General features: G+C 63.1%; 3 protein-coding genes and 1 long non-coding RNA gene across 8 annotated transcripts; 3 read left to right on the forward strand and 1 right to left on the reverse strand.

Moving 5' to 3' along the window:
- Positions 1-1,491: 1,491 nt before the first annotated feature.
- Positions 1,492-4,158, reverse strand: LOC130543752 (uncharacterized). The gene is made up of 2 exons (XR_008959310.1): positions 2,155-4,158; positions 1,492-2,067 (listed from the first exon to the last, which is right to left on the reverse strand). It is a non-coding gene; the product is annotated as an uncharacterized LOC130543752 (long non-coding RNA).
- A 113-nt stretch (positions 4,159-4,271) lies between these two features.
- On the forward strand, positions 4,272-13,451 carry EEF1A2 (eukaryotic translation elongation factor 1 alpha 2). The gene is made up of 8 exons (XM_057312426.1): positions 4,272-4,372; positions 5,694-5,915; positions 7,579-7,758; positions 8,144-8,440; positions 9,917-10,067; positions 11,322-11,578; positions 12,223-12,457; positions 13,032-13,451. The coding sequence occupies exons 2-8, from the start codon at positions 5,772-5,774 to the stop codon at positions 13,157-13,159; spliced, it is 1,392 nt and encodes a 463-aa protein (XP_057168409.1). The 5' UTR covers positions 4,272-4,372; positions 5,694-5,771; the 3' UTR covers positions 13,160-13,451.
- A 12,796-nt stretch (positions 13,452-26,247) lies between these two features.
- On the forward strand, positions 26,248-75,171 carry KCNQ2 (potassium voltage-gated channel subfamily Q member 2). Of its 5 annotated transcripts, none has more exons than XM_044385630.3 (17): positions 26,248-26,580; positions 41,585-41,675; positions 42,674-42,800; positions 43,159-43,334; positions 44,099-44,224; positions 47,627-47,737; positions 48,401-48,496; positions 51,965-52,059; positions 53,320-53,349; positions 56,645-56,713; positions 59,847-59,876; positions 64,050-64,103; positions 67,496-67,719; positions 68,312-68,420; positions 68,829-68,960; positions 73,830-73,953; positions 74,467-75,171. In XM_044385630.3, exons 1-17 carry the CDS (start codon positions 26,285-26,287, stop codon positions 75,169-75,171), a joined length of 2,595 nt encoding a protein of 864 aa, XP_044241565.1. In that variant the 5' UTR covers positions 26,248-26,284. The 5 variants fall into 5 exon arrangements, with proteins under 5 accessions (XP_044241565.1, XP_044241564.1, XP_044241566.1 ...); XM_044385629.3 differs by lacking the exon at positions 64,050-64,103 and adding an exon at positions 71,169-71,276; XM_044385631.3 differs by lacking the exon at positions 64,050-64,103.
- Positions 75,172-109,210: 34,039 nt separating this feature from the next.
- Positions 109,211-122,514, forward strand: CHRNA4 (cholinergic receptor nicotinic alpha 4 subunit). The gene is made up of 6 exons (XM_026502831.4): positions 109,211-109,292; positions 110,634-110,785; positions 113,834-113,878; positions 113,983-114,092; positions 118,164-119,532; positions 122,389-122,514. Exons 1-6 carry the CDS (start codon positions 109,211-109,213, stop codon positions 122,512-122,514), a joined length of 1,884 nt encoding a protein of 627 aa, XP_026358616.1.
- The last annotated feature ends 8,027 nt before the right edge of the window (positions 122,515-130,541 follow it).

The raw sequence follows: 130,541 nt of genomic DNA on the forward strand, positions 1-130,541 counted from the left end.
GACACCCACGAGGCCTCCCGCTCTGGAGAAGGGTATTCCCAGTCGCCCAGTGGAGGGTTGCTCTAGCTCTGAGGTCAAAACATAGGCTCTGGAGTTGCCAAGGAGCCTCAAGCTCCCCGGGGAGCTGCGGGGCTGGGACGCTCCTCCTTGAACTGAATACTGCGGCCTCACCCTCTGCCCCTGAGGGGTGAGCAGTGGGCCTGCAGACCCTCCCCGGTCCCAGGCTCTCCATCTGTCTCTCCGTCCCACCATAAGGGCTGCCTCTTCTTCGCCAGAGAGGCTGACCCCTCCCCTGGGCTCTCCAGTGGCCCGCCAGCCGGCCCTAGACCTAATGGGAAGGCCTGGCCACTCCCTCCTCCTGCTGCTGGGCTGGAGCCCTGGACTCTCAGGGAGCTCAGAGAGCCAAGCCCGCCAGACCCCTTCCCTGGAAGCAGGTGGGCACTGGGCAGGGGTCGAGCTCAGGACGCCGCCCTCCCAAGCACAGGTGGTAGAAACCTGCTCCTGCTCACCGGCTCCTTCACCATGGCAACAGCTCCTGCGGCGCCCGGGCCTGGCCGGGCGGCGGCCACAGACAGCTCCTGTGGCCCAAGTGCTGGCGGTGGAGAGGGCCGGCCGGACTGACCTTCCCCTTCTCTGGGGGGCTCTGTCCCCCTCCTCGGGCTTCCCTGGCAGAGTGAGGTCGGCCTCATACCCTCCCAGACACGCCGGGTTTCCTAGGGGGCCTGGTGGGGGCCTGGATTGTCGCGGAAGTCACCAGCGCCCCGTGCACTTGACCCGGGGACCGCGCACAGGGCTGGCCGTGGGCTGGGGCCCTTGCCTAGCCTTGGGGTCTAGCTGCGGAGCAAGCGGCGAGCGCGGCCCCCCTTCTAGCCCCGGCCCCGCCCACCTCCGGCCCCGGCCCCGCCCCCAGGCCGCGCCGCCCGGGCTCGCCCCGCCCACCGCCGGCGGCGGCGGGGACTGGGGCAACTTCTCTGATCTGGGGCGGTGATCTTGCTATTTCTGAGGGAAGCTCAGCAGCCAAGAGGGCCTCCTCGCCATGGAGACCACTTAATTTGCGGCCTCACGGGCAGCTCAGTTCCCCGGCTGCCAGCCTGGGGCGCTGGGGGCGGGAGGAACTTGCCCCCAAGGCTGCCCAGGGTCGTGCTGCCCAGGTAGGCGAGGAGATGAGATGAGACTGACCCAGCGCGGGAGCGTGAGCACGGAAGTCCTGGGGTCGGAGGCAAGCCTGGGATCCCAGGCCAGGAGTTGAGGTCATTCTGAGACCCCTCCCCCAAGGCTGGAGGGTGCTCTCAGCCCTGATTCCCACCCTGCCCCAAAGCCACTGCCTGGGCAGCAGCTACCAGGGTGACCACTGGCCTTGGCCCCCACAGGAAGGCACGCGCACAGGTGGTCAGTTATGCATTCGCAGGTTATTATTAACCCGGCAGTGACATCACCGGCAGCCAATAGGAGCAGGGTTTATTTCCAGGCTGACAGCTTGATAACAGTTAATTTTAGCTGGATCTTCTTTCCCCAGGCTCGTGAAACCTCAGCCAGCCAAAGAGGGAGCTGCCTGTGTCTCCCCAAACAGCTCATGGCGGGGGCCCCTGGGGGCGACGGGAGGGGACTAAGGGGGCAGGCCTGTACCCCTTCCTCCTGCCTTGCTCTTCAGAAGGTGAGCTGTGAGGCTGCACCAGGCTGCTGGGCCCCTTCTTTGCTCACCCCCCCCCGCCCCCACCGCCCCCAGTACCCTTGGTTGCTATGGGGGCCATGGTGACAAGTGGCTCAGATTTGGGAGAAGGAGGGCAAGGGGGAGGGGGAGGGGAGGAGCACAGGTGGGACCCAGTTGGCTTCTGTCCAGAAGTAACGCTGGCCTGGCTCAGGCCTTCCAAGCGCATGGCGAGCTCTGCCCTCCTTGGCTGTGACCTTGGGCGCCTGGTTTGCCTGTCTGTGCCCAGTGGCCTCTTGGTCAATGGGTGCTGGGCTGGGCAGCCCCGCCCAGCACTTGGTGAACTCACAAGGCCTGGCACCCAGGATTCTGTGGTGTTCGGTCTTCAGCGCTCCTCGCTGATCCGTAGTTACGAAGTGCTGTGCGGGAGGTGTGGTTGTTAGTGTTCAGCACGGCGCAGTGGTGAGGGTTTCGCACTGCCACTGTGCTGTTATTCAGCATTATACCTTCGCTCCTCTCACTGTCCAAGTGAGCCCGAGTGTCTCCCGGCAGCTGAGGGCCGGGCTCCCAGGGCCCTGCAGGCAGCCTAGCTGTGGGTGGTTGGGGCACATCCTCGGGACACAGAAGCACTTTGGAGAAACCACCTGAGAAACCACCTGAGAAACCACTGCAGGGGCCCAGGCTCAGCACACTGGACCTTGAGGGAGGACGCTGCATTCCAGCAGGAGTGGCCACCGCCCTGGGCAGCTGGCCACCGCCCTGGGCAGCGCGGCCTCCTGGCACAGGCTAGCCCCAGGGTGACTCGGTTCCCACTGGGCTGACAGCAGTGGGTGAGCCAGGAATGGAGGGGTGTAGCTCAGACCTGGTGGGGGGCTGGTCTGCAGGCAGCCCAGGGTCCTGGGTGCTGGTGGCCCCTCTGGGCAAGTTGGGGTGGACGTCCCCAGGGACCTGGGCCTCCTGCAGTGGTTTGGCCCATGCCAGCTTCAGCCAATCCCAGTGTCTCCCAAATCCCTGCTAACCTTCAGGCAGGAGGGACGCATCAAATATAGAGGGCAGCTGGGCGGGGGGTGGGGTGGGTCTCCACTGCCTGCCAGGAGTTTATTTTTAATCCCAGTTCCTGTTTGATGGTGTCAGCAGCACTTGGAAGGGCCCCGAGTCATCTGCAAGCCCCTCCCTGACTGAAGGGGTTAGGAGTGCCTCTGTCTTTGGGTAGACCCTCCCTCCGACAGCCCAGTGGGATGGCCTGTTCCCTCCCTAAGAGACCTCCCCATGGGCTGTGGAGACCTGCTGGCCCCCCAACCACTGCCCTGGGCCTCTTTACCTCCTGACCTGCTGGGGGTCCCATCTCCGAGGCTCTCTCAGGCATTGTTCCAGTGGAAGGTGCTGGGCACTGGGCCTCGGCTCTCACCTACTCACCTTGCTTGACCTTCTCCCAGACCTTGCAATGACAGCGATGAATCAGACAGGAGTGGTCTCTGATTGATGGGACACGTGGCCATGGGGAGAGATGCTGGTGGGCCAAGAGGCCTGGACACTTGGTTTTCACACAGCACAGGGCTGCCCATTCCTCTCCTTAAAACCCTTTGGCCATTACCCTGGTCTGCCCAGGACCCTCCAAGATCCCCCCGCCCCCACTTTCTACAGAACCGGCTTGGCACTCCGATCACACTGGGGCCAGGAGCAAGTGGAACTGTGCTTCCTGGGAACCCCTGCCCACTCATGCCCACCAGGGCAGCTTGGGAAGGTATCAGTGGGCTCTGGGAACAGACTTGGAGTGTCCCCTGCGTGGAGAGAGGCCCAGGGTGGGCAACAGTCCTTTCCAGGAGCTTCAGAGGGAGGGTGGTTGAGGTGGACCTGCTGAAGAGCCTCAGGCCGCTTGGCCAAGCTGAGGGGACCCTGGAGACACCGTTTTCAGGCTGTACCATAGCTCAAGTGGGGGGCCTGCCAGGGTGAGCCCAAGTGGCAGACACACCGGGACAGGGGGCCTGAACGCAAGCCCATTCCAGGGTCCCAAAGGAGGAAGCACCTGTATGTCCTGGGCCATGCGGGGGAGGCAGAACAGCAGTTCATTTATTCGTCAGGCACCAACCACATGTAGGGCCACACTTGGCCCTTGGGAGAAGCCGGCCAGGACCGTGGCCCAGACCCTAGCCTCAGCACCTGACCCTCCTGGCTGAGGCCTGACCTGCGGTTTCCCATCCCCAAAGACCTCCTTTTATGTTCGGAGTGCCTTTCCACCTCTTCTCTCCAAGAGTGCCTGAGCCTGGCGACTGGGCCTGTGCTACATCCGTCTTCCATCTCCTGCTGTTTCTCTCCCGTGGCGGTCTCCATCTCTGCCCCTCCCTCCTTTCTGCCTCCCTCCCCCTGCCCCCCGCTCTCCGCGCCTCGGCCGGCCTTAGTCTCCCTGCCTGCACTCCCTCCGGGTGCGTCTGGCGTCCGGCCTTTGTAGCTCGTTCCCTCGCCGCATTTTCGTCTCGCGTCCCTGTCGGGCCCGCGCGCGTCCGCGGGTCCCTGTCCCTGTATCCCTGCATCCCTCGCATCCCCGCCCCGGCCCCGCCCGCCCCGCCCCCCCCGCCCCCCCCCCCCCCCCGCCGGTACCGCATTGCCGTACTGCAGGGGCGCCGTGCACTGCGCCCGCTCCGTCAATAGGTGGACCCCCTCCTGGAGAGATAAAACCGCCGGCGCCGGCGCCGCCAGTCCCTCTGGCTGAGACCTCGGCTCTGGGTAAGGACGCTTGGCCTCCGGGTCTCCGCCTCCGCCGCCAGCCTTCCGCAGAGGGTCCTCTCTCCGGGAGAGGACCTGGGGCAGAGAGGGGCCAGGCTGGCGCCTGGGGAGGCTGCGCTGCTCGCTCCGGGCTTCGGCCAGCCACCCCACGCGCCGGGACCGGCACCAGGGGTCGGTTCCTGCGGGCGACCGGGGGTGGGGTGGGGGCATCACGGTGGTGCTTGTTTATGCGGTGGTAGCGACTGGGGACCGGTCTTCTGGGCGCGGTGATCGCCCTGCAGCCATGACCTTGGGACCTGCCCGGGCCCTGCGGGGTTGGGGCAGGGTCTTCAGTGCTGGGGGCTGCTGGGGATGCCCGGCGGAGGGGGAGGCAGGGAGACTTGGGGGGCATTTGGCACCCGGCCCCACCCGGGCAGGCCCAGGAGGTGTCCACTTGGTGTCTGCACCCTAGGGTGAGCCGTTGGTGCCTGCTTTCCCTCGCCGAGCCCCCTGTCCCCTCCTGGGCTGCCCAGGTTTCTCCACTGACCTCCAGGATGGGGCAGGGGCTGTGACCCTGGGCCCTGACCAGTGGGAGAGGGGGAGGGGTGCCCCCTGCCCCCACCAGGCTGCAGGAATCTCGGTCTAGCACTTTCGGAGCTGGGGCTGGATCCTTCTCTGCTCTTCAGAGCAGGGACCGCACCACCCTGCCCTCCAGTCTGCCCCCTGCCCAGATCTGGGGAGGGCCCAAGCTATTCTAGGCCCCTGATCTGGGCACCACCGCCTTGTGGGAGCTCTGGCCCAGCCTGTCTCCCCTGGTGCCAGCCTGCCTGGCAGGGATGAGGGGAAGATGGCGCCCTCCCTGCTTGAGGAGGGGAGTGGGGAGCACTGACCATTTCCCCACCATGGCAGAGCTGCTGGTGGGGGTGGGGTACAGCGTAGGGCCCAGGACTTCTGGTGGGGGAGCAAGCATCAGGGACAGAGCATTGGAGAGCGGGGCAGGGTGACTCATCACCAGGCTCCTGACTGGTCATGGGGTTCGCCCAGCCTGGTGTTTCTCCGACTCTTCAGAGGGGGGTTAGCCTCCTTCATGGGGGGTGCTCTGTGGGCATGACACCCAGATATTCAGAGCAGACTGGACCGTTGGGGCTTGCCACCTGACCCAAATGGGCCAAGCACAGGCTGGGGGGGGAGTTCTTCCTGACCCACCAGACATGGGAACGTAGCGCCCGTGTAAGGGCCAGGTCTGTGGGCAGGGACACGCTTGCAACCTGTGCAGGGCAGTGTCTCTGCCGGCTTCCTTCTGAGGATCTCCATCACCTGTCCCCCCAACCCCGACCCACAGAATCACTGCTCAGCAGCCCCCCCACCCTGAGCCACAGCGCTCCAGGCCGTTCCAGCCCATCCCCGCACCCCGGGCAGAATGGGCAAGGAGAAGACCCATATCAACATCGTGGTCATTGGCCACGTGGACTCCGGCAAGTCCACCACGACAGGCCACCTCATCTACAAGTGTGGAGGCATCGACAAGAGGACCATTGAGAAGTTTGAGAAGGAGGCCGCAGAGGTGAGCCTGCCCCCCCTCCCCCGTCCACTGAGAGGACAGGTTCCCAAGTGGTGGCTGGGCTGGCGCTTCCCTGGCTCTGGGGCACGTGGCTCAGCTGATCTCCTCCAGGGCAAGAAGGTGTGAGCCCTGAAGGAAACTGCAGGGGGAACAGGTATCTGAGAGAGTCCGGCTGGAGCGGCATGGGGAGGGGGGCAGCCTCTCTCTGAGGATGTGTTTGGTGGGGGCCGAGGGATGGCCCCCTGGATCTGCCCCTGGGGTAGGGGAGGGGACCTGGAGGCAGCATTTCTGCCCCGCGGGGGTCCACAGCAGGCTCTGGAACTCTCTGCCACACCGCACTTGAGAACCCTGCACCCAGGGTGGGGTTCCTGTGTCCCCAGCGTGGAGGTCTGGGGCTGGCGGTGGTGCTGCCCTCACTTGTCCCAGGGCTGGGCCAGGACTCAGGGTGGCTATTAATAGCTGATTGATGGGCACCCAGCCCATCAGCTCCATTTTCTCATGCTGGGCTAGGGAGGGCTGCTTGTCCAGGGTGGTGCTCTTTGGGGAGGGGGGTCCTAGTTGCCTGGTGAGGATGATAGGGGCCCGTTGACTGACCTCCTTTCTCTTAAGTGGCTGAGACCCATGGGTGGGAAGTGGCCACGGAGTGGGGGGGGGGGTCTGCTCTTTGCAACCTCTACCCACACCCCTGGGCTCTGGGAGAAGCCCTGTCTGGGTGGCTGTGAGGGTTCTTTCCTGGATGACAAGGGGTCAGGGCCATGGCCCAGGAGGAGTCAGGTGCTGGCCTGGGCTGACCCTGCTCAGAGTGCGTGTGTGGGGGGTGTTGCGCTGGGCTGTCTCCCTCCGCGCCCGAGCCCAAAAGCTGCGTCACTCCCTGCTTCCCTGTAGGGTTGGTGCCGGGGGTGGGGGGGGGAGGCTGTGGGTGTTTGCAGGATGTCTGGTTTGGGTCTCGCTGGGTCCCATCCGGGGCCTGTCTGGGTGGCCCTGCCGACTGGGCAGCCTCCCTGGGGGGCAGAGCCCGGTCCATGCCCAGCCTGTGGGGGGACCTGCCCAGCTGGGCGGCTGCCTCAGCGGCAGCTCTCACCGGGGCTCTGGCCCGGCACGGGGGTCTCGCTGGGCGGGTGCAGGTTTTTGCAGGTGGAGGCAGAAGGGGAGGAGCTACTTGGAAGCTTGGCTGTCTGTAGAAAGAGCTGGAAAGCCAGGCCCTTCCGTGCAACCTCCTCCAATTTCCTTTTTTTTCCCTTAAAACCATCAGAGGGTTGTTTTTTCGGCTTGACACCTTGACAGTGGTGTTGTAGGCCTCTGGTTGATGCAGGGATCTGTGGGCGCTGGGGTGGCCAGCTTCAGATAAAGGGGAGCCCTCAGCCAGGGGAGGGGTTTACATCGCGGGGTGGCGGCTCTCCAAGCCTGACTCCCAGGCCCTTGCGCCACCTACTGGTGGACATTTGAATGGCAGCCGTCTAGGCGGCAGGAGGCGGGACCTGGGGACGCAGGGTGGTGGGGCCTGGGCAGGGCAGGGCAGAGGTCTGTGTGTCCCTCAGAGGTCTTTGCATCTGGCTCCCTCATCCCAGAGACGGGCTCAGAGTCCTAGGGTCCCATCCCCCCTGGGACCTGCGGGCCAGCAGGCTGAGCCCCAGGTCCCTCGCTGAGCTACGCCCCACCGCTCCAGATGGGGAAGGGCTCCTTCAAGTATGCCTGGGTGCTGGACAAGCTGAAGGCAGAGCGGGAGCGCGGCATCACCATCGACATCTCCCTCTGGAAGTTCGAGACCACCAAGTACTACATCACCATCATCGATGCCCCCGGCCACCGCGACTTCATCAAGAACATGATAACCGGCACGTCCCAGGTGGGCGGGGCTGCAGGCGCCGGGGGCAGACACCTGCGGGCCCTGGGGTCCTCGAGGGGCCACCGGCTTCCCTCCGCCTCCTGGCCGGTGCTCCATACCCTCACGTTTGCGACCCCTCGCCCCCCCCCCCCCCGCCCCGGCCTCCCAGAGAACCGATCTGGTGCTCCATCACCTCAGCCAGGCAGCGGGGCCCTTAAGGACCGCCGGCCACTGCCAGGGCCACCTTTGCAGACAGACAGACGGACCCAGACAATCAGACCTGGCCAGCCCATTCACACAGATGCAGGAGCCCTCCTGCTGCCCCTCAGGTCAGGACCCCGAGGGCCCATCCCTGGGTGGCTGCCTGGAAGGGCCTGGGGCTCACTGTGCCTGACCTGCCGGACAGGCGGACTGCGCGGTGCTGATCGTGGCTGCAGGAGTGGGCGAGTTTGAGGCGGGCATCTCCAAGAATGGGCAGACCCGCGAGCACGCGCTGCTGGCCTACACGCTGGGCGTGAAGCAGCTCATTGTGGGCGTCAACAAGATGGACTCCACGGAGCCCGCCTACAGCGAGAAGCGCTACGACGAGATCGTCAAGGAGGTCAGCGCCTACATCAAGAAGATAGGCTACAACCCAGCCACCGTGCCATTTGTGCCCATCTCAGGCTGGCACGGAGACAACATGCTGGAACCCTCACCCAACGTGAGTGCCCACGGACAGGCGGGGGGGCTGCTCGGACCCCTCCCTGAGAACCCAGGGCACTGGGGTGTGCATGGGTCAGGCTGGGTCAGGGCAGGGCGCAGGGTCAGAGGGCCTGTCCGCAGGCTCCCCTCAACACCCCCCAGCCCCGCTGTGTTCCCTTCAGCTGTGGGAGCAGGGACACCTGCCCCTGTGGGTGTCAGCCTGGCGAGGAGCCCGTCTGTGTGGGCTGTGCCCCTCAGCTCAGCTGGCCCGGGAGGCCCACAGGGCCCCCTCCGGCCAGGGACGCTCCCTCGGGTGGCCAGTGCGGGAGCGGTGGCCGCCGGGTCGTAGGCCCAAGTGCTCTGTCTCTGGAGGATTATTTCGTGTCCCCCAGGAGCCTCCCTGGGGGCTTGGAGCAGGTTAGGCTCGGGAAGGGCCAAGGGCTGGCTCTCCGCTGGCCAGTCAGGACGCTTGTGGCTCAGGCAGCCTGGGTCTCAGGGACTCTGACTCAGCAGGAGGTGACCAGTCAGCCTGAGGTGCAGTTCTCAGAACCTGAGACCAAGCGCCTGGACACAGGGCAGCCAGAGGGCCCCGGCCTAGGAGGGCGGCCATTTGCTCTGGCCAGGGAGGCAGCCCCCCCTCACTGCGGGAGGCGGGCATGGAGAGAGGCCCTGGAAGACACAGGAGAGATGGCCTGGAACCCTGAGGTCGGGGGCAAGGCTGGGGACCCTGCATGTTTGCATGTGGTGGGTCCCACGCAGGATGTCATGTAGCCATGGGGTGAGTTGACTGCACTCTCCACCCTCCTGGGGAGGCCGACAGAACACCCTCCCCCTGACATCCCCATTCCTGACCTGCTGCTCAGGGCACTCGCCATGGATCTGTGCTGTCTAGAGGACACGGTCCCTGGGAATGGACTGGGCAGTGCTGCTGGCCCCTCCCCTTCTCCTTGCCTGTGGTCAGCTGGCCGGGGGCCCCCTGCCAGGAGGGCGCTGGGTCTGCTGTCAGGAGAAGCCCTAGACAGGGAAGGGTCAGCCGTGCCTGGAGACAGTTGGCATAGTGGTCGGGCACCGGGGCTGGACTCTGCCTCTAGCCTGGCCACTGGCCAGACTCTGGCCCCTCCTGCTTTGTTGCCAGCCCTGCCCAGGGATCTGAGGGTGCAGGAAAGGGGGGCTGAGCTGGGCTGGGCTCTGCTTCTTTTCCCAGACCTCCTTTCCCAAGGCTTCTGTGATGTTGGCATGTGAACTGGGGGGTAGGGATGGTGCAGGGGTCAGCTGTGCAGCACCTTGATGGACATGACCTGGCTTAGGGTAAACAGTTGGCCGTTAGACAGTGGAGAGGGTGGGTGTGTGCTCCCTTGCTCCCCAAGCCCCCCTCAGTCAGATACCCCCACCAGGGTTCCTGGAGAGTCCTGGAGAGGCCGTGTGGCTAGGGTGTGGGGCAGGGTGGGTGTAGGTGGTCTCTACCTCCAATGGATACCTTCTTCTTCCTGTTCAGATGCCGTGGTTCAAGGGCTGGAAAGTGGAGCGTAAGGAGGGAAACGCCAGTGGCGTGTCCCTGCTGGAGGCCCTGGACACAATCCTGCCCCCGACACGTCCCACGGATAAGCCCCTGCGTCTGCCGCTGCAGGACGTGTACAAGATTGGCGGTGAGTGAGGGTTCAGTGTTCCACACCTGCTGTGGGCACCTGGCCTGGCCCCCCCCCCGGCGAGTTCTGCCCCTCACACTGCGCTCCTGAGACCAGGGCCCTGGACAAGGAGCTTTTGAGGTCAAGTTATCTGCCTCTCCCTCAAGCCATACACTTTCTGGGGGACCATCCACCCATCTGTCCATCCCCCATCCATGCTCCATCCATGCACACACCCATCTACCCCAATCCTCCATCCCCACACATTCATCTGTCTGTCCATCCATCCATTTATCCATCCATCCAAACACCCATCCATCTGTCCATTCACACAACTATCTACCTCACATCCATCTGTCCATCCATCCACCCACCCACCTGCCTGTCTGTCCATCCACACATCCGTCCACCCCCACCCGTCCATCTGTCCATTCATCTGCCCATCCATCCATCCATCCACCCACCCACCCACTCCTACCCAGCCATCCATCCGCCCAGGGTCTTCCTCCCTTCAAGTAAGCACTCAGCCATGCCAGGAGCTGGTGGCACGAGGGTAATTGCCACGTCCCCTTCCCCCATGACAGTCGCAGTCTTGTGGGAGACATGATCTACTCCAGGCACGAGAAATGCTGTTCACAAGATGACAGGGAAACCATAAACCAGCACGAGGCCCACGAGGGGCTCACTCCCAGTCTGGGGGCTGCGTGCAGGGCAGGGTGTCACACTCACCGGCACAGAGAGCAGCCACCAGCCCCGGGCTCTGTTGGCCACAGCCGGGGGTACGGGGGTGGAGCCTCCCCACACACATGCTGGGGGGCCGGACACCCACCCGGCGGCCACGCAGCGTAAGCAGATCCGTGGGAAGTGCCGGGGCACCTGTGCCCCTTTGGGGGTATAGCCCCGACACCAGCAACATCAAAGCCGGGCCCAGCGATCCCAGGTGGGCTGGTCCTCCACCGCCCTGATGGGGCTGCTGCTCCAGGAGGGGCCTCAGACAAGCGAGGGTCCCTACAGTGCCCCCCGCCCCAGACAGCTGCCACCTCGGGGCAGGGACAGGCCTCCAGGTCCAGATGGGCTTCTCTTTGCCCAAGTTCCCCTCATTTTGCCCCTGCCTCGGCATTCCTGGGAATTCTCTCGTTCAGTCCCTTCTTTGCCTGACCGGGTCAGGGGAGCCGCCGCTTCTGTCCGAACCTCAGTGTCTGCCTTGTCTGGGGTCTCCCCGCACCCCTCACTCCATCCCACCTGCCCCTCACAGCCCCCTTCCTTCCCACACAGGCATTGGCACCGTGCCCGTGGGCCGCGTGGAGACGGGCATCCTTCGGCCGGGCATGGTGGTGACCTTTGCGCCTGTGAACATCACCACGGAGGTGAAGTCCGTGGAGATGCACCATGAAGCTCTGAGTGAGGCCCTGCCCGGCGACAACGTTGGCTTCAACGTGAAGAATGTGTCGGTCAAGGACATCCGTCGAGGCAACGTGTGTGGCGACAGCAAGTCCGACCCCCCCCAGGAGGCTGCCCAGTTCACCTCCCAGGTGGGTGGCCGGTCCCCCAAGGGCAGGAACAGGGCGGTCCTTGGAGTTAGCCGAGTACTTGACCCCCCGCTGAGCCTGGCGCTTGGGAGAACCGGACCCTTGCTTTCCACATGAAGCCATCAAGGCCTGGAGGGCTTGGGTCAGGGCCGAGGGCACTCACCCAGCAGACGCTGGGGCGGCCCAGGCCTTGTTGCTCCAAGCCTCACTGAGGTCCCATGCGGGTCCTCAAAATGTTTTTATTTATTGCTGGACATCTCTGTAATAGTTTATTCCCTACATTTTCACTGCACCCTCTTTGATCACCTCTTCACGTGACAAGTTTTAAAAACTGGCTCCCATGAGATACAACTGAAGTGTAGCGCTTGAGGTCTCATTTCTCACCCTGCCTCAGCTCCGGCCCGTGCACACAGCATAAGTCCTGACCACTGGCCCTTCCCACAGAGCGCCTGGCGGTTGCTTCTCTCTTGTGGTTTATCAAGTGCTTCACGAGGACCCTGGGGTCCGCGTCAGGGGTGTGGATCCCCCGTAGCCTGACCTTCCCTCACGGCCAGCACCCAGGCCCAGGGATTCAAGCCCGCCTCGGCTCTGATGCCCTCCTCGCCCACTCTGGGCATGTCTGGCAGTCTGTGCTTGTCTTCGCCCAGGTCATCATCCTGAACCACCCAGGGCAGATCAGCGCTGGCTACTCACCGGTCATTGACTGCCACACGGCGCACATCGCCTGCAAGTTTGCCGAGCTGAAGGAGAAGATTGACCGGCGCTCGGGCAAGAAGCTGGAGGACAACCCCAAAGCCCTGAAGTCCGGCGACGCAGCCATTGTGGAGATGGTCCCTGGAAAGCCCATGTGTGTGGAGAGCTTCTCTCAGTACCCGCCTCTTGGTAAGCTGGGCAGGCGGTCGGTGAGCTGGGCAGGTGGTCGAGGGAGGTGCAGCCTGCAGAGGACCGCACGGGGGAGGGGGGGTGCGGGGGGGGGCGGTGTGTGTGTGTGTGTGTGTGTGTGACCTCGCGGAGCATAGGTGGCCCTGCCGGTCAGCTCCGGGATGGAAGCTCTAGGCCCGCAGCTAGTCTGGCGGCAGAATTAGGACTGGCCACGGATATCCCTAGGATGACCCACAGGCCTGTATCAGGGAGCTGCCTTGTGCGGCTGGCCGGCCAGTGTAATAACAGCTGGAAGGGTAGAGTCCTCGCCAGGCGTGTCCTCGGACCCCCACGACGCCTGGGGTGGGCCCGACGGTCGTTGGGGCCACCTCAGGAGACCAGAGTCCTGGAGACGTTCTCGCGTTAGTGTGGCACACTCCTCGGGCTGCGGACCGCACCGACCGCGCGGGGAAACCGGCGGGGGAGGGAGGATGCCGTGCGCTCGAGTGCGCCTGCGCTTGGCATCAGGCCGGACCAGGGGTGGGGGCGGGGCGGGGGCGGGGCCCCGCGCGCCGCTCACGCCCTCTCCCCGCAGGCCGCTTCGCGGTGCGCGACATGCGGCAGACGGTGGCCGTGGGCGTCATCAAGAACGTGGAGAAGAAGAGCGGCGGCGCCGGCAAGGTCACCAAGTCGGCGCAGAAGGCGCAGAAGGCGGGCAAGTGAAGCGCGGGCGCCCGCGGCGCGACCCTCCCCGGCGGCGCCGCGCCCCGCCCCCGCCCCCGGCCCCGGCCCCGGCCCCGCCCTCGGCCCCGCCCCCGGCCCGGCGCCCCGCCCCCCCGCCAGGCGCATGTCTGCACCTCCGCTTGTAAGAGGCTCTCGGTCAGCGACTGGATGCTCGCCATCAAGGTCCAGTGGAAGTTCTTTAAGAGGAAAAGCGCCCCCGCCGCCCCCGCTTCCGCGCCCAGCCTTCGCCGCGCTCAGTGCCCGTTTTACCAATAAACTGAGCGACCCCAGACCCGTGTGCGCCTGCTTCTGGGTGGGGTGGGGCAGGGGCCGTCCGCGCCGCACTCTCCCCAAGCCCGTTCCCGCCCCAGTATCCCCCCCGCGTCCATCGCCGCTGCCGGTGGCCTGGCCGGGGTCCTCCCGCGCTACCCAGGGTGGGGGGAGGAGCCCCGCACTGGAGGCCCGATCCCGAGTCCAGCTGGTCCGGATTGCAGTGGACGGGGGGGACTTTGGAAATACCCTCCTGGGGGCGTCCAGGAGAAAGACTCGGTCACTGTGGGTCCGCAGAAGGGGGCTGACTGTGTTGAAGGTCTCTCTGAGCACAGGAGGAGAGCTGAGGGCTCCTCCCCCAGTGATCGTCACACACACTGTTCTTCACGGGGTTCCCAGCTCCTAAGGTCTCACTCCCCTCCCCAACCCGTCGCCGGTGGCTGGAGAGAAACGCCCCATGCACCCTGCTCTTCAGCTGGGCCCTGGGCACGCCCAGGGCACACCCAGTCCCCAAAACCGTAGGGAGAGCCTTGACTTTGGTCAGCAAGGACAGGTGGTGGGGGCTGTCAGGACCGCTCCTTGCCCAGCCAGCCCTGCTCCAGGACAGCAGCTCCCTGCTGTGCCAGGGTTAGTGCTGCTGAAGGGTCCTACCCCGGTGTGGGGCAAGGGGATGGGCAGATTCCCCAGCATGCTCACAGTAGGGACAGCGGCCTCTAGGGCTGCTGCAACAAAGGCCCTCAAACTGGCTTGAAATGACAGATGTGTCCTCTCTCACCCGCCAAAGTCACCACGACGGGGACAAACTCAGGCATTGGTAGGGCCATGCTCCCCCCGGAGGCTGTACGGAGCTTGCCTCCGGTAGCTTCCGAAGGCTGCCAAAGTTCCTTGGCTGGCAACGGCCGCACTCCAGGCCCCGCCCCCGGTCACATGGCTCCTCCGGAGTCCAAGCTCCCTGGGCTCCCTCTTATAAGGGTGCACGTGACCTGCCTATGTGATAACCCAGCATCATCTCACCTTGAGATCCACAGTGGAGTTGCTTCCTCGGAGCCCTTCCCGCCACAAGGGCCACATCACGGTTCCAGGGGCTGGGGCCTGAGATCTGTGGGGGCACATCCAGGCCACGACACTGGGTGAGGCTGCCGGCTGGAGAGATGGACGTGCATGGTTCAGAGGTGTCTCCCCATTGGTCCCAGAGTGGGCCTGGGTCCCAGGAAGTTGCGTGAATAGAGTGGGACAGGAAGGAAGAGCCAAGCAGCAGGGCAAAGTGCGATTGCTGGTCCGCTTCCCAGGCAGTGGTGCTGGCGGTGCAGACCTGGGGAGGGTCCGGATTGACCCACAGAGCCCTCCAATGAGGGGGGCCCGAGCAGGCAAATACAGACACAGGAAGCCCAGGAAGATTTGTTTCAAATCAACAATAAATAATTTCTTTATATAAATACGTCACATACAGTATTCACACTGAAAAAGTAATTGCTCTCTATTGGAGATTTGAACCTGACTGTATATTTTGTCTGTGACCCTACCTTAGGAAACCAGGTGCCTCCTGCTGCTCTCCTGGGTGCCCCCCTACTGTCCCTGGTGTGGGGGGGACCTGGTGACCCGCAATCTGTCTGCCCTAGGAATCTGTCCTTACAGGCTTGGCCCAGTTAGGATTGGGGTCAAATCCAAGAAAACTGTCAGCCTGGGACAGGGTAGGAGTGAAAAGCAGCCCCACTGGGGTGGAAGGACTGTGTGGTCCTTAACGGGCCCCTCACCCCCCATCCAGCCGCTGTTGGCTACTCTGGCTCCCTCTGGGAACCCTGGTCACTCAGACACCGCAGGTGGGGCGATATCAGGATGTCCTGCCCCCCACGGGTCTGTGCCCAGGGCCCCCATGCGGCCCCCCAGGTGGGTGCATTTCTGGGACAGGGTCACCCATGCTCCCAGGTTCCCAGACTCCCCGGAGAGCGTGGAGACAGAGGCAGGAGCACTTCCTCATTCCCGCCAGAGTCTGAGGCAGATCAGGGTCCTGGCTGTGGTCCAGAGCGGGGTCTCTGGGGAGGCTCTCAGCGCTTTGGGACCCCATTCTGGGGCGAGATGATGAAGGCAGGCCCAGGAAGTTCCAAGCACCCAGATCTGAAGCCTGGCAGGGTTCTGGGCCTCACTGCACCCCCCATGCCAGGCTCAGAGTGGGGGCCACGGGACCTAGGGCCTCAGCCTGGTGGGGGTGCAGCAGCTCTGGGCACCCATGGGGGTGGCACACCTCCCCAGGCGTTCCCCCCTGCTGTCCAGTGGCGGAAGGCTCCCCTGCATCCAGCACTCTCCAGCTGGGGGCGAGTAGGCCAGGGCTGTTCCTGGAGCTGCCCACACTCAGAGGGCGGGGCTTCTGGGGGCCAGTGGGCCCTGACCACACCTGGAGCTTGGGGACCGGGTTGGGGGGGGGTGCTGCCTCTCACAAGGGGAGGGCCGGTGGCGGGGGGCGGGGGTGGGGCCGGCTCAGCCTCTCGTGTGACACTCCCGGCTGTCGGTTCTCACACCGTCACACAGTGTCAGATGCACACAGCGTCATCACACGTCTCAGGGCCTCTGGAAAACCCCACATACAATAGAGAGCAGTCGTGACAAAGACAAGGCCTTGGTATTACTGTGCAAACAGTTTTGACTTCAGGGCCTTCTAGAAGGTTCTTAGGACCTGAGATGCCTGGACTGAGCTTTGAGAGCTGCTGATCTGGCAGCAGTGCCGGTGGCAGAGCAGCGAGGACGGAGCAGGCGGCTCCTTGAGCCGCAGCAAATACGCACTCACAGGTGCAGCCCGCTGCCCCCCCCCACCTCTGTGGCTGTGTGTGCGCACTGGAGCTGGGGTCATGGCCTGCAGAGGAGAGACGGCGGTGCAAGCTTGGGGCGCGGAGGGAGCTGGCTGTCCTCCTTTGGTCCTGTGGTGGGTGGGCCCTTTCCCACTGCAGGGGGGCTGCCGAGCTGGGTAGGGAGCAGGGTCCACTGGGCTTGGGGGCAGTAAGTCAGCTCGGGGAGCCCCGTGGGCAGCTGGACGGGGCTGTGGGTGGGTGAGGGGGGAGGGACCGCAGCCTGATGGTGCTCGACAACCTCAGGGCTGGGGGTCCAAGCTGGGGACACAGATCTGCACACACTTCGTGTGCCGGGGTTTGGAGGAGGATGTGGAGGCCCAGAGAGGTGCCCTGCCTGCCAGCCACAGGGCTGGCTCGGGCCCAGGCTCAGTGAGGTGCCTCCCAAAGCCAGGGCCGGGGGGCCAGGTGCTGGCACTCTCTGCTGGGCTACGAATAAGTTTTTTAAAGGTTTTATTCATCAGAGAGAGAGCGTGAACACAAGCAGGGGGAGCGGCAGGGGGAGCAGCAGGCTCCCCGCTGAGCACGGAGCCTGACGCAGAACTCGATCCCAGGACCCTGAGATCATGACCTGAGCTGAAGGCAGACGCTTCACCCATCACTGACCGAGCCCCCCAGGCGCCCCTGGGCTGTGAATAATTTAAAGCAGGAGCCACAGAACCCAACTGGCAGCTTCACTCTTCACTTTGGGTACCTCTGAAAATTTCATGAGTCCTCGGGCCCGCGGCGTCCTGCTGCGCTGGCCAAATCCGATCTGTCTCCTGCCCTTGTCTGCCCAGGGCTCCCGGCGCCCTCCCCTCAAGCGGACATCACCTCCCCCTCCCCCAGGGTCCAGGGTGGCCCCGGCAGGGAGAGTTCTGTGTCTGAACAGACCCCAGCAATGGGGTTCTGGGGTTTCTCACAGCGGAGCGACCGTCTCCGAGCGGGACCTTGGGTGCGCCAGGTCAACTCTGTGCCTCTCTGGCGTGTACCCAGTGCAGGCTCTGTGCGCCTGCGTGAGCGTGATCTGGGTGCGGAACTCTGCGCGTCGTGCGTGGCTCCTGGGGTGTGGGGAGGACTCGGTGGGGCGTCCAGGAGCTCTTGGGAGCTGGTGCAGCGAATGCGTGCATGTGTGCACGGGTATACGGTGGCTGTAGGCGTGTGCGTGCATGTGTGCACGGGTATACGGTGGCTGTAGGCGTGTGCGTGCATGTGTGCACGGGTATATGGTGGCTGTAGGCGTGTGCGTGCATGTCCATTTGGATGTGTGTTTGTGCGTGCTCGAGAGAGCACGTGCACATGCATATACGTGCGTGAGTGTGTGTGCGTGCCCGACCACGTGTCTCAGCCCCACCTGCCCTGCTGGCTGTCTGTCTAGCGCCAGAGCTGAGCCCCCGAGAGGCACCTGTGAGAGGCTGGATCCAGGCTGCCCTGGGCACTTTCTCTGTCCTGTGGCCCCGCAGGCGGAAGCTAGCTGGGGCAGCTGGACTGTCAAGGGTATGATCTCTAGGTTGCTCCCAGTATCTCACTGTGGGGGTCATCTGGGGAAGAGGTGGAAGAGGACCGGGGACGGCCTTGAGTCAAGAACAGCTCAGACATGGGCTACGGCCGGGGGTCTGGCTGCTGTGGCTGCCAGCATGGAGGCCCAGTCCGCCTCATCACGCCAGGGTCTGGGCCTGGACTGTGGGCTGACTGGGGGTCCAAGGCAGGGGTGGGGCAGGTGAGAGAGCATGTAGGTTCTGCTTATCCTGTGTCCTCCTTGGGCAGACTGGGTGGACCTGGACAGGTCAGTGGGGCAAGGGCCAAATCACTCTCTGGGCTGTGTCCTTGAAGATACTTGGTGAAGTGGACGCTGGCAGCTCTGGGTAGGAAGGGAGCTTTGCACCTGTAGGCTCCGTGGAAGGGGCATGGGGGCTGTGGGCTGGGCTTGTGTCGGCCCTGCGTGCCTGATGGGCCTTGTGGGATGTCTGGCCCAGAGAGCCCGCCCTGGGGTCTGGTGACTGCCAGCCGCCATTTGAAGCTAACCAGTCAAGCAGGCTGGGGTCCCTGGGTTCCAGGGCTCAGTGGCCTGAAAAGTGGGGGCCAACGCTGAGCCAAATGGGGAGCCAGAGGACACACAGAATGAGGGAAGAGGTGGAGAGGAGGGGCCATGCCCCTGAATCCCATGGTGGGGACTGGTAAAATTTCCCCTTTCATCTGGTCTGTGAGCAAACCTGGTGCCCCCCAGAGTGGGCGGGGCCCGGAGGTCCGCTCTGCGCCCCTTCAGGGCTGAGGTCTGGTTAAAGGGCTCTCTCAGAGGGGTGCTGCTGGGGTGTCGGCTGCCTTTGGCGCTCTCTCTCCTCTTTGTCTTTACTGTGCGCGTCTCCCAACGCCCAGGCTCTTCATCTCCGTTGAGGATGGCAGTGCATGTTGGAAGTGCAATGCGCTCAGAGCCAGCCCTGGAACGGATTCATTCATTTTTACTTTAATGCTTATATAATGCTTATTCGTGCCAGGCATTGTCTCACTGCTGTACACACCTTCGCTCCCTGCACTGTCGTAACAGCCCTGTGATGTAGGTACTGTTATTATCCCCCATTTACAGGCGAAGAAACCGTGGTACAGAGGGGTTCAGCAACCTGCCCAAAGCCACGCGTGCGAATTAAGCCTGTAAACCGTGAAACAGAGCGAAGACTCCATTGGTGTGTGACGGGGTAGAGTAGCGTTTTGTCAGCGACCCGACAACGCGGAAGGCCCTGGGCTACGGTGTGGAACTCTGACGATGAGCCACCGACGAGCCCGACCTGCTGCCCCTTGGTGATCATGGATCTTCACACAGACCCTTGCCTGCCCAGAGCCCTTCGGGGCGGGGGGCGGGGTCAGGTCGCCCTCCTTCCCAATATCCCAGAAATATTTGCATTTTAAGAGAAGACCTTGTCCACCTAAATCATGGTGTCCTAACCTCAGCACCATGGACACGTGGGGATAGATAATTCTCTGCCGTGGGAGCGGGACACAGCAGGCTTCCCCCACTGCATACCCCTAACGCCTGCTCCACTCATGATAACGAAGATAGCCCCAGACATCACGTAACGATGCCCGGGGAACAGGGCTGCCCCCCGGGGAGAGCGCCTGGCCCACAGGGATCCCCTTTCTGTGGGTGGGACGCCGGGAAGGGATGGGGTCAGCATGTCCGAGCTGGGCGGATGGACACATTCTTCTCTCCAACTGCAACCCTTGTGTGGGGGTCTGTAGGACGTGAAGGAAGAGGGCGCTTTTTTTTTTTTTTAAAGATTTTATTTATTTATTTGACAGAGATAGAGACAGCCAGCGAGAGAGGGAACACAAGCAGGGGGAGTGGGAGAGGAAGAAGCAGACTCATAGCGGAGGAGCCTGATGTGGGGCTCGATCCCACAACGCCGGGATCACGCCCTAAGCCGAAGGCAGACGCTTAACCGCTGTGCCACCCAGGAGCCCCAGGAAGAGGGCGCTTCTACGCAGCCAGCTGGGATTGCTGGGGCACCTTCCTGACCTCCCCTGGACACTGCTCCGAGCTGGACGCTGCTCGGGACGTTGTGTGGCTCTACTCCGCTCAGTGGCCCGGCAGCCCCACAAGGTGGGAGCCTTTCCTCTCCACTTGACCAGTGAGGAATCCAGGGCTCTGCTCACGGTCTCAGAACTCAGATGAGCTCGCAGGTCATCTGAGGGCTAGCTCTGCAGTGATGCTGTGGGATGGAGCCTGGTGTTTGCTGGCAGGATGGTTCATCGGGGCCGTCCAGGCAGAGCTCCTGGCCGAGGACTCCAGCTCTGTCTGGGCTGATGCGCCCCTGGTCTGCTGGCGAGAGTGTCCGCCTTGTTGTCGCATCCCCTTAGCTTAGCATGCAGTGACCTTGTCCTGGATGAGGGGGTGGGTGGGGGACTCTGACAGCCCATGGGCCCTGCCCCAGGTTGGACAGCTCTGTCCAAAGCCTACTGGACATCTGGCCAAGCAAGCAAGGGACTCAAATGAGGCTGGGGCACCAGTGCGCGGGCAGCCAGGACCCAGATGCTGACAGCCTGTGTGTGGGCAGGCAGCTGACCGCTCTGCTGGCAGGGAGCCGGTCTCCATGGCACTGATCTCCGGCTGCCCATGTCCTCCCATGGACTACCTCTGTAACCCCTGAGCCACATAACCCCCAGGCTGCTCATCAAGGGCACATCCTGGCTGGAGGGTCCAAGAGATGTCTAGCCCTAGAACAAAGTGACTGTCATTCAAGGAATGTTGAAGAGCAGCTCTGTGGGCTGGGTTGGGGCTGTGAGTGTGTGCAGGGGCTGAAGGTGTGCCAGGGGGCTGAGGCTGTGTGCAAGGGGCTGAGGGTGTGTGCAAGGGGCTGAAGGTGTGTGCAGGGACTGAGGGTGTGTGCATGGGGCTGAGGGTGTGTGCAAGGGGCTGAGGGTGTGTGCAAGGGGCTGAAGGTGTGTGCAAGGGGCTGAAGGTGTGTGCAGGGGCTGAGGGTGTGTGCAAGGGGTTGAAGGTGTGTGCACGGGGCTGAGGGTGTGTGCAAGGGGCTGAAGGTGTGTGCAGGGGCTGAGGGTGTGTGCATGGGGCTGAGGGTGTGTGCAGGGGCTGAGGGTGTGTGCAGGGGCTGGGGGTGTGTGCAAGGGGCTGAAGGTGTGTGCACGGGGCTGAGGGTGTGTGCACGGGGCTGAAGGTGTGTGCAAGGGGCTGAAGGTGTGTGCAGGGGCTGAAGGTGTGTGCAGGGGCTGAGGGTGTGTGCAAGGGGCTGAAGGTGTGTGCAGGGGCTGAGGGTGTGTGCAGGGGGCTGAGGGTGTGTGCAGGGGCTGAAGCTGTGTGCAGGGGGCTGAGGCTGTGTGCATGGGGCTGAGGGTGTGTGCAGGGGCTGAGGGTGTGTGCAGGGGCTGAGGCTGTGTGCATGGGGCTGAGGGTGTGTGCAGGGGCTGAGGGTGTGTGCAGGGGCTGAGGGTGTGTGCAGGGGCTGAAGGTGTGTGCAGGGGCTGAGGGTGTGTGCAAGGGGCTGAAGGTGTGTGCAGGGGCTGAGGGTGTGTGCAAGGGGCTGAAGGTGTGTGCACGGGGCTGAGGGTGTGTGCAAGGGGCTAAGGTGTGTGCAAGGGGCTGAAGGTGTGTGCAGGGGCTGAAGGTGTGTGCAGGGGCTGAGGGTGTGTGCAAGGGGCTGAAGGTGTGTGCAGGGGGCTGTGAGTGTGTGCAGGGGCTGAAGATGTGCGCAGGGGGCTGAGGGTGTATGCAGGGGCTGAAGGTGTGTGCAAGGGGCTGAAGGTGTGTGCACGGGGCTGAGGGTGTGTGCAGGGGGCTGTGAGTGTGTGCAGGGGGCTGAGGGTGTGTGCAGGGGGTTGTGAGTGTGCACCCCCTGTCTGGTGGAGGGTATGAACAGGAGGCAAGCACATAAGCAATACTTTCAGATCTTGATGAAGAACCAGGGCTGAGAAGAGGGCATCGTCCACTTCAGGGAAGACGCATAAGCAGGGCCTCCCTGAGAAGATGCACAGACCTCTGTGTGCTGGTGGAGGGACAGAACTCCCGGCACAGGAAACAGGACACACACACAGGAAACAAGCCCCTTCGCTGGCCTGAGGGGCGCTGAGGCTCTTGTGTGCCTGGGGTGGGGTGGTGGGGGGATGGGAGGCGCGGGGTGGGGGGAGCTGGGGGCAGAGCAGGTGCGCAGCTGGGGTGGTCTGAGAGCTGCAGGGCTGGATTACAGAGGTGAAGAAAGCATCGGGATATTGTCACAGTGCCACAGGAGCGTCGAGGGTACAGACCCCCAGAAGGGCCTGGGTCACACCTGGCATCACTGGGCCTGTCTGTCCCTCACATTTTATCTGCCGCAGAAGAGGGACGGTTGTCATAGGTTTTTCATTTGCCCGAAGGTGTGGGATGGGGAGTGGGGGTGCCTTCTCCGTGGACCAGAAACGACAAAATGCACAACCTCCCACATACCATGCTTGCGCGTTCCCGGAGGCTCGCCGTGAACGCAGGGGACGTGGGGCCCGGTGGCAGAGGCCGAGCAGGGGGTTCCCTTGAAGGCCCAGAATCTACATGTTGGTTCCTGCCCTTCTGGATGCAGCCAGGACCGCCATCACTCCCCAGCCCATCTCCCCCAACATGGGCAACCACGGACTCCTAGTGCCAAGGTATTATCTGTGGCTGATAAATACCAATCCGCCCCCTTATATGATTAGTCGGTTTGCCAGGGGCTGGGGAAGCTTGTTGAGAGCTCTGATCCTTGAAAAAAAAACTATAAATTAAATTTTTATTGACTTTAGTATAAGATGTTAAAAAAATCAATGCTTTCATATTAAATCTTTTCCTTACTGCCCTGTTCCCCCATGAACTGGATAAATTCAGCCCTTCCTCCTCCTAATAACGGAAAATTCCCTGGAGGGAGGGCAGGGACTTTCTGTCTGGGTAGGCACTTCCTGTTGTCCAAATTACAAAATTAAGACAACAGTCCTGACCCAGGTTAGGGGATTGAGAGCCTGTCTTTTCTCATTTGCCCAAATGAAGTCTTGTTTCTCGGGCTGGCAGAGTGTCCCCTCTGGCCTCTGCCAGGGTCATCTGTTTTCTTGAGGCCAACATGACTGGGGAAGGACCCTGCTCTTTTTCTGCTGGGAGGAGGTGGGTGGTAGTGAAACAGGAAGGTTTGCTTTTCAGTATCCGCCCCCAGTGTCCCCGTGGTCACTGGCCCAGGGAACTCGAGAGTGGGTGAACACCTGGGTATAAGTATCTTCTATGCGACCGAGAGATGTTCCACACAGCATCCGGCTGGGGCTGCAGGAGACGGGCTCCGCAAGCAGGCGTCAGAGCGGCCCCCACCCCTACCCCGGAATGGCCAGTGCAGCGTCACTGCTGGAGTCCCGCGGCCAGCACGAGCAGCCAGCGGAAGCCTGTTTCTTCTGGACTCACTTCCCCTACACTGCGGGACCCACCGTCCTGTGTTTGTGAGACTAGAGTCACGACCCCCCAGGGCTGCATCGCAGGAAATGCCCAGCCCACTCTCGGTCCTGTACCTCTGCAGAAAGAGGGAATAATCCAGACGTGCTGCAATTTGGCCTCCACTGCTGGCAGCCGTGATATCTTCTGACCACACATTGTGGGTCATGTGCCAGGCTCTGGGGGACACGACAGTGGGCAGGACACACGCAAGGGCAGGGGAGCCAGGACAGGAGATGGGGTCCTAGCCCTGTGTGATGAGTTCCCTGATCGGAAGGGAACATGCAGGAGCACGTTGGGGCAGGTGGGGATCTGTGAGAGCTCTGAGCTGGCCTTGCGTGAGACAGCAACAGCGGCCACACTAGTTTCTCTGCTGTGGGGGTGGGAGTAGGAACCAGGAGAGCCAGGAGCAGCGTGCTGGGCCTGAGGGCTCTGGGGAGAGTGACCAGTGCTGGAGGTGCTGAAAGGACAGCGCCCAGCCTGGCTGGCCAACCCCATGTCCAGGTGAAAGTTCTCCCTGGACTGGAGCTGGGTGCTGTGTGCATCTGGATTTTTCCACTCCTCTTTTCTGGATCCCAACAGTACAGTCTTGGCAAAGATGGCTTGAGCCTGAAAGCTTTCCCATCTATTTTTAAATAAATGAAATTCCTGTCTCTTGCATGGAATTCACCCCAACTGAGCATTTTCGATGAACTGCTTCCCTGGGTTGCAGGGATGGAGGGCACTGTTGACCAGGTTACTGACAACTGGACAATGGTGTGCACGGCACAAAATTGAGAACATACATGTTCGGTGAGCCAACTCATTGAAAGCACGTCCTAAACACAGGAAACCAAGATTTTCAAACTTTGATATGGGATTCATCTGCCAGAACCTCTGGGAAATGTGTCAGACCTTTCTGGGGTCTGCTGTCTGAGACAAAAGAACAGAGTGCTCGGGGCGCCTGGGTGGCTCAGTCGTTAAGCGTCTGCCTTCGGCTCAGGTCATGATCCCAGGGTCGAGCCCTGCATCAGGCTCTCTCCTCGGCAGGAAGCCTGCTTCTCCCTCTTACACTCCCCTTGTTTGTGTTCCCTCTCTCGCTGTCTCTCTCTGTCAAATAAATAAATAAAATCTTAAAAAAAAGAGAGAGAACAGAGGGCTCGGGGATGCAAAGGTGTGCCTGCATCCCAGAGAGCTCCCCTCCAGCCTGGCTGGCGGTGCTCCCGCTGGAGGGGCCTCCCCCAGGAGACAGTGAAGGCAACCGGTATCTCCTTAATGTCCTGGAATGAGAGAGCGGACGTTGCTTCTACCTCAGTGCTCATATGTTTGCAAAAATGACACCTGGGAATTGCTCCTCCTTCCTCGGTGAACCAGCCCTACCCACAGGTCCAGTTCACTCTCCCATCGAGCGCCAAGAAGGGGGGCCCCAGGAGGGGCCATGCCCAGCTTAGGTGACACCCCATAGTCTGGGACCCCCTCTTAACAGGATGAGGGAGCACGAGGGCTGCTCAGAGGCCGATGAGTGGAGACAGCCAGCATGGGCAGCCTCTCTCTTTTTGTGATATAGGTGGTCATGCCCTTCCCTTTGAACTGACCAGACGGGCTCCCCCTTCCTCAGCCTGGGCTCAGCGGGTGTGCACACACTCAAGAAAACTGCAGCTAATGACCAGGCACAGAGGCAGGGCGGGGGGAGTCATGAGTGTGGCCCCTGGGCCGTACCTGTGTGCACAGGTGTATGTGGGACATAGGTGGCACTCCATCCCCAACATTGTAGATGATTTACAAATTAGCTCTGTGCCTGCCTCGACCATTCTGTTTCCTGCTGAATATGGAAGAAAAGGCCACATGGCCTCTAGCTTTGGAACTGAAAGGGCGAACAACACAGCTGATCCTGTTTTCTGAGCCAAGTTACTAGTGAGGACAGTGCCAGCTACTAAAAGGGCCTACCTTAGTGGACCCCACAGTCCTGGGCAAATGCGGGAAGAGGCTGGATGTGGTCAGGAGAGGCCCCTGCAGCCCCCACCATCCAAGGTGTGCAGAGGGAGGCTTAGCGAGTGGAGGCATGGTGCAGAGTGTCAGCGTGGAGTGCACAGGGGCCTCTCAGTGGTTGAGAAATGAGTCCTTTGGCTTCCCAGAAGAAAGTTCTGGAAGGACACCCCCCTGCCCAGCCATGGCTCCCTGGTCTGGGGAGCAACCTGTGCTTACTCCCCCTCAAGAGCACACCCTGCCATCTGTGTCCAGAACCTGCCGTCCTCTGTCCTGGACTAGGGCACCAGTGTCCCTCCTGGCCTCAGGCCTCTGTCTTGCCCTGGGGCCCACCCTCCCAGGTCCTTTCTGGGGTCTGCAGAAGAAAGTCCAGGCCTTTTGGGGTGAGTCTCTCAGGTCTCACCTCTCTGACTACCTCTGCCCCTCTCCTTGCTTCAGGGGCCTCTGCAAACCCTCCCTTTCCCCTGCTGCCTCCCTTCCAGGACTCCTCCAAGGTCCAGCTCAGACCACCTCTTAGGAAGTCTCCCCAGATGCCTCCCTCTACACTCAGGGGACCTGGGTCCAGGGGGTCCTCAAGCCTGGCCCACTTAGAGGCCAAGTGCATAAGGTCCTGGTGGGCTGAGCCTTGTCGGAGGGTGTAGGGCCGTGTACATCCCTCCCTTCTGCTCCTAGGAGTCCAGTCCAGGGGTCCAGCTGGTAGGAATCCAACTAGGGCCAGGCGCCGGCAGGGCTTTGGGACCCAAGGGAGAGCTGGGGGCCGCTCAGGCGGTGCGCTTGTCTGACCAGGGGATGACCAGGGGATGACCAGGGGCCCCGATTCCCTGGTCAGGGCACATGGCGCCGCGGGGAGCGAGACGCCGGGAGCAGCCCCGTCCTCCTCTGCTGTCTCCCGCGTCCCGTCCCCTCCCCTCCCCTCCCGCGGCCCGCGCGGCGTCGCAGGGGTTAACGGGGGCGGGGCGAGGCGGCGGGCGGAGCCAGGTGGCCGCAGCGTCCCCGCGCGCGGCCCGGGCCGGCAGGAGCGCGGAGCCGCCGCCGCTGCCGCCTCGGCCATGCGGCTCCCGGGCCGGGGGCCTGGGCTCAGGCCCGCGCCGCCCCCTGCGCGCCTCCCCCGCTGAGCCTGCGCCCGCCGGGGCGCCGCCCGGCACCATGGTGCAGAAGTCGCGCAACGGCGGCGTGTACCCCGGCCCGAGCGGGGAGAAGAAGCTCAAGGTGGGCTTCGTGGGGTTGGACCCCGGCGCACCCGACTCCACCCGGGACGGCGCGCTGCTCATCGCCGGCTCCGAGGCCCCCAAGCGCGGCAGCATCCTGAGCAAGCCGCGCGCGGGAGGCGCGGGCGCCGGGAAGCCCCCCAAGCGCAACGCCTTCTACCGCAAGCTGCAGAATTTCCTGTACAACGTGCTGGAGCGGCCGCGCGGCTGGGCGTTCATCTACCACGCCTACGTGTGAGTGCCCACCGCCGGCGGGGGGCGCGGGGCACGGCCGGGGCGGTCGCGCTGGCGACACCCGGCACGCGGCTGCGGGCGGCTGGGGGCCCCCTGTGCGTCCGAGCGCCCGCGTCGGTCACGCCGGCGCCCGGGTCTGAGCCCGGGGGACGGCGTTCCCTGGCTAAAGCCAAGGGCGGAGATGCTTGCGAGGTTGGAAGGAGTTCTGGCGTCCGGGCGTCCAGGCCAGGGTGGGGGCGCCATCCCCCAACCAACAGCGGCCTGGCTGGGTTGCATCAGCCCCTCCCCCGCAGGATGGGGGGATGTGCGGCGCCCCAGCCTCCCCTCCTCGGCCCGAGGCCCCTCCCCACGGCCGCTGCGCCGAACAAAGGGCCAGCCGGGAGGGAGGGTGGCGCTGTCAGTCCTGCCACGGCATCTGGACTCCTGGAGGCCCCCCTCTGGGCTGGGCTCCCCCGAGGGAGGGGGCAAGGGGTGGGGGCAGGGGCTGGCTTACTTGGGCTCGACCCCCAAGCCGTTCACTCTCCACCTAGGGTGAGCTTCTTCTGGTTTGCTGGAATGGGGGTGGGGGGTGTCCTAATATTACTTCCCTCCCCCAGCCCTGGGCTCGGGGTTGTTGACCGTCTTGCCCCTTGGTGCCTGCTGTCATCCTTGGCCCAGCCTGCATCCCCCACTCTCCCCTCCACCCAGCACAGCCCTGACCCCTCTGTGCTGCTGCGAGCTGGAGGAGCCAGCGCCGCGCACATTCTGGGCTCTGGATCCCCTCCTTGGTGGGTGGACGCCCAGGAGGAGGGGTGCTGCTGTCCTGAGCCCGCCAGCCCTGGCCCTGTGCAGGGACCTGCTGGCTCCCGGGGCAGTTGCCGTGGCCTCAGGCCGGCACTATGTGCACATGAATGTTCATGTGTGCCGTGTTCCGGCAGGAGTTGCTGCGCGTGTGGCCTGTGCCGTTGGCGTGCGGTCTCTGAGCGGGCAGGCACTCTCCCTCCCATCCCAGCTAGACTGGGGCCGGGACTCGGCCATTTTGAATGAAAAAGGCATTTTGGGATGGGAGTGGGAACGGATTCTGGGAAACCATCTCCAACCGTGTGCCCCCCTGGGATGAGAGGGGTGTGTGCCCATGGACCTGTGAGTGTGTGCTCTGGACAGACCCTCCGTGGGATGGGGGAGAAGACCCCATGGGGGAAAAGCCCGGCTGCTAGAGGGGAGGGTGTCCTGGGGGGAGACCACAGCCCTGGCAGGTGCCTGGGGCACTGTCCCCTGCCCCATTGCTGAGCCACCATGGGAGGCAGGGTCTTCCCTGGCACCGTGAGCGTCCCCCCACTCCCCACCCCGGCCCCGGTGCGGCGACTCGCACTCTTCCCATGTAGGGATGCTCAGGTGAGCTGTTCATCCTTGGAAGAGCCCTGTGTCTCCTCATCAATGGCCCTCCTGTCACCACCTCCCTCCTTGCCTTCTGGGAGGTCCCACTCCGACCTCCGGCATGTGGTCAGAGCCCACCCCACAGCCCCACAGCCAGGTGCCCCTCTCTGGCCTGTGGTTTGGCTACTGGAGGGTTTGCTGTGCTTTGGCCCCACACATCCCTGGCCGGCAGGACATCCTAGGGGTCCCCTCTGCATGGCCCCATCTCCAGCCCCGAGTGGCTTCTCCCTGCCCGGGCCTGAAGTGGCCAGCCCCTCTGTGCCTCCTGCCTCCTCAGAGCTGCAGCACCCAGAAAGGGACGCAGCATGGAAGGGAAGGCTGGGGCGGGTTGCTGCTGCCGTGCGTGCGTGTGTGTCCGTCCGCCTGAGCCAGGACAAGCAGGCCTGTAGCGTGTGTGGGCCCTCCTGCCTGCTCAGCCCCTTCCCAGCTTCCCCGCTGAGGGCACGGGCTGCTTGAGCTCCCTTTGGCTCACTGGCAGGGGGACTTTTCTGGGGAGTGGGGGAGGCAGGAGGGGAGCAGGTGTTGTGGCAGCTGTTGGGTTAGGCAGTGAAGTCTAGTCGCAGAACCCGCAGGCCCCAGTCTTCACTCAGGAGAGCGGGCACCGCAGCTCCTTGCCCCCAGGCATTGTGGCGATGGCCCAATGGGGTAGCCGCTGTCCCAGGGCGGGCCCACTGGACTCTCAGCGAACGGTGACACGTCTCCAGCCGTTGTTGCTCGTCACCCATCCCCCAGGTCCCCAGGCATGAAATTCTCCACTGTCCCTATGCCCAGCCCATGCCTGGGACCCAGGCCCACCCCAAACCAGGACGCCTTCACTGCCCTGCTGCTGGTCTCCTGCCTGGGGGTGTGGTGACCCCCTTGCCCAGCGTGGACTGGCCTGGCCCGTGTACGTCATCAGGTTTTCTGAATTCATTAATTAAACAAAGTTCAAGGCCCTCTTCCCTTCCTGGCGCTGAGCTGGGCCTGAGCAAGCCTGTGGAGGGCAGAGGCCCGGCTTCCTCCATCTGCCCTGGCTGGAAGGGGGTCCTCAGGGCTGGGGCAGCAATGAGCCCTCTTAGGCCACTGTTCTGCTGCTTTTGCCACCAAAGCCTGGCTTCTGGAAGATGGAGGTGTGCCAGCCACTCTGGGTGCCCCAGTGGGTTCTGGGGGGCGGTGGCTATCAGGCGGGGAGGGAGGTGGTTGCCCTGTGGTTCCCCGTCGACCCCCTGTGGAAGGGGCTTTTTCCGAGAAACTGCCTGTGGGAGTGGAGCCGCGTCGCTCCTTCCTGGTGTGAGCTTCTGGGGAGAGGAGCCTTCCCTGAGTCAGGACGGATCCCACGCCCGCCGAGGTGTGGGCCTGCCTGGGCAGAAACAGCTTGGACCCCCCCCTCCCAGCTCTGAGACCCCTGGGGGGTCCCTTCCTCTGCGTGGGTGGGCAGACCCTGCCCCGTGTGACGGTTCAGCCCGATTTGGGCGGGCAGCCCAGGCTGCACGTGGATGCAGGGGCGGTCGCCGGGGCCCGGTCGGGAGGACTCCCACACACGTCGTCAGCCCTGGGCGGTGTGGGGTGGGGAAGGGTCCGACTCAGCTCGAGCAGCCCTGCAGACCCTCCTCCCCACTGCCTGTTCCTCACACCTCAGGACAGAGTCTCAGGGCTGAAGGGTCTGTGCGCCCTGAGAGCGGGGGCGTCTCTGTAAGAGGATTTTCTGGGTGTAAGTCTGGAGTTTTCAGCAGTTTCTCAGAGGGGACCTGAGTTTCTAGAGCGCCCTGTCAGGGATGTGGTCCGGGCTGGTGGGGCTTGCGGGCCTGCTCCGGGCAAGTCCACGGGGGGGTCCTCTGGGAGCCTGGCTCGGGTGCGACCCCCAGGCTTGGGGGATCCGGGCAGTTACTCCTTTGAGGGGGAACCTCTCCGTGTGGATTCTCTGTGGCTGCTGTGTGCCGGTCTCAGCTGTATGTCCGGGAGCCTCAGAGAGGCCTGTTTGCACTGGTGGGGAAACTGAGGCCAGGCAAGGTTGAACGAGCTGCAGAGTTGTCTCACTCAGGCTGAGAGGGGTCTCCTCACTGGAGACGAGCGTTTTGGGTGCGGATTGCCTGACTTACGCACATCCGAAAGCCACTTCGAGTTGTCATGCGTAGAACAGGCAAACGCCCTGGACCGAGCCGCGGAGGCCGGCCCAACACGCGGCTCACTTTCTGTACGCTGTTCTCTCTTGGGCCGGGTAGCCAAGCCCTCTGTCCTCAGACCGCACCTGCTTTGGGGTCAGGGCTGGGAGCTGCTGGGCCTGGTGTGATCTCCAGCAGGCCGGGGTCCAGGGCCTCAGGGCCTGCTGCGGTCCCCTGCGTGGCCTTGGCTAACCCTGCACAGGCCACCTGCTGTCCCCTCTTGCTTGTTTGCTGCCGGTGGGCTGCCCGGGGTGACGGGGGGCGGGGGCCTCTGCCCTCAGCCTTGGCCCTGACCGTTCCTTGGTCTGACCGCATCTGAGGGTTGAGCGCGGCCCGGGGAGGTGGCTGGGGTCCCTCCTCTGCTGACGGAGCGTTGTGTTTCCGGAAGGAGGCTGGAGCCTGCGTGGCTGTGTTCTCAACTGCTTTCAAGTCGCAGACCTCTCTCTGTCCTTGGGGAGGGAGTGTCCCCCGAGAGCTGGAGAATCTTATGGAAATTTCCTCAAAGGTGGGAACACCAGGAGAGTTGTGGTTTCCAGGGGAACCGGGGCTGACCAGACCGTCCTCACTGGTCTGGAGACCTCAGGCCTCCTTGCAGGATTTCCCAGCCTCACCACATAGTTTAAAGCGAGATCAGACCGTGATAACACAGTCCAGGCTAAGCCCTGTGTCCCTGTGTCCACTGTTAGGTTGTGGATTCCCCACAGGCTCCCATGTCCGCAGGGCGACAGGGTCAGTAGGAAGCTCAGTGCTTGACGGCTTCAGAGGTCAGAGCAGAAAGAATCTCGGTTTTGTCAGACGTCTGTACAAGTCAAATATCCCAACTCCAAAGACTCGGAAGGAGTTGGCTGGCCATGTGGGCACTGCTGTGTGTCGGGCACCCTCGGACCCCAGATGCCCACCCTGTGGTGGGAGGCCCAGCTCCGGTTCTGACAAGACTTAACCCCCAGCATGTCTTCGAAGAAGCAGATCGCCTCTGGGAGGCACGGGCCGAGTCAGACGTGGCTGGGGTGCTTCTCGGCTCGTCTCGGTTAATATGCTAACCCACGGGCCTCGGCTAATCTCTGCGCTCCCGCCCGTGCAGGATGCAGGCCCCGTGCCTCTGCGTGGCCGTCACTCAGCAGATGTCCTGGCCTCTGCTTGGGAGAGCCACAAGGCTAGCCGCGAGGAGTGGGCGCTCTCACTGTCCTGTGGAAGGAATAGGGTCCAGAGGACTGAGCTCCTTGGGGTTCGTGGAGGACGCCACCAGCAGGGTCTTGGGCTTGGGGAGGGCAGGCCCCTCAGAGGATGGAACCCCTGTACAGGACGGGGGGCCACGCTGTGTGTGTTCTGCGGCCTCTGAGCGTCCACGGGAGGTTGGACAGGGCGGGTGAGGCCAGGGGCCAGGCCTGGGGTTCAGGCCCTGTCCCGTTCAAAGGCTGAGGATAGTGGTGGGCCCTGGGCGGGAGGCTGCTGCCCTCGGGAGGCGAAGTTTATGGGGGACGTCGGTGCCTGACTTCTGGTTATTGGAGGCCCATGGGGACACCCCGCACTGCCTCCTGTTCACTGTTCTCGGGTACGGGTGCAGGGTCGTTCCGGGGCGGACACTGCCGGGAACAGACATCGCCCCGTTACCCCCACGGAGGCCGCGCTGTCTCAATTTCCACTGCTGGTTAGCGTGTCACTCAAGTGGCTCACTATTCGTGGCGTGACGTTATCCGGTGGAGAGGCTTCAGAGGGCGTGTTCGGCTGAAGGATTGTGAGTGGTGGGGACCCCCAGCCCTGGGCCAGCCTGGCTGGGCTCCTGCCTCCACGGACGCCCCCAGGCCCCAGGTTTCCTTGTCCATAACGTGGGCTAATGATTCTGTGTTTACTTTTGCGAGTCATCGACCAGATCCTTGGCGTGTGCGACGCCCGCCAAGCTCGCGGCCGTTGTTCTTAGGTCTCTGTGGCTGTGGTTTTAGCAGAAGGAAAAGGCTTGTCCGGCATGGAGACTGGACAGCAGGCGCCTGTCCGGGCAGCTCCCTCGGCCGCCCGCCCTCAGCCCAGCCGCGGCAAGCCCGCAGTCCCTCGGCCAGTGGCTGAGCCTGGACCGAGAGGCTTGTGGCTGCTGGTGATGAAGCCGCACATTTAGATGTGAGGCCCCACCGGACGCTTCAGACCCTTGCTTGTGCGTTCGTCCCGGCGGACTGGCCACACTCCTGGAGGAGTTTGCTTGCTCTGCAGCTGCCCGGGTGTCGGGGCACGTCTTCCTCTTCGCGGCTGAATGGCACACGTTCCCAGCATCCTGAGCCTCCAGACGCGGAGGCTGGAGCGATTTTGGCTTGAAAAGCAGCATTGCGGGCAGGTTGTACCATGGGGTCCCCGAGGACCGCTGGCCTCTGCCTGGGCGTCCCGACCAGCCCCCGCTGTCCTCGGCTAGGTCATGTGGTGACCTCAGTCCACGCAGGCCTCGAGGCTGAGCCCGCCTCGGCTGCACTGTCCTCACGGTGACGGCTGCTTTCTCCTGCAAGGCTGGAGCTCAGCTGTGTTTTCCAGCCGCGATATGCTGATAGCTCCAGCCGCCTCTTACCACGGCGCCTCGTTCGTGGCGATGCACCGGCCACCGCGGGAGGAGGAAGCGTGTCTTCCTGTGGTGGCTGCGTGGCACCTGTCACCCCGCCCAGCAAAGCCAGAGCAGCTTAGTTGAATATGCGGTGGGAAGAGGAGGGTTGTGCAGAGCTGAGGCTGTCCCCAGAGAGCAGCGTCTTCCATGCTGTGGGGAGGGTTTTGAAGAAAGCCGTGGTTCTGGAATGACTCCGTGTTGTGCCTTGCCCCTGGGCCTCCACACTCGGCAGGGCTGATGCCTCTCACTGACCCGTCCTCAGCGCGCTTCCCCGGCTGCTGGTGGTACCGCCGCGAACCCCGAAATGAGTCTGCTGTGCTTGATTAGTTCCTGCGGACGGTTGCGCGTCGGAGACGGTCAGTGGCAGACGTGGCTTTCCCTAAAGCCCGTCTCTTCCTTCCATGAACTTTAAAAGCCTGGGGGGCTCAGTTGGTCCATGTCTGGCTCTTGGTCTCAGCTCGGGTCCTGAATTCAGTAGTGAGTTCAAGCCGCACGTTGGGCTCCATGCTGGGTGTGAAGCCTACTTAAAAAAAAAAAAGTCACGACCAGAGTCAGAGGGGGAGGTGGTGCAGGGATTGCTCAGCAGTGGACTGTCTGGAGTTGGGGAGGGGGGGGGGGCTCGAGTTTCTGTTGTTTGAAGCTGGTCTAGATCGTGCTTTAAATTCATCCAGAAGGGCAGGGGTGAAGAGCCTGGGCTGGCAGTGCCCCTGGGTTGGGAGCACTCTGGCTGAGCTGGGACCTGCATCCTGAAGGCTCTGCCAGATCCCAGGCCTCCCAGGGAACCCTGGAAGGTCAACGTTTCCAGAAGAACAAGGTGCTTCTAAAATGCTTTGCTCTAAGTATGTTTGCATGGCTTTCTCTGCAGGAGTCTGGCTGAGTATGCCAGGATGGGTTCTTGTTGGGATCCCATGGGGACGAGGCTGGGGGCTCATTGTGGGGATGGAGGCCCGGCATGGTCACCGACAGGCACCGTCTGCAGGGCTGAGTGCTGATTAAGGAGCCACTTGGCAGCCCTGCTGTGTACCCAGCCTCACCCTTTCCTGGTGGAGGGAGGGAAGGTGGCAGGGACGCAGGTCCCCATGTGGAGTTGAAGCTAATATTTCCTCCTTCCTTCTGGGCCCTGGTGAGTGCGGGGCTCGGTCATGGGGGAGGTCAGGTCTCGGCAAGGGGGTCTTCTAGCCCTTCCTTGAGTCTCAGACGATGAGCAGGGATGGGGACAGGATTGTTCTCAGGGGCCTCACAGCCCTGCTGTCAGTCAGCCCCCAGATGCTGAGGTCAGGGCCACAGGGGAGCGGTCATGGACCCAAGGCCACTTGATGACAAGAGGGGCATTCAGGATTCAGACCTAGCAGGTGCTGGGCTACGGGGCCTGTGGCTCCTCCTGCAGAGGACTCCTGCTCTTGGGGGGGTGACCTGCCCATGTTGGGGTCTGGCTCCTCCCCAGCCCCCAGCTGCCACAACCTTGGCCCCACTGCTTAGCATCTGGAGTTGGCTGAGGGGAGGAGACACTGGGGAGGACAGGCCTTGCCTTTTCTGGCAGCTCCGCGCAGAAGCCATGAGGCGTGGGGCCGAGGCTGCTCCTGTTGGGGGGACGGGCACAGTGTGTTCCAGGCCAGCCCAGAGCCTGACCTTTGTCTGCAGGACGTGCTCCAGAGCTCAGTGTCATTAGGCTCTACCCGTTACCCGGCTGGAATAAAATTAGGTTTCTAATTCTTTCGGATTACTTGGAATAATTTTGTAACTGTACAGAAAGTCCTAATGGGAGTCCTGGGGAGCAGCGTCCCCGGATATCCCTCAATCATCTGTGATGGCAGCAGGTTGGCAGCTCGCAGTGAACCTGGCCGCAGAGCGTCCTAGATTGCTTCTGGCAGCATGCAGTGTGCGGCCATCCCCCTCCCAGACCGCTCCCTCCCCTAGGTCTCGTCTGGTTTGCTTTTTCCCTCCATGGAACTCAAGAGCTTAGAAGCCCTGAGCTTGCTTTTCCATTCAGCCTTGGAAAAAATATTTGAAGGGTTCATAGGAGGAGAAGGCCAGTTTCTCCTGGGACCCCAGGCCTGGGGGGAGGTGGTGAGAAGCTTCGGGAAGCACAGAAAGAAGCTGGTGCAGCAGAAGCAGGTGTGGAAGTGGGAGGAGCCGTCTCGGGGCTGCAGGCCTGGCTGGGTCCATGGGAGTTGAGAAGTGTGTTCACCCACACAGACAGAGGCTCAGCGAGCCTCCCGCAGGAGGGCAGGGCCCGCCCCAGCTGCTTTGCACGTGCAGAAGGGCAGAGCAGGGAAGTGGGAGCGTTTTGGAGCTTAGATCCCAGGTGGGGCTGGGAGGCCCCGGCGGGTGAGGTGGGAGAGGGTGCTGGCCATGGTTCTGAACGCGAGCCCGCGGGCCTGGCTCCTCAGCGCAGCAGCCGAGGCCCACAGAGCCCGCTGGCCTGGGGAAGGGGCCGGGTGGTCAGCACTGGCTTCCATCTCCAGATTTAGCTGCTGGTGCCCCCAGGGTTCTTTCCTCCCGGTTAGCAGTCTTGCCGGTATATCCAAGAGGGTCCTGGCTGACGTGCGTGTGTACTGAGCTGAAAGCTGAATTAACGTGGTGTGGCCTGAAACCAGGCCCTTCACCGTGGCAGCCCCGTCTGAGCCCAGACAGCGCTGCCCGACCTGAGTGAGGGGCGCCAGAGGCATCAGAAAGCAGCACGTGGTACGGTGCGTTATCTCCTCCGAGGACAGAAATTATACGCACCCATTGTAGGACGTTGGGAAGATGCTTACAAACACAGGAAGAACCTTTGTCTCCCTGATTTATTTTCAAGCATCTGTGCCCATCTAGGCGTTTTTTAAACTAGATGGGATGCAGACTCCGGTCGTCCTTTTCCATGTTAACGACGTATCGTGGAATTTCCCCATGGACTGGATGCCCCTGTTTGGCGGGTGTTGGGCTTTGTCTCTGAGAAGAGCTCCCTGGGGGGGGTGTGACGACGGTCCTGTGCCTGACTCCCCTCCCCTTGCGCCCTTGTGGCTTGTAGCTTGGGAGGAGACCGTGGCTGTGGGCTCTGGCCTGGAGAATGGACCCCAAGCACATGCCTGGTGGCCATTCAGTGGAGGGGGACCAGGACTGGCCCAGGAGGGGGCGTGTTAAAAAGGGGTCCTGCCTGTGGGTGAGCCCTCTGTCGCTGGAGGCGTGTGAGTGGGGTCCAAGAAACACTCACTAGGATGTTTTTAGGAGACCATATGCCAGAGCGATGGGCCCTGGGAGCCTGGGGGCGGGCCAGCCTGGAAGCCAGTTGGAGGGTCTTCAGGAAGAGTCTGGGGGAGGCTGACAAGGGGGGCAGCAGGCCTGGCTGTCCCATCAGCCTCAGGGGAGCCCTCCTCACCCTGCTCCTGCTCTGGGCTTCCCTGGGATTGTGCCGACGGATTGTCCTTCCCCAGTCCTCTGCCGTTCCCTGAGGGGCATGGCCTTGTGTTTCACGCGCCGCATCAGCCCCGTTGTGGGTTCACGTGTGGCCAGGCCCCTCCTGGTCTCAGGATCCCCATGCTCTGCCTTTGGAAGCCCCCTGGGTCCCTCCAGGACACGGGCCTCCTGTCCACGGGCCCCTTCTTGACCCCTTGCTCCTGTCCTTTCCTGCGGCGTTTGGAGACAGGGTGGTATGCACCGTTGAGCCTTGTCTGAGTGGGGCAGGGGGCCGCTCTCCAGCCGATCCAACCTCAGGAAGGCTGTCTTGGCCGTCGTGTGTCAGGGTGCCTGCCCCACCCCTGTGTGGGGGTTCTGGCTGTGTAGTCAGGGGCCAACTGAGCAGAGCAGGGGAGGAGCTGACTGGACCCCTGCTTGGAGGGTTGCAGCAGAGTAGGGCTGGGAAGCCTGTCAGAAACCGCGGGACAAGGAGGGGGCCGCCCTGTGATGGATGTGCAAGCAGAAAAGAGCCTCAGGCAGTGAGAGCAACGTGTGCAAAGGCCCTGGGGCCAGGAAGCTGGCCTGGGGAGGCTGAGAAATAGACAGGAGGGGAGTGAAGTGCGCTTCCTATGGTCTCAGTGGTGGGGGTTGGGGGTCCTTGTGAACTTGGGCCTTCTGATGGGTGAATGGCTAGGGAGAGATGCAGGACTCCTGACCTGCATGGCTCCCTGTCCTGAGAGAGCCCATGGCCAAGGCCTTGGAGGGACACCGACCATCCTGGGGCCACTGGCCTGTTGGGGGGCATCAAGGGGTCCCCTGAGAGCGCCTTTCTGCCCTGGGTGTTAGGAGAGGAAGGGGCATTAGTGAGAAAAGCCCGGCTGTGGTGTGGCACTGGGGGGCAGTTGTGGGAGGGGCTGGAGCGGGGTGGGGGTGGAGTCCAGGCAGGCCAAGGCTGTTCCCGGGGCCTCAAGTGCCGAGCCAGCGGTTGGACCTTCTGGGGCTTTCTGGGTTGTGGCTTGTCAGGCACGGGACATGTATTGAGCACTTGCTGTATGCAATGCACAGTCCCAAGGGTTCGCCCGTCACCTCCCTGCGGCTTTCTGCTCGGGCGGTGGGGGGAGGGCTCCTGAGAAGCTTCCATCCTTGGATTAGCAGGCTCAGGTGGGAGCCGGGCTGGCCTGGGGGGACTCTGGGGGGAGGCGACACCCACGGGGGAGCCTTCGGTGCAGGCGAGGGGTCTCGGGAGTGTGGCCTCCTCCTCCCTCCAACCCTGGCGCGATCTCACGGTGATTCTTCACGTGTGGTTTGCTCCTGGAGCGGCCGTCAGCAGTCTGGGCTCTCCGTCACTCCTGGAGATGGGAAGTGGCAGTGGGTCTGGGAGGCAGAACAGTTTATTAGGGACGAAATTAGATTCCAGGTCCTAATGGACGAGGCGGGCAGGAGGCTCCCGGGGGCCCGGCAGCGAGTCTGGACTGGAGGGCCTGCTGTGGCCTCACGCTGGCTGATGCTCGCTCGTCCTGGGCCCCGCTGGGCTTCGGGGCCACCCAGCCCCAGGGAGGCACAGGCTTACTGTGTTGAGTGGCCATGGCGGCTGCTCCAGAGCCTCCACTCTCCCACCTGTAAAATGGGTGAGAGCGTGTTCTGCCCTTAGTTGTCATGGGCCTGGCGCATAGTAGCCTCGCTGTGAATGCTAACCTGGGGGGGGGGGGCTTGGTGTCAGAGACCCTTCCCCTCCTTCCAGAGAGCAGCCGGTCAGGGTGGTGGTGGGGGGCAGTGGCGTGCTGATGACCTTGTCGCATCGCTGCCACATTCACTGTTAAATGTTTATTTCATGACATATGGGAATGAGATTAATAGCCCCGGCCGTCTCCTGCACTAGTCTTTGGGGGCAGCGAAGGCATCCAGGGTGTGGCCTGGCTGCAGGGGCTTTGTCCTGCCTCTGCTGCGGACCTTCCCTGTTGACCCCAGGAACGAGGTGGCAGAGGCTCTGTCCTATTTTCCCAGAAAGTAAATATTCCGTGCTGTCAGATGGGGTGAGGGAGTGGGAGGGGGAGACGGAAGCAGAGGGGTGTCTCCCTGGGGGTGGGGCTGCCCCCTCTCTCGAGGGCAGGGGCAGGCAGAACACACACGTACACACACGTGTGCTCCCCATGACCGGCAGGCGTGGCTGCAGGCTGACTGCCGTGGGGGGCTCGTCCCGCTGACTTGGGCGTCTCCACCGCCCTCCGTCCCTCATCCCTCCCGTCAGCTCCTGTCTGCTCTGGGCCCTGCCCTGTGCGGCAACCCATACATCAGAATCCCCGCACTCAGGCCCCTGCCCGGCCTCTCTGCTCCGAGCTCAGGCTGCGGCTCAGGTCCCTTCTGACGTCTGACTGAGGTCTCTCCTGCTGCTGGGTGAACACAGTCCGTTCGCTGTGGGCCCTGGGCGGTGCTGGCACCCAGGCTGGGTCCGCGTCAGACGAGGGGGTTTTCCCGGGCGGTGCTCCCTCTCCAGGTGGCCCATTTCCTCACTGTTCAGGTGAGCACGAGCTGAGGTCCTTCTCACCACCCCCTACCTCGTGCCTCCCATCCTGGCCCCTGGAATCTGGGGCTGGGCACTGGCTGCTTGAGATCCTTGTCTCCTTGGCAACCACTGCTTGGAATTCACTGTGATAAGCGTTCTCCGGCTGCGGCTGCGGGAGAACCACCCCGTCCTGCCACCTGGGATGCCTCCTTTTCCCTGCAGCCTGGACGGGTCCCAGGCCAGAGGGCGTGAGAAGGCCCTGCAGAGAGCAGGCTCGGCGGAGCCTTGCCGCTAAGGGAGGGGGCTCCCGGACTCCGGGGCGGGTAGAGCTGCTCACCTGTCCCTATCGGGAGGAAGCAGACCAGCCATTCTGGGCCCGCAGAGCAAAGATTTCTATCTGAATGTCTCCTCACCAGCCGCGTGGGTCCTCCGGCACCTGGGCGGGTCAGCACCCTGAGCACATGGTGTGCTGTGAGGGGACCTCGGGGGTGCTGGTGGCGGTCCCTGCCCACCTCTCCCCCGCCTCTCCTGAGGACCAGGAGTGGGACGAAGGGTCCCTTCCTGCCACAGCCGTCAGAAGCAGAGACGGAGGGAGAGGCCTGCAGGAGAGAAGGCAGGACACGGCCACTTTCAGATCCCTGAGCGTCGGCAGGAAGCTTCCGGTCTGTCCAGGGCCCCCACGGGCCTCAGTGATTCTCCCCTGTTGCTCTGCAGGAGGGTGGCTCCTGTGTCCCAGCTAGCCCCTCCCCCAGGCTCCTCAGGCTGGATCCCGCTCAGGTGGCTGCATCACCGAGGACACTGTGCTCGGGCCCCCTACCGGCTTCTTGAGCCTCAGTTTCCCCATGTCTAAGATGGGCGTGAGTGTGGACGTCGCTGGGGGAGTGGCGAGGGCCCCCGGTCCCCGAGGCGCCTGTGGACAGGAAGGTGCCCGGAAATAAGTGTGTCCTGTGTTGTTGAGCTGCGCGCGGCTGGCGGGCGGTGGGGGAAGGAATCGCCGTTCGGAGTCGCCCTCTCGGGATCGGGGGACCTAGTCCCGGGCCTGGAGGCATGGCTTGGGAGGGAGGTGCCCTCTCTCCGGGGGTCTGCTTGTCTTTGCCACGGACTCCTGCTGCCTGCCTCCCCCCTCCTCCTCACGGGTGGGCAGGGCCCAGCTCTTCCCGAGTGCGCACCCCCCGCCCGCCTGCTGTCTGTGGCCATCTGTCCCTAACCCTCAAAAACAGGGGGCGGCTGCTGGGAGTTGGCTCTGCTCACCTGGTCGAGCGGGAACGTTCCCAGGGTCTGGCTTTGGGCTTTTCTTCTCCGAGTTGCTGGCATGACCCCATCACGGGCTGCTGGGAAGGGCTGCCCATCCACAGAGCGCGGCCAGGCCATTCCGGAATGTTCCAAGATGCCAGTCAGAGCCGCCCACGGGAAGCAGGGCGGACAGGGCCTGGTCACCTTGGGACTTGGGCTTTCTCGTTTTCACTTCAGGGCAACGTTTTCTTGCAGCGTGAGTCTGAGTGTGGAGTCCGACCTCCCCCACGCGGGGGACAGCGGCATCAGGCTTCCCCTGCCCCATTCTCTCGTCTGGTCAGACTTGCCCTCTGCCCAGTTCCGGAACACGCCGTCTTCCCTGTCTCTGGGCCACCCCACATGCTCTTCCCTTTTCCCCTCTTGGCCCCACGCACTCCTCTTCACCTTTGTGGACACCTCCTCAGAGAAGCCTGCCAGATTTCACGTCTGCCCTGGGCTCCCCGCCTCTCTGCACTGAGCCAAACTGGGTTGGGTGCCCTTCCTGTCGTGGGTGATACGTCCAGCCCCTGCCATCACCCAGGCCTCCAGGGTCCTGACCCAGAGCCCTGGAATGTCTGCGTCCTCCGTCCCCGACAGATCCACGCTGCGTGGGTGTGACTTCCCCACGGACTGAGCTGGGAGAAAATACCACCAGGCAGAGTTACAAATACATACATAAATCACATGGGCTGTCTGGACTTTTTTTCCAGGGCTCAGTTAGTTGAATAAATTGTCTAATGAAAGGAAATTAATTGTGGTTTTGAAATGTGACTGCTTCCTCGCTGCTGCCTTGTCTGCGCTGGCTTCGTCCTCTTTATGTCAGTACCGCTGTGCGGGAGCTGGGCGTATGCCGGGGACCCCCTCCCCAGCCGCACGCCCAGGGAGGGTCTTCGGGGCACCCGGGGCAGGGCTGCCGGAGGTGCCCCAGGACCCGGCCGAGGCTCAGAGCTCCTGGTGCTGCCCAGCTCGAGCGCCAGCAGGACGCCAGCGGACAAGGTGGGGCCGGGCCCGCGTTAGCACCGGGGCGGCTGGGCTCTGGTCTTGACCATGCAGCAGCGGGCCCACGAGGGTCTCCGGCCTCCTCCTGCCCCTGGACAGCCTGGTGGTCTCGACTCCTGGGGCATCCAGGGTGGCGAGAACACCCAGGAGGGGAGTGGTGTGCGGGCCCCTGTCTAGCTCCCCACACCACGTGCTTTGTGCCGCACCCCCAGGAGCCCTGGACCCCGCCCTTGGTCTCGGGCACTCTGCTCCCTCAGGCCCCAGCCTCACACTGTCCCCTCTGGCCCGACACGCTGGCTGCTGTGTCGGACGGGGCCTTGGCGTCTGTGCTGGCTGCACAGTGCCTCTCGGCTCCCCTTGTCGGGAGCTGACGGGCCTTCCATGCACCCGTCCTGTGCAGCCGGAACCCAGATCTGGCGGCCAAGGCCCTGGGCGGGTGTTCGTGAAGGACCGTGCTAACAGGCGTGTCCTGTTTCTCAGCCTAAAAAGGAGAACCGTACACAAGGAAGAGGACACAGCTTATGAGGGACGTCAAGGGGCAGCCGGCGTTCCCAGAGAGTTCTGGGGACCTTTCCAAAGCCCAAGGCTGTTGAGTCGGGAGTGTGGTGGGTGTGGTGGTGCACAGTTCCGGGGGTGGGTTCAGCTGTGATTGTGGGCTCTGCCCCCTTGGGCCCCCTCTGGCCGCTGCTGACCGCCCTCCGTCCGCCTCGGCCCCAGGTTCCTGCTGGTCTTCTCCTGCCTCGTGCTGTCGGTCTTCTCCACCATCAAGGAGTACGAGAAGAGCTCGGAGGGAGCGCTCTACATCTTGGTGAGTCCCTGGCGGGACGTGCAGCCGCAGAGGCGGTGGTCGGCGGTCTGTCCCCCAGCCCCTTGCTGCGGAGACTCTGACCCCCCAGACCTGCTCCTGCATGAGCCTGGCCTCCCCTGCAGAGACCCCCGCCCCCTCCCACCCGTGGCCCCCACTCTCCGGGCTCCAGTCTGGTGGACCAAGGCCCGTCCAGCCTCCCCAGCTGACGTTAGCGAGCGACCTTGCAGCGTCCACCGCCCCGATGGTCACAGTGCCGACACCTGCATGTCCCCTAACACCCAGTCTGCCCTGCTGCCCCTCCCTGTGTCCCCGCAGTGTCTGACAGACCACCCCCACCCCCCACCCCGTTCCCACTTGCTCACTAGAGCCTGAGGGCCCAGGTGGCCCCCTCCCCGGGAAGTGTGGGGTGTTCCCCAGCGGACGTGGGCGCGGGGCGGGGGCTGAGAAGCTGACAGCATTGACAGGCAGGGGCGGGCGCCATGGCAACCACAGTGCAGTGTCTTTGTTGCTGTTGGTGACGGGGGGTGGGGGGGGGCTGCAGGAGGAGGCTGATCCCTGTCTGGAATGAACCTCAGAGGAGCCCCCGCCTCCCCTGCCCGCCCTGCACTCTGGCTTGGGGTGCCATGGGCCTCAGGGAGGCCACACCCCTTGCAGTTATCTGGGATGCTTCCTCAGCTTTGCCCTCTGTGCCCCATCCACGCCAGCTCACACTGGACGGGGCTCCCCCCACTAACACCCGCTCACACTGGACAGGACCCCCCCCTACTAACACCAGCTCGCACTGGATGGGACCCCCCCACTAACACCCGCTCACACTGGACAGGACCCCCCCCTACTAACACCAGCTCGCACTGGATGGGACCCCCCAACTAACACAGGCTCACACTGGAAGGGACCCCCCGACTAACACCCCCCCCCCTCCACTAACACTGGCTCGGCCAGCCTGGTCCCAGCCCTGACCCCGGCTGGGGCGTGGCTCAGTGTGGCCTCCCCTGCAGGAAATCGTGACCATCGTGGTGTTCGGTGTGGAGTACTTTGTGCGGATCTGGGCGGCAGGCTGCTGCTGCCGGTACCGCGGCTGGAGGGGGCGGCTCAAGTTTGCCCGGAAGCCCTTCTGTGTGATAGGTGAGGCCAGGGGGGTGCAGGCAGGCTGCCAGCCTGGAGAGGGCCGAGGGTGCATGTTGGCCCGGGAGGCAGGCCGAGACTGCGGACTGGCTGCTTCTGGAAGTTTCCTCCGCCTGCCCTCTTGGCGTCCACGCCTGTGGTGAATGCGGCCTGAGTGGCAGGAGGAGGGGAGAGGTGTTGGGACAGCTGCTGCCCAGGGCAGGGCTGGGCAGGGTGGACAGTAGTGCTGTCCCCTTGCTGGCCCTTTGCATGTGCCTCCCGTCCATCTGTCCGTCACCCTGGGGGCCCCCCTCACCTGCAGCCGGAAACGGAGGTGCAGGGGGGCCAGCCCCGCCTCGAGCCCTGCCGTCTCCCACAGACATCATGGTGCTCATTGCCTCCATTGCCGTGCTGGCCGCTGGCTCCCAGGGCAACGTCTTCGCCACGTCGGCGCTCCGGAGCCTGCGGTTCCTACAGATTCTGCGGATGATCCGCATGGACCGGCGTGGCGGCACGTGGAAGCTGCTGGGCTCGGTGGTCTACGCCCACAGCAAGGTGCGCGGCGCCGGGTCCTGGGCCCCGCTGGATGGAGCCCCGGAGGTCAGGGCAGATGGGAGCCAGCCCGCCCCCTCTCCGGGCGTCTTCCCACGAGCCGCGCCGTCCTGGTCGGCTCTGTCCAGAGCAGCCGTCCCACGGCGCGCTCTGTGGTTGGTGGGTGCGCGGGGTCGGCACCTCCCAGACAGCAGCCTGCAGAGGCTGGAGCTCGAGCCGGCGGCCGTGAGGGGCCTGCAGCCCTGCGCGGGAGCCCCACCCTGTGTTCTCCTCCATCCTTCCTGTCTGAGCCCTGAGCTGGGGGCTTGGTTGGCAGGACAGGGCCAGTGTCGGCCCTCTAAAGTGCTGGGGTGCTGGCCCCCCAGGCTCCTCCAGGAGCCTCTACCACATGGGCTTGTTCCAGGGAGGTTGTCCCAGGTCTCCAGCCTGAGTGCCTGACGATTTCTGGGGCAGTGCTCCAAGCCTGGTGGATGGGGTGTGCTGGGCTTCCGCGTGGGGGAGCCCAGGTCCGGGGACCACTCGGGACTGGGACTAGAAAACCAGCTGCCCCACCCCCGTGCCCTGTGCCCAGGGCCACACAGCCCAGCAGGTGCCGGCCTGGGCGACTGGGGGTTCTGTGGGGACACATAGCCCTGCAGACGCCGAGCCCATAGCACACCTCCCCAGGGTGGTGGGCCCTCAGGGCTGCCAGGGATGGGCAGGATACTGCCAGGCTGGCCACGGCGCCTACTGGGGCCGGGCAGCCGTGACGTGAGCCTCTCTTTCAGGAGCTGGTGACTGCCTGGTACATCGGTTTCCTGTGCCTCATCCTGGCCTCCTTTCTGGTGTACCTGGCGGAGAAGGGAGAGAATGATCACTTTGACACCTATGCTGATGCCCTCTGGTGGGGCCTGGTGAGTCCTTCCCTGGGGGTCCTCCTCCTGCCCCCTGTCTGCACCCCTCCCCCGGGCATGCACGGGAGACAGGAGGGCTCTGGCTGGCTGGAGGTGTCTCTCTGGGGCCACCTGCTGGGCACTCGGAAGCAGGATGCCCAGGCTGGGCAGCAGTAGGGGGCACGGTGGGGGGTGCACAGCTGTGTGCAGGTGACAGAGGCCCAGTCCCCAGGGAGCCTGTACCTGGCTCTGGGTGGTCATTGACCTTCCTTCCTTATTGGCCAGCTGTGTGTGAGGCCTCTCTGCTGGAGGGGCCGGAGGGACAGGAGGGACAGGAGAGTTTGAAAAAGGGACTCCAGAGCCCCTGGCTCTCCTGGGCTCCACCTTCCCAGCCGCCCCACCCGGGAGGTCCGGAGCCTTCGGACCCGCAGCCCCTGCTCACGGCCACCCCACTCCCAGGCTCCTGGAGGCCCCTCTCCTGTCACCCGCCTCTTCCAGGGCCACCGTGAGTGGGGACGGCCCCGTGTCTGTGGAGTGTGCCTCGTGGGGACCAGGTTGTGCTCTGTGGGCTCCATCCCCATTAGCTGGATGGAGCTTGGCCCGGCTCCTCCTGGCCCGTGTCCACAGATGCCCCAGGTGGGCGCTGGAGGGCCCCTCCTTCCTGGCGCTCTTCCTGAGGGAGCGGAGCACTTGGCCTGGGGGCGCATGGAGGGCCTGGGTCCACTCTCCTGGGACCCCGGACCCCGTTCCGCAAAAGCTGGCTGAGTGGTCTTTGGCAGATATTTCAGATCTAGCGGAGAAAAGGGATGTGTAACTTTCACCGGCATTTAAGTGAGAATGCAATTTATTTGTGATTATTTTATCGATTGCTGTGGGGCCTGGCATCTGTCCTCTGATGCAGCTGTGCGGGAAGCAGCAGGGCAGGCCCTGGGCCAGTCGCCCGTGACGCGGCTCGTCCTGCCCCCAGGCCTTGCTCGTGGACCACAGTCTTCCCATCTTTGAGGGATGAATTGAAGCTCTTATTTAAGTGTTTAACGAAGTGGTGTTTGCGTATGTATAACATGACAAGTAGTGTGTGGGTTTACAGTGGACACGCACCCCTTCCTGCCCGTGGGGCAGAGGCCGCAACTGCTGGGGCTTTTCTTGGGGGTTTACCTCCATATTCCCGAATAACAGCTTACGCTATTTCCAGACTGAAGCTTTAGACCTTAATTATCCGCTTGGTGCTGGGATAGAATGAGATTCGGCCCCTCCGCCGTCCTCGTCAATCTAGACGTCCTGCCTGAGTCCCCTTCCTTCTGCTCTGCAGGCCTGCACGGCTGTGGGAGGCCCTGGCCGTGTTGGGGGTGTCCCTGCACCTGCGTCCCTCCCCAGCCCGCCCTGATGCCCCCTCGAGTCGGCCCTCACTTTGGAGGACCTGGCCGATGGCTCCGAGACCTGCCTGTCTGCGGATGTCCCACCTGCACACACCCTGGCTGCCGGGGGCCACTGAGGGCGTGTGGCCGTTCCCTGTGGGCACTTTGGGGACCCTCTCCTGTGCGCTTCTGGAACAGGGGCCTCAGGGAGGGGTCCTCCTGCGCACGCCTGGACCCCTGAGCCAGTCTGTCCCCCTCTCTCTGGGCCTGATGGCACCTGCACAGACCTCGGGACGCGGGATGTGTCCTCTGGTTCCTCTCAATTTCCTCATGTGTTTGTCCAGCTCCTAGGAGACGTCCCCAACCTTATGTCTCAGCCAGTTTGATTTTTTAAAAATATTTGATTTATTCATTGAGAGAGTGAGAGAGAGAGAGCACAAGCAGGGGGAGGGAGAAGCGGACTCCCCGCTGAGCAGGGAGCCCCATGCGGGGCTCGATCCCAGGACCCTGAGATCTTGACCTGAGCTGAAGACAGACGCTTAACCTTCTGAGCCCCTCACGCATCCCACCAGCCATAAAATTCCTTTGTTTTATGGATAAGATTTCTTCTCTCTGTGGGAGGATCTCCGTGTCTTTGAGAAGGTCTCCTGCCCCCCGGGAGGGCTTTCTGCAGAGCTTGGGTCCACCCACACTGCTGCCGTGGTCTCACGCCCCCCCCCCCCCCCACCGCCCGGGCCTGCTCCACCCCTGCAGGCTGGTCCTCTCGCTGGCCGTCCCCTGCAGCTTTCCCTCACTCCTGCCCTGCCGTGGAGGAGGGGCTCGCTGTGGCTGGGGTCCAGGGGCACCTCCCTTCTGCTGGGGTCTCTTGTCCTCACCCAGACTCCCGTCCCATGAAGTCTGGGTTTCTTCCTGCCTCCTGGCCTGGAGCCCCGTCCTCCAGGTCCTGCTTCCGCCCTCAGGGCTCCTTTCCACAACCTCATCCGTCACCCGGTGGAGTTTTTGGAGGGGGTTTAGTTTACGGTTAGTTTATACTGAAAACCTTGGTAATCCGCACCTGGTGAAGTTCTGACCAGGGAGGTTTTGTGGTGCGGAGTGGATCCCCTTCTGGCCCACACCCACTCCTGGCTGCCCTTCCTCATTCCCTCTGCCTTTCCAGAACTTTCTACGCAGGCCCGAGTGGGGATTGTGCCCCGTTTCCCGCCGTATGCACGCAGGCCCCGAAGTCCCTGCCCAGGGGCCATGTTTTATCCAGTGCCGTTTCCCAGACTCCATGGTGGGCTCTGTGCCCTGGAGTCCAGGGGACAGCCCCCAGGGGCTGTGGGTGGGTGCTGAGAGATGCCCGCCCCCATTGGCAGGTCTGGTGGGAGCCTCCTGGAGCTCGCCCCGTGGGCAGTGGGCCCTCCTGTGTGCCTGAGGCCTCTGTGAGTGGGCACTGCCCTCCCCACTGCGCCCCAGGGAGGCCCGTCCTGCCCCCCCCCCGTCACGCTGGGGCAGCTCACGCTCCAGCCGCACCTCGGGGGGGCCCTTCCCGCATGTCTGGCCTCAGCTTCTAAGTCACCCTCCAAAGGCCCCACTGCACCGAGGCCCCCTCCTGTCTCCATCGTCTGTCCCGCATGTTTCCTGCTCAGCCCCATCCCTGTCCAGCTGCTGGTTCTTTCTGGGCTTCCTGGCTGTGGCCCGGCCTTGAGCCCAGAGCGGCCGCCAGCTCCCTCCGTGGGAAGCCACTTGGCCTCCTTGCTCCGTGGCTCTTCTGGCTCTGACGGGTGTGAAGTGGGAAGAGAGCCTCCCAGTGACCCCATGCCCTGCCCTGAAATGTGGGGAAGAGGAGGGATCTGGAGAGTTTGGGGATGGTTTTGCAGGGATGAAGGACGGCGTTGCGGGCCTTGGCCTCACTGGGCCTCGTGTGCGCGGTGTGGGAAGGGGTGGCCTCTGTGCCTGTCCAGTGTGTCCTGAGGGCAGCCCTCTGTGTAAGACTCCGGGGGCTAGGAAGAGCGTCCAGGTCGGGGTCATGGCCTCCACAGTGGTCACCGCCAGGCCTGGCTCAGTGACAGGGCTTCCTGTCCCACAGATCACCCTGACGACCATTGGTTACGGGGACAAGTACCCCCAGACCTGGAACGGGAGGCTTCTGGCCGCGACCTTCACCCTCATCGGTGTCTCCTTCTTTGCTCTTCCCGCGGTAAGTCCTGTCGTCCCTTCTTGCCTTTGGTGGGGGCCACATGCGGCCCTAGTCACCTGTCCACTTGGGGTCCGTGGGACAGGAGCACGGCTCCCAGCAGGGTCCCCAGCGCCCCAGGAGCTTGAGGTGGCAGGTGTGGTGCAAAGAGTCACCCTTTCCCGAGCTGCCCTGGCCAGGGGCTGGTGGCTCTCAAGCTGTGGCCTCTGTCGGCCACTGTCAGGCCTCCCAGCCCTATGGGACTGGCCAGTAGGTCCTTGTGACCGGAGCAGTGCTTTGCGGTGACACGGATCCCTTGTCAGGTCGCTAGGGGACCCGCGCAGCAGGGGCGAGTCTGCCATAGCTGGGCAGGGCGGAGGGGTGGCTGGTGGGGGGACACTGCTGTTCCTCGTAGCTGCTCGCCAAGAGCCTGGGCCTGCACTTGCCTCAGTGCGGACGGTCAGGACGGAGGAGGACCTCTGGGCCCGGGCGTGTTCCGGGTGGGCACCGCCATGCTCCTGCAAGGCAGAGGTTCCCTGTACCCTGAAAAATCCAAGTGTTCTTCCCCAGCTTGGTGTCCAGGTGGTTAGGGACTGAGGAGGTGGGGAGGCCCCCAGCGTGTGCAGGCCAGGGTGGGGGTGGGGGGCTGTGGCCGCTGGCGCATGGTCTGACTCTGATGACCTGCAGGGCATTCTGGGGTCTGGCTTTGCTCTGAAAGTCCAAGAGCAGCACCGGCAGAAGCACTTTGAGAAGAGACGGAACCCTGCGGCGGGCCTGATCCAGGTGAGGCCAGGAGGGCCCAGGGGAGTTCCCGGCGGGCTCCCGTCCTGTCCGGGAGCAAAGCCCGGGCCAGCCCTGGTGCAGAGACCCCTCGGCCCCTGGCGTGTCCCGTGTGTGGCCGGGCCACAGCCCTTGGTCCTGTGAAGGAGCACGTTGGGCGCGGAAGTCAGGCCGTGTGTTGAGAACCAGTGCAGACACCTCAGGCCTGCAGTCGTGACGGCGTGGGTGGTGGCCGTGGTCCTGCGTGGGCCCCGGGCCCCTGGGGGCCGGTGTGCTGGCTCACCCCCACTACACAGGGACCCCACTCAGGGAGCCATGCAGTCCATTCCACTGCCGGGGGCTCAGAGGCCCCTTGGGGTCCAGCTTCCTGAGCTGGGACACTGAGCAGCAGGCTGCCCGAGGGGCCCCTCTCCAAAGCTGGGGAGCCGGCCATCCTGGGGAGCTGGTGGACATCCCCCACCCACCCAGGTCTTTCCTTTATAAAGAGGGGGTCTTCCCCGTGGGCATCCTGCTTCTCAGTTCTCAGGAACTGAATCAAAATCTTACATCAGCCAGGGGAGTGCTCCTGAGAGCAGCTGCCGAGCCAGGAGCGAGTGGGTCTAAACGCCCCCGCCTGCACCCCTGCCCCCAGCCCTGGGACCTTCCTGGTGTGGCAGCTGACGTCGGGGGGGGGGGCCAGAAGTGAGCCTCGTTCCGGAAGTGTGGTGGTTTGCTTTGACCTCTGATGGCCCCCAGAAGGGTCAGTCAGCTCAGGGCTTTACCTGGAAACTCTCCCAGGGCTGGAGTGGCGTCCGGGCACGCGGGCATTGGTCAAAGGTCACCGGTGGACAAATATCGAAGGGGTCGTGGTGTATTTTTGACGTGGAACTTATCTTATGTTTCTTTATATGATTTGAAAGACGAATGCATGGGACGGCAGTCACAGATCCACAGCTCTGGCTCACGGAGTATCGGATGTGATTTCTTACGGTGACAGCACCGGGTGCGGGGTGGACGGGGTGGGGGCGGAGCAGAGCTTGCACGCTGTCTCAGAGAAGAGGGCACACATTCAGACCAGCCACCGTGGATGGGAGACGCCAGTCGTCATCCACAGGGTGACCGTTCAGAAAACAGCTTTTAAAACTTCAGGAGAGACCGAGAGAAGGGACTCCAAATAATACTCCAGAAAACCTGACCCCCCAGGAGGGCAGTGGGGGGGGCTCAGAAGCACACGCAGCAGGAGGCCTGTCCTAACCACGTTACACGAACATGGATTGAACTCTGAATCGAAAGGCAGAGGGGGAAGAATAGATTTAAAATCTACTCAGCTGTCTGCTGTCTGCTGGAGACTCACCCCAGACCCCAGGACAGTGACAGGTGCCAAGTACAAGACAGGAGGAAGCTATTCCCTGGGGACCATGGCCTCCAGAGGGCCACGGTCTAGACTGAGTCCGACCCTGTGATGGGAGACAAAGAAGGTCGGGACTCGTTGACAGAACAGTGGTAACCATGTCCACACTAACTCAGAGCCCCAAAGTACGTGCAGCAAAAACTGACAGAATTACAGGGCAAAACCGGCATCTGTAGGATAAGAGCTGGAGACGTGGATGCCCCAGTTTCGTCCTGTATGGAATAGCCTGGGAAGCGGAGGACCTGGGTCCAGGAGCCAGCTGGACTGCAGACATCCCCGGGACAACCCAGCGTGTCCTGCCCGGAGCACAGGGGACACCCCCCAGGATGGACCATATTTGGGGCCATGAAACATGTCTCAAGCTATGACGTCGCAAACATCAAACGGGAAAGAGTCGTCTCTCCCACAAACGGTGTTGGGACTACCGAATACCCAATTTTAAAAGAATCAAGTTTGACTCTTACACAGAATTAACTCAAAATGGGTCAAAAACCTGTAAGAGCCAAAGCTATAAAATTCTTAGAAGAAAACAGGTGTAAATTTCCATGGTTGGTGTTTTAGATAGATGCCTAAAGCACAAGCAAGAGAGAAAATAAACACATGGAACTTTATCAAAATTAACAAGTTTTGTGCTTCAAGAGATGCTATAAAGAGAGTGAAAAGCTAACCCGCAGAGTGGGAGGAGATAGTCGCACATCCTGGTTCCGGTAAGAGTCTAGTGTCCGGAACATGGAACTCCCACAACTCAGGAACAAAAAGACGAATAAACCAGTTTATTTTTATTTTATTTTATTTTATTTATTTTTTTAAAGATTTTCTTTATTTGACAGAGAGGGAGACAGCCAGCGAGAGAGGGAACACAAGCAGGGGGAGTGGGAGAGGAAGAAGCAGGCTCCCAGCGGAGGAGCCTGACGTGGGGCTCGATCCCATAACGCCGGGATCACGCCCTGAGCCGAAGGCAGACGCTTCAGGACCGAGCCACCCAGGCGCCCCCAAACAAGCCAGTTCAGAAATGAATTTGAGTAGACATTTCTCGGAAGGAGACATTGGGAGGCCAGTGAGCACGTGAGAACTGCTCCCCGTCATTTGTCATCAGGGAAATGCAAACCTGAACCATAACGAGCTGTCCCCACACCGGCTGGGGCAGCGGAGATGAGAATGTAGGAAAGAACTAGGGAGGTGCGGAGACGTTGGAGCCCCGGTGCCTGGCGGCGGGGCGTGAGGACGGTGGGGTGGTCCCTCGGGGTTCGCATTAGCTGCGGACCGGCTACCCCCTCACTCCAGACCCCAAAGAACTGACAACAGATGTTCCACCAAAACCTTTCCACGATCGCAGCGGCGCTATTTACGGTGGGGGGGGGGACTCCCCGCGCATCCTGTGCGTGAACAAAAGGCGGGGTTTCCGTACAATGGAACATTATTCGGTCATGAAAAAGAACCAACTGGTCCTGCAAAGGCCGTGATACAAGCCGGTCTCCAAAGGCCCGGTGTCCTGTGGTCGTGCGGAGGGCGGACGTCCAGTGCAGTGGGCGGGACGCAGGTGGGCACTGCGGGCTGGGGGGCGGGGCGTCAGTGCACCTGTTGCCCCCCAGTCGCACGCTTTGAAATGGCGCAGTCCCTGTGTGTGTTCCACCACCACGAGGAGAAGCAGCCGAGTGCAAGCTCAGGCTCCTTCCCTCACTGAGCGCCCTGCGGCGGTCCCAGGGAGGAGCGGGGTACCGCAGGGAGGAACGAAGCCCCCCGTGGAGGAGCGAAGTGCCCCCAGAGGAGCGGGGCACCCCAGGGAGGAGCGGAGCGCCTGTCCCTGGCTCTGCCCCCTGGCCCCGGCTCCCGGGGTCACTCGTGTGACCCCACCTGACGTACCCCTGAGGGCTGGGGGGGCAGGAGTGACCGCCAGGACAGGTCACATCCGCCAGCGGCAGGTAAGGTGGGTCAGGAAAGGCCCCGCGCAGGTTGGCTGCTGCGGCGGGTGTCCGTCCCGCAGAGGGTAACCTGAGGCTGGCGGGGGGCTGGGCCTGGGGGCACGTGCAGGGGCGGGGCCCTCAGGGAGGCGTCTGACCCTTGCCGCTTCCCCTCTGCAGTCGGCCTGGAGGTTCTATGCCACCAACCTGTCCCGCACGGACCTGCACTCCACGTGGCAGTATTACGAGCGCACGGTGACCGTGCCCATGTACAGGTACCCGCCGCCGCCGGACCCTGCGTGCACTGCTTCGCCTGGGTTTCATTTTCTGTTCGTTCTGAAGCCCCATTTTTTGTTGTTCATGATTTTCATTGATTTTTCTTTTTTTTAAACAATGTGTGTACTTTTCAAGGAGTCGTGTGATTTATTTCGCAGCATTAATTTTGTTCTTTGTTTTATAGCTCGTGGCTCTTATTTCTCACCTCCATCCACCCCTTTGCTTAGCTTCCTTGCTGTCGGTCGCATTGTGTTGTGAGCATTGCGAAGACAGGCCCTCCCGAGAGCTCGTGGAGGTAAATGCCGGCTGCTTCCGGCGGCCCGCAGCCCCGTGCCGAGCCCTGGCAGGGCCGGCCCCAGAGCGTTGAAAGGGTAACCTTAACCCTCTGTCTTTCAGCGAGGAGAGGGTCCCCGTGTGGGGGAAGGGCCACATCGAGGCTCCAGGGCCAGGGGGGCCCTGCAGCCCCCCAGCACGGAGCACACAGACAGCCCGCAGGTGCCCTACGGTGGGAAGGGAGGGCGGGGAGGCTCTCGCTGGGGGCAGTTGGTGGAGGCAGAGCCAGTGGCCCCAGAAGCCAAGGGGTCACCAGCAGGCAGCTTCCCACCTTTCCTCAAGGGCAGGTGGCAGCCCAGAGCGAGAGTGTGGCCACCCCCAGAGTATGTCTGTGCCAGGCTCTGGCTTAGAAAAAGGTCTGAGGTGAGAGGGGCTGGGAACCCTCAGGGTGGACACCACTCTGCTGGCCTGCCCTCACCTGGGGGGTGAAGCTGAGCCCTGGGGCTTCCCTGCCCAAGGATGTCCCTTACCTGCCCTTAGAGGTTTCCACCCAGGGGCCCTCGCCTGAGGGTAGGCTGGGCGGCCAGTGTGGGTGGGGCTGGAGGCTGGGCCAGCGTCCCCCTGAGGGTCCCCAAGTCAGCGATGGCCAGGCAGGCTGGAGCCGTCCCCACCTGGCTCCTGCCTTTCCTCTGTAGAGCCTGTCAACCTGGGCAGGGGATGCGACGCCCCCCCAGCACCCTTCCCTTCGGGCACTTTCCGGATACCCCACTTGGGGCACACGTTCCCTGGGCACCCCGAAGGCTCTCGCTTTCCCAGCGCCGTGCTCCCGCCCTCGGGCCTGAGCAGGGCGGACCCTCGTGCTAATTTTCTTTGTTCTGTTGTTTCCCCCACTTTCCTTGACCATTTGGTTCATTTTCTTTTTCTTATCCCGTTCTTTTAAAATTTCCGTTCTTTTCCCTTTGTGTGTGTGTGCAAACCCTTGAAAGCTCGCAAGCTCAAAGCTACGGGGCGTCCAGGTAGGAGATGCATGGGACGGACGGCGTGTGTGGTGTGGCTGTTCTCTGTCTGGGGCTGGTACAGGGCTGCCCCGGAGCCCTCCGGCCCCCCGTCTGCAGAGCAGGCTGCCGGCCAGCACCCCGCACCCGTGCCCAGCCTGTGTTCCCCACGCTGGGCGCAGGCACTGCCCTGCTCTCCCCGTGGCCCCTGCCTGGAGCCCGGCTCCCTCTCTGACCGCCCCCGCCCCCGCCCCTGTCAGCTGCTTTCTCGGGCTGGATCCGTCTGTCTTACCTTGTCTTCTGTTCCTTGTCCTGCTTCTTGCCTTGTCTCAGTAGCCACGTCCCTCCCCTGCACCTCTGTCCCCGCCCGCAGGCCCTGTGGTGCAGGGCACAGAGCTGGTGGGGATGGGGGTTTCCTCCACCCCAGCTTGGGGGGGCACCCTGTTCCCGGCAGGCAGCTCACCTCTGGTGCTGCTTGGGCTGTCCCTCTCTGGACCTGGGAGGACCAAGGGCCTGTGGTCCCTGTGTGCTGTCCCCGATCGCTGTGTCCCCACGGGACGGGCTGGGGGGGCGAGGAGCTCTCACTCCTGCTGCAGGGAGGAAAGGGGGTCACTTGCCCAGAGTGGGGTGCTGAGCCGCTACAGGAAATCCCATCCCGCGCACAGCGCAGCTCGTCTGTAGACCCTTTCCTGAGGGATGGGTGCGACTGTGTTGGACGGGCCCATCTGCACACAGGCCTGCAGAGTGAGGGTCCACCCTCTCCCCGTGCAGACTGAGCCAGGGGTCCCCGGGCAGAAACTCTTGGCCTGTGGTGCCCTGCGTGGGAACTGTGTTAGACCGCTAACCTTCCGTTCCCAGAAGGGAGGAAGGTGCTGAGCCCCACGGGCCTCTCCACCCCAGCCCCTGCCTTTTACTGGCTGCATACCCCAGAGGTCTCGCTCAGAGAAGGCGAGCGGGGGCAGTGTCCTCCCCTGTGCCGACCCTGGGCTCCTGTGCTCCAGGCTGCCCGGACAGGTGGGGGTGCCCTGCTTGAGGTTCCTCATATCCTCCTTTGGTCTGTCTTCTCCAGCCAGTCCCAGGCTCCAGAGTCTGTGGACCACCCCCTCCCCACCCTGACCTGGGTGACTAGAGCTGTCCCCTCGAGGCTGGCTGACCCCTGGCCAGCCACTGCTCTTTCCTGGGATGCCCCTGACATGTCCCCTACTGCTGTCGGCACGCTGCTCCCTAGTCCTCCACGACCACCCTCAAAGTGACGGGGGCCGTCATGTGTGGTGCGTGCGCGCCCCTGCCGTGGCCCTGCCCGTCCGTGCTCCGTTCCCTGCTGCTGTGTGTCTGAGGCATGACGTCCTGTCTGTGTGTCCCTGAACTTGGACGTGTGTGTGTGTGTGTGTGTGTGTGGCCTGAACAGGGGGTGCTGTCCCGGGTCTCTGCTGCAGGTCCATGGGGGGTGGTTGAGGGGGAGTGGGGAGGCCAGTTTTGTCCCTGTGTCCAGCCCTGGGGCCTCTGCTCGTGGCCTGGGTCAACCTGACTGCCCACACCTCCCGCTTAGTCTTGACCCACTAGGACTGGGCTGGCCCTGGAGGAGGAGGAGGGGCAGGGGGAGGGAAGAGCTCTGCTGAGGCTGCAGAGGGAGCTGAGCTGGCCCAGACCGTGACTGAGGGCAGGACCCCTGGGGGCCCACTGGCATCAGGAGGCCGGACAGGGAGGGGTGTGGAGGGGCTGGAGTAAAGCCAGGGACTAGGAGGCTGGCTGTCAGTGCCCTGGACTTGGGGGGGCCCTATCCTCCAACCGTGGTGGCATTGGGGAGCGGAGTGACGCCCGCAAAGGCAGGGTGGGCTCCAGCCAGGCCTGCGGGCAGGGAGAGGAGGAGGCGGAGAGGTGCAGGGCAGTGGTGCTGCCCCCTCGCCCACCGAGTAGAGGCTCCACCAGGCCCCCCACAGGCTTGGGCGGGTCAGAGGTCCCCAGGGTCAGGAAGGGTAGAGGCTGAGGCTGGGTGGGGGTCTGTGAGCCTGGTTTCAAAGGAGTGCTTGGGATTCCAAAGCTGAGGGCTTGATGGGGGGTCACAGAGCGGAGTGGGGGTGTCACAGCGGAGTGGGGGTGTCACAGGGCAGAGTGGGGGGTGTCACAACGGAGTGGGGGTGTCACAGCGGGGTGGGGGTGTCACAGGGCAGAGTGGGGGGTGTCACAACGGAGTGGGGGTGTCACAGAATAGATGAGAGTGTCACAGTGGGGTGAAGGTGTCACAGAGCAGAGTGGGGTGTCACCGAGTGGGATGGGGAAATCACAGAGTGTGATGGGGGGTCACGGAGCGTGATGGGGGTGTCAGCCAGGTGGGGGCTGCGTCAGGAAGGAGGAACCAGGGCCTGTGGTTGAGTAGGACAAGGGGCGTTTGCTCAGGATGAGATGAGTGTCTGAGGGCAGAAAGTAGTGAGACCCTGAGTCGGGCAGAGGGTGGGTGAGGGACAGAACTTGCCCCAGATGTTGGGAGTGGACTGGAGTCCCCCTGTGAGGCCCTGGTCCTGTGGCTGGAGGTGGGGTGGCCGGGGTTCCCCCAGGAACCTCTCAGGGTTTACAGGTCCCCTGCCTTGGTGTCAAAGTGAGGACTTAATTACCCTCTCGGCTTCCATGGAAGTTCTGGCTGGAGCTGCCCAGGGGTCACCGTGGATGGATGCCCGGCCTGCAGGCGGGGCGTTGGACATGAGGTTGTCCTGGGTGGGCGTGACCTGGTCTGGGAGGAGGGGCTGTGGAGCAGAGCTGGGCCAGCTTGCCAAGAATCCAGGGGCTTTTCCTCCAGCTGCCCAGGCAGCTCACCAGACACCCAGAGTGGGCCTCTCTCTGCCCAGCAAAGCCCTTTTCTAGGACCCTGGCCCCTGCCCTGACTTTGGCAGAGGGCGTGACTTTGCAGAGAGGGGTGCTGTTTGCAGCTGTACTGCCCCTTGGGGGTGTTCAGGGATTGGAAAGGGAGAGGGGAGGGTAGAAGGTCCCTGCCATCTATCATCCGGTACCTTCTGGACCCCCTCCGTGCTCTCCATGGAGAGCCTGGGGGCATTCCTGCCCCTGTGCTGTGCACGCTGTTCGCTGCCCACTTCCAGGGGCACGGCCCCCACCAGAGGCACAGTCCAGAGGGTGCACATGGCCCCCCAGGGCCACGGTTGCCAGGGAGCTCTCCCCTCGCTCTGCCTGGGACAGGCCACACCCAGGCCCCCAGCATTGCCACCGCAGGCCCCCATGTGTGACGTGGATGCTGGTGGGAGCTGGGGTGCAGGTCCCCCAGGCCCTGGCAGGCAGGAGCTCACCGTGTCTCTTCTCGCCACAGACTGATCCCACCCCTGAACCAGCTGGAGCTTCTCCGGAACCTCAAGAGTAAATCCGGGCTCACCTTCAGGTCAGCAGAGGGGCTCCTGGGCCAGTGCTCAGTCCTGGGGGGTCCTTGGTGAGGGGCGGGCAGCTACAGGATGCCCCGGGGTCTGGTGATCTTGGTGGTTTTCCACTTCTGCCGACGCCCATCCCCAGAGGGTGGCTGGTTTGGGGGGTGGGCATGGCGGGCGGAGCGTTGGGAGGGCTTCCCAGCTATGGCACCTGCTGGTTCTGTTGTAATTGTAACATCTGTGTCTGGAGCGAGGGGGGCACAGAGCCAGGTGTGCGGGGGACGAGGGCTTGCCCAGCAGGAGAGTGGACAGAGGGCCGGCCACCTGGGCCCCCATGCTGAGGGCTGCCCCCAGCGGCTTGCCGCCTCTGTAGAGCTGTCTGTGGGGCGGAGCTGCTGGGGTGGGTGAGTGGTGGCCCCTGCCTCTCCCCCCGAGGCAGGTCCATGCCCTGCATCCTGCAAACAAAACCTCATTTGGAAAGTCTTTGCAGATGTTACTAAGTAAAGGATCCCAACGCAGGATCCTTCTGGATTCGCATGGGCCCTAAATCCAATGATAAGTGTCCGTGTAAGAGACAGCAAAGATGGCCACAAGAAGGGAGGCAGAGATGGGAGTGATGTGGCCACAAGCCCAGGACTTGCGGGGCCTCCAGGAGCTGGGGAGGCAGGAGAGACCCCGAGCCCAGGGCTCAGCCCTTCCCGGCCTTGATGCTGGACTTCGGGCCTCCAGCGTAGCTTCCTGTGCTGGAAGCTGTGTGGGCCTTGGCTCTCGAGGCGTGGGCCAATGGGTGCAGGTGTTGGTACTGGGACTGAGGTGCTGCCGTGGCGGTCCCGCAGTGCGGAACTGAGTGCTCCGGGCCGGGGAGCACGGTGGGAGTGTCTCCTCAGGGCCCAGCATGCTGGCAGACGCAGGGCGCCCGGGGGAACACGGCCACCCTGTCAGACGGGCAGACAGTGAGCGGGAACCTCGGGCCAGCATGGGGTGGAAGGCAGAACATGGACGTGCTCAGCTCCAAGCCGGCGCGGAGCACGCGGTCTGGTTTCTCCTCCTGCTTGTAGAAAACGGGCGGAGAAGCTGGAATGAAGGAACTGAGCAGAGAGAAGCCGGCCCTTGAAGACTTAGGGCCGTGGCTGGCCCAGGCTGCAGGGACACTACGTGAGGGATGCACCGGGGGAGGGGGGAGCGCTTGCTCTGGAAGGGGGGCCATGGGCGTGGCTGGACAGCCTTGGCGGGAGAGCTTCCCTGTGTGTGGCCGGTGGGGCTAAGCAGCCCTCTCAGCACAGGGGAGCAGAAATGGGTCACCCGGGAGAGATTTGTCTGCAAAACGGCGTCTGTCCCTGGGGCGTCAGTCCTTGGGGGCACGTATGGGGGCCTGTACGGGTCCCCGCAGGGTCTTAGGAATTTTATTCCAGCAGAATTCCCTGGCCGGCAGGGACAGAGACAGGCCATGTGCCGCTAGGTGGGGAGGTCTGGGAGCCTGCAGGCAGGAAACAGGCTGACGGAGCTGCCCAACCACCAACACAGGGGGCCTGCGGGCGAGGGGGAGCGGCTCTGGCCGCGGGCATGCCGAGGCCGGGCCTGGGTCCCGCAGCCCCGGGGGGACTGAGGCGTTTGTCACCGAGTGGGGTTTCCCGCTGGGTCTCAGACTTTGGGTGCTGGTGAACTTTACTCCTTCCACCTTCTCCCTGTTCGGATGGTGTGTCTGTCCTATTGCATTTTGGGGACAGATCACTGGTTTTCTAGAGGTGACAGGTCCCCAGCTGGGGAGGACTTTTACCCCAGGAAGGATCACACCCAGAGTCTCACTCACACCCGGTTCAGATGACCCGGACGCTGGGATTCCGGACTCTCTGAGCCGCTGAGCTTTCGTTGCGATTTGGCCCTAGGGCTGATGCTGTCATGGGTTGAGACTTTGGAGTGTTGGGGTGTAAGGGGGCAGGCTGTAGTGAGTTGAATGGTGTCCCCTGAAAGATATGTCCATGTGCTGGAACCGTGAGTGGGACCTGATCTGGGGGAAGGGGGTTGGCAGATGTAGTTAAGGAAGTTGAGTTGAGGTTGTCCTGGATTAGGGCCACCCTAGATCCAGAGACGCCTGTCCTGAAAAGACAGACGCAGAAGAGAAGCCACGTGACAAGGAAGCAGAGACCAGAAGGACGTGGCCGGAAGCTCAGGAGCGTCGGGGGCCCCAGGGCCTGGGGGAGGCAGGGCGTCCCAACCCTCTAGCACGGGGCAGGGAGGGGGTGCTGCCGACCGACACCTGGATCTCTGACTTCTGGCCTCTGGACCGAGAGAGAAATTCCCATTGTTTGAAGCCACAGGATCTGTGGTCCCAGGAGACACACAGGGATGCGATGTGAGCCCCTGGGCTGGGCCGAGGGCGCCCCAGGGCAGCTCTTGGTGGCTGAGCTCAGGGCGGCTGCGGGATGGGGCATCACAGGGCTGGGGTTCCCATGGAGGCCTTTGTACACTGTGTCCCTGGACCGCATGGAATGGGGAGCCCAGGAGGTTGGGGGCCGGTCCTCAGGGACCCCAGCCCCAAGAAGGAAATCTAGGAACACCCTCTCGCTGCCTTGGTCACATGGTGCTCCACCAGCGCCATCAGTGCACCACGTGCTCTGCAAAGGTTTCGGACGTGCCCCGAAGAGCCCTCTCGGGGTCCCCTGCCGTGGTCCCAGGGACCCGCCGAGCACAGTCCCAGCCACCACCCTTCTATCCATGTTCACGGTGAACATCACCGGTAGGCGCCATCAAGCCACGGGCAGGATGGGCAGAGCGCGGGCCCAGGGCTGTGGCCATTCACTGTCTGTGGGAAAACCACACGGGGCCAGTGAGCCGTGAAGCCGACAGTGGGAAGAGAAACGGAGCGGCCGTCCGCCCAGAACGCTGATTGTGGAAGCCGGACTTGTCTAGTGCTTCCGTCTGCACCCACTTCCTCTGTGAAACTTAGTTAATGTCGGTGATTCTCATTAAAACCTGGGGCCGTGACCACTTCCAGAATTCCCTCTTTCCTGCAGGACCTGTCTCCTTGGGCCTCGTGGGGGCTGGGTGGGGCCGTGGACCGTGGGGTGCTGCGGAGGATCCACTGGGCCCTACGTGGGGTGGGGTCCGCCCAGCGCCAGCTGCTAACAGTCTTGTCGCTTCTGTTTAAAGGAAGGAGCCTCAGCCGGAGCCCTCTCCAAGGTCAGTGCCCGCTTGCCCCCTGCTGCCCCGGGCGTGTGGCCGTGAGCGGTGCTGGTCCCTCCGTGTCTGTGCACTGCGTGTCATCGGGGGCCCTGTGCGTGCCCACGTGTGGAACTGTGTGTCTGGACCCCGCCGGCTGCGCTGTGGGCCCTGCAATCGCTTTGCCTGTGCTCAGCACCCTTGCCTCACTGCTGCAGGGTGGGGCAGCCGAGGGGCAGCTCCCCCCGCCCCCCCCCCGCCCCACCCCGCCCCGGGGCCCTCTGTGAGCACCCCACTCCGGTCAGGCCCAGACGCTCAAGCCCGGTGTCCCGCCTCTTTGGCGGAGACGGGTCCCCCAGTTCTGTGAGCGTCTGCTAGCCCAGCCTCTGCCGGTGTTGTCAGCTTCAGGCAGACCAGAGACGGCCGTGCAGGGACTGCCCGGGGCCACCTCCGCGGGCGGAGAAGGGCGGACAGCCGTCTGCTGTTTCCCTGTATTCAAGGGGATCTCCCAACTGTTCCGTGACTTTCAAGTCTGAGGGACCCCAGCCTGCGTGTGTATCTCTGTGCTGAGTCCTCTGAGCCCGGGGTCCCCCAGCACCCTGTCCACACGCTGCTGCGTGAGTCTAGTCCCCCGACCCCAGGCCAGACTCCTGCTGCCCTCCGTGACTGCCCTTCTGGACCATAGGCGACTTGGCCGTCCGCTCAGCTTGTGGGGCTGCAGTTAGGCTGAGCCCAACCCTCCTCGGTCCCCCGAGTGCCCCAAAGGGGGCTGACAGCCTGTGTCTGGAATTGAAACAGTGGCCTCACTTTTGCCCCGAGCCAGCCGGAGGAGCACGGGGACGAAGCCCTCACAGCAGCTCGGAGAGCTGCCACGGGCCCGGGCTGCTTTTCCCGCATAGAGAGCTCTGTGCTCGTCTCCAGGGTGGAGTGGGAAATGCGTGCCGAGCTCGGTCTGGCGTGTGGGGGACCACGGGGCTGCCCCCTGCTTCCTCAGGCCCCCTGGTGCTTCCGCACCCTGAGCCCAGGGGAGGCGGGCCCACGGCTCTGCCCCGCCCACCTGAGGCCCCCCGGCCTGATGCGGCTTCTCTTTGCCCTCCCCACCACCCTCGTCTCAGCCTCTCTCTCTCTCTCTCTCTCCTGCCCTCCCCCCAATTTGGACACTCTTGCCTGCCCCCCCAAGTGCCTTTAATCTTGTCACTGCCCTTCTTGGGCCCCTTTCACGTCCGTCTGTCTTTGGGGAGGAGGTGGCTGACCCTGAAAGCAGGACTCAAGGTGAGGACACATGGGAGCCCTCTCCGGGCTCTCCGGTACGTTCCGTGGCTCCCCTCTCCCTGCTTTCCGCACACTGCTCCTCTGTCTCCTCCCCGTGTGTCCATGTGTCCCTGCCTGCCCGTGACCCAGTGGCTTCCCCAAGGACCAGCCTGGCCCGGCCCTCCTCCTGGCGGACCCTGGGCTGAGGCCCTGGAATGCACGTTTGTCAGCTGGGTGAGGGAGGGCGGCATTTCTGTCCCTCACCCGGGGCACCCACGGACCCCCTTTTCAGCAGCCAGTGCACAGTAGGGACACAGAAAATTGTTCTGCCGCTGGGGCCCATGAGGGGGTGGGCCTGTCCCAGGGCTGCCGGGCAAGGGGACCCTGTTCTGGGAAGTGCTAATGGGGGTCCCCTAGGCTCCCCCCCCCGGCCACGTGGTGGTGGGCGGTAGTGGCCAGGCCACTGCCTGCCACCTGCACGCCAGGATCCCGCTGACGCTAACCGGTCTGGGCAGGTGGCAGGGGTGGGCACAGGGATACTTCCTCGGCTGCCGGGAGGCCGCCTCCGGGTCCTGGCTCGTGGTGGGCCTGCGCCCCAGCTGTGTTGGGGTCCTTTGGTGCAGCAGGACCCATGGTGGCGGTGCTGTGGTCAGACCACGGCAGTCTGGGTCAGCGTCAGGGGCGGGGGCAGGCCGCGGGGTCTCGGGCTGTGCTGCTCTGGGTGTGTCTCCGACCTGCCCTTTGCCCCATCCCGTTTCTCACTGCCCCTCACCCTGTGCCTGGAGGAGACTCCTGTCCTCCAGCTGCTTCGCCCCCTTGTCCGTGTGGGTCCCTCCTCGTCGAAGGCAGCAGCGTGCTGTGTCTGAGTGCCTGTCTGTTCGGTCTGGTCTTGGTGAGTGTCCGTGGGCGCCTCTTCCACCCACGTGGTCCCCAGGCCCCTGGGGCTTGCCTGCCCACCCCTCCCAGGGCTCCGCTGTCTGCCGGCTGTTCTCAGAGCGGGGGAAGCTCCCCTGGGCTTCTGTGGGCAGGAAAACCCCGGTGCCAGCCTGGAGCCCAGAGGGATGGGCCTGAGCTGGGGTCCTCGCGCCCTCAAACCTGTGGGGCCGCGCTCAGGGAGCCCGTGGGTGCCGGCAGCCCAGCTCGGCCCTGCTCTGGTCAGGCTCTCCGGGTACACTGTCCCGTCCAGGACGCCCAGCTCTGGTCAGGCTCTCCGGGTACACTGTCCCGTCCAGGATGCCCAGCTCTGGTCAGGCTCTCCGGGTACACTGTCCCGTCCAGGACGCCCAGCTCTGGTCAGGCTGTCTGGGTACACTGTCCCGTCCCGGAGCCACTGGCCACATGGGACCGTTTCAGTTTTCACTAAATACAGTTAGCCACACCTTAGGCTCCAGGACTCGGGAGGCGGGCCCCAGGAGGGCGGGAACTTTCCCCGGGTGTCTGGGCCTTGGGGGAGGGGGGCCTGGGTCGTGCTAGGCCTGCGTCTGCGCTGGGAGTTTTGAAGGAAGCAAAGCTGGTTGGGGTTTGGTCGAAGCTGAGGCCCTCCTAAGGTGTTGGGGGCAGAGACCATCCCCCCACCGTCCTCATTCCCTGGACAGAGCCTCTAGGTGGTGGGCGGTGGGGGGCCGTGTGCGGGCCTGCGGAGCCCGGGGGGGCGGGGAGAGCACGAGGGTCCCTGTCTTCAGCTGTGGTGGGACTGTGGCTGACATGAGGGTGTGCCTTGGGAGAGCATTTGCCCCAAATTTGAGGGGCTTCTGTGAGTAGCCAGAGCTGCTGGGTGGTGGTGGGGGTGGTGGGTCCTGGGGCTCCTGAGTCACAGGGATGGTTGCCCCCACGTGAGAGCCCTTGCCTGGACCCCAGGTTCCTCACCGGGAGGACCCTGCACGGGGGATGACCCCTGGAGGGGAGGGTGGCTTGTGGGGGTGTGTGGCCCTCGCAGGCCCTGGGCCACAGAGCTCTCTGAGGAGCCTGACCTCACCCAGTGGGACTAGCAGAGCGTGTCCTTTCTATGTGGCCCGAGAGGTCCTGCTGAGACGCAGGCAGGCGCCACCAGCCTTTTCCTGTGTGGACGCTGGGCACCGAGGCCCGGGGCTGGTTTCCGTGAGTGGGGGGTCGGCGCGTCTCGTTCCTCGGACCCACCGTGGGAGAGCAGCGTCCCAGGCAACAGCCGTGGAGGCGGAGGGAGGGAGGCCCCAGGAAAGCGAAAGGCTCTTGTGTGTTGTGTTTAGATTTGCTTAGAAATGTGCACGCGCTCGTGCAGAGACAGATCGCGGGCCTTCGAGACAGGTTCTCGGGGAGTGTGGGCCCCTGGTGGGCCCTCCGCAAAGAGCGGTCGCAGGCCGGCCCGGACCAGGGCTTCGGCACCGAGCCCCAGGGGAACCGCCTTGGGCAGTGTGCTTAGAGCCAGGTGCCCCGAGGCTGCTGTCCTGCGCTTCCCTGCAGGGAGAGGCAGCCGCTGCCTCCTGGGTAAACTGAGGCCACTCTGACGGGCAGCTGGCAGGGCTTGGCGAAGCCTTGGTGACTGGTTTGTGACACCAGACTGCACGTGTTTCCTCCCTAAAGTGTGTGCTTTCCGGAATCCTGTCCATCTAGAACCAGCCTTCTGCAAAGTCTCGCCCATGTATTATTTTTTTCTTGGCATGAATATAGTAAAAAATAATACATCTTTAAAAAGACACGGCCCAAAACTCTGACTCTGGAAGGAAAAGGTATTTTTGGAGGAAAAAACGGGATTTTTTTTTTCTCCAAAAATAGGGCACTGTTTTCTTTTCCAGGCCGGCGGGAGACTTTCTGTGCAGCCCCTCGCTGTCGGTGCTCAGACGCAGGCGCTGCTGGCGGACCCTGAGCCCAGAGCCGCCGCCGCAGGGTGGGCCCGTGCTTTCTGCCCCTCTGGCGGCGTCCTGTCCGCCAGTGCGCCAGGACTAACTGTGCTCTCCTCATTTCCAGTAAAGGCAGACCGTGCAGAGAGTCCCTGTGTGGATGCTGCCCTGGACACTCTAGGTACCGCGGGGCGTGTCGCACGGACCGACCATTGCTGCACGGCTCCCCACCTCCCCTCCCGCGCCAAACACTCTGCTTATTAGAGGTTCTAGACGAGCGAGGGCGAGGCTGCCGCCCCCCCCCGGCCCCCCAGGCCCCAATTCTGATTGGCAGCGCGGCCTCCGCGGCCCTTGCCACGGAGCGCCAGGCCCCCGTGATTCCAAACGACCTCCCGCTGACGGAGACGGCAGCACCAACGTGCTTTTCTCCCCGAGCCCAACGATGCCCCGCTCCAAGCCGGAGGGGGCCGGCCAGGGGCTTGGAAGCCCAGAACGGGCGCTGGTGGCTTCTGGGGTCCTCATCGCTCTCTGGCAGGCCCCCCCCGGGGCTCTCCGGTCTAGCACCTCTACTACGCACCCGCGGACGGCCGCTCCGAGCCGGCCGCCGCACCGGCGGGAGGCAGCTCCATCCCACGTGTGCCAGGTCCCCGTGGTCCTGACACACCAGACACGCCAGAAAGCCAGAGGCCCTCGGCTCCCCCTTCCCACGACAGGCCTGGTTTAGGGCGGACTGGAAACGGGACGGTGGAAAAGCCGCCCCCATCCCAGCCCTCTGCACCGTGGGCTCCTTGTCCGTACCTTCACTCTGTCCACTGTCTGCTGTCGGGTGTGTGGAAGCGTCTGTCCTCTTGCTTGCTCTGGGTTCCCCCATTTCCCTCCCGCCTGCCTCCCTCCCTGACCAGTGCAGCGTGCAGCCCTGCGGTGTGTGGGCAGCTGCGCCCGCCTGTCCTCCCGTGCATGCGGCCAGTGCTGGCCCTGGAAGCAATGGTGTCAAGCGGCGGGCATGGGGAGGGGCTGTGCGGCAGGTCAGGGGCCCCAGGGCAGCGGCATGCTTGTCCATCTGCATCTGTGCATGCTCTGAGTCCCCTACCGGAGAGGGGCTTGGAGGCCTGCCTTCCCCTAACCTGTCCGCGTTGCCTGCGTGTCCCCGGAGGTAGACGCTTGGGGGACACTCGCAGCTCCAGGAGCAGAGATTTGGGGCCCCGGCAGAAGCTGTCCTGCTTGTACAGAGCTTGTGGGGTCACAGGCTGGTCCCTTGGGTCAGGGGTTGTGGTCAGGCTGCTTGGGGACCGGAAGGACCAGAGGTGCCCACGGCCCGTCCAGGAGCCCAGGCCAAGCTCAGCCTTGCTGTGTGCGGGTCCCACGAATGTCACTCCATCATTTGCACTTTCCCTGGGCATCCGTGGTCCAGTGTGGGCAGGTCCGTCCTCCCTGTGGATGCTGGCTCCCTCACCGCTGAGCCGGGCCCCAGCTGTGCAGACCCAGGGGTGGCCGATGACAGGCGGGCCTCCCACTTGCCCGGTCCCTGTTTGGCTGGCCCGGGTAGTTAGAGTTTTGCTGCGGGGTGGCAGGTGGGGGAGGAAAGGCTGGGGCTTGGCTTTTTCCCCCAGACCCTCCTGAACTTGCTCCCTGGTCCCGTGTGAACGCCAAAGCGCAGATGCCACGGAAGTGCCCTTTCACCCACACGTGGTCTCATCGAGGGCTCTTTCCCCCCGGAGCAGCTGGCCAGAGCCCCATCCTTCATGCTCGTTTGCTACTGTCCTAGGCCTGTGGGGTTAGGGCAGCCCTCCCTCGACACCTGTGGGAGTAGGAGCCGCTTGGGCACCTGGGCTGGGGCAGGTCTGGGTGGCCGGGGGCCGGGCACCCGTAGGCTGAGCTGTGCGAGTTTCGGCATCCACACAGTGGCCTCCTCTGGCAGAGTGCCCCTCCCTGGTCTGGGTAGTCCAGTGGCTGGGACAGCAAAGCCTTCCTGTGGCTCCGTCCTCGAGGCAGCTGCGTGGGGTCCAGCTCCTGGGGGTTTGGTGGGGCCACCGCTTCTTATGGTGTCCCTGGACCGGCTGTTGGTCTCCATTGGGAAGGAGAAGGTCATCGTTGCAGAGGGCCCCGTGGCACCTGGGTTTGGGCGTCCCTTGGCTCCCATCTGCCCATTCTTGGCCTTGAGCTGGGCACAGCTGTTATGGAATGGGGCCAGCATCCCGAGCAAGCAGACGCCTGCCCCACTCCTGAGTGGGATCCACACTTGAGGTCAACTTCCAGCTCTTGGGGGTTTCTTTCTTCCCTTCTTCCCTGTCCCACAAGACCTTTGATCTAGCGGACGGATGATCTCAGCTGCCTGGGGGGAGGGACAGGACGCTGGCTGGGACTGCAGTGTCCAGGCTGGATAGACCAGGCCACTGGCCACTTCTTCTCCGTGGCCAGTCATGTCTGCGCCGTCCGAGGGGCCTGTCTCAGCTGTGGGTCCTGGTTGGGGCCAGTGGAGGCTGCTGACCCAGGGGAGCCACAGTGGGGTCTGGTGACGTCTGAGGGGTCAGCAGGTGATGGCGGCTTCCCAGGGATAGCAGAGACCCTGCTGGGCTGCCGGGCAGTCTTGTTGCACACCCTGGGGCCGTGTAAGGTCTGGCTCAGAGGCTGTTCCAGGAAGTTCTGTGGCTCCTGCATGTGGCTGGGTGTGAGCAGGTGTGCCGGTCACAGGAGACTTGCTCTTAGACAGTGGGAAGCGTCCACTGGGAGGAAGCTTGTGACCGCCAGGTCCCCGGGGCCTGACCTGCACCTGGGCCATCACAACCCATTCGTGCCTCCTGGCTGCTGCCCCGAGTGTGCCAGAACCGTCCCCGCAGTTTCCAAGAGACGCTGGGCTGGGGCCCTGAGGACCCCGCGGGGCTGTGGCTGGCCGGCCAGTGTCACCCCTCCCTGTGGCCTGTTCCAGCAAGGTGGCTGGCAGATGAGGCGTGTCCACTCCGTCCCTCTGGCAGCTTGGGCCTTCAGTCCCCGGACACATCCTGCGTGTGGGTGTGGAGCCTGTGCTGGCCCTGGATGCAGGGGAGAGCCGACAGCAGGCACTCGCCCTCCATGAGTCCCACGCTCCTGTTCCTGGTCCAGACCCTTCCTCCAGGTGGCTCCCGGGGCAGAGGCCAGTGATCAGCTGCAGACCTCACCCCTCCAGGCCCTGGGGCAGGCGGAGGGGGAGGGGATGCGGCGGGGGCAGGTATGGGGTGTGGAAGGTCAGGTAGGGGAACCACCGGCGTGGCCCACAGAAGGTGCCCAGGGAGAGGCCGCACCTGCAGGGCATTTTGGGGCCCTCATGTCGCCTTGGAGAGGGAGGCCTGACAGGACCGTGTGGAGAGGGCTCTGGCACCTTCCCATAGCACCGAAAGTGATTTAAGTGTCCACTGACCGCTCTCCAGCCAGGCCGAGCCCCTGAGTGGCCCTCGGAGTGCCCCCCCTGCACTCCCCCCCCCCACGTGTAGGCATCAGCTGTGAGCGGACGGTGGGGTGTGAGCGTTCTTTCCAGAGTGACTTCTCTTGCTGTCTTTCTGTGTGTGTCCGCCCGCCTGTCGGTCCTCGTGGGAGCAGTCAGAAGGTCAGTTTGAAAGACCGTGTCTTCTCCAGCCCCCGAGGCGTGGCTGCCAAGGGGAAGGGGTCCCCGCAGGCCCAGACCGTCCGGCGGTCGCCCAGTGCGGACCAGAGTCTGGAGGACAGTCCGAGCAAGGTGCCGAAGAGCTGGAGCTTTGGGGACCGCAGCCGGGCACGGCAGGCCTTCCGGATCAAGGGGGCTGCGTCCCGACAGAACTCGGAAGGTGGGTCAGGCCGCTGCCCTCCCGCGGTCCAGCCGCCCCTTGGGCCCCTTTGAGCAGCGGCTTCCTCTTTCCCCTCTTCTTTTTGAGGTGAATTCATGTAACATAAAACCAGCCACTTTCCTGCCAACAGCTCAGCGGCAGTGACCACATTCACAGTATTGAACAGAGACTGCCTCTCTTGTTCCGGAGCATTCCATGCCCCAAAGGAGACCCGTGCCCGTTAGCGGTCCCTCCCAGCCTCGGCCACCAACAGTCTGTTCTGCACATTTCACACACGTGGAGTCACACACCATGTGTGCCTATTTCCAGATGCTTCCGTGCTGGGCTGCCACTCAGGCTTCAAGCCTGCATGTGGTGGGCTGATGTGCCGTCGTTTCCTATAGACATAGCACGCTGGGGCTGCCCCTCCGTCCACTTTTCGGCCATTGCGTGGGCCTCTCCTTGCAGCCTTGGTGGGACAGGGTGGGTTTCCAGAGCGCCGGGTGCTGCTCTGAGGGCTTCCCTGACGCCGTCCCCAAAGAGCGTGTGCTGTGGCCCCCTCGGTCCCCGGGCGCCGCTCAGCCCCTCACGGGCCGTGTCTCCTTCCACCCAGAAGCAAGTCTCCCTGGGGAGGACATCGCAGAAGACAATAAGAGTTGTAACTGCGAGTTTGTGACCGAAGATCTGACCCCAGGCCTCAAAGTCAGCATCCGGGCCGTGTGGTGAGGCACTCAGAGTCCGGGACAAGGGGCCTCCCCACAGAGTCCAGAAGGGGTGCTGTCCACTATCCCTAGGGTGTGGGTCCTTTGGGGCTGGTGTGAGGGCACGTGCTCTGCTGAGACGCCTGCATCTGATGATTCCGTGGCCCCTCCCGTCGCGGCTGTCCCCTGCCCATCCCGGGTGTGGAGCACCGAGGCTCTGAGGGGGCGGCCAGGAGCTGCCCCCACAGCGGTCCCAGGTGGACGAGGGTCTGTCTGCACCCCAGGCCTGGGCATGGCCTGTGTACTGGGCAGGTGGGTGGCCGGGCCAGGTCACCACCGTGACAAGTCCTCTGGTGGGTGTTCTGGGAGATGCTGGGAGGGCCCGGGGGGGGGGGGGGGCGCGCAGGGCTCACGGTTGTGCTTCCCCAGTGTGATGCGGTTCCTGGTGTCCAAGCGCAAGTTCAAAGAGAGCCTGCGGCCATACGACGTGATGGACGTCATTGAGCAGTACTCGGCTGGGCACCTGGACATGCTGTCCCGCATCAAAAACCTGCAGTCCAGGCAAGAGCCCCACCCCTGCCTGCCCAGCCTGGGGCTTGGAGGCCGGGTCCTTCTGGGCCAAAGCCGGCGTGTGGTACCGGGGGGTGGCGTCCCTCAGGGGCCAGCGTGGGGATGGGGCGCAGCGCGGGGGTTCCACAGGCGGCCCCCCCAGAGTGGGAGGTGGTGGACAGGGCTGCGGGGATACGGTGGTCAGCCCTGCCTGCTGCTGCCTCTGGGCCATTCTCTGGCCCCACACCAGCCCTACGTGGGCACCCTGCCGTGTCCTCATGTGGTCTGTTTGTTTCTGTTGTCTCTCCCTTCTCACCCTCCTGCCCCTGCTGTGGTGGGTGAGCGTGTGTGTGTGCATTCACATGCATGCGCACACACGTGTTGTGCGAACGCGCGCACGTGTGTGCACGTGTATGGTGCGAATGCGCACACGTGTGTGCACGTGTTTGGGTATCTGTGGTCACTCATAGGTGCATGTGTGCACACATGTGTATGTGTACGTGTGTCGTGTGCACGCATGCACATACACATGGTATGCATGCGTGTGGTGTGTGCATGTGCCTCTGTGTATGCTGTGCCACGTGCGCATGTATGTGTGAGCCGTGCACACTTCTGTGCGTGTGTGTTGGGGATGGGGTAGTTCTCTTAGGACATGAGGCTGCAGGTTCGTGGCCCCATCAGGAAGCAGTGCTACTACATGGGAACAGAGAGGCTTGTCCACCGTCCCTGCCTCAGGGGGGGCTCCCCGGTCCCCCAGCCGGAAGCAGGGCTGGGATGCACGGCGGAGGCACGGCGGTGGCCAGGCGCACACTACTCTGCTTGTGTGCAGCTGTACGTGTGTGAGGATAGGGTTCTCACTCCGTGACTTACCTGCACACCCATGTACAGGTGTGTACACACATGCACACAGGACGCATGTCCACTCCTGTGTGCACGCACACACTGGCACAAGCACGGACACACATGCACATACATGGAGACACATGCACACACACGGGCATGTGCACACATATGCACACATGGACAGACATGCACAATGGGCACACGGTGCACACATGCACGCACATGCATTGACACAATACACATGCACGCACACATGCACACATGTGTGGCACACGCGCGGACACACATGCACACATGGGCACACTCTCAGCCTCGTGCCCGCATACATGCATTCTCTACCTCCACGACACACACGTACCCCAGATACACACGTGCTCACAGGTGTGTACGCTCTGCCACATCGAAACAAGCATGAGTGCACACGTGTGTTTGTGGGGTCTGTGAGGAGCCCACAGGGCTGTTGGTATGGGTCTGTCCTGAAATGGGTCCCATGATTCTGCCAGTCGCTCCCCCGCCTGCCCAGGGTCCCTCAAACTGGGCGGCTGCAGGTTGTCTGGGCCCTAGCTGGGAGAAGGTCTGGCTGGTCAGGGGACGGTCCTAGGGGTCAGCCCAGCTCCCCACCCCCTGGCAGGAGTGAAGTCCTCATTCTGGGGAGGTCAGTGTGCGCCTGCCTTGGGGTGTTTCCCCAGTCCTGTAGCGGGATGCCCGGGAGGGCTCTCTCTGGGCCTGAAGCTGCTCCTGGGGGGCGGGGAGCCAGGGGATGGTGACCCCTTCTTCCACACGGGCTAAGGCTAGGAAGCCGATGGCTCACCCCAGAGCCTCAGCCAGACCTATGCTGTGCGTGTGAACAGTTGTGTGTGCAATTGTCTGTGTGCGATCCATGGGAGTGCATGTGAGTATGTGTGCAAGTGTGTGTGGACTGGGTGCAAACCGTGTGTGTGGAGTATGGGTGTGTGTGTGCGCTCACATGTGCCCGTGCACAAGCACAGATGTGTGTGTGAGAGAGCAGTGCAGCGTCTCGGCCGCTGGGCCCGTTCCTACATCTCTCTCATGGAGGCTGATTTCTTCACCAGGCTCTTCTGTCCTAAACTTTCCCTTTCCCTCCCTTTCTGTCTGGAAAACAACACAAAGGGGCCACCCCAAGGAGCCGGGACTTTCTGCCCCTCGCTGGCGTCCTTGGGTCCGTGCCCTGCTCGCCCAGGTGGATGGACCGGCTCCCCTGCCCGCACTTGCCTGGGCACGGGAGACATTGGGCGCCTCTCGGGTCGGGCGAGCGTGGCGGCCGCCGTGCTCCACGTGGAGCGTCCCTCTGCCGACTCCCCTTCCATGCTCTTCACGATGCATTTGCCGGTGTCTCTTTTCTTGTTCACTCGCCAGGATAGATATGATTGTGGGCCCCCCACCCCCTTCAACTCCCCGGCACAAGAAGTACCCCACCAAAGGACCCACGGCCCCTCCGAGAGAGTCACCCCAGTATTCACCTAGGTCAGGATGCCAACCCTCTCCCGCCTTGTCTCTGTGGAATGGCCAGCCCCCTTCGCCCCAGGCCACATGACGGCAGCACCTGCCCCGCACCTCCCACAGAGCAGCATCGGGGGAAGGCTGGGCCCCGTGGGCCCGGGTGGGCGGCGTCAGGGTGCCCGTGAGCTGCTCCCCTTGGCAGGGTCTGGGGAAGCTTGCCACGGGGGGCTCCTTTCCATGGACATCCCGAGTGACATCTGCCTGGAGGGTGTTCCTGGGCAGAAGCAGAGGGGCGCCACCGCGAGGATCAGATGTGTTCAGAGCCACAGGGCTCCATGGCTGGAGGGGTCCTTCCCGCCTCAGCCCCTCTGGGGCTCTCCCCTCAGTGGGGCCGACCTGGGCTGTTCCACGCATCTGAGCAGGTCCTGTTGCTTCTCTTGCCTTTGAGGGCTTGTGAAGCATAAATAGGAAAGTCCCTGCCAGGCGCCCAGCACCGAGGGAGGGTCCCAGGGAATGCCCGAGGCTTGTGGAGCTTTATTTCCAGCCATCAGCATGAGCACCAGCAAAGCTGGTCCTGGCTGATGGGCGTGGAGGAAGGCGAGGGCACGGTTAGGCGGTGAGTTAGAAGTGACGAATTTGAGCTTCAGAGCCTTCCTGCCTCCAGGGACGATTCAGATGATGGATGTGACCTGCTCCCCTTGGGCAGGTCTGGTCAGCTGGGGGAGAGTAGAGCCCCTGGGACAGGGAGGAGGGCAAGGGCGGAGGGGCCCGAGAGCATCCCAGAGGCCAGCAGGGATGCCGGCCACTGGGTCCAAGCTGGCTGGAAGAAGGGCTGGTGTGTCTGAGTCCATCCTCCCCGTGAGCCTGGATTTCCGCCCATGAGGCAGAAGGTCGGCACCCAGGACAGCTCAACCCGGGGGGCTTTTCCAGGAGAAAGGAGTCCCTGAGGGAGCAGGCCTGACCCAGGGCAGCCTCAGACAGTGTTTGTTGGTCCATGTTCTCGAGCCCATCCTTCTGCTGTGGGGCGGCGGCGGGGGGGGGGGTGGTGTTGGGGCCTCAGAGCCGTGAGCCAGGAAGGTCCTGCAGCCCTCAGGGCCCCCAGGCCTCTGGACCACTGCAGCCAGAGGCCACACAGAGTCATACAGAGAAGGGGCTAGAAGGACAGTGTGGGCACATGGGGGTTAAACCTGAGTCCTCCCCCCAGGCCTAGGGGAGGGATGGCGCAGGCCCCTTGGAGGTCCCTTTCCCAACCCCCTGCCAGTGGCAGCTCCAGGCTCCCAGTGGGACCAGCCAGGCAGGTGGCCCGTCATGTGGCAGGGGTGAAGGCGCTGAGCACCTATGCCTGGACTGTGTGGACACCTGGAAACACCAGAGAACCCTTCTCCCTCTCCATTCTCCACTGGCGTCTGCTTGGAGCCCGAGGGCCCCGCTGTCCCCCAGCCGCTCCTTGACTTTGGTGCATGAGACAAGCATGCCGCTCCGTAGCGCATGAGGCTGCCCCGTGGCTGATGCGAGTCCCAACCCTTCTCTGCTTCAGGCAACAGAAAGGAAAAGCCCCCCGAGCCCCGCTCCCCACCAGAGGCAGATGGGGCAGCCTGTGGGTGAGGAAGGACGCTGACACGTGGCCCCGGCCAGCTCACAGGGCGCCTGCCAGGGTGTGGGAGCTGAAACGTGACGAGTGTGCTTTGTGCTTGAGGCCCCTGGCCCGGCCTCAGCCGCGGGGGGAGTGCCGTGCGCCCAGCAGGCACGGAGTGGCCGACCAGCGGCTTGCGGACAGCCGGGGTCTTTGTTTCTGAGTGAGCTCCCACGCGACCTGTGGGTCTCTGGCGCGGAAGGTTAGGAGCCCACACTGCAGCAGTGGCCCCTTCTGAGCCCTTCGGTGGCCCTTCCGGCTCCGCCGGGGACCGTGCTGATGTCCCCCTCCCGCGTAGGAACCTCCTTTGCCTCTTGTCACCTCCTCTGAGACGAGCTCAGCTGCGTTCTGCATCCCACACGCGTGTTGGCACAGGCACACGCGCACACACGTGCACACGCACAGCAAGCACACACAGACTCTCCCCCTGGTTGGCAGTGGCTCTGTCTGCCCCCTCCGTTGTGCGTTGGCGGTTTCCTGTGTCGGTCTGTGCCTCTCCCCCGTCCGGTGTGCATGGAGCTGTGGCTCTCGTCATCTGCTTCTGTTCCTGCCGCACACGTGGAACTCTGCCCTCCCCAGACCCCAGGTGGGCTGAGGACCCTGTGGCACATTGTGTAGGAGTAAAGCTCGGGGGTGGGGGCAGGGTGCAGGGGAGGGGAGCTGAGGGGCGCGTGGTCCCAAACCCCTCCACTTTACTCCTTGCTAATGTGCCAGCCCTCTGGGACACAATGGGAGGGGAACAGACCCCTCAGGTTCAGAGAGCAGGGCGAGACCAGGTGCCCCGCGTCCACCTGTCCTGGTACCCTGCTCCCCCCCCCAGTCGGCTCTGGGCTCAGCCTGGGGCCTGGATCTGGGGGGCTGTGGCCTGGCCCAGGAGGAGAGGGCCACGGGCCCCGCCACACCCACCCGAACTCATGCTGGGGGGTGGGGTCTCTTCCTGGCAGAGTGGACCAGATCGTGGGGCGGGGCCCAGCGATAACTGACAAGGACCGCACCAAGGGCCCAGCCGAGGCAGAGCTGCCCGAGGACCCCAGCATGATGGGCCGGCTGGGGAAAGTGGAGAAGCAGGTAGGAGGGGCCGACATGGCCTCTGCAGGCGGGTCCTCGAGCTCCAGGGGTGGGCCACTGCTCTCTCCTGGGAGCAGGTCCTCAGGGGCCATGCACAAGACTTGGGACTTGGAGCCTGCTTCTGGGGGCCAAGGAAAGGAGCTGGCCATTCCCTCCCTCTGTAGGGTTTACTCCAAGGGGCCACACACATGGGTGGGGTCAGAGCTGAGCTCCTGCTGCGTTTGCTTCCTACTGCTTCTGTACCTCCGTGGGGGGCAGCCTGGAGTCCCTGCATCTCCGGAGAACAGCCTGGGGTCCCCACCTCTAGCAGGCAGCCTGTGGTCCCCCAACTCTGATGAGAATCCTGTGGCCCCCACCTCCCGGGAACATCCTGGGGTCCTCTCACTTCCTGGGAACAGCTTGGAGTCCCCCACCTCTGATGAGCAGCCCAGGCCCCCCACCTCTCATGGGCAGCCTGGGGTCCCCCCCCCACCCCGGAGAGCTCCAGGCCTGGTCCAGCAGCTCCCCTTGCAGGTCTTGTCCATGGAGAAGAAGCTGGACTTTCTGGTGAATATCTACATGCAACGCATGGGTATCCCCCCGACGGAGACCGAGGCCTACTTCGGGGCCAAGGAGCCAGAGCCGGCGCCGCCGTACCACAGCCCCGAGGACAGCCGGGAGCACGGGGACAGAAACGGCTGCATCATCAAGCTCGTCCGCTCCGCCAGCTCCGTGGCTCAGAAGAACTTCTCGGCGCCCCCAGCCGCGCCCCCCGCCCAGTGCCCGCCCTCCACTTCATGGCAACAGCAGTGCCACCCACGCCAGGGCCACGGCACCTCCCCCGTGGGGGACCACGGCTCGCTGGTGCGGATCCCGCCCCCGCCCGCCCACGAGCGGTCGCTGTCTGCCTACAGCGGGGGTAATAGGGCCAGCACGGAGTTCCTGAGGCACGAGGGGGCCCTGCGGGACAGCGACACGTCCATCTCCATCCCGTCCGTGGACCACGAGGAGCTGGAGCGCTCCTTCAGCGGCTTCAGCATCTCCCAGTCCAAGGAGAACCTGGACGCGCTCAACAGCGGCTACGCGGCCGTCGCGCCCTGCGCCAAAGTCAGACCCTACATCGCCGAGGGCGAGTCGGACACAGACTCGGACCTCTGCACCCCGTGCGGGCCCCCGCCGCGCTCCGCCACTGGGGAGGGCCCTTTCGGCGACGTGGGCTGGGCCGGGCCCCGGAAATGAGGCTGCCCGCCGGCCTCTCCCTGACTCTTGGCCTTCCAGGTTTGCAGATGGGACTCTTGGGGGCCCTTTCCTCAGAGCGACACAGTGGGGGGGCCTGTGCAAGGCGACAGGCGGGCAGGGGGGCCCCTTGGTCTCAGGCAGGGAAGGCTGACTAAAGTTCTTTTTTAACAAGAGGCAGCCAGGCTGGCCGTGCCCGCTCTGAGACCGCTGGCCGGGGCGTGAGCAGGGGTGATGGCTGAGGACAGAGCCCCAGTGGTCGGGAGGAGGCGTGGGGTCAAGGAGCAGGGCCCGGGCGAAGGTGGCAGCTAGGGGCAGGATCAGAGGCCCGTGAGGCGTGGTGGGGAGGGAGCCTGGGCCCGTGGCTACGGCTGGCCCCTTGGGTGTGGCTTGTCCTTGTCCCTCCGTCCCTGCCCCTGCTAGTTCGCACATGGCAGACATGATGGGTGGTCTTCCAGAGAGCTGCTGGTCAGCGCCATGTCCCCCCACCCTGGGGTCTGAGCCAGTCCCTCCCAAGTCCGGGATGCTGGCCTGGAGAGGAGGGGTGGGGCCTCAGGACCTCCCAGCTTTGGCTTCCGGGGGGAGGGGCTGCTCCATAGGTTTCTGGAAGAGGGTCCTTGGAGGCCCCCCCAGCCGCAGGAGATCTGGGGATGGGCACCCCCATGTTCTCTCTGTTCTGCTCTCGCTGGGCACCAGCTGCCAGGCCACGGCCAGCGCTGAAATGGAGACCTGTGTGCAGGGAGCATGCTGGGTGGCTGGGGGCACCCCCCGGGCTGGGCTTCTGTTTCCAGGTCCCAGGGCCAGGCGGGTTGTGGTGACCAGATTCGCCTGCTGTCTTTCACTGGGGGCCCTGCCTCACTGGCCCCTCATTGGCGCCTCGACGGGACCCAGGGCTGAATGACGATGCTCTAACCCCTGGGAAAAGCCTTCAAAGCCCCTCAAAGTTTGGTGGGACTCCCTCCCCCTGCAGAGCTGAAGCAGCTCTATCCTGGAGGAAGCCTCTTTCGTCCCCACCGGGGCTGACCGCCCACCCACCTGCTTTCCACTGACCTGTCCCTTGGCTGTGACTTCTTGGGAGTCAAGGATGCCCGTCTCCACCTTGGGCCTCAGGAAGCAGGGACCCATCTCTCCTGTGGTAGGCACCTTGGTGGGAGGGACAGCAGCTTTGGTGTCTTCCTTCTGGGTCCTCGGCGGTCCGTGTGTGGGGGCCTCTGGCATTTGGAACCACAGGTCTGGGCACCTGGCGCTCTCTGAGGCAGTGACTCCTGGTGCACTAGGGCTGGGCGCAGTGAAGCCCGCTATGGAGCTTCTTCCCCCGAAAACTAGCTCCTGGGAGAGCCCCATTGTGACTTGGACCAGAAGTGGTCAGTGGGAGAGTCGGTCCCGTCCTCTGGGAAGGGCGTGGAAAGCTGTGTCTGAGGGTCCTGGGCCCCGGGCATGGGGTCCTGGTGCTCAGAGATCTTTGGGGAGTGATTGACCACGCGATGGCCACAGCAGCAGTCTCCGCCCCCTCCCCTTGCCAGGACACCCCGGGTCCTGCTGTAGGGATCTCCTTGCCCGATGGTCAGCCAGAGGCTGGGCTGGCCTGTGCTTGCCCCAGGGTGTGCCCAGAGTGGGGGGATGCAGGCTGAGAGTTGGGAACTGCTGCTCATGTCGGGGCCCCAGCACGGAGGCCCCCCTTCCCAGCCTCTGGGAGGGGCAGGCATGGGAGTAAGTGGCCACGTGGCCTGGAAGGGAGGCGCTCTGGAGCCCCGCTGGCTTTCCCTCGCGCTGGTGAACCTCGTTCCTGAGGGCAGTGTTTCTCTGGCCCTGGGCCTCACGGTGGTGAGAAAAGTCCCTGCCGGTGCAGATACCGTGGGCACTTGGTGTGGCCTGCGCGTCGTGGCCCAGGGAAGTGGGCCCTCCCACCACCACCTCCCTGTGGGCTCAGCCCCATTCACCCTCCCACCACGGGGGACTCGGGCTGCAGGCCCTCAGGCAGGGCATGAGCAGGCGGCCCCTGAGCCGAGCACGGCCACATCCATCCCCCACCCTGGCCAGCCGTTCTCGAGGCCCTGGGAGAGTTAGAGCCATGATGCCGGCCACAGGGACCCCTCCCCGTCTCGGTCATCGGGGCTCCAGGCCCTGAGAGGAGGGGCCTTTTGTCCGTGCAGAAAAACTGCTGTCCCACACACTCCCTGTGCCGTGCGCCCTGGAGGCCGGAGGAGCTGGCCTCAGACGGGCAGGAGAGGTCTCAGGCTGCAGCAGGAGGGATGGTGTGAGGTCTCCTGCGTGCAGTCTCTGTCCCCTTGGAAGGGAGGCTGGTTTAGGGGCACAGTTTGGGGAGGTGGTGTTGTAGAGGCCCCTTCTTGGGACCCTCAGACCCAGGCCTGAGCCGTGTGCACCCCCTGCCCCGGCCCCCCCCTTCAGAGAAGCAACAGCAGGAAGAGGCTGGTGCTTTCATGGGGAGCGTGTGGGGGTGTGTGTGTGTGACGTGAGCATGGCTCAGGGCAGTCGTCACGCCTTAGCAAAGGTGTCCTAAGACCAGGGTTAGGCTGGAGTCTGCGTCCCCCCAAGCCCACGCTCCTTTGCTCACTTTCACGTGTGTACCCATGCAGCATGCAAACACAGGCTCACACATTGTGCCCACACGTGCACACACACTTGCCCACATTCAAGCACACACATGTGAACACACACTTTCTCACACACATGTGAACACACATTTGCCCACACGTGAGCGTACACGCGTGCGCACACACACGCTCCTGCCCACGTGTGCGCACACACCACGTTCCTGACTCTGGTGGCCCTTCGTCTGATCTCTGTCTGGGTCTGCCCACTTTAAGCCCCAAGGAATGAACAACTTTGAGTGACAGGCAGCCCTTGGCTGGGGTTCTGGTGGTCCCAGGCTCCTGGGAGGCACAGGCAGAGGGGCCACTGGGGCCCATCCAGGGTCCCACGCGCTCACATCCGCTGGCCCAGCAGCTGTCCAGAGCATCTGGTTGGCTGGATGCCGTGACATGGCTTGGGCTGGGCCGGGGAGGTCTGGGTGTCCAGTTGTGACCCTGGGGCCCTGGCCGGCTCCCTTAGCCCCCCTTGGCCACGTGGGTGTTGTCCCCTCCCTCACTGGCATGTTGTGGCCCCACATCTCCCCCTTGTCCACGTAAACTCGTGAGCCATGGCCTCACTAGGCCTCCCTGGAGGATGGAGGGGCCTGGCCAGGTGGCAGAGTCTCCCCCTGGCCTGCCCACCTGTCCCCTCCCTATGAGAGGCCACAGTTGTCCCCTCTTCTGCAGGCACTGGCCTCAAGCCTCCGTTTGGAGGCTCCGGGACCCCGCACTGCAGGGGCTGCTCTCTAGAAGCATATCGGGTTGGAGCAGGAGGAGTCGGGACCCGCCCCGTGGTCAGCCCTAGTCTCTGAGCCCTGAACACACATGCCAGCCAGGCAGGGTCGGCGTCTTTAACATGGTGATTTAGTTTAACTGACCTTCTCCCCTCGTACCAGGCTGGAGCCCCCCGGTGGTCACGGATTCGACACATTAACACAGGAGAGAAGGGGGCGGCAACCTCTCTTCTGCCGGCCCCCACGTTCAGGGGGTACTCCACGGGACAGGTGCCCCCCGCCTGTGCTGTTTGTGGATGGCATCGGCCCTGAGACCTTTCTAGATGCTTCTTGAAGCCAGAGGTGTGGACGGCCCCTGGGAGGCCTTTGTAGAAATGCTGATGTTTGTGTCTATTTCGTATTCGCCCCGTTGTAAATAATGTAGAGACGTCGGGCACAGGCGCCCGTCCCTGGTGCTGTGCTGCATGGCCAGAGACGACAGTGTCCCGCCCCCGGTGTCACAAGCCCCTGAAATAAACGTGGTGTGCAGAGGGACGGTCTGACGGCCCATGGAGGGTTCGGGGGCACCCAAGCAGGGTGGCTCGGTCCCGAGCAGCTGGGGGGGTTCTGTTCCCCTGGTGCCCCCCAGTGCTCACTGGCTTAGAACCAGACGCTCCCTTCCCTGACTGACGCTGTCCTGAGGGGTCCTCAGCTGCCTTCCGTGGTGGTGATGTGGACACACCTGCCCTCTGTGACCCCGGAGAAGATCTGCAGGCCACCTACTCGGATGGACCGATCCTGGGTGAGGGGCAGGAGGGCTGGGTGGGGCCCAGAAGTAACAGGCTGCTTGTTTCTAGCACTCGGGAGCCTGTGTGCCATCCCAGGCCAGCTGCCCTCCTGAGTTCCTGCCCCTAGGGGCAGGCTCCGCTGGGCCTCTGCCAAGCACTAAGTAGGAGAGACAACCAAGGAGGGCTTCCTGAAGGAGGCGGTGTGGTGGGATTGGGGGCTTGCGCCTCTCTTCTCTCCAAGGGACCCAGGAAAGCCAGCTGCCCAGGCCAGGACACTGGGTAACCCCTGGAGTGTGCACAAGTGGGGGCCACGGTTCGCTGGATATGCCATCTTGTGAGGGGTGGGGGCTGACGTCTACCCCAGGAGGAGACGTTGGAGGAAGAGAGGCTTCAGCAAACAGGGTAGAGAGAGCCAAGGAAAAGATGGTCCCTGGCAGGCGAGACCCTCCATTAGCCTCTTAAAGGCATCCGTGGGGTTGGAGGAGCCGTGGCCTCATCTGAGACACCGGTGTGCACGTCTCTGGCCGCCAGAGGACGCAGGGAGACCCTGGGGACCGCCCAGATCAGGTGCAGGGGGAGGGGGCCCTGGGGGGGCCCTCAGTCCTGGCCCCCCCACGCCACACGCCCAACTCTGGCTGGGTTTCATAATGTCGTTGCCTTAATGCACGTTGACGGAAATTCACCGAGGTTGCCCCAGGCCCCCGGCGTCTGCCCGGCACCACACCGGACCCTGCCCCCTGCTCGTCCGCGGGACCAGCTCCACGGATGGACGCAGAGCGGGCAGCGGACCTGGAGCCGGCCTCGCGCCCGCCGGGACCTTTCTCGCCCCGCCCTGCGCCCGCCCTTGCCGCCCGCTGCCCTGCGGCCCCACCTGCGTTGCTGCCTTGGCCGTCTGCACTTTGTTCATACTCCAAAGAATAGTTCCTGATGCCTTCAGTACGACGCACACATCGACCACGTGTACGCACCCCTGCACCACAGCCGCCGGGCCTTTTCGTTTTCGTGAATGTGTTACCACCACACACCCGACCCTCGACTCGCGCATTGTCCGTTTTCTAGGGATAGATGCCCAGGGAATGAACTCTAGTTTTGTACGGACCAGCCAAGATGCGAGCTTGCTCAACTCACTGTCAGGTTGGCACTTGTCCCCGAGAACGGGGCCCAGCCCGGGTTTGCCCAGCAACTTCAGGGGTGAAATCTGGCAGCAGGGACGCATGTGAAAAGTTCTGGAAAGTTCTACTGCCATGGGGACCTGTTTGGATGCCCAGTGGACCTGTGCACTTAGTAAAACACAGTGATTCAACCTGCTTGGTGTGTGGCCTCTTTCGTCTTGGACGCCGTCTCCGGGGCCTGTGGTCCTGTCTCGGGGCGTGCTCCCAGGGCAGGGACGCGCAGTGTCCAGGCTCAAGGCCTGGGGTCTGTCTGTGTCCTTTGCTGCCATAACGAAGGACACGCACTGGTGGCTTCAAACAGTAGAAACCCACGCTCGCTCCCCGTGCCCGGGCCTGAGTCGGCTGAGCTCCTGCCGGTGGCCCTTCCCTCTGCACTCAGGAGCAGGCATGCGGGGAGAGGAGCCTCTGGCCCGGACTGGGGAGCTCTCTGGTCCAGCACGCGAGCCCAGGTCCTGGGCGTGAGCTCCATGCACGCGGGTCCGGTGCAGATCTAGACCGTGCTGCTGGCTCTCGGCTTGGGGCTCTGTTGTCCTTGGTCCCCCGCAGCACCTCCTCCACCCCCAGCCTCTGCACAGGCCCAGCGGGCTGAGGTGCCAGAAGTTGGGGTGGACGCTGCCGTCCTATCTCCCGCCCTGCAGTGTCCTGGGTGAGGGCCCGGCTGAAGTCAGGTCTGACATGCTGTGGGAAGCTCAGTCCGTGAATGCTTCCAGTCATGCTGCCTCCTGCCCTGCGGAATTTCTACCCTGCTGGACCCTCCCTGGGCCTCTCGGGACTCAGCTGAGCAGGAAGAACAGCTGAACGGGGGCCAAGAGGCAGCGCCCTGTCCTGGATGGGTGCCCACGCTTGCTGACCTCAGTGGGGCTCAAGGCCCGCGGTCCCCTTGGCCCTCTGGCAGACCTGGCCACCAACCAGAGGCCTTTGTGCTGCAAGACTTCCAGAAATTTCTGGGGTGCCTGGGTTTTGGGGAGAACTGGTCCAGGCTCCAGGTACAGCCAAGCTCCTATTTGCAGGCCCGGGGTCAGCTGCTGAGTTCATCTCTGTCCCCCTCAGCACTGACCTGGGTCCTACTCTGCCCCTGCTGGGCTCCGCTGTTGCCAAGGGACCATGGGCTCTGGAGCTGCCCCGGGAACCCTGGGACCTGCGCTGCATGGCCTAGGGCACCTGGGCCAGCACAATCCACCCTGCCCAGATTTCTCTGCAGCTCTGGGGGTGCTGGTGAGTAACCCAGGCCCCGGTATGCTCAAGGGGGGCCTGGCACTGCCCCTTAGCACTGTATGGGGGAGGCTGTAGCGGGAGGCAGCAGCCCACCCCTATCCCCCCTCTATGGCCACAGGAGAAGGTCAACATGCTTGCATTCAGTGGTCTTTGGAGTGGTTGCCTTATTTCTCTGTGCCGAGAAATCTCAGTTTCTCTGGAATTATCACCTAGGATTAGGGTTAGGCTTGGCTGTGATTAACAGAGAAGCCCTAAATAACCATGGGTTCAACAGAATAGACTCATATTTGTCTCTGATGGCCTACATGTCCAGAGGGAGGCTGTCTGGACTAGTGTGGCAAGTGGACCTATGGGGCCAGGGACCCAGGACCCTCCTGATTTGTTTCTCTATTCTACATGACTTCCTCCTCAGGGTAACCTCATGGACCAAAGTGGCTGCTGGAGTCCAGCTGTTACATCTTCATTCCAACTAGCAAAATGGGGTGAGGGGTTGGGAAGGTCTCTGAAGTCACACACACACACACACACACACGCACACACGCACACACAGCTTCTGCCTCCTTCCATTGGTCTAAAACCCAGTCATGATCTGTATGGAAGATGAGAAAATGTAGTCTTCACCCCAAGTTCCACGTGCTTGGCCACACCAGGGTTCTGTGCGGGGGCCGTCCAGCAGCCTGTGCCCAGCAACCTGCCCAGCCCAGGTTCTGCTCCCAGCAGGGCTCCCCAGCCCTGGTTGGACACGGCTGCCAGACTACAGGAGGAGCAGAGTGGGGAAGTGCGGGGTAGAGTGTGAGCCCGTGGTCCCCATCGTTTCCCTCCCACATGGCCACACACCCCTGTGTATCAGGCCAGCAGCGGCCCGCGCCAGCTCTGCACACACCCCCATGAGGTGGCATTGCCATCACCGCGTGCCCCAGGGGAGGAAACTGAGGCGGGAGAGCTTGGGGGCTCTGGCTGGAGGCAAGTAGGGGCCAGTATGTGGCCCCAGAGCCCGCCTGGGAAGGTGGCCAGAAGTTACAGTGGACCCCGCTCCCAGCTGAGCTGTCCTCGCTGAGGGTGTCCTGGTTTCTGAGAAGGTCTGCATTCTCCTTGCCACCACGTGCATCCCGCTGTCTCCTGGGCCTGTGGGCCACCGTGTCCCGGGGACTGGGGCCAGCTCTGTGGGGAAGATGGGGCGGGCTGCAGGTGTTTGGGCTGGATCTGGGCAGTCTGGGAGGCGAGGGGAAGGGATGAGGGCAGGGGGCTTCCCGTCTGGCATCTGGGGTGGTGGGGTGGGCACAGGGAGGGGGATGCTTATGGAACAGAGGGTGGGGGCCGGGGCAGAGGGCTGCTGCAGACCCCTGGGGGGCAGAGCTCTCCCTCCTGGGTGTGCAGACAGGAGCACCAGCGGTCAGTGGCCCACACATCGCCTGCCCTGTCCTGCCCCCTTCCTCTGCCCCCCTCCTGCCCTGGACAAGCTCGTGGGGACGGAGGACGATTTTGTGGTGACATCAGCATTACCAAGTGGCTGGTGAGGTTTCAAGGATGTTTGATGCCCCCACAAACACGCTGTCCCTGCTTGTGGTGACCCCACTCTCTACGGGGCATTCCACAACAGGGGGCATGTTGCACGCACCTCTGAGCGTTGTCCCCAGGGCGGGGGGAACCCGGGGTGTGTACGATGCCTGGAACAAGGCCAGCGGGGCTGTGGTCAGCAGAGGGACGGGACGTGCTGCAGATGGACGCAGTGGGCTCAAGGGAAGCTGGTGGGCGAATGCCGACTCCCACTGTGCCAGCCCCCTGCCCACGGCCGCAGGACGCAGCCCGCTGGACGCCCCCCTTGCCCTTCCTGAGCCTGGAGCCGCCGCATCCGGAACGCCACTAGGTGGCAGCGCTCGCTGGGCAGAGGGCCGCCCGTGGAGCCAGACCCAGGCCAGGCCGGCTCGCACAGGATGCTTCAGCTTCCCGCCTGGGATTCTGCAACCTCCACCCTCTGTGGAGACCAATCCTGCCCCTCCCCCACTGTGTGAGTGAGGTTAGAGGTCAGACACAATCCCCAAATGCGGTCTGAGCTCCTGCTAGGAGAGCTCCCCTCCAAACGGTCTTCAGACCCCATCCCCCTCCTGCTTGTGTGTGCGCGTGTGCGCGACTGTGTGCTCGTGTCTGTGTGTGCACGTGTGTGTACACGGCTGTATGTGCGTGTGTCTGCGCATAGTCATGTCTGTGTGCACGTGTGTATGTGCGCGTGCGTGTGCGTGTGAATGTCTGTGCATGCTCGTGTCTGTGTGTGCACATCTGCATGTGTGTGTGTGTGTGTGTCTGCCTGTGCTCGCGGCAGTAAGCAGGGCCCAGGAACATCGTGAGGCAGCCAACAGGAGGAGGGGGCCTTGGAGAGGCCGAGGCGGAGGGGCAGTGCCGGCTTGGCGGGGTCGTCACAGGCTGGCCCGACCGGCCTGTGGGGCCAAACCAACCCCGGGTCAGCAGTTCTGGTGGGCCCGTGGTGAGCCTGGACCCTGCCTGCCCAGCACCGGGAGCCCCTCGAGGACCTGAGACCCAAAGAGGGAGCCATGGGCAGGAGGCTGGCCCCATACCGGGGGCCACCGTGTCTGACTTCACTCAGACCGAGAGCCTGGGGCCCGAGAGGGGGCGCACGCCAAGGCCTGTCCCCCTGACCTCTGAGGCCGACCCTGTGGTTACAGTCTTTCCGGAAGCTCACAGAACAAATCTCCCCTGACCTTCTCCTAACGCACCAAGCTCCATCCTGAGCCGGGTTGACAAGGCAGGCGGGAGTGCCGAGCTTGTTTGCCGACCTTTATTACACTCACCAGGCCGGCCTGCCCATCAGGCTCTCTCTACTCTGGCAGGGTCCTGGGGGGGGGGGAGGAGGGCAGCACTGCAAGCTCCCGCTCCCTCTCCTCTGAAAGCCCTGTTACGGGGAGGGCAGCTGGAGCGTGATGGGGGTCCTCAGGGAGGACTGAGGGGGCTGCGAGAGGGGGGCTGCGCCCTCTTCCCTCCCCTGTGCACCCCTCCCTCCCGATCTGCCTGGACTGGCCCTGTACCTCCTCAAAGCGTCATCCAGCCCCTGTCTCCTGGACAGAATGTCCCGCCACGTGTCCCGTGTTACAGGAGCAAGCCCCCACCCCACCCCGGGTCGCTGTGTGTCTGGGCAGGCCTCGGGTGGGCGCAACTGTTGGGAGCAGAAGGCCTGGGGCTTGGGGGCTCCCCCAGTGCGCAGGCCACGCAGTCTAGGAATTGTCTGGTGGCCCCTCCTAGGTGACCTTGTCCAGTGCCCTGGCCTTGGATACCGTCCAGGGCCCACCCTCCCCCTGCTGTGCAGTTTCTCCCGCAGCCCCTTCGCACCGTGCGCATTCCAGGCTCCCCGTCACTTCTGCCTGCGGCCAGCTTCCCTCGATTGGGCCGTCCTGTCCCCCCCTCAGCGTGTGACCCGCCTGGAAGTCCACCCCGCCCTCCGAACGCACCCACCTCTTCCTGGGCTTTCTCCCCCAGCACCGGTGCAGAAATGAGACTTGGACTGGACCTCAGCATGGGCTGCAGGAAGAGCACAAAGCACCCAGCTACTCTGCACTTTGGAAACTGAGGCAGAAGCTGGAGGGACAGGCCAGGCAACTGGCCAGACAGTGGCAGAGCCCAGAGCCAGCGGGGACGCCTGCCCCTGGCTGTTAAACCAGGCGAGTCAGGGCCCCTCGGGGCAGTTTGGAGCGTTCACAGGCAGGACGGAGGGTTTGCTACGCAGGGACCCCAGCCTGAGCCCCAAGAAAGGCACATTCACGTGTCCCCCGGCACAGGGAAGGCTAGAAGTTTCTTCTGTGACTAAGTGTGCACCTTCCTCACCGAGTCCCGTGAAGCTTTCTGTGATCCCCATCCCCTGGCTGGCCCTCTCCTCCTCTTCTCCTGTCCCCAGTCTCCTCCTTTAAGGCTTTTGCCCCTTTGGCACGGCAGTCCCTGCTCTGAAGCCTGCCATGGCTCCCTAGTGCCTGTAGGGAAAAGTCTCAACTCTTTCTTGTCACATCTGTAGCTTCCAGAGGTCAAGTGCCGGGGGGCCTGCTGCCTCTCCGTCCAGCACACCGGATTTGCCCCTCCCTGTGCCACCCGCTCCCCGCCTTCCTTGCCCTCTGCCCTCTTCCCGAATCCTCCTCGGCCTGCGAGGCCCACCTCCACCCCTGCCTGCTTCTCAGAGCCCCACGCTGCCCTGCATCTTGTGGGAGACATGCGGCCCCTCCACTCTTCTCCGAGGCTGCTCCTCCTGGGTCCCCTCCCTCCAGCCAGGCCCAGCTCCCTTCGATTGCCCCTGCCTGGGCACCTGAGTCCTCGGGCACTGCTGGGTCCTCAGGAATCCATACCCACTTGCAGCCATCATCTGGTTTTATAAGATGCAAAAAAGTAATTTCTTTTTCAATTTAAAAATGAAATGGTTTGACTCAAGCCTTTTACTTCTGCATCCGCAGAGGGAGGTGTGACGTCTGACGCGGCACACGGCTTGTTCCCAACACTTCCACGTGCAAACGGCCTGAGTCAGCCCAGGGGGCGGCTGGGGAGGGGAGGACTAGCCCAGGGACGCTCGCGGGACTGCGACCCGCCAGCGGACGGAGAGGGAGCCCAGCCAGGACGAGGCCAAGAGCACAGGGGAGCAGAGGCCGCATGCGCCCTTTGTGCCCAGAGCCATGGGAGGTCCCGGAGGCTGCTGAGCTTGTGGCCAGGGGAGCTCGGAGCAGTCTTCGTCCCCAGTCCCCAGAGGTCACTTTGATCCTCCCTGGCTCTGTGCCATGGTCAGCCCTGCAGTCCCGTGACTGCTGGTCACTCGGCCTCCACCGCCCTGGACTGTCCACCGCCCTCAGGCGATTCCCACCCCACCATGGCTGCGTTGCCCGGACGCTCCTCCGCATGGAGCCCAGGGCTGCACCCAGGATTCCGCAGCTCCCTCCCTGGCAAAGGCCAACGGCCTTATCCCCTCCTGCATTCCAGACAGGACATCTCTTGTGATGCAGCCCCATTGTGTCCTGGGCGGCCTGTGGTCCACTAATATCTTCAGTCTTTTTCTCATGACCCAACTTCAGCCTAGGGCGGTGGCTTTAGGTCTTGACTGGGCAACTCTGTACCTTTGGACCTCTTAGCTTTTGTCTTCTGTGTGGACTCAGCAGACACTGACATTGTCGTTTGCAGCCCTGGTCTCGGAGGGAGGGCCCTTGGAAACGCAGCTCCTGGTGGCAGATTTTCCCGGATTGGACCCTTCCTCCCCACCAGAGACAACACATCCCACTGTCTCCCCTGTGGCTTCACAGGGGGTTGGGGGCTGGTCTGCGCCTGGCAGTGGCCCCCAGCCCAGGAGCTAGAGGAGCTCCCCAGCCACGTCCTCTCCTCCAGCCAGCCACGCAGCTGGAGCTGGGACTCTCCTTGACATTCAGAGCTGCTAAGTTTTCCTTGCATGGTTGGCTTGACATTTGCATTGGAATTGGTTTGTGTTAACTTCCTGCTGCTGACACAGACTAGATTTTTCCGGCTGCTCTGGCATTGAGATTAGAGGCGACCACCCCTGCCTGGCTTATGCAGGGGAGGCTCTGGGGTCCCGGCCACACCTGCTCCCTCATGAGGTCCGCTCCCAGCCCCCACCACCTTCCAGGGCTCAGCGCTCCTGGATGCTTTCCTTCTTGCCGCGGGGCCGCACAGGACACAGCCGCACCCGTGCTAGATCGGTCACGTGCTCCCCTTCCTGCAGCAGGATGCTCACCTGCAGCCCACCATTGGTCCTTTCCTGGGTTCTGCCGTGCCTGCAGCAGGTGCAGAATGAGTGCCTGACAGCTCCATGGGGGAAGGCTTGCCCGCTTGTAGGCAAACGCTGGCTGGAGCTGGAGACTGGGCCGTGCTGGCGTACCAGGCAGGAGCCCCCACACCACTGCCTGCTCTTGGAGGTTTGCTTAGGAGGGGACCCTCCCCACTAGCCCTGCCCCCCCAGGCTTCTGATGGGGTGGGGAGTGGGGAGGGCGGGAGCTGGTTAAGGAGAGAGGCTCAGGCGAGGGTGTAACGTGGGGCCTGAGGGGCTGCGCTGCCGACCCCACCCCAAGCACCCCTCCTCTCCCAGTGTGAGCCCCCCCCCCGGGTCACCCCCGGGTCCATGCTCAGAGTGGAGGAAGGGCTGCCTGCCCCGGGGATTGGCCTGGGCACTGCCCCCAACATGCACAGACCCTTTCCTGGAACTCACCAAGCCTGGTGCTCCTGGCACCCTGAACACAGACCAGTGCACAGACACATTTACGAAGGTGAGGTGTGCACAGATGTTCGCACGGGACAAGTTCACACAGAGGGTGACGTGTAGTGGTGGCCACAGCAGGACACCTCACATGACATCTGCATTCTGCCCCCACGCCCCCCTGGGCCTGTGTTAGGGTGCTCAGAAGTGATGCCGCCTGACTCCCAGGGCCAGGCGGTGGAGGCAATGTGGCTTCTCTCTGGCTCTCCCGTGGGATGCTCCCCTCTGGAAGCCAGCCAAAGCCACGGGGGAGGCCACCGGAAGGTGTTCTGGTCTATGGCTCCAGCTCAGGTCTTCTGCCGACGGCCGGTACCAACCACGAGCGAAGGCTTCCGACGCTTCCAGCCCTAAGCTGAGTCCCAGGACGCTGGGAGCAGAGGCCACGGTCCCCGCTGTGTCCCGTCCGGAGTCCTGATCTACAGACACCATGAGAGATCGCCGTGGTGCCCACTGTTTTCAGCCACTAGGTGCTGTTTCGCACACAGATGCAAAATCCTGGGATTTACAGGAAAGGAGTCCCTGGCGCGCCGTGAGGGTGTGGCCGCCGTGGGCACAGACGGAGAGCATCGCGCCGGCGTCTTCCTGGGAGCCTGGCGGTGGAAGGCAGTGTGGAGAGCCAGGCTGTTTCTACTTCGCTGAAAGCTCCCGTCATCAGTGGACGTTTGCCACGTGGGTTGTTGGCGTCCGCGGTGCCGGTAGGCCACAAGGCCTCCCTTCTTCCCTCTGTAATATGCTGGCTGACAGTGACGACTTCTTGAGCGTCGACCCAGCCTTGTGCCCCGGGGTGAGCCTGGAGGGCTCGTGACGTGTTTGGGACCCCGCACGTGCACTCGTGCTCTGGTCCGTGTGCACCGGGGTAGTGAGCTGGGAGGTGTGTCCCTTCCGACAGGGAGCGTGTAAGCCAGCACGGCTCGTGCCTCGTCTGCGTGTCAGGATTTCCCAGCAAGGCCTCGCGGGCCTGACTTCTCCGTCGGAAGCCTCGCAGCTACAGACTCCATTTCTGTTACGGTGCGGGACTGCCCCGTGTCCGCTCCTGGCCGGGGTGTGGCCGTTCGCATCCGCGGGGGACGCGGTCTGTCGGGTCCAAGCCTCCGAGCATCAGCGGCTTCCCTGTTCCTCCCGCGGCCGGCCGTCCAGAGCGGGGCCCTCCTTCCCTCCGGGGTCAGCGAGTCCACTGGGTTTTACTGCTTGTTTCGGAGCCCCAGCGTTTGGCTGTCCTGCCTTCAGCCCCGCCGACCTCAGCTCTGACTGCGGCTTGTCCCTTCTCCTTCTGCTTTCTTTAGGCCCTGCCTGCCTCTTGCGGGCTCGTAGGTGGGAGCTTAGGTCGCTTCGTGGAAACTGCTCTTCTCCAACAGAAGCGTCGAACTCTAACTCCCCCCGAGCACGGCTGTGTGCCTCTCACAAAGTTTGATGGGTTTTTCCATTTTCATTGTAGTTCAAAATATTTCCAAATTTCCCTCGAGACTTCCTCTTCCGTGGCTTATTTCGGAGGGGGGACTGTGCGGGGGTTCGGCATCCCATTCGGTCGCTGGTTCTCCTTCAAGGTCCTCACGTGCTGAGACGCACTTCGTACGATCCGTAGGACTGCTCTGCGTTTCGGTGCGGGGGTTTGTTCCACGGCCCAGACCACGGTGTGTCTCGCGGACGCCCGTGTCCGTGTCCGTGTCCGTGGCAGCTGTAGGTCCAGAAGAGTCATTCCGTCAGGTCGGCGGGGGGTGCTGTGCGGGTCCCCTGGGCAATCTCACGGTCACCGCGGGCGGGCCACGGGGGCGGACAGAAGATACTCAACAAATAGCCCGTGTCAGGCAAACTCCTCACGGTCTCCAGCAGCGCCTGACGCCTGGCCGGTGCTCAAATGCTTACCGCAAACCCTGGGCCTGGCTTCCAGTAAAGATGGCAGCACACACAGGCCAGCCCAGGGCCCTGCGTCCATGCTCCGGCCCCTCTGGGGACAGGTTCTCCTCGCGGTTTCTCCTGCATCTTGGTGCCTGTGAGTTCTGGGCTGTACTCGGTGTTCCCGGGGCTGGGATGGAGATGGGCTTCTGGACAGTTGGGGGGGTCCCAGTGCTGGGAGAGGGGCCCCCAGACTTGGATTTCCTCCACCCCAAAGTCAGACAAGAACACGTGCCTCAGAGCCCGGTCCCTCTAATGGGCTCAGAGCCCACGAAAGATTCAAAGTCACCACTGGCACCGCAGCCGAGGGCGAGGCTCTGGCGGGAGTTCCCCACCTCCCAGGGAAGGAGGAGTGTCCAGGTAGGAGGCCCAGGCTGCAGCCTGACCAGTGCGGGCTCGCCCCTTCTGGCCTCTCGGGTGCAGTCCCTGCCCGGGGGGTCTCACAAGGTCATGACCCCCACGCATGTGTGGGGAGCTGGGCTGTCCTAGGGATACTGGCTTCCCCAACCCTAGGCTGCAAGGAGGCAGATCAGGGCTGGCCTGGAGGGCAGGTGAGGGGCAGACCGTGCCCAGTGCTTGCCCAGTGCTGGCTCCAGCAGCAGAAGCGAGGCAGGCTGAGTGGGGACACCGCTGGCCCAGGCAGGCAGCAGGGGGCGGGTGGTCCCAGGCTCCCAGCCCATGCTCTCTGCGCTGGGCACCCCTTGCTCTGCCCTTCTTCCCACTGGAGACGGGTGCAGGCACGCTCGCCTGCCAGGAGCAGGTGGTGGGACACGGGTGGCGGGCACAGTGGGAGAGAGTTCCTGACCCCGCTTCTCTCTGGAAATGCTCACAGGCATGAAATGCTGGTTTTGCAATTTAAAAACACCAAATAGATCTCCAGTCATTCCACCACAGAGGAAACAGATTGGAAGAATAAGGCAACTGAGGCTGGGGCCCCCCGGCCAGGCAAGCGTCCCCTGGGTGTGTGGCCAGACATGCCCCCCGAAAGCCTCAGTACTCCCTGGTGGGCTGGCCATCCCCTCCTGGGGCTGGAGGGGCTGCGGTCACTGAGGATGTGACTCCGTTATAGTCTTCAGGCAGCAAGAAATGGTCTGGTAAATATTTCATGTGGCTTTTAAGAAAATAGGGCTGAGATTGGCCTCCGATCGTCTGACGGCCTAGCAGCAGCGGCAGGGCCAGCAGCGTGGACGCCCCGGCAGCAGGGGGGGGGAGCGCCTGGCCTGGGCAGCTTGGGCCACGGAGGGGGGTGCATTGGCTGTAGGATCCTTCATGTGACAGGAGGGGGCTGAGTCAAGGGCAGACGGGACTGCCCCTTTGGGAGAGGCCTGGCCTAGGTGACAGGTGCACACGCTGACCGTGGGCAGGGTTCCAGACGCAGAACACATGGCCTATTTGCGCATACAACTCGGGAGCCAGGGCTCAAATGCTGGGGAGTCTGGGGGCCAGAGCCCCTCACTGTGGGGATTGCCTGCCTTGGGGGCAGGATGAGAGATGGGGGTTTTTGGTTCTGCCCAGCCCCGTCTGCCCCCAGTGCCACCCAGGGCCGGCAGGGCTTTGCTGTCCTCCCCTGTGGGGATGGCCGGAGCTAGGTGAGAGCCCCAGTCCCATGATGGTAGCCCTTCTGGTCTCGATAAGGCCAAGAGGGTCCCCCCTCTCCAGTTTATTCGTCTTTCCTCCCAGCAGTCCTACTGCTTCTGTCCAGCACACGCTCTTCAGCACAAGGAGCCAGCCCTCGACAGCGGTGAGCCGTCAGGACCTGTAGCCCAGCCAGCATGTGTCCAGGCTCCTGTGGTGACCATAGCACCGAACCGCCACCTGGCTCCAAGCTCTGCCTCCCAGGGGTGCTGCAAGGCCAGGGGCCCTCCGAGCAGCGCGTGGGGCCCTGGAGCCAGCGGCGGGGGTGGGTGCGGGGGCAGAGTGGAGGGGAGGAGGCCTGGAGCAAGCGGTGGGGGGGGGGGGGGTGGCTGCTGACGTCTGCTGGGTCAGGATCTCCAGCTGGCAGCCTGGGGTGGGACCTCGGTGTCTGCCTCTGCCTGTCCGGCAGGGAGGCCAAGTATGAAGAGCCCGTCTTTCTCCTGCACTTGGAACCAGCTTCTACCTAAATTGTCCACTTTGAGCCGAATCATCAGCTGAGGAAGCAGACGACACAGGGCTTCCCTTGGGAAGGAGATTTCCGCGTCAGCCTGCCCTCCTGAAGCCCCTTCCACACTCTGCTCCACTAGGAAGGGCTCCGTCCCACCCTGGCCTTACAGAGGAAACAAGGATCCCTTCCTTCCCGGCTCAAGATGCAAGAACAAAAAGGCCGGAGTATGGGCTGTAAGGAGGAGGGAAGCTGGTGTGTGAGCTGCTGCCACTGGAGTCGAGCAGGAGGCAAAGCCGGAGGCTAGGAGGGGCCTGGAGGTGGGCAACGGAGCCAGCGGCTGTTTCTCTGAGTTCCACGTTACATGGAGACCAGGCAAGGCCAGAGCTCTGACTCCTGGGTTCACAAACATACGTCTGCTTTTTCCTTCTTTCTGATAAATGTCGAGGGCCACTGGGGAAATGAGGCTGACCCCAAGACTCAAATGCGTTTGAACTTTAGCTCAGGGTGATGGCATTTCACATTCAGCTGGGCACCGGCCCATCTGTTCCCACGTGCTTTTGTCTTATCTCCCTTCAAGTGGACTGCAGAGCCCTCACGACAGCCTAATCGAACCTCACTGCCACCTTCCCCAGAGGGACAGCTGTGCACCTCCCAGCTGCCCCCTTATGGCTGTGGGGCTGAGTAAACTGGTCTAGAGTGAGGGGGCTGGTCAGGAGGTGAGTGGGCTGGTCAGGAGGTGACTGGGCTGGTCAGGAGGTCTGAGTGGACTGGCCTGGAGGTGAGTGGGCTGGTCAGGAGGTCTGAGTGGACTGGCCTGGAGGCGAGTGGGCTGGTCAGGAGGTGAGTGAACTGGTCAGGAGGTCGGAGTGGGCTGTGGAAAGACAGACATTGTCTGTGTGTGGTTATAGGCCTTTCAGAGTGGCGCAGGTGGGCCTGGCCTCCCTAGGAGATTTCCCCTATGCCTCTGACCCCTGGTCCTTTTCTGCTCCCCCTACCTGGCTTCACTGTCAGGCACCCTGTCTGGTTACAGGTCAGCCTCTTGTTCCCTTCTCCCTCACGATGCGAGCAGATGGGGTCAGCACCGAGGACAGCGCCACCACACCCAGGGAGCTCTGGACTCCCAGCCTGAAGCCGTTCTCCAACCCGGGAGCTCCAAGTCACAGGCCCGCGCACCGCAGCCCAAGACGTCCTCGGAGCACCAAGACACCCCACGTGTCCCCGTGCCACAGCCCCGCGCACCACAGCCCAAGATGTCCTCGGAGCACCAAGACACCCCACATGTCCCCGTGCACTCTGCCCAGTGCTGGTTGGAAGGTGGATGGGACAGGAGTGTGGGCATGGTGAAGGAGGGAAGAACGAAGAGCCTGGAACGGGCCTGGGATCATGGCAGGACAGATGGCCCCCATTTTTATTCATCCAAATTCCAGCAATGCCTGTGGGCTGAGAAATTTGCATCAGAAATAATGACTTTACGCTCAGAAATGGAAACGTAGGGCCCATGTGTGTCTGAAATAATACTAGTTACGCATCGCCCGGGAAAGAACATCCAGGTGCCAACAGAGGAGCCTTTTCCACTGGCGGTATTCAGTGTGCTCGGCGTGGTAAGCCCACGGGCTGGAACAGGGCCGTGCCCGTCACACCTGGGGCTGGCCCTTGCTGCCATCTGCTCCCCTGCACGGAGTCGGCCTCCCCCCACAGTGCTCTAGATAGTTCTAAGGTAGACGTGGGGAGGCCAGAGCGCCTTGCTTTGAGAGGGGACGCCCAGCGGACAGGAGCTCCGCTGCTGCAGAAACGTCAGTGCACGAGGAGGGCTGGTGCTACCGCCCAGCCTGAGCAGAGAAGCCAGCCCCACTGAGGGGGCTCTGGGCACGGAGGCAAGGAAGCTGCAGGGCCCGCCTGGCTCCCCCACTCAGAGGGCCTGTCGCTGGCCGGCCTGTCCCAGGACACTTCCCACACGTGGTTTCCATCTCCCCAGGAGGGGGTGTGCATGTTGCCGGGCAGCACAATCCCCTCGTATGGCTGCTAAATGGGAAGTTCCCCCCGTGCCTCAGTTTCCCTGTTTTCAGGCCGTCCTCCAGAACGATGAGGTCATGGGCATGAGGCAGGAGACAGAGCGGCTTACAGCAGGCATGAGGCTCAGCGCCCGGGCTCCCTGGCCTGGCCCCCTTCACGGTGTGCTGCCTCTGCCCCCCACCCTCCTGCATGATCCAGGTGGGGCCCCGTCTTCAAAGAGCTCATGGTGGGAGGCATGTGCAGGTTGCCACGGAAACACGCAGAGCCTGTGGGCTGGAGGATGGGCCCCAGAGGGTCTTGGGTGAGGTCAGAAAGATGAATGAGTTTCTGAGGAGAGCAGGTCACAGAGGGGGTGGGGCGAGGACTCGTGACCTTCTGGGACACCAGAGAAAACCTCCCACATGCCGTTAACTAACCGGGTCCACACAGGGCTCCAGGCGACTCCTCACGTGAACTTGCCAAACAGAACCAGCCGTGGGGCTCCAGCCAGAGTGTCCTCGAGCACAGCCCCTACCCGCCAGTCCTGGTCACTTAGGTCACGGGTAGGTCTGGCCCGGAGAGGTGGGGGCACCCCACGGTCAGCCAGGCCAAGCCCCAAATCCTGAGTGCTCCTCTCCCCTCCCCCACGAGGGACAGCTTGGTACTCAGCCTCCCTGGGCCTCCGAGGTCACCGTGCCAGGGCCCGCTGGGCAGACCTCTCTGCTGGGCACACGAGGTCCCTGCTCTGTGCCCGCTCTCACGGTGCTGATTTCCTCCCACGTGGCCTCTGGCCAGCTCATCCCAGATTGTAGGTCTGTGGGAGGGTCCTTCCCAGGCACAGCTCTGCGGTGTGTGCCAAAGGGCCCTGGTCCGAGTGGGGCCCTTGGGAGATGCGTGGGGAGCAGATGGCCATCCTGCTGTGGGCTGTGGCACTGGGGAGATTCTGGGAGGGGAGGGGTCTCACCACCCGGGGCGGCCTCGGCCCACAGGGGACCACAAACAATGACATTACCCCCTCTGGAGCAGCCTGGTATCTCCTGCGGGATTGCCTGTGGGTGCGTGGCTGGGGCCCACCTCCATCGGCCCTCGGCCCACCTGCCACGCTGTTTCACGTGGCAAGTCAGTGTCCCTCGCCGTTCCCTTCTGCGTGCAGGGAGTGTCCCGTAAGCAAGCACTTGGTGGGGGGAGGCCTGACTTCAAGGATGTGGTGGTCTGAGGGGAGAGGCAGGGAGGGGCCCTGTGTGCTCGGGTGGGTGGCTCGTAAGCACTGTGGGCTGCGACCCTGCGGAGACACCCCTTGGTCAAAGGCACACAGCCCAGAGCCACCAGCACTCCAGCCAGGACCCCAGCTCTGTCTGCCTTTCCTTTTCCTGGAAAAGCCCTTCTCCCGTTCTCCTCAGGCCTGATGTCGGGGTCTCTCCAGGGTCCCAGGGCCCGTCCCGAGGGCTGCTCTCTCTGCTCCCTGGCTGAGGTTTGCTCTAAGGCTGTTAATCATGACTAGGAATGTTCTCTTGTCCCCACCGAAAGCACTGGCTCTGACCTTCGCGTATTTCCTCTCCCCTCTGCCCTGACGCATCATCTTTCAGATCATCGGATTTCTCAGGAGGCCTGAGTGGGAAAGGTCGCCCAAGGGCACCTCCTTCTAGCAGGGCATGGGCAGCTGGGGCCTCACTGTCTGTGGCTAGCTAGGGGGCCCTTCCTGCCCGAAGGCGTGGTCTCCTGAGGTCCCGAGTGTCAGGAGCGTTGGGGTGACCTTCAAGGCCGAGCTGGTTGGGCCGGCAGTGGACGCAGGGCTGAGATGGGCCTGGCTGGGATCCCAGGCCTGCACCCCCTCCTCTGGCCCTCTGCTAGCTTCTCCCTGTCTCCTGCCCTTCCAGAACACACGGGGAAGCTGCCTGGGCATAACATGGAGTCCCACTGCCCAAAATTTCACGCTCTGAGGGTAGCTGCTGCCGGGAAGAAAGGAAGGCCAGAGGGGTGGCCGAGAGCACAGTGCGGGGGCTGATGGTAGGTGAGCTGGCGTCAGGACCTGATGTCCACCGTGGACCCTGATGGCGTCTTGGGCCTCTGGCCTCCGGGTCCCCCTGGAGCTTACAGTGCATTTCCTGGGTCCCAGAGCAGAGCCAGACCCCGCTGTCCATCACAACCTTGGCGTCCAACCTTTCCCAGAAGGCGCCTTGAGAGGCCTGCAGATGGTGCCGCATTCATATCAGCATGGTTAGTGATGCCCCCTGGCCCCCCACCCCCAGCCAAGGAACCACAGGAGTATTAATACTGTGAGGGCTTTGAGAAGTCTGGCAGCCAAAAAGGGCCAAGTCATTCATTTTCTTTAACTTGAATCCACCAATGTTTGACCAGAGGTCACCTGTCCCGAATGGTCCCTCTAAGTGCCACGTGTCCCTGGCTCATGTGATGGGAAGGGCACCAGGACCAGCCCAGACGAGGACCCCTGCCGAGACCCCACACTGGGCAGCACGGGGAGGGGCCCCATCACCTTTAGTCTGCATAGTGACTAGAGACGAGTCTGCCCTTCAGGGGCCAATGAGGACACAGAGGCTCTGGCTGGGTCACCGTCCGCCCCAGGACAGTGGTCTCCACCATTCCTTCCACGGGACCACCCTGGGCATTGTCTTTACATCTGGATCTCCAGGGCTCCCTCTCCGGCCCATGAGTGGTCAGGGGCGTGCCTTTCCTTCCCATCTGTCTGAGCTAGGCTGGGCCGCAGGGGGTGCCAAGAGGAAAGGCAGGTGGGGACTGTGCCTGGTCAATCCATTCCTGAGAAGCCAGGAAGGATGAGGCTATGGCTGGGGGTGGCCTGGAGTGGACGCCGGGTGTGTTCTGCCCAGTCTCTGGGTGTGTCCCGAGGCCAGGGGCAGCCATGACCCTATGCCCTACGCTGGGCGCAAGCTCCAGGCCAGCAGGGAGGTGGGGGCAGCAGGCAGGGGCGTAGTCCTGCCCAGAGACATGTCCCTCCTCCCTGGAGGCCTCATCCAGCAAGGACAGCCCCAGGCACAGAAATCCCATTAAAATCTCTGCTCTGTGGGTCGGTAATCTCTCGCACAGAGCACCAGACCTGCCTGGTGTCCCGCAGACCCTGAGCTGGGAGATAGGGTTCCACAGGCTCCAGCTGCTTGTGCTCAGCCTCCCGCGTCTCTGGAGGGGGCAGAAGAGAGCTCCCCGTGGGCAGAGGGGGGTCGCAGCTAATTAGTGGGGAGGGTGCAGAGCTGGTACCTTCATTGGCAACAGCGACCCCTCACCTGTGAGCGCCGCCCGCGTTTCTGGGGGGTGCTTTGCTGGCAGAAGTGCGAGGACATGCGTTGGAGGCAGGAGAGCAGCCTGGAAGCCCGGCCCCGGACCCCTCCTGGGGAACCACCTCGGGACTCCCTCCTTCCTACTTGAGGTCTGCTCCTGGGGGGCTGGGGGCCGTCCGTTTCCAGGCGGGTGTGTGGCCTGATAATTCAGCACCCTGAAATCCAGGGAAAGCAGAGAACAGACACTTGGAAGGTCCCTCCTCTGGACCTAGATTTTAAAAGGTTATCTGCCCACTACTTGGGGTGCTAGGTTTTTCTAGAATCTGGAGTGCACGCCCCTGCTGGCAGCCAACAGCCTGAGGTAACATCCCCACTGGGAGCTAACAGGATTGACCTGGAGGCGGGGAGGGCAGGCCTGGGGCCACTGTCCTTGAGCCCAGTGCCTTGGGGCGGCCTCAATCTTTAGATGCCAGGTTCTCCCTGGCTGAACCTCCCTGGTGTCCCCCACCCACCTGGCCCACCACCCTTGGCTGGTGTCTGCGGGCACTGGGCCTGGGGTCACTCTCAGGCCTTCATCTTGAAGATGGGCTCTTTTCAATAGTGCACCTGCCAGTCAGGGCATGACCAAGTACCAGGTTGGGCTCACAGAACGGGGTAGCAGCAAGAGGGGTGTTTGTGGGGGCCTGGGGCTGCAGGTGCCGGCAAGAGCAGGAGCCGGAGGCCACGTGCCTCCAGACAGGCCCTCACAGCGTGGTCAGTCTGCAGCGAGCCAGTGCAGGTCAGCTGGCAGAACGGACGAGACAGGAGGCAGCTCGGTTGGCAGCACCTCCCCCACTGCCTGTGGGACAGGCTTTGGGGGAAGGACTCAGGGGGACAACCCCCAAACCACTAGAGCTACCCACACAGGGAGCAGCCGTGGCCAGATGTGTGGCAGAAAGAGGCTGCAGGGGTGTCTGTGCTCTGGGGGTCCAGGGCCCTGGGCTGATTCTGGGGAGGCGGCCGTGGCCGGCTTGCCCATGTCATCCAAGGCAGGCCTGCCCCTCTCAGTGCAAGCAGACTTGCTGAGATAGCCAGGAGGCAGGGGGAGCAGGGGGCTGTGAGGGGAGCTGGAGGAGAGGGCATCTGGCCAGTGGGGTCAGAGCCCACCCCCCAGGATCATGTCACCATGGATCTCGCCTTTCCTGGTCACTTTGTGAAGGTGACCATCCAGGAAAAGGACAAACTTGTCACACGGGGAAAGTGAAGGGCTGCTGGGTAAGGTCCCAGAATCAAGGAGGAGGGGATGGAGGCAGCCCCCAGGCCCTGACGGACAGCAGCCGTCCGACCACCGCTCCTGGGACAGAAGAGGGCAGAAGAGGACAGAACCCCATTTCCCTCCAGCCCAATAGCTCAGGCCACCCCGCCTCACAGGCCACCCCTGCCCACCGAGACTCTGGTCCCTCGATCCACGGGCACCACCTGAGCCTTCAAATGGGCATTAGGCACCCACAGGCCCTGGGCTGCTGCGGACTCCGCCTGTCGTGTGTGTGCTCAGAGAGGGCCTGAGGCCCCGCAGCCCGTCTGGTGAGTGAGGGCTGGAGAGGCGTGGAGGGGCACCCGTGACTGACCGAGTTTCCCTCCCCATACAGTGCAGCCGTGCCCACACCCCGCAGGTCTCATCCCAGGGGCTTTGCCACAAAGGGTCTCTGCTCCCCGAGCTGCTGTTGCTCAGCTCACCGCCCCCGCCCTCCCCACGGCCGCACATCCGTCCTCCAGCACAACCCAGGGCCCCTCAGAGTGACATCCAACCTGCAGACACTCTTGGGACACCTGCACAGAGGTGGGGAGCACCCGGGCTGCGATGAGCCAGGCTTCTCAGCCTCCCACCCTCCTGTGTACGTGGATCCCAGTCCCCCGTCCCGTGGCACAGTGGGCAGCCCGGCTCTGTGTGGAAGGGCAGGGACAGCCCCCTTCTTGGGCCAGCACAGGCCGCGTGGGGGTGTCTGGGCCCCGGGCAGGGGGTGACGCCCCCCAACCAGCAGGTTCTGAGAATAAGGTGCCACTGTGTGTGTCTGCACTGAGCTCTGTGTGGGTCACTTGATGGAGAGATCCCAACCCCTCAGCGGTGTAAGCACATCCCAGATGAGATGAGCCAAGAAGGGACACATGCCACCCTCCCTGGCTGCCGTAGCCAAGCTGTGTCTCCAATGCCGAGAAAACGGATTGAAACTCTGCAAATGGACGTCAGGGTAATTTTCTCCACCCAGGACTGGGACAAGGGCCAGGGTCTCCCTGAGAACAGGCCAGGGACGTGTCAAGAGCTTTGGTGAGAGACAACGAACGAGCAGCGTGCTGGCACAGGGACGCCCCAATGCTGCTGACCCCACCGGGGTGCAGCAAGGGAGGTCCCCGACTGCCACCTCCCCCTGCGCCCGAAGGAGGTGAAAGACTGGGGTGGGGGGGACTGAGGGTCAGAGGGATTGGAGCCTGCATGGAAGTTCCGTTGGCTTAATTCACGCTAATTAGGAAGAGCCATGAATATGCATGAGCCGGCAGCCTTGCCCAGGTAGCTGAGGCGCGCTGGCTCCCGTCTCTTGGGTTTTGGAGCCATGAGGAGCTATTTGCAGACACGTCTTTGTCAACAGGAAGCAGAGCTGGATCCGTGAGCTCTCCTGAGCAGTCCGCTCGCTCGGGCACAGCTCAGGGAGGAGGGTGGGGTGGGGGCCGGGCTGGGAAACGGGGCATCGGGTGGCTGTGATGTTGGAGGTGGCTAGATGACCTCGGCATTGTCGTTATGGGAGCAACAGAGCAATCCTGTGTCCCCAGATGCTGGGACAGGCCATCTGCTATGACAAATGTTAGAACGTGCTGGAAATCAGGAGCACCCCATGGTCTAGATGAGCACACTGTTCTTTTCTTCTCCCGCTCCCCAAGTCGTACCGATGAGCTCCAAAATGCAAAGGCAGGTGGAGTGGAACTCCTGGCCGCTCGGCTGGATGGCATTTCCACGAGAACGACAGGTCCCCGTGATGGGGTCAAGGATGTGTCCAGCGGGGTCCTAATCAATACACTAATCAGTAAAGACCTGATCAATAGCTCCATTCCTTCCACGGGCATCTTCGAAGTCCTGGCTGCTGGCTCCCCGTGTGGAGGCAGAATTTCCGGCATCTCTTCCAGAAAGGGAGCAAGGGCTCGGCAGGGAGGGGCTGGGCCTTGGGGTCCCACGAGGCCCCAGGACCCCGTCTGGGGCCACTCCAACCACCAGAGAGCTCCTCTTCCTCTTTCTTTTTTTTTTTTTTCCATTTTATTGTTTATTTATGTTTCCAGCTTCACTGAACTAGGGTTCACGTGTAACATTGTGTCTAAAGGGTACAACGTGTTGGTTTGATACACTTTTTTTTTTTTTTTTTTTAATGTAAGCTCTATGCCCAGCCTGGGGCTTGAACTCACCATCCTGAGCCAGCCAGGTGCCCCTCGGAGCTCTCCTCTTGCTCTCTGGGGCTTCTGCCTCCAGGCTGCCCTCAGCAGCCGTGCCGATTTGACCTGAGCGCAGGGTTCCTCACCAAAGCACCTGTGGACCCCAGGGGCCAGGGGCTAGTTCATCTCACCTGCCCCACCGCAGGGCAGCAGCCCCGGAGCCCCTGTAAGAGAAGCGTCCATCCAGGGCGTCCCACAGAGGGTGGGATCAGCAACCTTCCCCGGGGTAGGGGTGCCAGCGTCCTGGTTTGCTGCCAGTTCCTGAGCTGTTTCAGACATCCCGGGCACCCAGTGCCACTTGGAGGACAAGGACAGGACACAGAAGATGGGGCCCTTCCCCCTGCCCTTACTGCACTTCCAGAGGAATGTGCTGATTTGAAAATCCAATCCCCTGGCCACGGAGCCTCTGCTCTCTGGAATCAGCCCCTGGGCCTGGGGACCGAGTGGTGGTGTGGGTGCCCCCAGGTTTGGGCAGGCTGCTGATGTCAGGGCCTGCCTTCCCTGCAGGGGCCTCTCCTGGGCAGGTGAGCTGGGCATGGAAGTAGGGGTGGAAGTGACTGGGGTAGGCCAGGCCCTGGCCCACGGGAACAAGACCCCCCATTTGGGAGCACAGGCATTCTCTGTACAGACCAGGACCTGGCCTGAGGCCTCTGAGCCTGTAGCCGTCCTGCTGGCCGTGGATGGAGATGCGGGGCTTCCTTTCCAGCCTCCTCCGCTGGGCCTCAGCTGGCTAGGGACCCAGACAAATCCCCATGTGGCCTTGGGGCTCCTTCTGCAGCCCACTGTTTGCGGGGCCAGGGACGGGAGACACCCACACCACTGCCTTTTCCAGCCTGTTTGTCGGAACTCAGGCCCCATGAGGCTGGCCCAGAAGGTCTGGCGGGGAGGATCTCGCCTGGCCCACGTGGCCCCAACTGCGCTGTTCCCCAAGGGGCCTGAGAGGGTGACGGTGCAGGTGGTCTCAGCATGTGTGGTGGGGGGAGCCCACCTCAGGGCCCTTGTCCTGGGGCAGCTGCACTGACCCTCCCCCCAAGCTCCCTACGTCCAGGGCAGCAAGGAGCTCTCGGAGCCTGCAGTGCCTCCTCTTGGTTAGGGCCTCCCTGCTCTCAAGGCCTGGGAAGTGAGCGCAGCACCCCATTTTATGCATGGCAGGCTGAGCTGGGGAAAGGGCTTGCCTCAGTTCCTCTGCCTGGAGGGGGCAGGATCAGGTCTGGTCCTAGGTCTCCTGACTTGGGGTCCTGTGGCTCCCACATTCCTCTCCAAAAGTGGGGGCCCAGGTCACGTGCCAGGGGCAGAAGTGACAAGTTGGGAAGGGCCTTAGCTCTGCTCTAGATCTGCAGGGAACAGAGCCCCCCTCCCAAGCCCAGCGGACAACAGGAGTGTGAACCAGGCCTCCTCTCCCCTCCCTGACAGATGCAGCCAGGTTTTGAGGATTGAGTCCCAGTTTCCAACTTCAGGAGGGGCTGCTCCCTCCCTTGGAGGTCCCTGGGCCTGCTCAGTGGAGCTTTGTGGGAAGCCATCAAGCCCGTTCCACGCAGGATGCACTTATGGCCTGCCCGGACCCTCCTCTACGATGTCCTGGCAGCCACCCATCTTGAGGGTCTCAGGGTCTGGTGGCGAAGAGGGATACCCACAGCCAGCAATTTTGGGCCCCTTGTAGATCAGCAGAGTTGGGCTAGCCCCAGAACTCACACACTGCTGTGCTCTCAGCAGGGAAGTCCCACGCATGGCCCGGGGACATCGGAGTGTTGGCTTGGGCTTAGGGCCTCTCCGTGTCCCGATGTGGGTCTCACGGCCACAGACAGAACTCCATCTAGAACCGCAGAAGTCTCTTCTCTGCCCTGTGCCGGGTTTGGGGGCCCAGAGAGGACAAGCTGACAGGGAGGTGAGGGAGAGAGAAGAGGCTTTGTGGAGTGAATTCAGCATTCTCCCTGAAGGGTCATGGAGTCTCCCACTGGCATGAAGAGCCATCCAGCCTGTGGCCCACCCGCCTGCCCCCCTCTAGGGCGCCATCCTCCCAGGAGCACTGCCTGGACCCATCCCGAAGGCTCAGGCTGGGAATCAGCAGGCAGCCAGCTGGCTGGGACAGAGGGCTTTTCTGTGCTGACAGCCATCAAGATGCAAATCTTCCCACAGAGCTGGACTTACTCCTTCTCCTAAAGTCTGCTCAGGGGCCTCTGCCAGAGGGCTCGATGTGTCTGCCAGCTCAAGGGGCGGGCATGTGTCCAGAGGCGGGCATGTTGTCTGGGTCTTGGGTTAGGCCACCTGGAAAGAGTCCTGTGTGGGGATCCCGGGTCCCTGAGCTGAGCACGAAGCTGCTGGGCTATTCTGCAGCCCGTGGGGCAGGTGGCAGGGCCCCCAGGGCTAAGGTGTTGGCTCTGTGTCTGTGTCGCCCTTGGCCCACCCCGTGAGCTCCATGTCTGGACTCTGAAGGCCCTGGGTTGTGACCCCAGGTCCAGCCCCTTGGCTGTCGGCACAGGAGCCCTTCCCTTGAAAAAGAAGAGCAATTTAGCGGTCATTTCGCGGTGGCCCGACTCAGCAGCTGCCAGACCCTGAGCCAGGTCCCAAGTGCCCGGCTGGCAGCCTCCCTCCGTCCTCACAACGACCCTGTGAGCAGGGGACTGTTGCTATCCCCACTCAGCGGCGGAGGAAACGGGCTCCGAGAGGCATCGGCCAGCAGGGCAGAGCCAGTGTCTGAGCCCACGTGTCACCGCCCTGCTGCACAACCACCCAATCCCCTCGCTCAGGACAGAAGATCACTCACTCTGCATTCTTTCACTTGGAGCTGGAGCCTCCTCTGGAGTGTGTTTATAGATAATTAACTACTTAGCAGAGAAGCAGGCAGGGCTGGGGGGCCGGTGGGCAGAGACACTCAACTGTGAAATTGGAGTCGGGCCAGTGGCAGATCAATATTCTGTCTAAAAAGATCCTGCAGACTGTCGAGGGCAAGAGCAGCTCACAGGACACCTAGCTCTCAGGGGTGCTCTTGAAGGTCGGGGAGCAGGGCCGAGCCCCACTCAGGTCGGCCAAGAGACCCAGCTATGGGACTCCAAGGGCGAGGGGGCTGGGGAAACAGCTAGAGCCGCAGGCCCTGGGCCTAGGACAGCACGGCTTGTCCATGACTCAGATCCAGAGCCCGGGGTGAGCGTCCGTGTCTTGGGGAGGGGCCCGTCTTCCTTTCTCTGCTACTGCCCACTCCTTTCCCGTGAGGAAAACATTTGGGGGTCTTTAAACTGCAATGCGTAGAAGAAATCAGGTCCTCCCAGCCACCATTTCCCCTCTGTCCTGCCCATCAGCTGGCCTCTGCATGGCCTTCAGGGTACCAGCAACGGTGTCTCTAAAAGGGGTCTGGTTGGCCACATCTGTGGTTGGGGACAGAGGGCACTGCCCCTTTGGAGATGAGGGTCCCAGGGAAGCCTTCCTTTGAGAGGCTGGAGTGGCGGGTGGGCAGAACTGTCCATGGTGCTGAGAGCAGGGAGCCGATGCAGCAGAGCCCAGCTGGGAGGCAGGCTGGGGGAATCCTCTGGCCCAGGTGGATTCTTGTCTCCATGTAGCCGTTAGCATGGACACAGCATTCCCTCAAGGCCTCACTGGTAGTGTGTACTGGACCAGGGCTCCTGCTGGGCAATTCAATCCCAAGGCCAGGCCAGCGTCCTTCTAGTAGCCCCAGGGAAAAAAGAGCCAGGACTAGCCTGGGGCTCTGGTGGGGCAGGGTCCACTGTGTATCAGGGGGAGGGTCCCATGGGCAGGACTGACTGAGAGGAGTGCTTCAGGGGCGGCCAGGGGGCAGGCATGACCCCCGACCTGAGGGAGGACAGGGTGGCCTTGCCAGGCCCCGTGAAGTGAAAGCCACTAAATCCTGATTCACTCCTGATCCACTCCTGATAGATGACAGGAAAATCAATGAGGTGAAAGGGGAAGCTCTGAAACCTCCCCAGGTCCCCGTGTCCTTGCTCCTGCCTGATTATTCCTCCCTCCCAGGTATCACGTGCCCAGAAGCCCAGACCAACCCCAAACACCTGGATCCTTTCAGCTTGAGTGTGCAGGGTCCAGGCTAGGGTGGGGTTGATGGGTGGCACAGTAGAGCCCCACTCTGGGCCTGGTTTCCCTTATGCCTTTTTTTTTTTTTAAAGATTTTATTTCTTTATTTGACAGAGAGAGACAGCCATCGAGAGAGTGGGAGGGGGAGGGGGAGAGGAAGAAGCAGGCAGGGGGAGTGGGAGAGGAAGAAGCAGGCTCCCAGTGGAGGAGCCTGATGTGGGGCTCGATCCCAGGACTCTGGGATCACGCCCTGAGCCGAAGGCAGACGCTTAACGACTGAGCCACCCAAGCGTCCCTCCCTTGTGCCTTTTGACAGGCATCCATCCACCTATCCATCCAGCCACCATCCATCTATCCACCACCCATCTATCCATCCATCCATTCATTCACTCATCCATGCATTCAACATGTTTACCCAGCTCCTACTAAAAGCCAGACACTGTGTACAAAGCCCACAGCCTCTCCTCTGAACTTACTTTGTTGGCAGAGGTTCAGGGTGGGGTGAGACCCATGTACAAGATACAATAAGCTTTCTGGTGGTAAGGAGTCCTAGGGAGAGAAACAAAGCCTGGCTTTGGGATAGAGTGTGGGGGAGCGAGGGAAAACACCCCTGAAATGTTCCTTTCCAGTTGAATACTGACCACATTTTTCATGTGCTCCCTTCCTCAGGGGTATTTGGGTTTTGAAGGGCCTGCTGTGGTTGACCCTAGAAAGAATGGATGGACATTATGTGCAGTGTCACCTGGGTGAGATGTGGAAGGGGGCTGCGCAGGGCAGGTGTGGCTAGTGAAAGTTTGGAAGTCCCCTAGGATAGTGGGAGTACATGCAGGACCCCCATTTCTAGGCAAAGCTCACCAGCACTGACCCCTCCTCACAGGGGCCTCTGGAACCCCACTGGGTCCTGGTGCTGAGGTCCCTCTTGCCTCTTTTCAGTGCCGCTGGGACTGGGGATACAGCTGAATCTCCCACCTTTAATTCAAATCCCTGTTTATGCCACCAACTGGTTACCATGGAAATGTCCTTGGGACAGGGTGGAGGGTGGGGAGGGCCATGGGAGGGAGGGGGACAGGCTGCTCCTGCAGAGATGACCTTCCACTTTTGCCAGCAGCAGTCCGTATTGTTGGCGTGACAGTGGCTGGGTGTGCATCTGGGGAGGGGTCTTCGAGGAGCCTGTTCCTTCCTCCCCTTGGCCTCCATCAGGGATCACCCTCAGAAGACACAGCACTCCTGCCACAAAGGCTGTGGGGCCATGGGGTGCCCCTCTTCCAAAGCTGGTCTCATTTGTTTGTGAATTGGGGCTTTTCCTTTCCACTGAGACAGCAGTCTGAGAAGCAGCGGGAGGGAGGGGCCTGAAGGCCTGGAGTAAGAGTCTAATTCAGCAGCAGCTACGATGATGATTTCTAGGCTCCCGCAAGAGTGCTTTCCAGCCGGGTGCAGGTGGGGAGGGAGGGCCTTGCAAATTAATGAGTTAGACCCGATTAATCTTGCTGCATTAGCAAATCTGCAGGGAAAGCCAAATGAGGTTGGACAGATGTGTGCAAGCGTCTGCACGCCAGCCACAGGGCTATGTCCGCCAGAGCTGGGCCCTAGGCACCAGGAGAGACAGGCCTGCTGGCTGCCGCTGGGCTCTCCGGCTGAATTTGCCCATGGGAATGGCCATCAAGAGCCACCATCTTGGCCGCTGGAGCTGGCCAAAGTGAAGGGAAACAGAAGGTAGAGCTGGCTTAGCCTGTGAACTGAGGCAGGCTCCGCCGAGAGCCAAGAGCCTCTTTCCCTATACAGGTGCTTCATCCCCCCGCGCCCCCCCCCTCCCCCGGCACGGCCGTTCCAGCACCTGCTGCAGGCCAGGACACCAGGCTGGCTCCAAGCCCTTGCCAGGAGCTGGGCGCCTGGCTGGACCCTCCTCATGAGTCCTTGAGTCTACGTTCCTGTGTGCTCCTTCTTCCAGGAAACCTTCACAGATTGGCTCAGCCCCTCATGCACCCCCTTCTCATCTGACCCCAGCTGACAATCGCAGGAACACCCAACTTTACCAAGGCCTGAGGAATGAACCTAAATGCAGAGGCATGAGGGATCATTCTCATCCCCAAAGGTGTCGTGTTTGCTGCGGGATAATGGGACGAGGCAAAGGACACTTCACCAGCTAGTGACGAATCTCTTTATGGCTCACGTTCCTGGATTGCCAAACGAGTGTAATGATGACCTCTGCTTCATAGGGATGCTGAGATGGTTGGAAGAGGCTTCCAGAAGGGCCCAGAGCATGGCTGGCCTCTGTTACTAATAAAGGAGCATGGAATTGGCTCGAGATTGTCACGTAAGGCACAGTTCTATTTGTCCTGGGAAAGCACAGAACAGGGGCTTTCTCAAGACCAGAGGTAAAAACAGGGGCTAGAGGCAGCTTCCCCCATCCACCAGTGCTCTTCACCCTCCCTGGTCCCCTCTCAGAGGGGAGGCTCTGGCAGGTTCTAAGCCTCCTGTGGCCTGCATCCTGGAGGGGGAGATGGCTTTTGCCTGGTCCAGGTGAGACACGGGGTCAGCTGAGGTGTCCTCCTCCCTCCTTTGCACCCAGCTGGTGATAGGCCAGGCCTGTTCACCAGCTCCTGGGTCAATCGGACTCTGATCAGCTTGGTGGGCCTTCTCGTGCTTAGCACAGGGGAGCTTGTGGAAGGGCCTAATTAATGCCACAGGAACCCGGGTTCTGGCCCTGCTGGGGAGAAGGGGTCTGGTGGCTGTGAAAAGAAGGAGGGAGGTGTGAGGGGTCCTGCTGCAGAAACAGGACACCAACCAAAGCAGAGCAGGCTCTGCGTCTGTGGGGGTGCTGCCAGGAGGCCATCTCAGTCGGGACACAGGCCAGTCCTGGGACATGCTCTGCTGATAGACTGAGGTCCTGAAGCCAGGTGGGCTGGGTTGGAAGCCCTCTACCACCTGCGTGACCTTGGGCTTGCAGCCTAACCTCTCTCTGCACCCACCTCCTCATCCCGATGCAGGTATAACAAGAGCCCACCTAAGAGGGGTGCTGTGGGTGACAGCCCATCACTGCTGAGACTGGCCACTGCTCAGGGCTGAGCATTTTGAAAGCTCTGTGTGTGTGGGAGAGCAGACAGAGGTCTCCTGCGGGGAAAAGCCCCTGGCTGTCTCAAAGCAGGTGTGTGAGGTGTGAAGAGCTTAACCTGGAGCCAGAGTGCAGGTGGGCTGGGGGGAAAGGGCAGGAGAGATGGGGGAGGAGAGACCAGCTGGGAGGGGCTCTGGGGACATGGGGAGGGGGTATGGGTTGAGAGAGATGGGGAGGGGGCAGGGGCCCTTGGGACTGATGCCTGTCACCTGGGAGCATCCCTGGGGTCTGGGTGGGGAGAGAGGCAGGAGGCTCCTGACAGACATTCTGCCCCTTCAAGGGCGGACACTAGGCCTGGGAGCTCAGTGAAGTCTGCAGCCTCTTCTCTGCTCCCATCCGGACTGAAGTCTCCAAGTGGGGGATCTGGAAACCCGGCGTGCAGGGATGGTTTCCATGCAACCGGCGCCCTCTCCTCACTGCAGACCGGGGTTGGGCGCACAAAGCGGTCACTCCCAACCGTCCTCGGAGCACCTGCTCCGGCTCGGCGGCCACCTTGACCCGCATGGGGCAGAGCCCCTGCCAGGGCAGCGAGCACGGTCGCACCAGGCACCTCAGTTGTGGCTGACATCTTTCAAGTGCTGTCCGACCGGCAGCTGGGCTGTTCTCCAGCCCCCAGAGGAGCCCCAGAGCCGCCCTCGCCGCTCCTCAGCCACAGTCCACAGCGCGAGTTCCAGGCCGGATCTGGAGGCAGTGGAGCGGCTTCGCCCGGGGCGGGGGCTTGAGGGTTCTCTCCCCAGAAGGGCGGGCAGCGACGCCTGGACTCCCCATGGAGGCTTTCCGGTCATTGGGGGACAGGCTGATAGGGGGTGGTCTTTCCTGAACGCCTGGCTGGGGAAGAAGACCAGGGGCTAGTGATTTCCGAACTGCGGAGCGGGGCGGGGGTGATGGAGTTAACCAGGCGTGTGCTGGCCGCCAGGGGCCCCTGGGTGCGCGGCCCCCACCCAGGCAGGCCGTGGGGCTCCAGGACTGGGGACGGGAGTGGAGGTCAGTGTGTTGTGGTCCGGAAACCAGCCCGGCGCCAGGATCCCCCAGTCGTAGGCAGGGACTACAGGCCCCCACCCCTGGCTTGGGCACGTCCCCAGCCCCGGGGGAGGACGAGGGAAACTTTACCCCAGCGCAGGCCGAGCGCAGCCTCCGCGCCCCCTCTCGGCGGGTGGTCTGCCCCCCGCCCCACCCGCCCTCCTCCCTCACGTCCTCGCCCGCTTTCCCCCTCCTCCCCGCCTCCCCTCCTCCCCCTCTCCCTCCTCCGTCTCCTCCTCGCCGGCTGGAGGCGGGCAGGTCCGGGCGGGGCCGCGCCGCTGAGCCCACAGCCCCCAGCTCCCGGCCGGGTCGCCGCCTTCGCGCCCCGCGGGAGGAGCGGCGGAACCAGGCCCAGTGGACGGAGCGGCCCGCGCGGCGCGGGGGCATGAAGTTGGGCGCGCGCGGGCCTGGGAGCGGGGGCGCGGCGGAGACGGGAGCCGCCCGCGTCTAGAGCCCGCTCGGTGCGCCATGGAGCTCGGGGGCCCCGGGGCGCTGCCGCCACCGCTGCTGCCGCCGCTGCTGCTGCTGCTGGGGGCCGGCTTCCTACCCGGTAAGTTTCGGGGCGCTAGACGGGCCCCCTTTCGTCCAGTTCGGGGCGGCTTTGGACCTCCAGAGCCAGAGGAGGGGAAGCTCCTGGCTGCGGTCCCTAGCCGCGGGTGCGCGCAACGGGGCAGCCGCGGAGGCTCCCCAACCCCCAGACGCAAAGGCTGTCCTTCGGTGCGCACTGAGCGGGGCGAGGAAGGCGTTAACTCGCCCGCGAATGCGGGAGAGGGGTTTGGGTGGGGGTGGGGGAGGTTGCTGTTTGGGGAGCTGGACCCAGAAGCTCCAACTTGGGTAGAGAGAGGCGGGGCCCATCTCTCCCCGTCTTTATCCATCCGGCCAAATTTCCCTGCAGACACCCCCATGCCTGCTCCTGGTTTGGGGGAGCAGAGGGATGGGTTCCGCCCTTGGCCGCACCCCATCTACGCCTTTTCTGCTCCCCCGCGCTCACTGGGACAGGTGAAGTCCTAGCCCCCTCTGCCTCCTCCTCCCCCCATCCCCTGGGCAGCCACCCTGCTATTCATAGGAGGGAATTTCAGCCCCTGGCCTCCCCAGTGAGGAGTGGGCTATACGTTCCTGGTACAACGGACCAGGAAGAATAAGGTTGGGGGAGGGGGGCCTCTGGACTCAGAGTAAAGGGTGGGGAGGGTCTAAGACTGACTCTAGGGGTGCTTGTGAATCCCCTCTTAACATCCGGTCTAGGGCACACAGGTGAGCAAGACTGAGCTGAGTGCAGGCAGCTGGTACCCTGTTCACCTCCCCAAACCCCCTTATGATGCGGTGACCCCAGTGCAGGTGCCCAGGAAAGACAGAGAGGCTCTCAGTCCACAGACTGGCCGATGGGGCCTGGGCTGGATCAGAGCGGCCCCTCCTCAGGAAGCAGAGTGTGTATGTTGGGGGGGGGGGTTACCCTTGACTCGTGGAAAGTCGTCTGTCTGTCCAGGAACACAGGGTGCTGGAGTCGGCAGGGTCTGGTGATCACTCAGGGCTGCTGGCAGCCACAGGAAACCGGCTCTCCATCCCCCCATTTGGGCCTGCCCCCACTGTCCTGGAGTCCTGCGGTTACCCTCACCTTGTGCTTTGAGGCAAGGTTTTGGGAATCCAGCTGGCAGCTGGAGATCCAGCCCCTTCTTCCCAGTCAGCACTTAACCGTGTCTTTGGGGCTCAGTGCAGGGCGCCTGAGGGGCCTGGGAAGGCTTCCCTGAGGAGGTTACACTTTTACCCAGAGGGTAGGAGAGAAAGGAGGCCAGGAGTGGGGCAGGATGGTGCCCCCAAGGGGGCAGCCTGGATGACTGCTGTCCTGTGCCCCCGGGCCGCACGTCTTCCTGTCCCCCCCCCCCCCCCCCCGTAGTGAGCAGCCACGTGGAGACCCGGGCCCATGCGGAGGAACGGCTGTTGAAGAAGCTCTTCTCTGGTTACAACAAGTGGTCCCGGCCCGTGGCCAACATCTCGGACGTGGTTCTTGTCCACTTCGGGCTGTCCATCGCACAGCTCATTGATGTGGTAGGTGCCAAGGGCGGGGAGCGGGGAGCCCTGAGCCTCGGCCCCTCACACACAGCCGTGGAGGCTCACGCGGGAGGGAGCACCCCACCTGAGAGGAGGCCGGCCTGGTGGTGGCCGCAGAGCCCGGGGAGCCTCCAGGGCTGGGGGGCTGCCATCCGCACTGCACGCAGGCTCTTCGTGTCCGGCCCTGGCAGAGCCCCGCCGATGTGCCCTCCTGGCGGAGCCCAGAGGACAGGGAGGCCCCCCAAGTAGGAAAACCCAAATGCCGATTTTCAGCAGTAAGTCAGGGCCACGTCCTCCAGGAGCAAAGAACAGAAAATGCCTCTCGGGCTGGAGGCAGCGGTGGGTGGGGGAGGGGTGGGCCTTGACCTGCTCTGGCAGCACCTGGTCTAGGAGACCCCCACCGTCCACTGGTCTGGAATATGGTGTCCCAGCAAGGCTCAGACAGGTTTGGTGTGTTTACCTTCCTGGTTAGGACCCGAGAAGGCTGCTGGGAGGGTGCTGGGGGTCCAGCCTCCAAGTGGCTCTGGAAGGGCTGGGGCATCCGTTTGGGGTGGGGGACTAGGTAGTGGGTTCACTGGGGTGGGGCCCTGACTGCCTTGGAGTCCAGGCTCCAGCCTGGCCGGGAACGGGCCGCTGGGAGCTTGGTTCCCTCTCCGCGAGGAGGCCCCAGGCCTGCTGGGTTTGGAAGGGCTCGAGTTTTTCACACTAGGACCGGCCAGCTCTGGTTGCAGGGAGGGAGCTGGAATTCACCCAACTGGGGGGGGGGGCTGTCGATATCCCCGCATGCCCACCTCGCTCCCCTGCCAGGATCCCAGGCTGGAGTCTGCTTGTGGAGGGAGGAGCTGACCCCGGACTGCTGTGTGTGGCGAGTGACCCGTGGCCGCTGGTGTTTCTACCTGTGCAATGAAACGGGCAGCGTCGGCAGGCGGAGGGGCAGCGTCGGGGGGGCTTTGGGAGGTGGGAGGGACAGAGGTGCGTGGGGACATCGGTCACACCACTCTGTCCTCAGTGGTGTCCAGACTGTCACCCTCGGGCATCCTGGAACTGGGCCTCCGCTCGTTCTGGCAGGTGCTCCTGGCAGGACGTGCTCAGCGTCGGTGCCCCGCTGAGGCTTGCACTCATGGGTGAAGGGGCGGCGGCCCTGGCCTCCTCAGGATTGCTCATCACCCCCACACTGCCACCCATTTGCCCAGGAGACACTGAGGCCGGGAGCACATGAGCTCTGAGGCCGTGATGAGGGATGTGCCAAGGCCCCGTGGCAGGGCCGGGCAGGGTGGAGAAGCCCAGGCTCTGCTGTCTGCACCGGAGCTGGCCCAGGACGGGCCTGCACGCGGGTGTGTGTGGATGGGCAGCTGTGTCCGGGCCCTGGCCCGAGGTCTGCACCTTGTGTGCAGGCAGAAGGGGTTGCACACGCCTGGCCATGCTCCGCCAGCCCCTTGCAGGGCTCACGTGTTTGCTGCAGCTCTGTGTCCGGCGGGGTGTGCTCCCGTGTGCGAGCTCACACCAGCAGGGGAGCCCGAGGAGTCCTGGGGCTCTCCGGGCCCTGCCCCTTGAAGCTTGTTCTGAGCCTGGTGAGGTGCGGGCGGGGCAGGACGGGGCGGGCAGGGGCGTGGTGGGCAGGCAGCGTGGGGCAGGACTGTGTGGCAGAGGTCATTGGACTTTGTGTCCAGCACCAGCGGCAGGGCCCGATCAGGTCACGTTTGCTCCTTGGCCTCCTTTGGGGGGTGGCCCACCCTGGGTGGTCCGGGGGGAGCAGGATTGAGGGCAGTGCCTGGGGGCGGTGAGAGGCATGGTCTCTGCCCCCTGAACTGGCCCACTGGGAGCTTGTCCCCTGGGGGAGGCAGGAGGGGAGGTGCCCAGGCCTGCTTTTTGGGCACAAGACGCCGCTCTGACCCAAGGTAGGCATGGGATGCCCGGTTGGGGGGAAAGGTTGGGCCATGACAAGGTCAGGCACTGCCCCCAGCCCTGCCTAGCCCCCTCCCCTCAGGGGCAGGGCTGTTGCCAGGACCCCACGGACAACTGCACTCTGAGGGAGCCCTCCCATCAGTCTCCGAGTGCTCCTCTCCAAACCTTGGGCAAAGAGTCCACCGCCAGGCCAGCCGCCTCTCAAGCGGGTGCCATGGGGGTTGGGGTGTGGCTGTGGCTCCCAGAGGCTGGTGAGATGTGAAGACCCCAGGGCTTCCCGTCCCCACAGACCCCTGTGTCCCCCCCTGGAGCGGGGTGTTCTCCGAATGGCTCCAGCACGTGTTGGGAGCTGACTGCCCAGGGGACGGGTCTGTCTTGCTCCCCAGCAGAAATGTGCCGGCTGGCCCATCCCCATGAGCCAGTAGGGAAGAAAGAGGGTGGGGCGGGGTTGGGATAGTGGCTGGAAAGGGCTTCACGGGGTGTGTGGTCCAGCCTCTTCACTGGGACTGGTGACCACACAGTGACCTTGAGACGGAACCAGCCGGGTCTCCTGCTTCCACCTCTCCTCTTTCAGCCCCTTCCCTGTCCACCTCAAGGTCCTGAGACCCTGGTGCTAAAGGGGCAGTCTGTCCAGGGGCCAGCCTGGTGAGCAAGTGGGACCTTGTGCATACCGGGGTTGCTCACCTGGGAGCCTGCAGATGGGCTGCCGTCGTGACCAGCCGGGAGGGCCGATGCAGGCTGGCGGGGGACCTGGAAGGAGGCTGTCCTCCAGCAGCGTGGGAGCCCTCCGCACGTCCCACACATCTGACTGTAGCTGGGGGCAGGCCAGGAGCTGGCCACCTGCCAAGCCAGACAAGCCCTGTCCCCACTCTCTGTCTGGAAAGGTTCAAGGGCCTTGTCCCCACTTCTCTAAGTCCCCTTGGGCTGACCATCCTGGACTTGGTTGCCTCCAGGGACGAGGTACTCACTCCTTCCTGAGGTCACCTGCTCCCCATGTTCAACTCAGGCCTGTCTTTGTGGGCGAGGAAACTCAGGGCCAGGAGAGAGCAAGGGGGAGGGACACACACACACACACACACACACACACACACACGTCCGTCCCCCAGGAGGTCACATCCGCCCTTCTCCTTTGTGTCCTAGGATGAGAAGAACCAGATGATGACGACGAACGTGTGGGTGAAGCAGGTGAGTGAGTGGGGGGCCTCTCCCCCTTATCCCTCCCTCCCGTCCCCTCCCTGACCCCCTCACCCCCTCACCGGCTGTGGCTTCCTCCTCCTGTCCTGCCCTAGGAGTGGCATGACTATAAGCTGCGCTGGGACCCCGCTGACTACGAGAACGTCACCTCCATCCGCATTCCCTCTGAGCTCATCTGGCGGCCAGACATCGTCCTCTACAACAAGTGAGCCTCGGGAGGTCAGCGGGCAGGGGCGGCCGGCACCAGTGTCCAGGTGTGAGTGATCCAGGGGACCCGGCGTGCACAAGAGGCGGTGGCCTGTGTGTGCGCTAGCCCTAGGGAGCCAGTGCCGAAGCCTCTGGGAGGGAGAGGAGGGAGCAAAGGAGGGGTGGAGGTCTGGGGGGGGGCCCTCCGGTGAGTACAGCGGGGACAGGGGCCCTGGGGGCAGCGTGGGTCCGTCCCAGCCCGGGCCAGCCAGCCCGCTCAGGCATCATTTCCTCTCCGGGCGCAAGGGGAGCGCGGGCCCTAGAGCACTGGTGTTTTCTGGATCAGCCCTTGGCCCGGCAGGTGGTTCCCCCCCGCCCTCCAGGCACACCTTCCTTCTGTCTGTGCAGGAAACTCCCAGACTGCCCGCGCAGGCCCGCCTGCTGCCCCGGCCCTTTGTGCCTTTTCACCTGGGTGCTCACCCCTCCCCTGCCCTGGTGCCGTCGCAGTCCTGGGAAGCAGCCCCTGGGACATGACGCCTCACGGAGTCCGCTCACCTACAGCACCCTTCTGTGCCGGGAGCCAGGGTTTGCCAGGCGTGGCTGTGGCAGAGGGTGGGGTCCAAATTGTCCTTTCCCAGGACCCTCGCTGGGGGCTCCTGAGCCTGGGGCAGCCTGACGTCCTCCCGTGTCCCCGTGTCGCTGCTGGGTCACAGCCGGGCGGCTGATTCCCGGTGTCAGGCTCGCCCCGGCAGCAGCTCCCATGGTGCTTACAGATAAAGCAAATGGAAGCACTTAGCTCCCTGCGGACCCCTGCCCTCCCCGCTGCCAGACCCCGATGGGCTCTTGTACAAAGCCCCTTCCAGGGCCCCCGGCACTGGGCCTGACCTATAAAACGTTGCTATTTGATTAAGAACGATTGGGCTCCTCTTCCAACTTAATTGATTCCAGTAATGGCCACGGGAAGAGCTTGCTGGGTTTCGGGGGTGCATTGAGGGGGCCGGCTCCGCGAATAGGAACACAGTGGCGCTGTTCTTCCCTCAGGGCAGGCTCCCTGCTCTCCACAAGCAGCCCCGCCTGAACCAGCAGCCTGGGGTTCTCCAGCCTGCCCAGCCTTCCTGGGGTCCGCACCCAGCTCCCCATGCCCCCCCCCCCCACCGCCCCGGGCCCTGGCACTGGGTTCGTCACAGTGATCGTTTGGTTCAGAGATCACGGTGTCTACGTCCTGGGACCCAGGGGAGCATTCGTGCTGTGGGACAGATAGCTCTGCTCTCCCCTGGCAGGACGGTGCCGGCTGAGATGAGCTCTGGGGCCTGTTCAGACCCCTGGACTGCAGCCCAGGAGAGTGGGGCTGCCCCCTCAAATTCCCTCCTTCTCTCTCCTCCTTTTAGGTCTCGGGTGGGGGGCAGGGGGTGGACCCCCAGCCTCTCTGTGGCGCTGTGGTCGGCATAGAGGCTCCTTCTGGCCAGGGCCGAGGGGTGGCTGATGCTGGCCAGGCCGGTGTGCACTTGCGTGTGTCCAGGTGGTCAGCCTGGGCTACTGGGTGAGGGGAAAGTTGGGGGGCAGCTTTCCTGATGGCTTTGGGGAACCCCGGGTTGAAGGATGTGCATGGGAGACCGTGCTGTCCACTTGGGGGCTTCTCTGTGTTGGCCCTTTGGGGCGGGGGGTTCGCAGGGCCTGGAGCAGGAACCTGGACGGGCCACAACGTGCTCACGATCTGACCGTCTGACCGTTCGGTCCCAGCGTCCGGAGCCCTGTGGCTTCCTGGAGGCCAGCGCTGCCGGAGGTGGGGCGCGGGGCCGGGACCTGCTGGCGCGTGCTTCCTCTCCCCTGCACCGGGCCACGTCCTTCACCCCTGGGTGCCTCGAAGCCAGGACAGGGGAGAGGTTGGACCCCGCTCAGCTGCCTTCTGGGATCTCCTACCTCCTCGAGAAGTCCAGACCCCAAGTCCCGAGGGGGACGCGCTCCTGGGGGGGGCCTCAGGATCTGAGCCAGGTCTGCGCTGGGCAAGGACACAGCAGCCCCCCAGGCTGGGGGCAGGGGTGGGGGTGTGTGTGCAGCCACGGGGGTCCGCAGGCTGTGCACCTGGAAAAGACTGTGGGCGTCGAAACCCGGAGGCCTGGGTGCAGATCCCCCGTATGGGGCTGCTTTCAGTGAACGTCTGGAACATTCCCTGCCCTTCCTGCGAGATCAGGGCCAGCCGGGCTCCCGCCGCTGACTGGAGCCTCTAGTCTCCCTGCAGAATGTTTGCTGAGCCGTGCACGCGTTTGCTTTGTGCCTCAGAGGGACCGGCTTTGGGTTTTGGAGTGATGTTGCTGAGGGAGGACGGTCCGCGTCGTCCTGCCCCAGAGACAGCCTCAGTCCCACGCTGGAGTCCAGGCGGTGTGTCCCACGTGCAGAGCCCGTCACTCTTCCTGTGCATGCATCTGTGGGTCGCCACCTGCCGCTGACCTAGATGTCAGCCCGGAAGGATCCCTGGAGGTCACAGGCTCGGATTGGCACCAACTGAGACCGTTGGGGGCCTCTGAGCTGGGTGTCTGGGGGATTCTGGGCCGTGGTGGGTGTGGGCAGGCAGGGAAGGCCGAGCTCTGGCTCACATCCCGGGTGGGCGGCTTCTCTGGTTCAGCTGCTGGGCCGGGGGGCTGTGCGGTGACCCCTTCTGCTGTGACAAGGCAGCATGGTCCCCACGGGTGCTGTCCCTGGGGAGGTTCCCCGTCAGCCCCTCAGAGCCAAGCCACGGGGCCGGCCACTGCCTCCACGTGCTCAGGGCGCCACCCGTAGTTAGAGTGGACAGCCCAGTCCTGGGGGAAACCGAGGCAGGAGAGCGGTATGCACGCAGCTCAGGGTGCACCTGCTGGGGACTCTGCCCGGCGTCCAGGGACTTCCAGCTGCGGAGCAGAGCGGGGCCGACACCAGAGCCGGTGAAGGCGGGGGAGGGGGCTGCTAGCAGGTGTTCCTGGGCACCCATGGGCGCACTGCCTCACCCCACAACGCACCAGCGTGGCACACCCCACCTGTGCACATCCTCGTGGAGACACTGAAGCGGACCTCACTGTCCGGGGAGCCCGGGGCCGGGGACAGCAGCCCCTTGTTCTGCCACCCAGCCGGCCATGGACAGGGGCCAGCACCCCTGAGGCTGAGGGCAAGGCAGGAGGGCGGATGGCCAGAGGCAGGCCCTGTCCCCTCGTGCTCAGGTGGCCCGGGGTCCTCACCTGGGCAAGAAGGGGCGTCTGCACCTGTAAGTCATGGGGGTAAAGGAGAGAAAGCACTAAAGGTGCTCAGTGGCGTTGGCAGACCCGGTCTGTGGCAGGGACGGTGGCTGGGCAGGCCCCCCCCAAGCTTGGCCCATCCCCCCAAGGTGACCTGCAGGGGACCTGGCTCCATCCCAGGAGGCCTTGCAAAGTCCATGGCGTGGAGCCCAGCAGCCACTGTCATGTGCGTGTCCTCGTCTGTAGGGCGTAGACGGCCAGGTGGGCAGTGATGGGTCCCAGGAGGGTCTGCTCGGCCCCCACCCACCTGGATGCAAGTCTGCGGGGGATATGGGTGGGGGCTGAGACCTTCTGAGGAGCCATCCCCTCTGCCCTCTGCCCTCTGGCCTCTGCCCTGGGCGCAGGGGCAGGAGAGTGGGGGGCTGTGTTCCCGAGTCAGGCCCCACTTGCCCTCACACCGTGGACAGGAGCTCCCCGACCTCGGGCCCTCGCAGGGACGTGACCCCCTGTGGGCTGCCTGCTGGTTCCCAGTGCAGACAGCTCATAGCTGAGGACAGAGATGGACCAGGCCCCACCTGCCCTTGGTGTTAGCAGGTGCAGGATCCCCGTCCCTGCCCTACCCGCCAAGTAACCACCATGGTCACCAACACGCTTGTGTGTCAGGCACGGCGTGGGCCGCTCAGTCCTCCAAGCCACGTCCCCCTGGGGTAGGGGCGATAAACCGAGGCTGAGGACTGGTGTGTCCGGGGCCATCAGCCCAGCTCTCCCCGGGCCGTGGTCTCCGGCCGGGTCCCCACCTTTCTCTGCTGGCCCGTGAAGCCAGAATGCGCGTGAGAGCTGGGCCGCGGTGTCGGTGGGCCTCACGCCCCTCTCTTCCTGCGCAGCGCGGACGGGGACTTTGCGGTCACCCACCTGACCAAGGCCCACCTCTTCCACGACGGGCGGGTCCAGTGGACGCCCCCCGCCATCTACAAGAGCTCCTGCAGCATCGACGTCACCTTCTTCCCGTTCGACCAGCAGAACTGCACCATGAAGTTCGGGTCCTGGACGTACGACAAGGCCAAGATCGACCTGGTCAGCATGCACAGCCGCGTGGACCAGCTGGACCTGTGGGAGAGCGGCGAGTGGGTCATCGTGGACGCCGTCGGCACCTACAACACCCGCAAGTACGAGTGCTGCGCGGAGGTCTACCCTGACATCACCTACGCCTTCGTCATCCGCCGCCTGCCCCTCTTCTACACCGTCAACCTCATCATCCCCTGCCTGCTCATCTCCTGCCTCACCGTGCTCGTCTTCTACCTGCCGTCCGAGTGCGGCGAGAAGGTGACGCTCTGCATCTCCGTGCTGCTCTCGCTCACCGTCTTCCTGCTGCTCATCACCGAGATCATTCCCTCCACCTCGCTGGTCATCCCGCTCATCGGCGAGTACCTGCTGTTCACCATGATCTTCGTCACGCTGTCCATTGTCATCACGGTCTTCGTGCTCAACGTGCACCACCGCTCCCCGCGCACGCACACCATGCCCGCCTGGGTGCGCCGGGTCTTCCTGGACGTGGTGCCCCGCCTGCTCTTCATGAAGCGGCCGTCTGCGGTCAAGGGCAATTGCAGGCGGCTCATCGAGTCCATGCATAAGATGGCCGGCGCCCCCGGCTTCTGGCCCGAGCCCGAGGGGGAGCCCAGCTTCATGGGCGGAGCCCGGAGCCGGGGCCCCTCGCGCTCCCCGTCCTTCTGCAGCCCCCTGGACGAGCCAGCCAAGCCCCGGCCGGCCTGCGAGTCGCCCTCGGAGCAGGTCCCCGTGCCGCAGCCCTCCGAGGCTGAGAAAGGGAGCCCCTGCCCCTCGCCTGACTCCTGCCGCCCACCCGCCGGCACCCAGGCCCCGGGGCTCACCAAAGCCCGGTCCCTGAGCGTCCAGCACGTGCCCGGCCCCGCCGAAGCAGCGGAGGACGGTGTTCGATGCCGGTCTCGGAGCATCCAGTCCTGCGTTCTCCAAGACGATGCCGCTTCCCCGGCTGGGGGCCCTGTGGCCGGCTCCCCCAGCTTTCGGAAGACCAGCTCAGCCGAGCTCCCGCCCCCAGACCAGCCTTCTCCGTGCAAATGCAGGTGCAAGAAGGAGCCGCCCCCAAATGCCGTGCTCAAAGCCCAGGGCACCAAGGCTCCCCCCCGGCACCTGCCCCTGTCTCCGGCCCTGACGCGGGCAGTAGAGGGTGTCCAGTACATCGCGGACCATCTGAAGGCCGAAGACACAGACTTCTCGGTAAGTTTCTGCCTCTGGCTGGACAGACTCTGTCTGCTTCCCTTTCCTCTTTGGAGGAGGGTGTGGCCAGTGAAACATCCAAAAGCCAGGGCCCAGACTGGGGCTACTAAGCTCCGGGGTGCGTGCAGCCCCAGCCCCCACCCTGTCCTGCTCTCTCCCTCCTGAGCCTCTGATTCTGCCAGGCGGTCCCTGGGGTGGCGCTGGGGCAGGTGGCCCAGAGTGGTTGGCGAGCCCGTACAGCGGGGGTGTCCTCTGTGTCGTTTAGGACACGGGGGGCCCATAGGCAGCAGGGAGGCCTTGCCTGGGAAGTCTGGGCACTGTTGCTGGCCACCAGGAATGCCCCGTCTGGGGCCAGGAGGGGTCTCTGGGAAGGGACTGGGGGCAGCTGGGCCCAGGTGCAGGGGTGGAGGGGTAGGGGTAGGGGCTGAAAGGAGGCCTGATGGGGAGGGGAAGGACTGGGGCCTGGGGCATAGCCCTGCCTCTCTGGCCAGCACCCTGCATGTCAAGCTGGGGAGGGGGAGCAGGGAGTTGTGGGTGTAGGGACAGTAACGCTGGCCCAGCCACAGGGACCTAGGGACCCAGTGACCCCAGGGACCCCAGGGAGCTGGTCCTCCTGTGGGGGCTCCTCACTCACCAGCGGGGATCAAAGGAGCCCGGAGCGTGTCCCCAGTCCCTCTAAGTGTCTGCCTGACCCCCGTCACTAAGGGAACGTTCCTCTTTTCTTCTGCTGGTATTTGTCTGCCTGTCATGGGGTCGTGGCGGTGGTGTGGGGGGTCCCAAGGGCCAGGAGTCCCAGCTCAGACCTGGCGGACACTCAGGACCCCACGTAGTCAGGAGGGAGGGAGGGGTGTCTACAGGGGTCCGGGCGGATGGGGAGCCCTCAGGTCAGAGCACGGGCAGGAGTAGTGAGGGGGGGCCATTGCTCGCTGACAGCCGGGGCCCGGCAGCCACCCTGCTGCGTTGACCTTGCCCTTGTCGGGGCGTCCTGCCCCGGTGACGCCTGCTGCTGCCGCTGGTGTGGACACTGCTCCTCCGCGCCCCTGCCTACACCTTGGTTCACGGCCCCTGATTGCGTGTGGGACACGTGTGGCCCCAGGACCGCCTGCCGCGTGGCTGAGCGAGCCCTGGGCAGGATCAGGGGCCCTGGGCCCACATAGCACACCCCTGGGAGTGGGACACCCTGCGGAATCTCAAGAGGCCGTGAAGCCATTCCGGAGGTTTCTGGAGGGTTCTGCCTGGGGGGACCTACGTCTGGGACCCCATTTTGCTGGCAGCTCTTGAAACAACAGACAGTTCCCTGACTCGACATGCAGGTCTGAGCACCGCCAAGGAGTGGGACCAGAATCATGTCGGGCTCCGGCGGCCGTGCGCACGCGTCTGGCTGGGCCCAGCCCGGCATTTATCTGTGTGGTGTGACGGGCCGCCGCGACCTGGTTCTGGCTTCAGGGCAACACCAGGCTCTGGGGAGCCAAGCTGCCTCGACAAGGATGGAACTTGGATGCTCTGGGCGGCTTTGTCCGCGAGCCTTTCATCCTCAGGATGGGGGACGCGCCTAGGGAGATCAAAGAGCAGAGGACGAGGCCACGGCTGCTTCTCAGCCTTCCTGGAACAGAGGGTCCTGGAGGGACTTCTTATTTATAAGTGACCTTGTTTGCTCTCCAGTTTCGGTTTGGTTTAAAACCATCAGGGTGTCTCTGATCCCTTGAGAAATCAGAGCAGAAAATGGCAGTGGAGAGCCCTCCGTACCCTCGACATCCCCGAACGGGAGGGCTGAGCCTGCCCCCTGCCTCGGCTGTCCTGCCCTCAGTGCCCGGCTGGCCTGAGCCCCGGGGCCGCATCCTTTCCCGTCCCTCAGGTGCCGACAGACTGCCCCACCCAGGACGCGCTTGTGGCCACGGCCTCGGCCTCCTGGAGGCTCTGCCCTGGGTGACCCTGGGGGAGGCAGAGGCCGTGGGGTCGGGAGCCAGGACCGCGGAGCGGCCGGCCTGGGTTGAGATCTGGGATGTGTGACCCTGGCCGCCCCAGCCACCCTGTGCCGCGGAGTCGCCATCTGTACATGGATGGCCCTGTCGCCTTTCTTCAGGCCGATGACTGCAGAGGATGTGGCCCACTGCCTGCCCTCTGGCCTCGGCGAGCAGGACCCCACCTGAAGCCGGGGCCTCTCCATCACCCCCGCTGAGGGGCCCTGCGCTCCTGGCAGCTCTGCCCTACTTGGAGCTGGCCTACAGTGCCCGGGTCTGTGTCTGCCTCAAGGGGCTTCAGGGACAGAGCTGAGAACCCGCTGACCCAGGAGGGCAGCTGGCCTGTGAGCACTGCCCCTGGAGCAGGGTGGGCAGGAGCGGAGGGCAGCTGGGTCTCAGACGTCGCTCTCTGGATGCGGTCTGCCATGGGACCCCCACCAGGACGCTCCTGGCCCTGGCCCTGAATAGCCAAGGTGTGGGCGTCCCCTGTCTGGGCCTCACTGTCCTCATCTGCACAATGGGGTGCACTCGATGGCCTCCATGGTGCCCCTCCCAGCTTGGTGAACAGAGACATTTCCCCATGAACCAGACTAGACCCTCATGTCCCCAGAGGCCCTCCCCTGCTCGGGCTCCCTGTCCGCCTCCCTCGGGCTGCACTGCTGCCCCACCTTAGAGGATGTTGACCCCAGTGCAACACAGGCCTCGGCCGGGCAGGTCACGTGTCTGAGCCCCACCTGTTGGTCACCTCCGTGCAGACGGTCACCCTGCATGGTTTTGGTGTCAGGGAGGGGACACGGAGAGCCTGCCTTAGACAGCACCAGGTTCTAGACAGTACTGGTGGCCTGGAGCCCCGAGGACGGCGGGCTGGAGTGACCGCGTGTGTCTGTGTCCGCAGGTGAAGGAGGATTGGAAGTACGTGGCCATGGTCATCGACCGCATCTTCCTCTGGGTGTTCATCATCGTCTGCCTGCTGGGGACCGCGGGCCTCTTCCTGCCACCCTGGCTGGCCGGCATGATATAGCGGGGTGGGGCCGGGCACCCGAAGGACCCCCGCGACGTCTGCGGACTACTCGCCGGGGGTCTGTGCCTGGCCGTCCGGGACTCCTGCATTCTGTGGGGTCACGCCATTCGCCAAATCGTCCTCCCATATTCTGTGAACTGCAAGATGGCCTTGGGAAGGGCCACTGCCCCTGGGGAAGCCGGTGCTGGCTCAGTCCTGCTGAGACCTGCGGGGGGGGCGGCCGGGCCGGAAAGGGCTGCGGGTAAACGCCTATTCTTGTCTGGAGGGTGGGGTCACTACCCACATCTTATTAAAGTTTATCTGGAGCATGGCGGCACATTGGCTTCCTGCCCAGGACGTGCATCTGACCCCTCAGCCAGCAGCCCAGCAGTCCCACCTGTCCCAGGGCCACGCCCCCCGGCCCCTCCCAGCCCCACGTGCCCCTGGTCCCTGTGGGATCGTGGATGCCTCCTCAGGCGGGCTCGCTTGGACGCCACAGAGGCCGGGCAGCAGACTCTCAGATCTCATTTGTGAGGGGTGGGTCCAAGCAGGGATTTTCTTGTCTTGTTTTATTCCGGGTAAATTAGTGTCAGGGCAAGTCTCGTGCCTGAGGGGCTTTGAGGAACGGTGTTGGGCCGGCGCCTGCGTGAAGGGGAGTCTAGGGACGGTGCCCCATGGTGAGGGCACCCTTCACTCCAGGGAGTGCGGGCGCCTGCCTTCCTGGGGTCCTGGGGTCCTGGGGTCCTGGGCAAGCATTTGCAGGGGCCCAGTGATGCAGCCAGGGTCCCAGTGGGCACTGGTAGTTGGGGAAGGCCCCGGGGCAGTGTCCAGACCAGGGCCTCTGGGGCCCTTGTCCGGGCTCTCCCCGACCTCCTGTGGATTCCCCTCTGCACACAGCCCCTTGAGACACCCTCCCTGAAGCACAGACGTGGTAGCCATGGTGAGGGGTCCCTGAGGTCAGCCGGGCTGACTCTGGGGCCCTCGGGAGTGCAGTCCCTGGGGCTGGGGCCCCTGAGAAAGGTCATGGGGTGGGGGAGACCCCCATGGGCCTCCCTTGGGCTTGTCCTCCTGGAGCCAGCACAGCCCGGGGGACCTGGTGTCCTCCTCTGCAAGGCAGCCCCAGTAGTACCCCTGGGGGTGGCGTGGGGGCGGCAAGAGCTGCCCCTTGGCTCTCCCTGATTCTTCGGAGCCCTTAGGCCCCGAGTGCCACGGGAGGGGTAAGGACAACCTTCAGAGAGGACAAAGGAATCTGTGCCCCCTACCGATGGTCAAATCCCACCTCCTCTGACCCCCTTACTTCAGGGGAGCTGAATGGCAGGTGGGAGCTGGCCCTAGAGCCCGCCTCCCTGCCTGCGAGGTGCCTGGGTCAGGAGAGGGAGCGGACGGTGACCAAGCATCCGAGGGGCCTTGCTGCTGCCAGACCCGACCGCAGATCCCCGGCGGCAGCGACGCTGGGCCGCATGAGCCCCAGGGCCGCAGCCACACCCTTGCCCTCCCTGTCCCTGGGGCACCAGTGACACCGGACCCAACTGGGACCTGGAAGGTCCTTGAGCCCAGGAGCGGGGTGCAGAGACCCCAGGGTCTAAGTCCCGGCGTTGTTGCCCCACCTGCCTCGTGGGACGCCATCTGGGCAGCCATGCCCACGTGGCGGGCGGGAGGCCCCAGGCCCCACAGAGGGGCCGGGACACGGATTTCAGTCCTTACATAAGCGGGTGCAGACGTGCGGTGGCCGCGGGGAGGGTCCCTGGCACTGGGCCCGGCCGCGGATGTTCTTTTCTGGGTCGGGAGAGACCACGGAGCTGCTGGCACGGAGATTCTCGCCTGCCCCTTTCTTGTTTTAGGTTTTTGTTGTGCTTTTTTGAGACTCAAAAAACCATGTCAGAAAATCCAGGAAAACTCAGCGCCACGTTCCCATCTCACCAGCTGAGCCACAGTTACAATCGTGTTGTGTTTGCCTCCAGGGCTGTGTTTTCCACTGAGGCAAACTCTCCACGCGACAAAGGGCATGATTTTCAGCCCTCCTGTGAGTCTGGCGGAGTGAGACACTGAGGACCCAGGACCCCGTTGCGCACACGGGACGCCGTGGTCCCCTGAAAGCCCGCCGGCCCACTGTGGTGGCGAGGGCGGAGCCCTGCGGTGCGGTCCAGCCGGGGCGAGGCCCCTCGTGGTCTAGTGTCTGTCCGTGAACTTGTAACAGAAGCTGCCGAGTGGCGTTCTCCGTGTGCGTGAACGAAAGCACGCTGCGTCCTGGGTCACCGTCCACGGCCTTTGCTCCCCGTCCCTGGTGGTTCTGAGCTGCCATGAGCCCTGTGAGGTCTTTGTGTGATGCGTGTCCTCGTTTCCTGTCGTGTTAACCGTGTTTTTATGGTCGGTATCTTGTGATGTTAGGACATCTTGGGGGCCTCACAGGCCTGGGGAGGGACGGCCCCCAGGGCTAGCGGGTTCCCGGGAGTGGCGACCATTTGTCTGGAGCGTGCCAGGCGTGTGCCGCCTGTCCCTCCTGCGGCCGGGCCCCACCACCTGCGTGCCCAGGTCTCCCCCACCCCGAAACACTATCCCCCGCCTCACTCACCCAGGGCCAGGGGCCAGGGGCAGCCCCGCGCTCCAAACCAGCCAGTCCTGAGTCGTCCGCCCTGCCCTGCCTTGGAAGCCCCAGGAAAGGCTGTGGCCTGGGCCTTCCCCTCACCCTGCCTTGTGGCCCTGGGGGCACAGCATGGAAATAAAGTAATAGAGCCTCCTTTCAACGGCACTGGCCTCTCTGTGGCCTTGCCTGGTCCCCTGTACGAGTGGAGACGGGCCCGGAGTGCTGTCGTCATGCGCTCTGTCACGGGAGCTGGCCGGCGCCCGGGTCCCCAGAGTGACCGCGCACCTCTGCTTTCCCACCACAAACGTGTTTAGGTCCGGCATTTCCCACCCTCGACGACACCTGGGGCAGCAGGCCACGCCAGCCACAGCACTTGGCCACACCCTGCTGCGTGTGGCCCATGGCGGCAGGCCTGGAGGTTCCACGGGGACCTCGTGGCCCACAAAGCAGAAACGGCTCCCGCCTGAGCCCTCACAGGACAGGTTCGTGGTCCCGGTGCGTTTCTACAGCAGCAACCGCTCACCCCGACGGTGGTCCTGCCGTCGGACCGCACGACACCCGGGCCTGGGGGTCAGCCTGGGGGTCAGCGGATGACGGCGGGGGCCATCCTCAGCACCCTGCTGGCGTGTCGGGACATCTGCCTGACCCACGGGTGCACAACCAGGGGCAGGGCTTGACCCGCTTTCCTGCCCGGACCGGCCGTGCCGCACCCCCGCCCCGGCTGTCCGCCGGTCTTGCCTGTTCTTGGATTTCACAGACGGGAGCACAGTGGCGCTCGCGCCGGCTTCCTTTCCTCAGCCTGTGTCCACTCCATCCATTTGCTACGCACAGCCGCGGTCAGCGAGCCCCAGCTGTTCCGCTGGGTTCTGAGTGCAGCTATGCCAGCCTTTACCGTCCCCTGCTGCTGGACGTTGGGGCTGCTCCCAGTTTGGGGCTGTTACACGTAATTCTGCTGTGAACATCTTTGGGCGTGTTTTGGTGCGTTTGTGCATTTCTGTTGGTCATACCGCTAGGAGCGGCGGCTCCGAGGTGGGAAGGGCGTGCACGCGCCGTGTGAGCTGCGGTCGGACTGGACATCTGGTGACGCCGTTGCACCCCTTTGCCTCCTTGCCCCCCTGCACGCCGAGGCTTCTCGTCTGCGCCGGTCTGGCGGGGACGGCGGGGTCTCGCCGTGCTGTCAGCAGCATTTCTGCAGCGCGGTAGCGAGGCTGGGTTCTTACCATATGTTCCTCGCCTGCCGCGTGAATGTGCATTCCTGTCCTTCGCCAGCTTCCCACGGTTCAGTGTGGGCTTCTGATTTAATCCCACTGCAGACAGTTTGATTTTACATTCATGACGCTGTGGGGCCCAGTGTATGGTTGATCTCAGCCGATGTTCCCCATACGCTCAATAGGGAGGTGTGGCTTGCTGTGGGGAACGTTCTAGAAATGCCGGCCAGGTCAAGTCAGGGGAGAGGTGTGCTCTGGGCGCTGCAGACTGTGGCTTTCTGTCTCCTCTCCCTCCCGATTCCCGAGCAGGTGCGGGTGTCGCCGAGGCCCGCTGCGGGTTTGTCCGCTTCTCCTTCCGGCTGTCAGCTTCTGCCCCGTCTATCCCGCAGCTCTGGGGCCGTGGTCCTCCTGCCGAACGGCCCTGCTCACCCTTACGTAACGGCCCCTTCGTCTCTGGCTGTGTTCCGTGGTTTGAAGTCGACTTTTCCTGACAACAGCATAGCCGTTGAGGCTCCTTTGGGAGGTGTTTCCCCCTTTAATCGCTAACCTGACTCATGTCACTGCTTACGATGCGGACGACGTGTGGTTACCACCCCAGTCGAGAGACGAGCATTTCCGTCACCCCAGGACGCCGTTGCACTCCCCAGGAAACCACCGCCACGACCGCCATGGCTATAGAGACTTTGCGTGTTCTAGAACCCCGCGGAAATGGGAGATAGCCTTTGCGGTGGCCTCTTCGGTTCAGCGTGCGTTGGCCGCTCGTGTCCGAGAACAGCCCGCCGTTGACTGACGCGCTGACGAACGTTTGTGTTGTTCCCGTTTGGCGCTGTCACGGAGATGCGGCTTCGCACCCTCACACACGAGGCTTTTGTGGAAATGCTTTCATTTCTTTGGGGGCAAATACCTAGAATTTCGGGGCTGCCGGAGACTGTTGCTTCTGTCTTTGTAATGAGCTGAGAAACTTGGCGACCGTGCGGCCCCGCGCCCCTGCGGCCGCCCTCGGCGACACCTGGTGTGGGCTCGCTGGCCAACCGCGTGCCTCGTTCATGAAGTGTTGAAATGTTTTCTCATTACTTATTGCTTTCTTTTAATGAGTTGTTAATATTTCTTCCCGTCTGTGACTGTGTTTTTCATTTTCTTAATGGTGTCTTGAAGAAAAGCTTTTAATTTCGATAAAGTGCGATGTGTTACTGTTCCCTCCTATGGTTATTGCATATGGACCCTTCCTAAGAAATCTGCTCATCCCGAGGTCGTATGTACGTCTGTATTTCCTTCCAGAAAGTTTTGTTTTAGCTTTAATGTTTCAGGTTTTTTTAAGATTTTATTTATTTATTTGAGAGAGGGAGAATGAGCATGAGAGAGAGAGAGAGGGAGAGAGAGGGAGAGAAAGCACCAGCGGGATGAGCGGCAGAGGGAGAAGCCGACCCCCGCTGAGCAGGGAGCCCGACACGGGGCTTGATCCCAGGACCCCGAGATCATGGCCTGAGCTGAAGGCAGATGCTTCACCGACTGAGCCCCCCAGGGGCCCCTATGTTTCAGTTTATAACATTTGTGCGTGCTGTGAGACGAGGGCGGGGGTCCATGCTTTGACTCAAACCTCCAGCTGTCTCTGCACCGTTTGTAGGAAGCACAGTCCTTCTGCATCGGAACGCCCACGGCAGCGCCTCATGCGTTGTCCTGGTCTGGGTGGTTCTCGGTCCGTCCCGGCTGCTCCGTCCTGGCTAGAGGCAGAAAGCTGGGTCTCGCCTTTCAACGCAGTTTGGGGAGCTCATCTTTTGATGAGTTAAACTCACTTATACGTATTGTAATTTCTGCTACATTGGGATATGTTTAAGCATTTCTCTTGTTTTTCTGTTTACGTGTTCCATCTCCTCCCATACAAGAAAACTTGACCTAGCTGGCTGATCTTGAAGGTTATACATGGCGGCTCCCAACTTACGGCCAAGGTCTGTACGTTGGAAGAGTTTAATGCATCGATGTCATGCCGCCCACGGCCCAATAAAGCAAGCGCTTTGGTTGCCTCAGGGACCTGCCCTCCCACACACCAGCCACCATGGAAGGATCTAGAATTGTAGTGATTTCTCTGTGTGGAGGCCTTCGTTATTCAGTCGGTAGCAAATTTCATGACGTCTTTCAGTGACTGTGGGGTTTCCCATGTATTGGGTCTAATTTCTGGTTATTCTCCCCTTTCTGCAGAACCCCCCCCCCCAAATGGATTGCCAAAGAGAATCTTGTTGCCCCTTCTGAGACTTCGTGGATTCTCAGAACATGTTTCTACCCCGTTGATTTCAGTGATAATTCCACTGGATGTAAAATTTGAGTATGTTTTCTTCAACACTTTGGGTTATTTCTCCCTGTCTTCTGACATTGAGCTGACTCCTAAGGAATATTTCCATTATCTTCGTCATGTTCTGCATTAAAGAATCTAACGGTTTTTTTTAGAGGGGAGGGGGGGTCAGAGGGAGGGACTCGGGAGTGGAAAGGTGATAGGCCAAGTTTTATTGTCAGGGCAGCAGTGACTACGGTTGAGGGTCCTGAGTATAGTGGTTGATGATAATGCCCGGTATTAGGGGTATGGAGGCGGTGGCTTGTGTTAGAAAATATTTTGTGGAAGTTTCTATGGCTCGTGGATTGAATTTTTTTTTATCAGAATTGGGATGATTGCTAGTATATTTATTTCAAAGCCAATTCGGATTATAAATCAGTGGGAGCTGAATAGTACAATTATAGTTCCTAAGATGATAGTAGACATAATAACAACGAGGATGGGAGGTTTTATTAGTACAGGAAGGGGATAAACCAACATTTTCGGGGCATGGGCCCGATAGCTTGTTTAGCTGACCTTACTTTAGAATGTGGTGTAATTAGGTAGCACGAAGATTTCTGAATTCTTAAGATTAGGATTGATTCCTATAATTCTAGAAATAAGAGGACTTAACCCTCTATTATTTACTCTATCAAAGTCATTCTTTTATCAGACATGTTTCTTATGTTTGGGGAGGGACGCTTGCTGTAAGGATGGGTACAGTTACGTGTCATATGCATAGGGCTAGCGTAAGTGGTAGGAAATTTTTTCATAATAGGTGTATTAGTTGATCATATCGGAATCGTGGGTAGGGTGCTCGGATTCATAAGGAGATTGTTGGGAACAGGGTTTTTACAGTGAAGTTAACAGTATATAGTTCTGGTGTGTAGGGGCTGTGGAACGCTCCGAAAAATAGAATGGTTTTAAGGATATTTATTATGATAATATTGGCATACTCTGCTAGGAAAAATCGAACAAATGGACCTGCTGCATATTCGACCTTGAACCCTAAGACTGATTCTTCCTTCTTTTGTGTCTTCCCCACGGGGCTTCCGATGGTCTTTTCTTCGCTCCTGTTAATTCTGGCTTCCTGTTACTACTGTCCATCCCTCCCTCTTTGAAGGTGTTGTGGTTTTTAGGTTAATGGCTGAAGAGGACGTGCATCTGTGTTGGTCTGGGGAGGCTGTGCTGTCTGCCCAGCTCAGGTGCTCGCTCCCGATGCCTCGTGTTCCGTTACGTCGTCTCCCGGACCCGATGGTGGTGCTGCATGTGAACGCGTGTGGGGCGGGTGTACATTTGGGCACACGCATGTGTGTCTGCCCGTGCGTGTGTAGCAATGTGTGCGCACGCGTGTGCACGTGCGTGTGTGTGGGCACGCAGGTGCATGTGTGTGGGCACGTGTGGAGGGTTTGGGTGCTGCTGTGGCCTCATGGGGACACGTGCAATCAGCCACAGGTGAAGGTCGGGAGGGGGACGGCAGGGTTGCTGTCTGTCCAGCCCACCAGCAGGGTCAGAGGTGGCAGGCGGGGCCGCTGCAGATTGGGGCGGGCAGGGTGGGGGCAGCCGGTGCCCCCTCCTGCCTGGGCTCTCATGCTGGATGGCAGCTCCCTCCCCTGCCTCCCTGACAGAACAACCCGGGGCAGGTGCCTCCCCCCGCCCCCCTCTGACGGTGTCCGCCTGGGCCGAGCCTGGCCTGCCGTCACAGCCAGAGAGCCAGCCCCATGGCTTCCACTCACTCTGAGATGGTGGGCCCCACACCTCTGTCCCATGAGCTCCAGACCCATCAACCCCTTCTGCCCTTGGCTGCTTGTGGGCACCTGGAACCTGCCCTCCCACCCCAGGGCTCAGCCTCCCGCCAGCAGCCATCTCCACCTGCCCTCACCCCCTCCGTCTCAGAGGACAACGGATGAGGTCCCTGACACCACTTGGTACCTGAGGTCTCACCCACAGA

This window comes from Ursus arctos, unplaced genomic scaffold (genome assembly GCF_023065955.2).
Source record: "Ursus arctos isolate Adak ecotype North America unplaced genomic scaffold, UrsArc2.0 scaffold_16, whole genome shotgun sequence".
Classification (NCBI taxonomy): domain Eukaryota; kingdom Metazoa; phylum Chordata; class Mammalia; order Carnivora; family Ursidae; genus Ursus; species Ursus arctos.

Bases quoted from the DNA above. Each gene is read 5' to 3' on its own strand.
- EEF1A2 (XM_057312426.1), top strand. From the start codon at position 5,772: ATGGGCAAGGAGAAGACCCATATCAACATCGTGGTCATTGGCCACGTG. The intron at 11,579-12,222 runs GTGGGTGGCCGG...GTCTTCGCCCAG, and splicing joins CTGCCCAGTTCACCTCCCAG to GTCATCATCCTGAACCACCC. The intron at 12,458-13,031 runs GTAAGCTGGGCA...CTCTCCCCGCAG, and splicing joins CTCTCAGTACCCGCCTCTTG to GCCGCTTCGCGGTGCGCGAC.
- KCNQ2 (XM_044385629.3), top strand. From the start codon at position 26,285: ATGGTGCAGAAGTCGCGCAACGGCGGCGTGTACCCCGGCCCGAGCGGG. The intron at 41,676-42,673 runs GTGAGTCCCTGG...CCTCCCCTGCAG, and splicing joins AGGGAGCGCTCTACATCTTG to GAAATCGTGACCATCGTGGT. The intron at 53,350-56,644 runs GTAGGAGATGCA...TTCTCGCCACAG, and splicing joins CAAAGCTACGGGGCGTCCAG to ACTGATCCCACCCCTGAACC.
- CHRNA4 (XM_026502831.4), top strand. From the start codon at position 109,211: ATGGAGCTCGGGGGCCCCGGGGCGCTGCCGCCACCGCTGCTGCCGCCG. The intron at 109,293-110,633 runs GTAAGTTTCGGG...CCCCCCCCGTAG, and splicing joins GGGGGCCGGCTTCCTACCCG to TGAGCAGCCACGTGGAGACC. The intron at 110,786-113,833 runs GTAGGTGCCAAG...TTTGTGTCCTAG, and splicing joins TCGCACAGCTCATTGATGTG to GATGAGAAGAACCAGATGAT.